The 144179-nt window shown below is 41.8% G+C and overlaps 4 protein-coding genes and 2 long non-coding RNA genes across 13 annotated transcripts; 3 read left to right on the plus strand and 3 right to left on the minus strand.

The window, feature by feature from the left end:
* Positions 1-31657: 31657 nt before the first annotated feature.
* On the minus strand, positions 31658-38413 carry LOC143412693 (uncharacterized). Of its 2 annotated transcripts, XR_013093223.1 has the most exons (4): positions 37567-38413; positions 37172-37391; positions 35158-35331; positions 31658-34497 (listed from the first exon to the last, which is right to left on the minus strand). It is a non-coding gene; the product is annotated as an uncharacterized LOC143412693 (long non-coding RNA). The 2 variants fall into 2 exon arrangements; XR_013093222.1 differs by lacking the exon at positions 37172-37391 and having other exon boundaries at positions 37567-38397.
* A 1030-nt stretch (positions 38414-39443) lies between these two features.
* On the minus strand, positions 39444-41809 carry LOC143412694 (uncharacterized). The gene is made up of 3 exons (XR_013093224.1): positions 41518-41809; positions 39685-39757; positions 39444-39509 (listed from the first exon to the last, which is right to left on the minus strand). It is a non-coding gene; the product is annotated as an uncharacterized LOC143412694 (long non-coding RNA).
* A 410-nt stretch (positions 41810-42219) lies between these two features.
* On the plus strand, positions 42220-47220 carry LOC101485840 (uncharacterized). The gene is made up of 3 exons (XM_004561077.3): positions 42220-42590; positions 43868-44143; positions 44301-47220. The coding sequence occupies exons 1-3, from the start codon at positions 42461-42463 to the stop codon at positions 44972-44974; spliced, it is 1080 nt and encodes a 359-aa protein (XP_004561134.2). The 5' UTR covers positions 42220-42460; the 3' UTR covers positions 44975-47220.
* A 147-nt stretch (positions 47221-47367) lies between these two features.
* Positions 47368-91749, plus strand: pex7 (peroxisomal biogenesis factor 7). 6 transcript variants are annotated; one of them, XM_004561081.4, is made up of 11 exons: positions 47368-47447; positions 48055-48188; positions 48519-48576; positions 49147-49297; positions 49365-49442; positions 49519-49627; positions 61816-61922; positions 62161-62274; positions 65792-65847; positions 77402-77501; positions 90393-91749. In XM_004561081.4, the coding sequence occupies exons 2-11, from the start codon at positions 48074-48076 to the stop codon at positions 90474-90476; spliced, it is 972 nt and encodes a 323-aa protein (XP_004561138.1). In that variant the 5' UTR covers positions 47368-47447; positions 48055-48073; the 3' UTR covers positions 90477-91749. The 6 variants fall into 6 exon arrangements, with proteins under 6 accessions (XP_004561138.1, XP_004561137.1, XP_004561135.1 ...); XM_004561080.4 differs by lacking the exon at positions 47368-47447 and adding an exon at positions 47454-47592; XM_004561078.4 differs by lacking the exon at positions 47368-47447 and adding an exon at positions 47599-47874.
* Positions 91750-95353: 3604 nt separating this feature from the next.
* Positions 95354-109039, plus strand: slc35d3 (solute carrier family 35 member D3). Its single transcript, XM_004561083.3, has 4 exons — positions 95354-95883; positions 98590-98800; positions 102772-102929; positions 103010-109039. The coding sequence occupies exons 1-4, from the start codon at positions 95659-95661 to the stop codon at positions 103739-103741; spliced, it is 1326 nt and encodes a 441-aa protein (XP_004561140.1). The 5' UTR covers positions 95354-95658; the 3' UTR covers positions 103742-109039.
* Positions 109040-122633: 13594 nt separating this feature from the next.
* txlnba (taxilin beta a) lies at positions 122634-135180 on the minus strand. Of its 2 annotated transcripts, none has more exons than XM_004561084.3 (11): positions 135035-135180; positions 129052-129280; positions 128847-128928; positions 128080-128165; positions 127802-127972; positions 127338-127532; positions 126953-127072; positions 126122-126196; positions 125447-125539; positions 125066-125161; positions 122634-124243 (listed from the first exon to the last, which is right to left on the minus strand). In XM_004561084.3, the coding sequence occupies exons 2-11, from the start codon at positions 129262-129264 to the stop codon at positions 122996-122998; spliced, it is 2379 nt and encodes a 792-aa protein (XP_004561141.3). In that variant the 5' UTR covers positions 129265-129280; positions 135035-135180; the 3' UTR covers positions 122634-122995. The 2 variants fall into 2 exon arrangements, with proteins under 2 accessions (XP_004561141.3, XP_004561142.3); XM_004561085.3 differs by lacking the exon at positions 126122-126196 and adding an exon at positions 126246-126320.
* Between the last annotated feature and the right edge of the window lie 8999 nt (positions 135181-144179).

Consider the following 144179-nt stretch of genomic DNA (forward strand, 5'->3'; position numbering starts at 1 on the left):
ACCTGATCACGGGCAGGGCGTGGGTGTTGATAGCCCGGATCTTGTTCTTACAGTTCAGCTGACTCCTCAGGACTTGCCTGACCCTCTGCAGGTACTTGGTGGTTGCAGCTTTTCTAGCGGCCTCTTCATGGTTCCCATTCGCCTGCGGGATCCCCAGGTACTTGTAACTGTCCTCTATGTCTGCAATGTTGCCTTCTGGCAGTTTGATCCCCTCCGCTCTGACTTCCCTCTCTTTGTTATTATCCGACTACACTTCTCCAGCCCGAATGACATCCCGATGTCATTGCTGTATATCCTGGTGATGTGGATCAGTGAATCGATGTCTCGTTCACTCTTGGCATACAGTTTGATGTCATCCATGTACAGGAGGTGGCTGACAAAAGCTCGGTTGCGTAGTCGGTATCCGTAGCCAGTCTTGTCAAATATCTCACTGAGGGGGTTCAGGCCTATGCAGAACAGCAGTGGGGACAGAGCATCTCCTTGGTAGATCCCGCACTTGAAGGTGAAGTTACTTTAAAATAGTAACTTAGTTACATTACTAGTTACTTCTACCAACACGAAAACTGCAGTCGTGGTGCTTTCGATTGTACTCAGAGCTCGGAAATTCTTCCTTCTGAATAGGAAGATGTAGGTAACACCAGACTGCAGATGAGCTGCATACAGGGCTGGACTGGGACAAAAAAATCGCCACCGGTCCGCCATTATAGGAAAAATCATAAAGCCTTTGAATGAAAACAAACACTGTTGTGACAGTGATGTACACTGTTCTGATGGTATATATGTATCAATCGTTTGTTGTAAGATTCAGATAATTACTTTTTAAAAGCTAGACATTTTAAATGAGAATAAGAAAAAAGTATTTCTTTGTGCCCACCTTTCCCTGTTAACGCCCTAACTGGCCTCCTGGCAACACTTTGCTAGACCTGCCCCTGCACAGTTACCAGCTGTCAGCTACATAGAAAATGATCCTGGTGTTATTTGTCTCTCAGAAACAGTTCATAACTTCCCTTCACCTCATTCATGTCACCTAAAAGGTAAACCTGTTTCTCCATCACCTGTTCAGCTCTGATGATTCAGTAAGGACATCTCCTGGTTTCATCTTCATGTTTCCCTCTCACCACATAACCAAACCATATCATGACCAGCAGCTTTTACAGCAGTGGCTCCAGCAAACATCAGCTGATACTAGAAATTAATATTAAATAAATTCTAACAACAGCTTAAACGTGCTGCTGTTGTTTAGCGCGACATTGGTTTCTTCTTTCTGGCGCGAAGTGGGCAATAAACAAACAAGAGAGAAAAGCTGATCAGCTGATCATTGATCAGTTTCATGATTGAAGTAGAAACGGGAGAGAGAGAGAATAAGAGGAGAGGAGGCAGCTGTGCAGCAAAGACACAGAATAAATACAGCTTTGTGTCTTTTTCATTCTAGCTGAAGTCCGGGACAAACTGTGTTCCTTTTCACCTCAATACGAAACGAAAATATTACAAAACGCGTAATATTTTCTCTGAATACAGAACGATTCCATTTTTTACGGGACGGTTGGCAACTCTAATAATTAACCTTATGAATAAAACAAAGTTCAGTATCAGTAACATCATAGCACCCACCCAGCTGTATAGAAACTCTGTCATGCTAGCTAGTACGCAGTACGAGTTAATGTAACTGACTATAAAAAGTCAGCACAACGAAAATAAACTTCACCTAAACTTGGTTTATATCTGACCCAGATAGACTGCAGGTCATAACTTCTTACCTGAAGTTCAGCCGCTTCGGGTCTCTCCTCCTCCTGCCTCCCCTTTCCCTCATCCACCTGCTGGCCTCCACCACTTGCTAATGTTACTGAATCTGTGGAAGCTCCGCCATAGCCACCACACGAAGTAACGAATAAGGAGCCTATCTAAATCCCAGTAATGATTAACGCGTTCCTGATTTTGGCATAATAACTAGTTACCGTGCTCGTTACCACAATAATAACGTAGTTACTGTAACGCGTTACCCCCAACACTGTGTGTGTATATATATATATATATATATATATATAAAATTTAGTTATCTAATTGTGTTTAGAACATTGGAAATAATAACCAATCTAAATAAAAAAGGACTCAAGTCAGTTTTGCTTTGAACAGATTTACAACATAAATCACCTGAAGGAGTGCTGCTGTATGATTTAAACTAAACTGGTTTAAACTGAACATAGTCTATTAATATAACCAGGTGATTTATACTGTACACACCTGGAGGTGAGTATTGCTGTGTGGATAAACGTGTCTGCAGAGCCTTCAGCGGACGTGTTCTTTCTCTAATGACGGTAATTCTGTGTGAAGTTTAATTAAACCATCATCACATGTTGGGAAAAGAAAGAGAGAGCTGGTGTAGATTTCTCCCATTCTTTCCTTATCTCTCTCGCCCACAGTCGTCCCTTCTGCACTGATACAACTCGTCTGGTTTTGAACTTATCAGAGGCAACACCCAGTCTGGAAATTCACACACACTGAAGTGCTTTTATAAACTCTTTATTAGTCCAGCGCAGGCCTGCTGAGACTTTAGCGTGCTTCACACCATCATCATCCTCCATCCTCGTGAGAATATTTGAACTTCTGTGGCTGGTGTTTGGGTCATTTCTTCCTTCGATCTTTAGGGACAGAGCTGCATCCAAATCCATTTTTTTTCTTATTTTAAGTACAAAAGAAATAAAATATAGACATGAAGATGAAACATAAGTATGTTTCCACTTACATGAAGTACAATTTAATCGTTTTACTGATTAATTAATTAATTGGATTTACATTTAAATGTATTTACAAAAGAAAGAAACGTGACAAGCCTGCTGAAAGCTCAAAGTTTCGGCACCTTTTCTTCTTCTGGTAACTATTTTATTTTCCCTCAGTCAACATTTAAAGAGTAAAATGCTGTCCATCAACCTCGCCCCCCATCACTGAAACAAAACCCTCCTGTCTTCATGTCGGGAGGTGTGAGAGCTGATGTTTGTAGCAAGAGCTGCTCTGTTCTCTCCGACGTCCTGTTCAGCATTAGTCTCACCTCGGGAGGCTCGGGCACTTCCATCAGACTGACACGACACACACCACACACATGCATGCGTATAAGAACACATTCACACACAGTGTTCACAACTGGAATGTGTGGGAAATGAAGTTCAGCAGCACCTTTGTCCGATAAATCAGACAGGCCGTGGAGCTCCAGGTGATCGGGATTCTCCTCTTCTGTTTCTCTGCTGTGGTGTGCATGTGTGCGTTGTATGTGTCGTGTGCATTTATTTTTTGTGCTGATGTGCGATGGGCAGTGACAGCGTAGGCTCTGTTACAATAAGAGCCTGTGTAGCAGTAGCAGGGGGCAGGAAGCACCAAAAGGGGCAGAAAGAGGGCATAGAGGGGCACGAAGTCAGGTCAAACACCCTGGGAGAGCAGGCCTGGGAAAACCATGGGAACAGGGAAGGGAAGGGGCAACGGAGGAGAGAGAGGGGGATTTAATAGAACTTGAAGAAGGCTGGGGAGTCACGTCTCAAAGTATGATTCAGTGCTGATATTTCCAAATATCAGCGCCAAGTCGCTCGCCTATTTTTTGAGAAAAACCTTGAAGTCACCACAGGCTGACCATCCCTGCTTGCACTGCCAATGTAATAAAATCCAGCATCATGTTTGATGTTTCAGTAACATTAGATTATGTGCTGCGCATTATTTATATTAACCATCCGTTCCAATCGCATCCTTCAAGGGCTGATTTAGATTCTAAGGTGAACTTGTTGAAAGCCGTCAGTCACAGTCGTATAGAGTCAGACATGTCCATCACTGACTCGTAAGCCAAGCTGTAATAAAATTAACTACAACTAAGGACATTTCCTCTGTTCATTTTATTTCAGTTTTTCAAGTTCACAGAATCGTTTCAATTGGTTGAAATTTTTTGATTTTAGTAAATTAAAAAATATTTTCATGTTTTTTTGTAATGTATCCTGAGATGTCCGACAACAATTCAATTCAATTAAATTTTATATATACAGGACCAAATCACAACAACAGTCACCTCAAGGTGCTTTATATTGTATGGTAAACCCTGCAATAAGTATCATTACTGCTAAAGGAGGCTGAGGAGTAACTAAACATCTCACACAATGAGAAGGAAAGTGCAGGGGGTACAGGTGAAGAGGCCATGCTGCTAGCGAGTCGGCTATGAGCTAAGCTAAGCTAGCAAAACAATAAAGACACGGTGAGTGAATACTTTGGCTGTAAATTAGCGAGTGAGTACATGAAAAGTGTGCTTCTGATGAAGCACGTGAGGATTACACTATGAAATAAGAATTTATCTAAAGGGTTTTAATTTAATTGCTAGAAAAACAGCACTGTGTGTTGGAACAGGAAGAGGAAGTGATACTCTACTACAGAGAGAGCAAAAACCAAGTGACAGTGCCACATTTGTGAGTCCTTATACTGAAGTTATGATTATTTTAATATAGTGACACATGTATTGTTATTTCCTGAATGAAAACGTAGCCAGAAATGAACAGGAGGAATCAATGGTAGGGAACAGGCCAGCTAGAGGCAGCGTTGACCTGGCGTGTAGGTACTTATCTGAAGCATAAATCCCCAGTTAGGCCCCAGCCTCATGGGACCACATACCTAACTCCACAGTAACCAGCTATGCAGAAAAATTTATTTTTGTCAGCTGGCACCACGCATGAAACACTGGGATACGATCACACAGTAAATATCACATAATGCACCAGCTCGAGCATTAACACCAGCATCATATCAGCCACTTATGTATGTTACATACACATGTATGCAACATGTTTTAAATCAAGTCAATAACACCAGCAACCACACAAAATGAGGCGCTGTAAGCGGAGATTAAGCCAACCACTCCTTCCTTTCAGCCACTTCGTAAACACTGTAATGGCCGTGGACCAAACTGGACTTGGAAGCAGGGATCAAAACAACAAACTGAAGTCCAGCATTTTTAGTTCAATAAGCAAACAGTGAGTCGACACGCACGCAGGCAACCGGGGAAGCAAAGGACAGAATCCAAAAATACACAATGCATTAGAAGTCAAGCTGCAGACAACATCACGGGTCAAGAATGGGCAGTAGCCATACACAAATAACCCCTGGAAGCACGAGCGAAGGCTGGAACATTTGGAGCAATCTGGTGACTGAACTGGAGTTACGTCTGGATTGTTTGGTTTAAAATGGTTTAAATTTGGTTATACAAATACGTTTGGAGCTGACTGCAAGTTTCCTTCATGTTCTGTTTAGTCTCAATCAGATTTCTGAGACCAAGTGTACAAATAAAACATCAACAAACCTTGAGGCAGATTTTAGGAAAAAGCTTTTTAATTCTCTAGATTCCTTTTACTGGACCAGGCCAAACAACAAAAAGCACAAACCTGGAATTTTATATAATGGTTCGGATGTTTTGGGCTATTACAGATGATAAATGAACAGATAAAGACACAGCGACCAGATGGGCTTCATCTCTCTGCAGTTTCCTGTCGAATCCGGGAGATAATCTTGGGTAAGCCTCCTCCGGCAGCTCGTGGATGTCAGGTCTGAGGGCGACTATCGGGATGTGTGATCTCTCATGACCGGTCCCACTTGTAAACTCCACTAAACAATGACCGCCTCTCAGCAGCACCAAAGAATAACAGTCTTTCACTGCAGGGACACACAATTATCCTTTTCTCTCTTCATCCACCGCACTAGCTCCCTCAAACTCTCTCAGTCTTTCTTTCATCGGTCAAGATGTTAATTCACTTAAAGAACAACTTTTCGCACAAAGAAACCTCCTCTGTCCTCTATGTGAGTGTTAGTCACCATCAAAGCTGTTCTCATGTTCAGTATTTATAGAAATGGATGGGAAAAAGGAAGAAATGGGACGTTTTCTAATGTAAAAGTTCTTTTTTGTTGTTCTTTCTTTCTCAGAAGACCTTTTTCCCTCGCCGAGTTCCAAACTAGAAGCTAACCACATGTTGCTCAACCCAAAGCTGCCAATTTTACATATTTATACTGTAATTAATAATTCAAACTGACAAAACAGAATTTACTGAAGCATTACAATACTTCCCACAAAGGTTTCTGAAGTTCTACTATTTATTTATTTGTTAACCACCAAAATAGTACTGTAAGCAGAAAGGACCCAGAGCTGTATGGTATCATATATTCAGCCGTATTGCCGGCGCCAGCCTGTTACAACAGTAAGGTTTTCTTTGAGAATGGAACACGAGCAGCATGGAGTGGCTGCCACTAACAACACACACCCACTAGGAGACTCCCAAAGCTATTACAATAGTAGGGCAACCCCCCCCCCCCCCCAGTGGTGCTATAACCCAAAAGGGTTGTTACAATTGCTGATGACATCATCAATAATAACCCATCATCACAGCACAAGCAAGTTGAACCTTGGTTAGCTGTTAGCATTAGCCTGTTAGTAACGTGAATTTTACAGTGTTTATTTATCAGATAAAATAAGCTTAATGTCGCCGTTATTACTGTCCAGCCGGAAACAGCGGGGATGTCCAAATTCAGGCTGCATCCTCCTGAGGACCTGGCCTTTGTGGTCTACGTGGGCCAGGTCCTCCGAAAGCCGGGTAGGCCGGAAGTGAGCGACTGTGAAATTTGACCGTCTACCCTTCAGAATTACGTCACAAGCTCTCTCGGTGGAGTGAAACTCTGCCGTCTGCTCCTTGCTATCTAAAATATGACCGTACGCTGCCGTAAATTCTCGACCATCTCACACTTCTGTTTAATCAGTTTTCTGTTTGATGTTTATTCATCCCTCCATCCATCCATGTTTATTCAGCTGTGTGAAAACCCCAGAGTAATCCTCCCGAGGGATTAAAACAGTTATATTTAATCTAATCTAATCTACTAACTTTAATCTTAGCCAAACCGATTTACTCACGAACAAATAAAACACTGAAAAAAGCCAAACAATAACATTTTTAAGTTATCTTAAGTGACTTATATATCATGTTTAATCTGACTAGTTAAAGACCGCGGGCGGTCTGCAAACGATGTGCCGGGAGTAGGGATGGGTATGGAAACCCGGTTCTTGTTGAGAACCGGTTCCCACTGTTTCAGTTCCTTGGAATTGTTTGCCATTTTTGCAAACGATTCCTTTATCGATTCCAGTCGCCCCGAATGACGTCACCACGTTGCGGAGCGTCATTTACCTGGCAGGAAACACGGCGTGTAAGCGGCTCAAACGCTAAAAAGTTTGGCTATACTTTACGAGAATGGATGACAACAGGGCAACTTGCAATACTTGCAAAGTAGCTATTTCATTTAAGGGAGGAAACACTATGAATATGCAAAAGCATTTGCTCACAAAACACGCGATGACCTTAAATGAATGTCGTGTTTTTAATTCCGCTCCGGACTCGTGAATCTCACCCAGCAGCAACGGTAACGTTTGAAGGTCCTCTCCCGTTAACGCGGCAGGTAAATAATCAACTAACAGTGCATATTATGTTAGTGCGATCTGCCTTATTACAAAACCTGCCATTACTGTGCATTTAGGTGACCATGATGAGACAGACAGAGTCTGGCTCAGATGCTGGCAGTTGTTGCTGCAGTCTACCGGTAGCGTCTATATATAAGTCACTTAAGATAACTCCTAAATTTCTATCTTGTTCAGCGAGAAGATATAAAACAAAGTTCTAAGCTAATCGACCTTAGTGTTCTCCTTTTTTAAAAAGAATCGATAAGAGAATCGATAAAGAATCGAATCGTTAAACAGAATCGAAAAGGGAATCGGAATCGTGAAAATCTTATCAATACCCATCCTTAGCTGGGAGTTCGCTGTTCTTGCTGGCTCAGATATTTGAAGGTTACACAGCTACATTCTTGACTGAAAATCTGTTAAAAGTTTGTTTTACGACCCAGAAAGAGTAATAAGAGTAATATTGAAACTAAGTAGCTGCCACCATTGTTTGAAATTGGCTGGGCTGCGATATGAAATCTGGGATATGGTTTTTAAATTTTGTTGTCCGGGTGGAAAATCGGGAGAAATTTGGGAGAATGGTGGCTCAGGGAGATTTTCGGGAGGGGCACTGAAATTCGGGATTCTCCTGGAAAAATCGGGAGGGTTGGCATGTATGCCTTATGCGCGCTCATCCATGTCGCAAGTAAAGTACACCTCTCTTTCAAATATCCTCCATGACTGATGGAGGTTTCAGTCTGAGTAAAATAGCCTGTCATTTTGCAGGTGTTATTCAGCTCACTGTGAAAAGCACTCGTGGCTACTGATCAGTGATCATCCATCCATCCATCCATTCGCTTCCGCTTATCCTTTTCAGGGTTGCGGGGGGCGCTGGAGCCTATCCCAGCTGTCATAGGGCGAGAGGCGGGGTACACCCTGGACAGGTCGCCAGTCTGTCGCAGGGCCAACACACAGAGACAGACAACCATTTGCACTCACATTCACTTGCACATTCACACCTATGGGCAATTTGGATTAACCAATTAACCTATCCCCACTAAGTGCATGTCTTTGGACAGTGGGAGGAAGCCAGAGTACCCGGAGAGAACCCACGCAAACACAGGGAGAACATGCAATATCCACACAGAAAGACCTGTGTTCAGGTCTTTCTGAACACAGAAAGACCTGAACTCAAAGACCTGAACTTTCTGAACTCAGGTCCTGAGTTCAATTCCACCATCAGGTGGTCCTGTTGCCGCACAGGACCTTCTTGCTGTGCGGCAACAGTGCTAACCACCGTGCCACCGTGCTGCCTCTGATCAGTCATCATGACACGTTGAATTCAGTCTTTTAAGTGTGACGTGCAGCATCACTGAGAGTTACAGACTGTCTAAATGCTTTCATCGTTAATAAAATGATCAGTGTGGCTGCTCTACCAGGTGTAACGATTAAGTTTAACATCCAGGCATCCATGAAAAGAGAATTTATGATATTTAACAGAGTTAGAAGATAGCAGAGAGTTAGCTCGCTAGTTTTCATCTAAAGATGATATACCATGTTTTGATGGAGGGATTTCTGAAAAATTAAAATGTACAGCTCTGCTATCACTTCTGACATAAACAGAGATGGGCAGTAACGCGTTACTTGTAACGCGTTACTGTAATCTGATTACTTTTTTCAAGTAACGAGTAAAGTAAGGGATTACTATTGCAAAATCGGTAATTAGATTACCGTTACTTTCCCGTAGGAACGCTGCGTTACTGCGTTACTAAAACCGTGATTTTTTTTGCGAGAATGTCTCATGACAGTGACGTAAGCAAGTGCGACGTTGGTGACAGCAGCTGTGTGCAGATCAACAATGGATAATATATCGAGTGCGGGAGAGAGTATGAGCGTGCAGCGTTTAAAGCGTGGAAGTACTGACCTTACTTTGAGTTTGATTCCATAAAAAGTGACAAAAACATTAGTGTCCATCGTGCGTGGGAAGAAAACTTCTTTTTACAGCGAAAAAAACCCCTAAACTTCCGAGCAAGCACCGAGTAGCTACGACGTAATGGGAAACTCACAGAGACACTCGCGCGGATTCTTCAACTGACCGCAGCACACCTACACCAGGGTAACCCTCCGCCTACCCTGCTCCTGCTTTACAGGTGAAAATAGAGCAAAAGGACCGCTGAGTCTTTGACTTTATTTATTTTCTGCTGTGTTTTACTTGCATCTGTTTGAAAGAGTGAGTGTAAACACAAAAAATATTTTATTTTATGTGCTGGAATGTGTAGAAAATAGGTTTAAATGTTAAACTAATTTATTCAAGTCAGAGAATGTTGCATATAATTAAATGTTTTGCTTGATGCATAAAGTTAAAAGATTAAAACTGATAAAACAAGTTAAAAAAAGAGACTTTTCCATTTGATTACATTTTGTATGATGGATTATGTAGAAAAAGTAGAATTGGGCTGAAAGATCTATCACTTTATCACCTCTTCAGGTTGTAAATCGTGTTTTTAAAAAGTAACTAAGTAACTAAGTAACTAAGTAATTAATTACTTTTGAAAATAAGTAATCAGTAAAGTAATGGGATTACTTTTTGGGGGGAGTAATCAGTAATTAGTTACTGATTACTTTTTTCAAGTAACTTGACCAACACTGGACATAAATGAAGACAAAACTAAACAGTAATGACATTTGTAGGGTTACTGAAGTTGGGCTGGCTGGTATATAATTATGTGCTACGTGGAGGCTAGCTACACAGCTATAGTTAGCATAATATAAACACATTGAAGCTGGAGGATGAATGCTAACCTTTTTCCACTCAATAAAAGTTAATGTGAGGTTTCCCGATGGTTAGGGACAAATGCAATCGGATGGTAGGATGCTAAATGGACCAAACTTTAGTCAGGAGAACAACTAAGATAATCCATCCACAATATGAGGTTCGTCATTAATATACTGCTGCATGGGCTGGGCTGTAGCTACATCGTAAGGTTTTAAAAACAGAGCTTTAAAATGAATAGTGGTAATAAAAACCGAGAGAGGCCAACAGTGATCACTGACTTTTTTTAGGGGCTTGTTCAGATTAAATGGAACTGGATACGAAGCATTAAAACATGTTTTAAACACAACAACTTCCTACTCAACTAAACGCAGAGTAGGAAGCAGGGTTCATACGTCATCACTTAACAACCGGATACTGATGATTGTGCAAGCTCTGATAAAAGCCTGATTCCAAACCCTGATGATTTTTCACTCAAATGATCCATTTCTAAGTATTGCAGAGTGATTTGATTGGATGAACACTGATGATGTTGAATATTTCTCAACTTTCAAAGCAAAGCAGCAGATTCATAGTCCAGAGTGAGTGATTCTTCCTGGGGTCACAAAACTTTACATGTCGACCCTGCAGTAAAACAACACATGAACATATAAAATAATAATAAACTGCTCCAGACACCACAAATTAGCTCCATACCGAGACAAGCATTAATAACATAATTACTACAGCTCACACACAGTGATCCAAGTTCATATTAATAATTTATACCCGTGAATGGAAGTTATAAAACACAGGAAATAAAATCACCAGAAAGACTTTCAGAATAAAATACTTCTACAGTTAGAATTTTTACCAATCTAGAAAGAATTTCAAACATGAATGCATGTGATGTTTCTGAGAATCTGCTCACATTAAAATATTATTGTAGACGAGGGGACTTTCCCAGCAGCTCTGCTACAAGGCAACACACACACACACACTCTCTCACACACACACTCTCTCACACACACACACACACACACACACACACACTCACACACACACACACACACACACACACACACACACACACACACACACACAGATAAAGTGCTGGGAGAGTTGGGGGAGTCAGGGATCAGCTGACCATGTGTGAGAGTGTGTGCGTCCTGGACAGTCTGAGATGGGCGAGCAGGTCTTTCCCACACCCACTTTCTCTCTTTAGAAAGTGCCACAAATGTCAAAACACGCACACACACACACACACACACACACACACACACACACACACACACACACACAGAGCGCGGCCAATTTCAGTGGAACGTGTGGGGTCGGGAGGTCATGCTGAGCTGGGTCACGTTCCTGAAGAGGAGAATGTTTGCCAGCAGCTGAACCAGAACACCAACAAACTGATCTGAGGTGTGCAGCTGAAAACACAACAAATTGAAATAATCACGAATATTCATATTCACGGAACATGAAAGCATGCTACATGAAACAAACATGCAATAAAATAAAGAGTACTCGAAATGAACCCAGGCAGCAGCTGTGCTTTAGAGTTTTGAGGCACTGAGAAAATTCAGCCTGTTTAATGCAAACTCCACATTTCAACTGTGACAAACACTGGGGGGCAGGGACGTGCAGAGGGGGGGGGGGGCTAGAGGGGCTTGAGCACCCGCCCCTTTCCTGATGAGTGCCCAAAGTGCCCTTTTGTTGAGGCAACTTTTAAATTTTTTTAATTTATTTATTTATTCTTTTTATGTGTGTGTGCGTGCGGAGTCCTGTCTGTGCCCCTCAACAATAATATTTAACTATTAATCATAGTTTTGCTAAATAAAAGGATCTGGCTTGCATCAGTCACATGATCACATTTAACCAATGATCGCCCTTGACGGCAGAACGCGCTGGTTACGAGCCGGGAACGAGCTCACAAAGAGCACGCGCATTTTTTGCGGTCCGGAGCTGTAGGAGAAACACAAGTTAACTCAGAGACACAGACTGATGCGACAAAACCAGTAAGTAGGTGTACAGCGTACACTGTAGTGTGTAGCACCCAGGAGTATTAGCTTATTACGTACACGTTGGTAAGTTGTCTTGTGGCAACTGACGAACTGAAACAAACGAGCGTGCTGTGTGTGCAACAGCGCGACAAACATTACCTGTCCTTTTATTAACTGCACAAGTAGTGCTGGTCATAGCTGCTGGCTACCTGTGTAAGGCTGTCATGGGTCTGTAGCTCTGTCACCGTTTTAGGGAACATATTTAGTTTTAAAGTAAGTTTCTGGGCATTTCCTGCCTTTCTGGAGGGATTATATTTCACTAAAAAACGATCTAATATGCATGTCCACATAATAATAATTATAATTATAATATATTAAAAAACACACGCTGTATTTTAAAGAACATACATTAAGAAGCAGATTATATTAGATTTATATTTTAAATAAGACAAAAGTTGGATTTTACAGCAGTAAAATGATTGTATCTCTACAGTTTAAAAATGTAATAAGCTTTGCCCCTGCACAGAGTGGATAGTGAAACAAATGGAATCATCATAAATACATTATTTCATATTTATTACTTCCCCCTCCTCATTGCTTTATTATTGTAGCTCTAGTAATAAATAATAATGTAAGGATGCCCATGGTATATACGGTATTCTGAAGAAGGTCTAAAATGTCACTGTGTGTGCATGTGTGTGTTTTATTTAGCTGGATTTAAAAAAATATTACTCATGATATAACATTGTGCAGACATGGCTTGTAAGGACATGAGGAGGAAACAGCAGGAGCTGTGTGAGGCTACTAAAGGCAGTGCTATAACATTTTTCTGTCATCATTTTATTAAAGATTAAGTGCAAGAGTTGTTAGGTGTGGATAATTAGATTATAGTTTATTGCAATAGCAAGTTGTGCCTTGTTCTCAGGTAGACAGCAAGTGGAGAGGGATATATGAAATGATGGGATGGAAGAAGAGAAGCAAAGAGTGATTCACAGGCAGAGCCTAAATTATTTCTCAGTTTTTTGTTGCCTTATGGTTCCAAGCGCTGTCACCAATCTTTGCATTTTGTTATTATCTCACGACACTTGTTTAATCAGCTACCATCTCTCCTGTGGACTTTTTAATGTCTACAGTCTCAGATCAACACAGCCCTGCCCTTCCCATATTAGATTCTTGATGAATGTGTGTTGTTGTTATTCAGCATGGTTCAATGTGCCCCTTTTTAACTTTGAGCACCCGCCCCTTTAAACCTCTCTGCACGTCCCTGCTGGGGGGAGACCAAACGTGGTGCTGGGATGGAGAGAGCAAAGCTTCAGTTGACCAGCTCTGAAAGACTCCACAGGTAAAGTGAATGCAGGAGGGCCGTCACACCTCATCCTAAACATCTGCAGACACAAAAGTTTCTAATGTTGTTATAAATTTGATCACAGTCAAGCAAACGGAGCTGAACTGGCATAAAAGTGTTGGTCATTTTTAAAACAGTCTTTCTTACTATACTAGTCTGCGCACGTGGCGTGGACGCTGCATGACCATGTGACCACACCCGTGTACCAGTGTGTGCTCGTAGGTTGCATGCTGCGTTCTTCTTCTGTTCTCCTCAAGTTTGCTGCATTTCAAGTATAAAGGACACACACAGCACTGCAGCTACAATGGCCTTTGCTCTGAACCACTTCCCACTGTTGTTGTAGGCGATGGGCACAACGATAGGCCTGCCACACACACACACACACACACACACACACACACACACACACACACACATACAGCAGCGATACGCTTTAACCCCTCCACCCTTGTTAAACACTATCAAGATAAGAAAGCACTCCCGTGTTTCCCACCATCACACACACACTCACACACATCCTCGACAGTCTGCAGACACTGCTACACCCCGCCGCACACGCACACACACACACACACACACACACACACACACACACACACACACACACACACACACACACACACACACACACACACCCTTCCTCTCAGGCCTCTGTGGTGACTGAAGGGGAAAACCAGCAGAACAGAGTCACACACTGCCGTGAACACACACTCGTCCTCACCTGGATCACCGCACACACGGTGTAATGAGGTGTTGTGTTAAACTTTACTCTGACTTCATGAATGTAAAGATGGGCATGAGAGGAAAGCCCACAAGGCTGTCATGACTAATGGTTTACAGCCTTTGTGCAATACTTTAGATACTCTGATATTAAAATGTTTGTGCCGTTATTCAAGAATGATTTACACTTTTATTGATCATCCTCTGTCACCATGCTTGGCTTATTGAAAGCTAGTTTGAAAAGTCAAAGAAGAAGAAAAAACTGAAGTTGCCCCTGTTTTGTCACTCATGTAAACATTTTGGTTGCAAATAAAATCACCAGCTTCAGATAGAAACCTCCAAAAGTTTCTTGGTTGTTTGCATAAGACTGAACAAATACCAGCAACTTTCCAGCAGCGACATTATCGTATAAAAGACCGACGTTTCCGTCTGCAGCCGTTTTTATTTGGCACGATGGCAGTTTGCTCTGCCACCTCCCTGTTAGTCCATGTGCGCACATAGAAATTAGTGGTGGGTAAAACAGAAGTAAGACCCCCTGAGAGGCCCCAGCGACTGAGTCAGAGCCTGCATGAAAAGGAGGAGCTGGAGTGGAGTGGGTTGCAAAGCAGCTTGCACACATGTAGTAGCTGTATGAAGCTAAAATTTTGCACTTGAAATTAGAGTTGCAGTTTGGAACTGTACAGAAGGGGGTCAGCTGTAACATCACATGTTTCGCTGTGACTGTGACTGAGACTGAGCTTGACTTTGTGACCCACTGAAAGTAACAGCATCCATTTCATAACTGACACCCCAAACTAAAGGAGTAGGAAGAGGACAGTCACTAGAGTTCAGGGTGGAATTCTTTAGCAGAGGTCACACGGACAAACAGATGATAAGGTGTTTTTCTCCAGGAAAACTGCTCATTTAAAAACATTTATGGGCTCACAGGTTTTCATTGTTTCTCGGAATAACTGCCCAATCCCACCCAGGGGGACGGTTCCCATTATTTACCTTTACTGCACCTTTATTTATTTGTGCTGGTATTTTCCTGTGTTGTAGCTCAGGGCTAAACCCTGAGCCGTGTCAGGCAGCATGACTGCAAAGACAAGAAGGCCGTCGGTGCCCTGGATTAATAAAATTTGGAGAAAAACAAGTTGAGCGCCAGTGAGTGAGCAATCCTCCACTTTAGTCCAGAACAATGAGAGCAGGAGGAGGAGGAGGAGGGTCATCTGAAATGGCACAGAAGAAGGAGGGAAGTCGGAGAAAAGGAGGAAGAGAGTGAAGGACTCGTAGAAAGAAAGACTGCCCGTCGTGTCGTGACTGTTGGTGATTTATTGGTAATTAATCAGAGAGCGAGAGGCCGAGAAGCCGGGACCGAGGGCGCTGCGAGGATCCTGGAGAGGCAGAAAGCGAGGAAGTGGTGCACGGCGTCTGGAGTGTGTTTGTGTTCATGTGCTGCCGTTGGCGTGTTTGTTGACTCAGGCAGCGAGCGGCTCGACATTAATTGTTTTTTTTCAGTCCCTGAAGTCAGATTCTCAGGCTCAGAGTTCCAAAGTGCTTTAAATACACGCAGAGAGGCTCGACTTCTGATTGGTTTACCGACCAAGGACTCACACGCTGCATCCATCTTTGATATACAGTCTGTGGGTGTTTCAGGATGTTTCTGTTCAATGTTTGTCACACACACACACACGTGCGCACATAGGCTGACGTATCCACTGTAGACTGTCACCTGCCACATTCCCGGCGTTCCTCACGTTCCCTGCTTTTAATCTCTGTGGGACAGTCATGTGGACACCTGACTGCGTGCGTGAGTGTGTGTCTAGTCAGCACTGCGAGTGTGTGAGTGTGTCTACTTGTCTTTCATCGCCACTTTAATCTCTTTAATTAACTTTAAAGTACATTTTAACACTTTCCTTTCTCACCTCTTCAGTCTCCTCTGGAACTTCTGGGTCAGGAACCATATTTAGTAACTTAAATAGGCCCCAGATTTGGCCTCCCCGTGACTCACTGTGAGCGTGAAGAACCAGCCAATCAGCAAAGATCAGCTTACGTGACATTATTGCATCTGAAGACTCAATAATAGTCCGCATCATTCTAAGAATTCCAGAATTTGTAGGAGGTTTTTAGATTTTTTGCCGTTACCCACTGTCACACCTGTGCTCATAACATCAACACTCAAGTTCAATCAGCAGTCATAAGCTGATGAAACTTGTACATTATATACATCAGTGTTTAAGCTAACAACAGTATAGAGCATATTGGATGTATCACTACGTAGTAACACTTTTACAGGATATTAATAGTGAAATATTTGAATCTTTGAAACGTTATCGATCAAGTTGTTAAAACTCAGAGTTCAGAGTCCATCAGATGTTTCAGGTGTCTCTGTGTCATCCTGTTTTCGTTCAACTGTCTTCACTTTCAATTCTCTTCAGTTTCACCTTCAGCCTGTTATTATAATCATGTGATTTAATTAGTAACATGCAAACAGTTAAGCCACTGGGGACGACTATGGGACACGAACCGGCTCCAGCATCCGCTTCGACTCTCTGTTCCAACCTGATGCAATGGCTGGAATAAACAGGTCACCGGTCTCCTTTACCTTTACCCCTGTAACTCTGTCACTCTTTCCTCATAGCTGCATCCACGTTCTCTGTAAACCACACAGCTGATTCATGCATGATAACAGCATGCATGTGAGTCACAGGGCGTGTTACTGCAGAGTGTGGACTTTTCCTCAAATGTTGTAAATATGCAGTATTTTGTCTTCTAAAGGAAGTAACCCCTTTAAAAGAATACTACACATACTGTGTGTGTGTGTCAGTGTGTGTGTGGGTGTAATCACATCTCTTCTGGCAAAAGGTGACCCATTTCTCAGCCTTGTCTGGGGCTGCGTTACATACAGGTGTGTGCGTCTGCTCCCCCTCATCACCTTACTCCCAGGACACTGCCAACATCCTGGGTTGCTCACATCGCACAGACATGTCGTGCACACACACATACATCACACACACACACACACACACACACACACACACACACACACACACACACACACACACACACACACACGTCCACCAGGAAGCTTAATTGTTAGCAGTTAAAATATTTTTTTCCTTTTCCCTTTAACACTATGGCGATAAAATAAAATTCACTGGGGGGCTATAAAAAGAGTTCAGCGTGAGTTTTTAAAGGTTCTGGTTCTATTTTTATTTACACTTCTTTATTTAATTCTAAATAACTTCTCACTGACGAATCATATTTCTCATAATGGCTTAAAATGAATCTTGGCCTCTCACGCCTGCTCTGCTGCCTGCTCGCTGCACCTCTGCTCACCGATCTCAGCTCAGCTTGTACATAGCTGACTCTACATCCCTGTGTTTGTCCATGTTTTCGGGATTTCCTGCTGCTACCCAGTTTGCCTGTGTGACCTCTGGGTCTATTTTTAGTCCTTGGTGACCTTTGACCCCTGCTGCTTTATTTAATAGTCTGAGAAACTGATAGGGATTTCCCCAGCTCACTGTGTGTGCTACGCTGTCTGTAACCCGAGCATAACTTCAGTAGGTTATTTTATGTTTTTCTGTGGGTGCAGCGTGCAAGCTTCTCATAGGAAACAAAACACACATGCAGAACACTGAAGCTATCGTCCACTGTGAGGGAACACGCTGCTGACCTTTAAATATAAAAATTCGATTTTGGCCTGATCATGTTCATACGGTCGCTCACATAAAAGCAGCTTAAAAGTCGATTACCAGCTGGGAAAATCACTGACTTCTGGGGTCACAGGTGGTCTGCAGCCTGCTTTGTCCTGTTTCTGTGATTTACCATAATTAACACAGAATTTAACCATCTGTGAACTTACTGTTCATGAGATCACAATAGTCTCCAGATCGCAGAAAAATCTGGGTCTAACTGGGCTGCTTTTGGTATTTACAGCTCATTTATGGCCCCTGTAAAATGTTCTGAGGGCCACATGTGTTTGGCCCTATTATGACCCACATCTGACTGAGTTTCGCTGCACATGGCAGGTGTGTTGTTCACTTTATGGAGCGCTGGAGGACATCCTAGCGGATAAGGAGCTAACAGTGTCGATGTAATAGTGTAGCATCTTATCCAATGTTGTATGCAGGTCTTCTCTAAATCAAGGCACACAGACCAAATCTGGCCCATTGCAAAATCATAACACAGCTCACATAGAACTTTATCAGAATTTCATTTGCTTATAAATATTAACTAATGAATCTAATCCTAGTAAATTTTGGCCTCCTGGCTTTGCTCTGTCCAAACTAAACAGAACAACATGAGAGAAAAAAAAAAGTTCATCCTGAAGATGGACAGTATAAAGGGATGTGGGTCTATTTTTCATGAGGACGCTTCAAAAGAAAACACTCTGTATCATCACTGTGATGTTTGAATCCACAAACCAGCAGAGCTATGAGATCAGCCAGTGCTCAGAGACGTTAGCCGGCGGTGTGGAGAGCTGAACGTAACTGCAGCACAGCGCGAGACTCTGAGCTCTCAGGTTTAACGTTCAGCCGGTTTCTCACCAGAAAACCAGCCTGCACACTCATAAAGTACTTTCCTCTTTGTAATAAAACCTTTGAGTTGTTGTGTTCATGTGGACATTCTGCAAAGCATAAGAACAAAACACAATATTCTTTATTTTAAATGAAACTTTCTACAATGATCCATCGGACCAATAGCTGTGAGTCGCCTCTGTTGCAGTGTTAGAATAAGAAAACATTATTCTGCTGGACTGTTTAAGAGGCCAAACATGTTTTATGTTAACTTTGCGTCACATGGAACATGTGATGCTTCATTAAACTCTGATGTTTGGGTCTCGAAGAGTACAGGGCTTCAATTTGGGAGGGATGCTGCCTCCTGGAGGTACATGTCGGTCTAACTGCAGTGATGATGACCCTTTCTGTGGTGGTCAAAGAAACACAATCATCTAACAGGAAACAGACGGCAGATCTCCTGCTTGGGGTTGAGCCGCAGGAGGACTCAGAGCTCACCTTTGCGTCCTGCTGCTTCTTGCAGCTCTGTGGCCGACTGTGCGAGCGGGAGACTCGTTTAAACATACGCCACGACTCACGCAAACAACAAAAGAACAAAAGCTGTCAGGTTGTCAGTCAAAGCCTTACATGTAACTACAGAGATATAGACACACCCTGCCTCTCTGTATCTGCTGCGTCTTCAAAGGACTCTTTCATGTTTTATTTCCTGAGCAGCAGTACTCACATGCAAGTGCAGTCACACAGCTTTATTGTACAAATGACATTTACTTTCCAGTTCACATGATGCTTCAGGGTTATCTTTGAAAGTAGTAAAATTCAAGTTTAACATGACTTATCTTCAACAGCTCACCGAAGAAACCAAAGGAGACCACGTCAAGCTAGAAAGACTCTGGAAGGCGAAACCGTGATGTTGACTCCGTGTACTGTAGCTCGAAGACTGAAGGCTTTGTTTCTCATTATTAACACCGACTTGACGTCACAGTGGAACTGTTCCTGATCAGCAGACAAACATGTGACTCTCTCTTCCTTTAAGTCCAGAAAAATCACGACTGTAAGTTAAAATTATGAAGATACATAGACAGAAGACAGACTGTCATGTCATGTATATGATTATGTATGTGCCGATGAAATATATGTTTTCTTTCTCACACAGAGAACTGCTCTATGGTGTGTAGACCTGACTAAAGATGGCACTTTTGTGGCGACTGCCTGAAAATCACCTGTTAACTAATCATCTCAGGTTATATACCTGATTATCTGTTGCTGTCTACATACACAGATATTCACATTAACCACTTTCATTCAGCCAGAAACTCATAGGCCTGAAACTGAAATTCCTCCACAAACAACACTGATGCTCGGCAGCCTCCTTTGATACAGGACTCTAACTATAACTATAACCAGTTGAGTGGAGTCCCCTACTTTAGAGAGATAAGTTGCAGATGAGCTGCACTTGTCTGATGTGCTGCACTGCGTACTGCTTTCGTCCATTCTGTCTGCGTTTGTAAGTGGTAATGATTATTTGCAAACCTTTGCCAATCAACCTGCAACTGCGTGGAGACAGGTTGCCTCCCATCCAGCAACGTAATGAGCTGGTCGCTGCAACTAATTCCAGTTGGTCCCCAAATGAGAAAAAACTCACCGTGCCGTCACTGGGCAACCACACTTTTTTTAGGTCGTTGTCCCATTTGTGAGCCAAATGGCTCCTAAGGAGGACGCTGTAGGTTTTCTTTTCTTTCAGTGATTTCACATCAGGCGCCATGCTGGCTGTAAACAGGTGTGTGACACATACTCAAGGGCAGGCTGGCCAAAGAAGTATGTCAGTAAACAAACAAACAAATACAAATTATTTATCCTGTTTATTGTGATTTTCTTTGATGGAGTGAACAATAGTGGTGGGCAGATCGATCCAAATATCGATTGTATCGATACCAAGTTGGCATCGGTATCGAATCAATACTAGGCTGCTGAGATGGATTCTTTACTTTAAGTTCCGCTCTTGTTTGTAATGCTGTGCTTTTGGCAAAGACGAAAGTTTGTGTAAACTTCTGAAATGTTCAACAGTTTCCATTTTGATTAACCTGACCAACATATAACATAGAACACCTTTGAAGTGGACCTCGCACCCTGTCGATAACTTCAAACACGTCGAGGTCTTCAGAGGCTGAACTTTGACCCAGCATCACACTTGTTACGGTTATTAGAAGGAAGCCAGCCTTTAGACATCCCCACAATGACATCGTGACCAAGGGTCTGTTGCATGATTTTTAACATGGCTACAATGTGTCGTCTGCTGAGTCATCGTTTAATACAACAACGTACTGAAAGAGAGCATTCAGCATCTGACTGAGCAGGACTAACCTTCCCTTTCAAAAGTGAAAACTGCAACATAAAACTGGAATACAACCAACTTCTAATGAAATGTAACATTTTATAACATGAACACAGATTCCAGGTGAGCTGTGTCTTCCAGGACTGGATTTACCAGAACAGGTATGAGGATGGTGCCTGACGGGCATGTACGAGCTGGAGTCGATCCCAGCTAACACAGGGTGAGGAGACAGATGACCGTTCACACTCACACTTATTCACCAGTTAACCTAACCCCACTACCTGAATGTCTGTGAACTGTGGGAGGAAGCCAGAGTCCCCTGAGAGGACCCACACAAACACGGGGAGAACATCCAACCTCCACAGAGACTCTCTCTGCACTAAAAGCACAAGATAAAAATCACACCGTCATGTAATTTAAGAAACTGGTCTTAAAAAACAGTTAATCTAATATGTCCAAATGGAGCCCGTGTTAAGGTCCGTACTGGGCTTCAGAACATCAAGTGAACAACGTCAAATGGGTCAACGTCAAAAGTGCGTTGTCTCCTGATAGAAAGTGCTGAGGATCAGAAGGACTCAGGGACAACATGGTATCTGTCCAGCAGAGGGCGGCATTATTCCAAACGGCTCCATCCTAGAAACATGATGTGGAACAGCTGACCTGTAGATCTGCTCAAGAACAATCGTCAGTCTGATGACAGTCAGTCCCACATCTGCCATGTTCTCAGCTTCCTTTAGTACAGGTAGCTTTAATGATCCTTTCAAGTGTGGTTGTTTCATGGAAACAGAGAGCAGACTGCAACATCCGTGACAGCCACCTCTAACACTCTGATGGACGTGTGGACAGCAATGCTGCCTTGAACAGTACCGATGTTTCAGGGCTGGATGACGTTTTTGGGTGGGACATCTACATCCTGAGATATCAAGGTTACTTTACTTTTAGGTAAATTTGCTTCACAGAAAAATAATAGCATTTGTCATCCCTTCACAAACACACACATCGATTTAAACCTGACAGACACATATTTGGAAATTAGACGAGATGAATCAAATCAGAAAAACAGTTATTAGTTATTAAGTTTAGTGACGGCAGCAGGGACAAAGCTGCTTTTATAAGACTTTGTCCTGCATCATTCTCATGATAAAACAGACTCAATGGCCGCAAGATATTTATATGACTGCACTTGCTCAGGTTTGTCCGGATTTCAAACTGTTCTAAAAGTCTTTTGATTGAAATATGGGGCTGTGTTATTGAAAGCAGAAGAGAAATTGATGAACTGAAGTCCTTTACTCTCTACATGTTTGACAGTCAGGTGAAGTAGAATCACTCCTCTATTGGGCTTATGTGCAATCTGCATTGAATCAAGCTGAAGTTCGGTGTCTTCCATAATCACATTTCTGATGATTTTTTTCAAAGACTGAGGTGAGGGCAGCAGGCCTGAAGTCGTTTAGAACTTTTGGATGACTAGATTTAGGACCAGGAACCACGACAGCTTCTTTCCAAAGAGAGGGCATGAACGATTTATTCAGAATAACCTAAAATATAGGACTGAGTTCTTTAGCACAAGTGTAGGAGCCATATGAGTTGTTCCTTTTTGCTTTGGATTAAGAGGGTTGGTTTAAATGCACACCTTGTATTGGTGCACGGGTGTGGGGCGTGACTCGTGGGCGTGTTGAGCAGAAAGGTAGAGTGAGCATGAGGGGAAACCTGTTGACCCCAGCTTGAGTCATTTTGATGCATTTTTGACTGTAACTTGATGTATGTTTTATGCACTAATTGATGCCATAGGCCAATGTTGTAGTTTGGTGTAGTAATTGGTGTAATTTTTTGTGAGTTGCAGTCATTTTGTTTGTGCAGTCTGTGCATTTGTTTAATAGTTCGATGTGCTGATTTGTATAGTGGACAGTAACATGTGGAATTAAAGGAGCAAATAGTGCAGAAGTCCATCTCATGTGTTTATTGTTGTCATCATCAGCGTCCTCATGTTTAGCCTGCTGCGGCCATTTGCTGGAGGAGCCACAACAACTTGTCAACAGAAGAGTTTGTAGGTTTTATTGGATTATTTATATATAGTTTTATTGGTGAGAGTTTTATGGTTCGCTGTTGCCTTTTAGAGTAAGCCTGTGGCTTCACACAGCTGGTTTCAATCAGGAGTCTTATTCCCCTGTTAGGTTTCAGCAGTTTCACCTGCATTAGGCTTTGTACTGATTTGCTTTCTAGTTATTGTGCATCAGGCGGCTGAAGCCATTGGCTTGGGAGTACCGCTGCAGTTTGTGTTTAAGACAGTTTGTCTTCCTCACACCTAACGGTATGGAGGTACATTGATAGGTTTGTAGCTTGTACCTATCCGCTGGAACGTTGAAGACAATATAGTTACACTGCAAAGCAAGACACAAGCAGGCTGGTTTTACTCATGCATGAGGGAAAGCTGGCTGGAACCGAGTGTCGTTCCACCACTTGACCTCCGTCAGACTCTCAGCCAGGCTCCCCATAGCACTCCTTTTATTGTGGTTACATGAATATGCATAGGGTCATTAACATATGACATCTTACATAGGTATACATGTGAACAAAGAATACTGTGTGTGTGTGTGTGTGTGTGTGTGTGTGTGTGTGGTGTCCAGATGTGACCCTGTGAAGACTCCCCAAAGCTGGTGCCAGGAGTCTAGCGGTCCATCTGAACAAAAGGCTCTTATACTTAAACAGATATACGTGTGCTTGCTATACCATAAATCAATAAGAAAAGATACGACCTCTCCTAGGAGGTGTGATCTACGCCGGAACACTCTGTAGAGGGAGTGAACGCACTCCCCCTTCATGCTACACAGAGCTGTTACAGACCTCCTAGGATGAGACATTCTTTCAATCTACAAATGGTTATACACTTCTAAGCATATGTGGGTAAATGTTTCTAAGCATAAATGACAATCAACAATACAAATCTAACATACATAAATACCCATCGCCAGTATGTACGGAAGACTAGGCTGAGTTATTTAGGTTTAACAGGCAGATTAGTGGGGGATGTTACTCCTGTTAATTGTGTGTGTCCGAGGTTTATTGAAAGGAACGTCATTAATTTGATGTGTTGGAATGAAGCTCTGTGGCATAGGTGCAGTTCAGCGTTTGGATTTTGTGATGTTTGAGTTATGAGATATGTGAGTTATGCAAACAACAAAGTTTTTTGCAGCTGTTTACCTAAAAATGCAGTCAAGGCGTTTTTAAAATAAACATTTCAAACTATTTACAGAACAATCGGCTGTTCTGCATCAAATCTGATGCCACACAAATTATTTGTGCCACTGCAAAAAATAATTTCTGTCCACTATGAGATAAAGGAGAACAACAGCCTGATACCTGCAGGCCTTACAACAGGAGATGTATCACTCCACATCAGCCACGCCGCTTTGCTAGCTAAAACACCGGTGTCGGCACCTAAGGACGCTGTCATAGCCTGTCAACCACGTTGATTAGCTGCGTATATACGAATGGGAATCGCATCATGGACTATGGGATAAGGTGGCATCGTTCTAATCCCATACGGGAACAGCCAGTCACTTACTATTAACTACTCGATTTCAATCAAGACGCAACCTCTCGCGCTTTCTCTCTCTCTCTCTCACACACACACACACACACACACACACACACACACACACACACACACACACACACACACACACACACACACACACACACACACTCTTTATAACAGTCATCTTCAAGATAAAAAAAATCAAGTTCCAATAACTAGTGAAAAATGTAAAAACTCTTCAAGACAGCTTCATTAACATTAAATCCTAATAACTATAAACTCTTTTCCATAAATGATAAACTAGAAAAAGATTTCTGTAACATTCCTGTTAAATCAGAAATAAGATATTTGGAAATTCATCTCACAAAGGACCAAAAAGTAAATCGGTCATTGAACGTGGAGAAGAAACTAAAAGAATTCAAGACCAAACTGAACTCTGAGCTTTTGTCACGGTTCTGGGTCATTTTGACCCAGCATTTTCAGTTCTTATATTACTTTGCATTATGGTTTGTATCCCGATGCTTTTGTTATGCTTTGTTTATTGGTATTCTATGTTTCTGTTATTCTTAGTGAGGGATTAGTTCTTAGGTTGTGTCTCGTGTTTAGTATAGGTTCAGTGTCAAGTCTGCGTCTGTTTCTTGTTTCCTGTTTTATTGTGAAGGGTTGTCTCATGTCAGTGTGTCTAGCTTTGCTCCCCCGTGTCTCGTTAGCCCAAACCCTCCCAGTAGGGCTGTTCGATATAACGATATATATCAGATGACGATATAAAAACATCTATCGTTTCATTTTACGCTATCATTTGTTTCATGGTGTCGCAAAATAAACTGTTTACGGCAATATTTTTTCAGCGTTTTTTTTATGGTCACTGTAGTGGCTATATTCATTTCTTAAAGTTCTCTCTTTCTCTTATATTTAATATAACCACACTACGGACGGACAAGCGCCTGTTTTTATGGGTTGTCGTTAGCAACAACGACGGTAAAACCATTGCATGTCCGCTTGTTTATTTTCCACATAAACCTTTCACAATAAAGCTCAAGATCCTGTTGAGACTTTTCAACAGTCTTAAACTGAATCACGTGAAAAAGTATGCAGAGTATTGACGGATGAGAAGCAAAAAAAAAGAGTCGTCAGGTGCTAAAAAATAAACCTTAGACTCAAACGTTAGAACAGGCTTTTCCCCGCAGCACGCCGTGTAATAAATACTCACAAAGAAAACAGCGGCTGTTACAACCTATGTCTAAAAATGTGTAGTTTCATGCATCGGTTAAAACACTCGACTCCAAGTACACGACGCCCAGCTGGAAACACTTCACCTACCCGAGATTCACAGAATTTACAGAAAATATAACATTTTTTGTGATTTATATCGTTATCGGACGATAGATGTTTTATATTGGGATATGAGATTTTGGTCATATCACACATCCCTACCTCCCAGCTGTGTCTCCCTCCCGTTTCTCTTTCCCTGATTACTTCCCTGTGTATATAGGCCCTGTGTTTTCCTGTGCTCTCGAATTTATCTAACAAAAATGGAAAGTTTACCAAGATGTATCAATCCAACGCACACTAATGTCATTCCAGATAAATGAACAAAAGCTATTAATCAAATAAACTTTCATTTTATCTGGAGAAATAAACCTCACTACATGAAAAAGAAACATTTGATCCAATATACTAAAAAATGGACTGAAAGCTGTTTACTTTGACCTCCTTAAAAATAAACTGTTATGCATTTAGTAAAATCAGTTTATAATTTTGTGGTACTACTTTCTGTGTAAAGTAGAGAACACCAAGTGTGGTGTATGTGCGCATTGATATGCCTGTGCCTTTCCACAACATTGTTAATAAAGTAAGTTACTAACAACCAAACAGGTGTTGTTACTTTACCAGTTAAGTTATAAGAGAGAACATAACAAACTGGTTGAGATCCTGGATTAAAGAGGGAATGGGAAGAGAAGAGGGGTACAGAGGACTGATTGGTCGGTTCGTGAGGTGGTGTGAGGAGAATCATCTGAAGCTGACTGTGGCCAAAACAAAGGTGCTGGTGGTGGACTTTGGCAGAAACAGATCCCTCCCCTGTCTGCACTGGTGGGAATGATGTTGAAATAGTCACATCCTTTTAAGTATCTGGGAGTTCATCTGGATCACAAGTTGGAGTGGTCTGCCAACATGGACGCTGCCTACAAAAAAGGGTCTGAGCCAGCTTTACTTTCAATGAAGGCTCAGATGGTAAATGGGCTGGTTCTTATATAGTGCTTTTCTACTCTCATTGAGCACTCAAAGCACTTTATACAACTTGTGCATTCACCCAATCATACCCATTCACACAAGCACTTTATCTAAGGTTTTTAGTGCTTCACACTTGCATTCGCTTGCATTCACACTCCGATGGATGCATCGGAGGGCAACATGGGGTTAGTATCTTTCCCAAGGATATTTGGCATGTAGACTGAAGGATCCTGGGATGAAACCACTAACCTTCCGGTGAGTAGGTGACCTGCTCTACAACCTGAGCTACAGCCACCCCCAGGGAGGTCCTTCAACATATGCAGCAGCTGCTCTATATGTTTTATCAGTCTGTTGTTGGCATGAAGCTCTCCACCCTGGAGGAGGTGATCTGTGACACACTGCTGTCAATCATGGACAATGACTCTCACCCCCTCCATGATACACTGGACACTCTGCACAGCAGTTTCAGCAACAGGTTCCTTCAACCCCGCTGTCTGAGGGAACGTTACAGGAGATCGTTCCTTCTGCTGCCTTCAGACTCTTCAATTCATCCACTTGGTCAGATCCACACATGTGGAACAGAAATAATCACACCTCAGTGCAGCCTGTCACTTTGTACACCACAATATATTTGCACACATACTTGTCCTTTTATACTGGTATGTATATTTATACCTATATTTCCCTATTTATCTGAATATTTATCTATCATAACTTTGTTTCTACACTCACTTTATATGAGTGCTTGTTGTTTCTTGTATATTTGGTGCTATGACAACTCAGTTTCCCTCCTGGATTAATAAAGTTTTTCTGATTCTGAAATACAGTGAGCCATTATATTTGTAGTCTAACAAACAATATAAAGGCTCAGCAACCGATAGTGCCACAGCACGTCCCACTGGCAGCTGAAGGAACTTTTAAACAAAGGACTTTGTAATTTAATCTTTATTTATACAGGTAGGCTCATTGAGACTCAATGTCTCATTTACAAGAGAGACCTGTTCCAGACAAACATATTAAAATTACAACAATAAAAGAAAAGTTTGTGTAATGTACTCAGTCATATTAATAACGAGAACAAGTTCCCAGAGATGGTTTCACAAAAACATGTGTACGTCTTTTGAAGTCTGCAAGTGAAATCAACTGAGAGAGCCTTAAATCCTTCGGTTATGTTTTCCATGAAGACGGAGCAGAAAAGGAGAACGCCTTCTTCCCAAGCTCTGCACGAACTGATGGAACAGTGAATGTAATGATGTCCTGAGACTGCAGGCTATGACTAAACTGTTTGCCTAACATGTACTCTGATAAATAGATAAACAGATTTATAGATAAAACGATACTAATGGACCATCGTGTGTAAGACCAATGAGGACCAGTTAACCAGAGAACACAGAGTACAGTGGTGTGTTAAAGGTTTACAGACAGTTATAAATCTTAATGCCCCATGATGGACAAAATCCAACAGATGAAGAGAGCGAGCAGAGTCATTCATATAAATCATGTCACTGTAATCCAGGGCAGGTAAAAAAAAGGTGGCAGCAACAAGCTTTTTCCTGTGAAACATGATCTGTTCCTGGAAGAGAAGCCCAACTTCAGCCTCAGTGTCTTTATTAGATGTTCAATGTGTGGCTTATAGGAAAGACTGTCATCAATCACAGTACTGAGGTATGTGTACGAGGCCACAGTTTCAATAGAAATACTTTGAGCAGATACAGGAGAAGGAAATAAAGCCGGACCCTCTTTCTGTTTGTGAACAACATGACTTTGGTATTTTTAAAGCCAGTCTGAGCCAGCTGAGACTGAATACTACCAACAGCTGCTGTAATGGTTTGAAAACTATGTTGATGGTATAAAATGAACAGATGAATCTAGATTTTGTGCCACACCGTTGACATAAGTAGCCCAGGACAGAACCCTGTGCACTCGTTTAGTGACATTTAAAAAGCTGGAAGAGAGACCATTGAGCTGAACGCACTGCTAATATCCAAAAGAACATTAAAGAACCAGCCAGCTGCTCGGTCTGAAAGGCCTATTTCCAGTAATCTATGACATAAAATGCTGTGGTCAGCAGCTCAGCTCATAAACCAAGGGACTGGGAGCAGCTGCTACTGAGTGTTGCTGGAGTTCCTGTGCTGTTAGATCCTCATCCTCTCCACGCACCTTGGAAGTAGGTGAAGTTGTGCCAGAAGATTTTTTTTGTGGTCAACAGTGTCAAAGGCTTTTGATAGATCAATAAAAAGAGCTGCATAGTCGTTCTTTGCATCCAGCGCTTCATAGATGTCTTTGAAAACTTTTATCGAAGCAGTTCCAGTACTGTGCAGTTTCCTAAAACCAGACTGGAAGTGAGATAAAATCATATTTTCATCCAGATAACTTTGAAGTTGATTATTTACCAGCCTCTGAAGAACCTTAGATAAGACAGAGTTTGGAAATTGGCCTGTAATTAATAACTGTTGAAGAATCACCAGCTGTCAGTGGGGGAGTACAGAGGCACACTTCCACATCTGTGGTAAAGCCTTCTGTTGTAGAGAAAGATTAAAAATATAAGACACTGGCTCAGCTATGATATTTGCAGCCAAGTGCAAGAAGGAAGGAGAACGATTGTGAGGACAGGCCGTTGTTAAGGTTCACATAATTGAGGAAGGAGAGTACAAACAACCAGGTCCAGAAGATCTTGGTCAAACAATTGATTTTAATAAATACACGCGTGGGAAGACCAGTCTGTAAGCAGACAGGAATTAATCTTCGACTTAATCAAAGCATACACAGATTTTTATAGCATCAGGGTTTGAATTAACGACGCCCCTTCATACGTCACAGACAGAATATATACATACGTCAAATCAAAACCACAATGACTTTTAACACAGTTTAAAAGAACGTTGTCTTCTATCTTCATGGCTGGTACATCCTGTCACTGCCGGATGCTCTCTTGTCATCTTGACACATCAGCAGCAGTTCTGCGACAAACTGCTCTTTTGCAACCCCAAGCAAAACATGATTAAACTTCCACCTATAAATGATTCTCTCTAACTGAGTGTGTGTGTGTGTGTGTGTGTGTGTGTGTGTGTGTGTGTGTGTGTGTGTGTGTGTGTCTATGTCGTCCTCAAATGCTCTCTCAATTCACCCGTTGCACTTCTGACCTCTTACCAGACCAGAGGCTCATCCTTATGTGTAATAACCTAACTGAAACTATGTGTACTATGTTGAATAAATGTTTTAATCAAGAACTTCTACTAAAAGCTTAATAAAAGAATATAAAAGTATAACAGACAATTTGAATAACCTAGTAATTCAAATAGCCTCGTCTAACCTGCTCCTCAGAATAACTTAGACTCTGCTTTCACTTCTGCAAACTCTCTGCAACTTCCTGTCAACTCCTGCAACTTAGTCTTTCTGAAAGACACACACTGTTTAAACCTCTGAATACAATATCACTGCTGCAGATTATATTATTAATGCAATAGTAATGATGATGATTATGTACCAATAGCAGTAAAATAATTTCCCTGCTCCACACCGTGTTTCTGGTGTTGGGGCTATTCAAAGCCTTACAAACCTCTTCTACTGTGACAGGTGTGAAGGAAAAGGTATCAGTAACGAGGAACTACGAGCAGAGCTGTGTGCAAGAGGTTTACCATCAGATACTGTGCTGAACAAAGAACAAGAAGCAACAAAGTGTTTGTTAAAGCAACATTTCAGTTTTGTCTGACACAGGAGTGGAGTCGATATTTAAGTGTGGAGGTAGCTCTGAGGAGTCACAGCTGGCAGAGACACTTTATAGTTTGCCAAAACCTCCTACGGTCGTTTGTACTGTCACTCGTTAAAGTAAAAAATAGTCACATTGGATCTTGATGATGGAGGCAGTAATCCGATTACACAGCTAATGAAAACGTAGCCAATCAGCATCAGAGCCAGACTTCCTGCCCAGGCCTGGTTTCTCTCATGTAGGAGGTCAGCCGGTACTGAACCAAACCGGGCCTGTCCCGACCTTTCACCCTGACCTGGCAAAAAGGGGCGTGTCTGTCCACAAAGTAGATACAACTCTCCTGTAAATATTCCCAAACTGACATTGTCAGCCTGTTTAATACGACCCCAGTTAAAACTGATGCGGGCTCGGAGCGTGAGATTTTAGTGTTTCTCACAGCACCAACTATGCAGTGATCATTCAGGTCGTTGGCAAAAACTGCAGATGTGGAAAACTTATGCAGCATATTAGTTAAAAAAAGGTCAATAAGAGAAGATTTATCTGGGTGTTTAGGATCAAGGCGTGTGAGGCTTTAAATAATTTGAGTTAGTTTTAAAAACAAGCAGCGTGCCTTAAAATCATCAGATACAGAAGAAAGCCAGTCCCAATGAAAATCATCCATCTGAAAGATGGATTTTCTGGGACAGTCTGAGCGCTAAATGTTAAATCCATCAGTTGCTACGTTTTTATCCAGTAAAGATTCGGAAAGTCTCAGAAACAACAATGATACCAGCACCGGTTGAACAGGCCCAGATTCCAATCATATCCATGTTAGGAAGCACACGACGTGATGCATGTGTAACCCAGACAGTTTTTAACATCTGCTTGTGTTTCACATTCAGCCAGAGGCCCAGGGTTAGGTTGGATACCAGACAATAATAAAAGCATCGTTATTAGACTCTAGAGCTCGTATTATAGCTGACACCACATGTAGAGTTTAAGTTCACACAGAGACGATGACATTTTTCTAAAACCAGCAAACAATAAACAAGAAATGTAACAAGAGTTTCAGAAGAAGCTGTTTTACAGAGAAATGATTCCCTGAAGACAAAATTATTATTATCATCCTTTATTTCTCCAGGTGCAAATTTAATTGAGATTAAAAAATGTTGTTTTCAAGAGAGACCTGACATCATGGCAGAAAGAGTTAAAAACACATAATAATTCAAACAAATACAAAATAGAAAAAACATCCTACATAAACTTCATAAAGTTTCATTAACAGACTTTGAACAATGGACTTCAAACTTCCCCCCAAAACAACAGAAACACATTTGAAGATAATGAATGACATTTATCCCTCTAAAGATTGACTTAGACTACGATTTAATATGAATGAGAACATGTTCATAAATGGATGAAACCAAAGATTTCATCAATCCCTGATTTAGAAACAACAGAACATTTGGTTTGATTTCAGAAGATAAGAATGACGACTTAGTTGGAAGATTGTTTTATGTTTAGTCAAATCTTTCACACATAAAGTTGGATTACAAAATCATCCCCTAAGTTTGTTGTTTTATTCAAGGAATTAAAATTATAGAGAAAATCTGTGAAATGACTTAAAGAAAACAAACCACAAAAACTCTATGATACTCTAAACCCCCTGGTTTAGGTCGGCAACCTTTCTGGTGACGAGTGCCATCTAAAATTTCCTCAGAGGTCAGTGTGCCATATGATTGCATTAGCAATAAATTTAATAACGCTCTATATTAACAGTTACACACTATATAGAACCACTTTATAGAATTATATTTGTGCGCAGATGTTGGCAGCTATCAGCGAATAGTTATCAACTATTTTGAAACAAAAAAAAGACTTTTTATCCATAACAGCAAATGAACTGTACAACAGAAAATACAAATGCTATTTATGGTCTCCTCACAACATTGATAAGAAAAGTAAACTGGGCCAATATGGCATGTTTGTTAATACAGAGACACACATGTCAATGTGATCTCTGGTCTCCCACTCAGAGACACAGGTCTCCGAGAGAAAATCTGCTCACACAGATATGTAGAGCCAAATACTGTCAATAAGGCCTCTGCAATGTTCTGAAGACAGTTAAACTTGTCAGGTAGTGATGTCCAGCAGGTGAAAATGCAGCTCCATGAACACGCACAGCTGTGGATTCCAGCGTTCGTAGTTCTGCAAACTTTGACCCCCACAGAGTCGAGCTTTTCAGTTCAATCAGCTGCATTTCGATGTCCTCTGTGTCCAGCCAGTTAATGCGACACAAATCCAGCTGCTCATTAAAGCTTTCTGGTTTGATCAGAAAAGAAAACATTGGTCCATACACAAGAAAGTCCCAAAAACCCATTGTGAATTCTGACTCGAGTATCCGGATGTATCCGTGTATTTACGTGGTACTGATGCTCCTGAAGCTTTTGAAGTGTCTGAATATGGAACGTTCAACATTGCTTGAAAAAACTGCCAGCAAGCAACGTCCCTCTCACCGGTAGGCTAAGTTATTTTTAGCCAATTACAAGTTGAATCTGGTAGTTGGGGTTGTTAGCTAAGATACCGTCATTAAGAAGTGGCACCAAAGCAAATCACTGTTTTTCAATTTACAGAAATGTAATGTCCATATTACAATCAATTACTCTTTTTGATTCAATGTTTACTGTTTTTACTGTTGCCATTTTACAGTTATTAACTGTAATTTTTATGTATATCTCTTACAGTGTGGCCAATCCACCACCTTTCATCGTTTATACCGTTACAAAAAAACACAAAAAAACCAAAAAAACCCCATCATTTTCCCCCCATAAAAACAAAAATCACCATCGGTATGCCCGATGGCCAGTGCAGCTATGATCGTGCCATCAGTTAACCCTTCACGTGCCAGCTGTGACACGCATGCCCAGGGTTGTCGATCCCTGCTCTAAAGCATCTGATTTGGATTCCTGAGATCAAATATATTTTCCTTTGGGGTTGTTTTCTTCCCATTTGTGGCTTTAATGTAGTGTTACATCCTGTTTGTTTGCTTCCATCTGTATACATGTCCAGATTCACTGTTATGTTTCTATTCTTACATTTCTGTGTGATCACTGTTCCCTCTGCTGACTGATGTGACCTTTTGTATCTTACACTGATACTTGTCATATTTGTATCTGCGCCTAAAAGATAAAAAGTTTTCCATGCTAAAACACAGCTCCACCTCCTGCAGTTCTCCCTCTGAACCACTAGATAACTCTATTATCTAAATGAAGACGTGCAGCACAGCAACCACAGCAGCCTCAAATCACACGAGTCCGGTTTTATGTATAAAAGCATGAAACAGGTGAGACAGGTGGGATCAATATTAATGTTGTGGAAATATATGAAAAAGCAACAGAGCGAAAACATTTCGTATTTCTAGAAAGATCTTTCAGCTCATAGTTGCTCACAGACTGTATTTACAAGTGACAAACTGCAACTCTAAAGTACGTCTACAGTATATATCAAATATATTCTGTATTCAAATCTATTGAGTGATGTTTGAAAGTCTTTCCAGGTGAGTTTGATCCAGGAGGGTCTGAAGCCAGAGTCAGACAGAGACTGTGCAGAGACTGTAGAAGGACAGAGCAGCAGCAGAGCAGTCCAGATACACTGATGATCCTCTGTCAGATCCAGAGGGACACACAGGGATGATGCTGGACTCTACATTGTGTCTGATAGTGGAGCTGTTCTCAGAGCAGTTCACTCTGCAGCACTGACAGTCATCTGCACTTCTGCTTATTCCTCTGTCAGTCACTGCTGGATGAAGCTCTCCTCTCCACCTCCCAGTAACATGGCCCAGTCAGAGCATCTCTACACACAAGCTGCTGCTGCTTCAACCTCTCTGGATCATCAGGACACAGCTCCTCCTCCCTCAGCACACACACCGTCCTGTTTACCATCATCACCTCCACCTGCAGAGAGAAGAAGGAAGAGCAGAGGAGATAAACAAGTGTTTCCAGATAATCTTCATCAGCAGTCAGTCAGTGATGCAGCACATCCAGTATAAAGAGCAGCAGGGACTTCAGTGCTGGGACTGTACTAGGACTCATTGTTGCTTCACTTTTTCTAATCTTTGGATTTTTATTGAAGTTGATGAAAATGTTTTTCCCTCCTAGTTTGAGTTTGGACTTTCATTCATTAGAAGAACCTTGGTGTGTCCACTGAGCTCTGTAGGAACCCCAACAACAAGCCCGACGGTTCCAGCTGTTAACTGGAGGAATTCCATCCAAACATCTGCTCTCACTAAATTCTTCCTCACCTATAGACTGTGTTCTTCACTGCTTTAAACTTGGAAATGAATGCAGTCATTGGTCTGCGTGCTGCTTTGTTCAGAGAGCTGATTGGCTGTTGACAGTGTTTGATCAGAGCGTGTTAGCCGTTACTATGGTGACCATAAACTTCAGAAACAGGAAGTTTTTGTGTCCAATCCTGAAGCCTGTCACCATTCTCCTCTCACAGCTTCACTGAGAAGCTGCAGCTTTACAGGAAACACTGGATCTTTGTTTCATACTGACTGTGTTTAGTACAATACTGCTGACAGCACCACCCACTCACTCCATCACTCTACTGACCTCAGAGTCTCCAGTCTGTAGTCTGGACTCTGCTAAAGATCCCACAGCTGCTTCACATCTGGATCCTTCAGGTTGTTTCCCCACAGGTCCAGCTGTCTCAGATGGGAGGGGTTGGACTTCAGTGCTGCTGCCAGACAATCACAGCTGATCTCTGACAAACTACAGTCCATCAATCTGTATAAAGAATGAAAGATGTAAGTTTATTAGACAAAGTGTGAGCTTGAAATCATTCAGTGTTTCATCATCTGTTCAGAGCTGAAGAAGGTTCAGAATGTAGAAGTTTAGAAAATGGAAACTCCAAACAGCTGAAGCCAACAGGAAGGAGATTCAAACAAACACAACAAGAGAAAAAACTCTGAATGTTTCACATTAAAGTCTTACATTTATCATTAAAACAGAACATAGATTTTCAAAAGTCGTGTTTTTCCAACCACAAGGCTTCACTTTTAAACGTGAAGTGTGAAAGAAATGGACATATTTGGAGTCACACTTTTTTCCAGTCACATTATTAAAGCAGACAAACTACAAGCTCATTTTCATTCCAACAAGTCATGTTCTGACCTGGACTAACAACACTGGTCTCTGTGTGCAGCTGGCTGTGAGACCAGTGCTCAGGGACCGTCTACAAAGTGCAACACTGAAAGAACATCACACACTAATTTGCTTCCAGCAATTTCACACAACCATCTACTGTCATTATTGTCACCAAACTACGGAGAAAAAAAACATGGGAGAAAAAAAAAAAAATTAAGACGGACTTTTGCGAGATCTCGCAAAAGTTTTAGCCGCATTCTTCGGCCTTCGACCTCCCGTTAGCTCGAAGCTAACGGGAGGTCGAGACCTACTACAGCCAGGAGGAACACCGCTTTCCCATCACATCATGCCTCGACCTCCCGGTCGGCTTCGAGCCGGCGTCCGAAGAATGCGGCTAAAACTTTTGCGAGATCTCGCAAAACTTTTGCGAGATCCCGAGTTAGTTTTGTGAGATCTTGCAAAAGTCCGTCTTAATTTTTTTTTCCTCCCATGTCCCCTGTGGGGCTCCGTACCAAACTCTGTGGATCCTTTATTGCAAATTCAAATGGGATTCAAATTGTCAGACAAAAGAGGGTTATGAGGAAATATGATGAAATGTTGTGTATTAGCAGCAAGTTATTAAATCATTTTCCTCAGAAACCAAACAAAATGATTGACAAACATGTTTTTGCAAACTCAGTGTTGGACTTGGATCAGCAGGATAAGCTGATGTTTAAAGGCATTTGAGTCCTGCTGTATGAGAGTCCAGTTATTACTCAATATTTATGGATGACGTTTTTTCAGTGTTGCACTTTGTAGACGCTCCCTGAGCCTCACAGCCAGCTACCCATGGACCAGCTGACATTACCCAGCATTAGAGGCGGGTGTAAAAAAATGGATTCTCCTATTTAAATCTTTTTAATTTGAATAAAGCGATGTTGATTCATTCAATCCTGAATCGATTTTTAATATTAATGTATTTTGCCAGGATCTCAGGTTAATGCTCCCAAAAGTATTTCAACAACAACCAAACAGATAAAACAGTAAATGAGAGCAGCTAAACACACAAAGATGGAAACACAGAGCGTGGATCGTTCACTCGACAGCATGTACACGGACACGCCGTCGGAGCTGAAAGTGGACAGCTCACAGATCCTGAAGCTGCAGGTTTCATCTGTCTCCAACCAAAACTGACCCAACCAGCAGCAAAAGAAGATCCAAACTACGCTTTACGTTTGATGAACATCATCATGAATTCTCTCTGACTTTGATGTTTACTTCCTGCACAGCTCTCTCTCTCTCAGTGTACTTCAAGAACAGTTTACCTTCAAAAATCTGTTTTCTGCATTATTCACTGCTTATTACGCACCAGTCTGCTGTTGTGTTCACTGCTGTCGGCCTCCGAAAACAAAGCCTCATTTCTGCTGTTCAATACTGAAGAAATTTAAACCTTTTAAAATGATGACAGATTACAAACTCTCAGCTGTGTCTGTAATCAAACCTCTGTAACTTTGCTTCACTTCAGCAGCATCAGGTCATGTTCACATGTTGATTCATGTTTGCTTCAGAAGAGGTCTCTCAGTCTGGACAATCCACATTGATGGCATGGCATGAAACAGCCAGGTCGCTGGACTCGCTGCTCCTGTGTCAGCGCAGAGCAGAGGCACTTTGCTCCCTCTTCCCCCTCCTGTGTTTACATGTTGCGCTGTCACGTGACTTGACTTAGACGCGTTGGGGGTTGTTAAGTTGTTTACCAGGGCCGTGCAGAGAGGTTTAGAGGGGCAGGTGCTCAAAGTTAAAAAGGGGCACATTGAACCAGGCTGAATAACAACAACACACATTCATCAAGAATCTAATATGGGCAACAAGGCAAAGCAAATGTAGCCGATGCTTTACCTGATGGGTACAATGTTGCTGTTGAGGGGTTGCTGTGGATAGTGCTGGAGGGCAGGGCTGTGTTGATCTGAGACTGTAAACATTAAAAAGTCCATAGGAGAGATGGTAGCTGATTAAACAAGTGTCATGAGATAATAACAAAATGCAAAGATTGGTGACAGCGCTTGGAACCATAAGGCAACAAAAAACTGTGAGAAATAATTTAGGCTCTGCCTGTGAATCACTCTTTGCTTCTCTTCTTCCTTCCATCCCATCATTTCATATATCACTCTCCACTTGCTGTCTATCTGAGAACAAGGCACAACTTGCTATTGCAATAAACTATAATCTAATTATCCACACCTAACAACTCTTGCACTTAATCTATAATAAAATGATGACAGAAAAATGTTATAGCCCTGCCTTTAGTAGCCTCACACAGCTCCTGCTGTTTCCTCCTCATGTCCTTACCAGGCATGTCTGGACAATGTTATATCATGAGTAATATTTTTTTTAAAAATCCATTTCATAAAACACACACATGCACGCACACACAGTGATATTTTAGACCTTCTTCAGAATACTGTATATACTATGGGCATCATGGTGCTGATCCAGAATCTTTTTTTTAAATTTTTATTACTAGAGCTACAATAATAAAGCAATGAGGAGGGGGAAGTAATAAATATGAAATAATGTATTTATGATGATTCCATTTGTTTCACTATCCACTCTGTGCAGGGGCAAAGCTTATTACATTTTTAAACTGTAGCGATACAATAATTTTACTGCTGTAAAATCCAAATTTTGTCTTATTTAAAATATAAATCTAATATAATCTGCTTCTTAATGTATGTTCTTTAAAATACAGCGTGTTTTTTAATATATTATAATTATAATAATGCATAATTATGTGGACATGCATATTAGATCGTTTTTTAGTGAAATATAATCCCCCCAGAAAGGCAGGAAAAGCCCTGTAACTTACTTTAAAACTAAATATGTTCTAAATACTTTAAAACTAAATATGCTTCCTAAAACGGTGGACAGAGCTGCAGACCCATGACAGCCTTACACAGGTAGCCAGCAGCTATGACAGCACTACTTGTAAGCCCATACTCCTAGGTGGTATACACTACAGTGTACGCTGTACACCTACTTACTGGTTTTGTCGCATCAGTCTGTGTCTCTGAGTTAACTTGTGTTTCTCCTACAGCTCCGGACCGGAAAAAATGCGCGTGCTCTTTGTGAGCTCGTTCCCGGCTCGTAACCAGCGCGTTCTGCTGTCGAGGGCGATCATTGGTTAAATGTGATCATGTGACTGATGCAAGCCAGATCCTTTTATTTAGCAAAACTGTGATTAATAGTTAAATATTATTGTTGAGGGGCACAGACAGGACTCCGCACGCACACACATTAAAAAAAAAAAAGAATTAAAAAAAAAAAAAAAAGCCCCTCTAGCCCCCCCTCTGCACGTGCCTGTTGTTTACATATTATTTATATTTTTACCAGTTATTGTTATTGAGAATTTTAATTGTAAATTTTGTATTATAGTTTCTCAACAGTACTTGTTTTGATTTGTTTACTGGTTTGCGCAATTTATTGAAAATTTTTTATTAAAAAAAAAAAAAAAAAAAAAAAAGTAAACTGCCACGGCAGACCTGATGGCATTTTCATGCTTCACAGCATGATTTATTCTTACAATAATCACATGGCTGCTGTAACAGTACATTCTGCTGCAGCTTTCCTGCTGCCAGCTGTACACATCACAATCAACAACAACACAGAACACAGCACAGGTTTTACGCCGGCGAGGCATGATTGTAGATGCCGCGCAGGTAAGTCCATCTCACCTGCAGCGCATCGCAGAACGTACTCCGCCACATACCCCCTTCGCAGAGCAGAGGCACTTTGCTCCCTCTTCCCCCTCCTGTGTTTACATGTTGCGCTGTCACGTGACTTGACTTAGACGCGTTGGGGGTTGTTAAGTTGTTTACCAGGGCCGTGCAGAGAGGTTTAGAGGGGCAGGTGCTCAAAGTTAAAAAGGGGCACATTGAACCAGGCTGAATAACAACAACACACATTCATCAAGAATCTAATATGGGCAACAAGGCAAAGCAAATGTAGCCGATGCTTTACCTGATGGGTACAATGTTGCTGTTGAGGGGTTGCTGTGGATAGTGCTGGAGGGCAGGGCTGTGTTGATCTGAGACTGTAAACATTAAAAAGTCCATAGGAGAGATGGTAGCTGATTAAACAAGTGTCATGAGATAATAACAAAATGCAAAGATTGGTGACAGCGCTTGGAACCATAAGGCAACAAAAAACTGTGAGAAATAATTTAGGCTCTGCCTGTGAATCACTCTTTGCTTCTCTTCTTCCTTCCATCCCATCATTTCATATATCACTCTCCACTTGCTGTCTATCTGAGAACAAGGCACAACTTGCTATTGCAATAAACTATAATCTAATTATCCACACCTAACAACTCTTGCACTTAATCTATAATAAAATGATGACAGAAAAATGTTATAGCCCTGCCTTTAGTAGCCTCACACAGCTCCTGCTGTTTCCTCCTCATGTCCTTACCAGGCATGTCTGGACAATGTTATATCATGAGTAATATTTTTTTTAAAAATCCATTTCATAAAACACACACATGCACGCACACACAGTGATATTTTAGACCTTCTTCAGAATACTGTATATACTATGGGCATCATGGTGCTGATCCAGAATCTTTTTTTTAAATTTTTATTACTAGAGCTACAATAATAAAGCAATGAGGAGGGGGAAGTAATAAATATGAAATAATGTATTTATGATGATTCCATTTGTTTCACTATCCACTCTGTGCAGGGGCAAAGCTTATTACATTTTTAAACTGTAGCGATACAATAATTTTACTGCTGTAAAATCCAAATTTTGTCTTATTTAAAATATAAATCTAATATAATCTGCTTCTTAATGTATGTTCTTTAAAATACAGCGTGTTTTTTAATATATTATAATTATAATAATGCATAATTATGTGGACATGCATATTAGATCGTTTTTTAGTGAAATATAATCCCCCCAGAAAGGCAGGAAAAGCCCTGTAACTTACTTTAAAACTAAATATGTTCTAAATACTTTAAAACTAAATATGCTTCCTAAAACGGTGGACAGAGCTGCAGACCCATGACAGCCTTACACAGGTAGCCAGCAGCTATGACAGCACTACTTGTAAGCCCATACTCCTAGGTGGTATACACTACAGTGTACGCTGTACACCTACTTACTGGTTTTGTCGCATCAGTCTGTGTCTCTGAGTTAACTTGTGTTTCTCCTACAGCTCCGGACCGGAAAAAATGCGCGTGCTCTTTGTGAGCTCGTTCCCGGCTCGTAACCAGCGCGTTCTGCTGTCGAGGGCGATCATTGGTTAAATGTGATCATGTGACTGATGCAAGCCAGATCCTTTTATTTAGCAAAACTGTGATTAATAGTTAAATATTATTGTTGAGGGGCACAGACAGGACTCCGCACGCACACACATTAAAAAAAAAAAAGAATTAAAAAAAAAAAAAAAAGCCCCTCTAGCCCCCCCTCTGCACGTGCCTGTTGTTTACATATTATTTATATTTTTACCAGTTATTGTTATTGAGAATTTTAATTGTAAATTTTGTATTATAGTTTCTCAACAGTACTTGTTTTGATTTGTTTACTGGTTTGCGCAATTTATTGAAAATTTTTTATTAAAAAAAAAAAAAGAAAAAAAAAAAGTAAACTGCCACGGCAGACCTGATGGCATTTTCATGCTTCACAGCATGATTTATTCTTACAATAATCACATGGCTGCTGTAACAGTACATTCTGCTGCAGCTTTCCTGCTGCCAGCTGTACACATCACAATCAACAACAACACAGAACACAGCACAGGTTTTACGCCGGCGAGGCATGATTGTAGATGCCGCGCAGGTAAGTCCATCTCACCTGCAGCGCATCGCAGAACGTACTCCGCCACATACCCCCTTCGCCCCTGAGGCCGAATCTAACCTACTCGCCCCCTCCGCGAGCAGGCAAGGGAATCGGCCCGGATCATCGTCGCCCCAGGTAGCCTTCCATGTGGCAAACAGCGGCGGGGCAGCAGGCATGGAAGTGAGCCGGGGCTCACAGGCAGCTGAGCAGGCGGTCGGCGCGCAGTACTGCGCAGCGTGCTGCCTCTGTTGGAAGAGAGGCTGGACCGGACAGCACGCTGCCCTCGGGTGTGGCAGGACCCCTGCGCACATCTGTCTCCAGCTTGGCAGGTCCCGCTGACGCGCCAGCCTCCGGCTCACCCCGAACCGGTCCTTGCCGTGCGCTGTCCACCGTTACAATAATCACACGATTTCTCTAACAGTACATTAGTACAACCGCTGCAGCTCGCCAGCTGTACACATCACTAACAACAACACAAGCAGAGCACAGGTTTTAAGCCAGCCAGGCGTGATTGTAGACGCGGTGCAGGTGAGTCCATCTCACCTGCAGTGGCATCGCAGAGCAGCCACAATAAGAAAGCATTTTCTATTTAATTATAAACTTTATCCTAATTATGTCCTGGGTTTTAACTATTTAATAATAAAAAAGGAAACATCACAAAAAACACTTAAGGTTATAAAAATTAATTGAGATTTAGGAATTCAATGATGTATCCACCTTATTTATTGAAAAGTATTGGTATTGATATCGGCGATACTGGCCCGCATTTACTTGGTATCGGATCGATACCAAAATATGCAGTATCGCACACCACTAGCGAACGAAGGACTGAAATCTGGTCACTTTTTATACAAATGAGCTGTGACGCACCGGAAACGGAAGTAGTGTTTCCCCCCATTCGTTCTTTTATTTTCTTTCCAGTCCGGCTCCGCTCTGCCAGAGTTTTAAATACAGGAGAATGGAATACAAGCTGATCATGGCGGTCTCTGGCTTCCCGAGTCTCTACGACATGAACTCCCCGACCTATCGGGACCTGAACATGCGGAGCGACGCGTGGCGGCAGGTGGCGGAGATCGTCGGAGTCCCCGGTGAGTTTCAGAACAGCGCCGAGATCCCGGCGCGAACTTCAGCTCTCACACGGGAGCACTTTCGATGTGGGCGAGAGGGAAAACTTTCAAAACATGTCAAACATTCAGATTTTCATCAGAGAAAAGTTCAAAACAAATACGGTCCGACCCTTATTATGTTCCTACGCTCGTCGCCTCTCGGCTCCAGCACAATGGTTCCTCTTCAGAATTATCAGCACAGATTTATGAAAGAAACACTGTAAGAAAATCTACGACAACTTTAATCAGCAGCTTTTACTCATATATTGTAATTACTGGGAAATAACTGGTCGTAGTGGATTTTTCTAGTAATCAGAACTGGGGGAAAAAGGTGATGACGACCAAATATGTATGTGTGTTTGTAACACAAGTATTTAAGGTTTTACTCATGTAGACAGTCTTTGTTAACTGAACTTAAAAATTTTCAAATACAGTAAATTATGGTTCGCTGAAGAAAAGAAAGGAAAATAAAATACAGAATAAAGGAGCTGTTAATACGCTTTTGTTATTTATGGGTTTATATGTTTTAACATTAAAAATTAATAATAACATGATAGAAATTACTGACGTTTTAAATTATATTTAAAAGCCTTTAAAATAAAATTCAACAGAAATTTTATTACTTGGATTTTTTTTTAAACAAACAGCCTAATATGTTTAATCATAAATGTATGGAAGGAAACATAATGTAAATTGTAAAAAATATCCCAAAAAATAGTTTGAATGTTTAAAATTTATCTGGATTCTGCATTTGTTTTTGTTTTTTTTTAAAATTGGTTGTTATTTTATTATTGCCTTTTTTTGGTCCTTTTAATTAATACTATTTAGTTAATTGTTTGTATTATTTTTAATCATTTTTTTAAATAACCATTGGAAGCAAAAATTATGATTGAAATTCATATTTGGCTAAAAGTCACACAGGAGTTTGGAGCCGTGAGTATTTTCACATGTGAGTAGTACTGTTTGTTATTTTCAGTCAAATTGCTTCAAATGTTGAATATTGTCCAAACACAAGTTTGCTGTGAAATATGACCAAGCAAACAAAAATAGTTCGGTTGTTTGGGAGTTTGTTTTAGTTTTTGCAGAATAAACTAAATTAGAGCAAAGATTAGTTTTAGTTTTTGTATGCAGGTGAAAATAAAGCGTTTAATGTGACTCTGTGTGTGTGTCTCTGGTTGTGGACACAGCAGGATGGTTTAATTGTTGGATTTGATGGTTTTATGGTTTAATTAAAGCAAACTTGTGGTTTTCCACATTAGAGTCGGAGTGCAGAAGGAAGTGGAAGACACTGAGAGACCAGCACAGGAGGGAGAGGCAGCGTGAGAAGGAGCGGCGCGAGAGCGGCATCGGGCTCTTTAACTACCGGCCATGGAGATACTCGTCCATCCTGTCGTTCCTTAATCCGTTCATCGATGCCCGGGCAGCCGGTACCAATGGCTGGGCCCTGGACCCACAGCCCTCTCAGGTCCAGGTGGCCGAAATGGTCGGCTGCAGCACGACCACGGAGACGCGGAGCGACGACGACGAGAGCTACGGTTCGTACTGACACTTCCTTCTGATTGGCCAGCCTGCAGTACTTCCTCATCAGCTTTTCCATGTGCAGTCCGAGCACCCGGGTCTCTGATGGCTTTTGATTAATATTTTCTCGTGATTCGACATCGATTTAGTTCTGATTGTTTTGTCTGTTTTCAGGGTTCGCCGTAGCTGACGCGACCACGACGACATCCTCGTCCTCATCCTCAGAGTTCCCGCAGAGGAAGCGGCCACCCTCCGTCGGCTTGGACCCGTCCAGGCCCAAAGAAGCAAAGGTTGAGGTGAACTCAGGCGCCACAGACACTGACGACGGCCTGCAGACGCAGCAGCACGCCAACATGAAGGAGCTGTTTGAGATGATGATGCACTCGGTGACATCTCTTGCTACGACCTTAGCTTCGTCACGCTCTTCCTCGCAGACCCCTCTTCTGCAACAGGATCCGCAGAGTCATCATCGCAGCCCGCCGCTGTCCTGGACCGTGGCGCGGCTGAACCAGCTGAAGACAGAGGAGCCGGAAGGCGACGTGGACGAGCTGCTCGTCCAAACGGACGATGAGGAGGAGGTGGAGGAAGAGCGCCGCCCCGCTTCTCCCAGGCCGCTCCGGCCAAAGAGGAAGAGCGTCGACGGCCTGCTGGAGGAATTCCTGACGAAGACAGAAGCCAGGGATGCACAGAGGGAGCGTGACATGGAGCAGAGGGACGACGTGACGCTGTTCCTGCTGAGCCTGGCTCCGGCTATGAGGAGACTGACAGCAGAAAAACAGTCATGGGTCCGAACCAAGATGCAGCAGTTTCTGCACGAGGCCGAGTTTGGCGCCACAAAGTTCCAGTGAGCCCACGAACGTTTTGATGGAAGCTCATTCAAAGGGGAAGGACTGAATCCTCCCTGTAGACTCCACACGTGCCGACTCTTCTTACAGGTGATTCAGGTAGCTCCAGATTTGATGGTCTGTCCCTGACCGATGACTCCAGATACTGGGTTTCTGTTTTCATCGATGACTAAACGGATGTCTGCACAAAGCAGGACTTCGGGCACATCGGGGTCACTGCAGGGTTAGCGCCACGCTTCAGTGTTGATGTCTGATTACTTAATGGGAACTTAAACTTCTGCACAGAGGACTCTGTGCACGTGCACATCCGTGTTCAGCAGCAGGAGACTTTCTAAAGTTTAGATTTCTCACAAGAATCTGTCCAGAAACAGTTTTTCCACGACCGACTTTATTCCTGCAAGAAGGCCGTCTGCAGATGTAAAACCGCTTCATCGGCTTGTAACTGTCAAAGTGGTGATTTGATACTAAAGTGTCTAAAATTTGAACCTGTGTAGATGAAGCCTACATCTGAATACAGAGTATTTATTCTGTCGTCTTACTCAGACGGTCAAACAGCGCAGCCGAGGACAGTAAGCAGACGCCTGTTCTCTGACTGTCTGCGTTTGTCCAGCCGTCAGTTGATCACAGAGCTAAGATGAGTCTGTGATCGAGCACCGTCAGCGTTCATACTCACTAAAGCATTCAGAGCACACACTTTAATACTTCACTACTGTACGTGCTGTACACACACACACACAGACAGACATGAACGGGTGCAGCTTGTATCATGTGTTTAATAAGCTGCAGGCTCCGCCTCCTTCATGTGTCCATGTAGCCTGAATCCTGATGCAAGCAGGTAAAGTGATAAAGATCTGCTGTTAAGATCTTTGTAGCAAATTAATTACTGTTGTTAAGTTTGTGGTCCAAAAGTGTCACACGCTACGTCAGGGCAGGTGGTGCACTCCAGCACTGCAGACACACTTTTCCTCCTCTTCTCTGTCCCCGACCAAAATACTTCTTTATCTGACGTGAACAAGGATCTTTTATGACTTTTGAATGATGCGAAGCTCAAACAGAGACGTGTTGGTTCGTGTTCCTCTGAGATCATCTCAGACTGTTAACACCACTCAATGTATTTTATGTACTTTTATTTTGAAAGGCCGGTCACACTGAGACCAAAGTGTGATCTTTGCTTTCTCCTCTGAATCAGGAATTCAGTGATGATCAATGAAATTGTAAATAATATTTGTACCTGTTACCGGTAACCAGTTGCAGCTTTCTCCTGGTTTCCATGGCGACGCAGTATTTATGGAGCTGTGGTTGCAATCACGGTTTCGTCCTGGCTGTGAGAGTGTGAGGCCACAGCGTCTTTGGTTATGTGTTCTGAGTGCAATGCTCCATGTGTGATGCAGAAAAGCACATTTTGTATTACAGAAAAGTTTCTGTCTGTATTTCTAAACAATCATAAGAGCGTGATTTTTCCCAGATAGCATTGAACGCTTCAGCAAAGGATTCCTTTCACTCTGGTTTGTGTTCGCTACTCTCCCATGTTATTCAGTCCTGAGTTGGAACATTTTTTATGTTTCAGAGTCCTGCAGCTGATTTTATTTTCTTTGTTTGTCCTGTTTTTGTTTTTTGTTTAAAAACAAACAAACAAACTCTTCTTGCAGTCATTTGTGTTTTTATTTTAAAGTGAATGCTCACAGCTGAGTCATGCTTAGAGTGAACTTCATATGCAAACATCTGAGCAGACTGCTGCAAATATTATTGCACCACTCATAAAGTGAGCTTCAGGAGGAGCCGATTAAAACCTGATTACTGACTGAAAAGAGCTCTTAGTGTGCTGCTGTGAATATTTCACCTTAATTTGAAGTTTTCATCCTTGTGCTGTAACACCGATTCAGCAGGAAACTGCCGCTGCAAGGATGTTTTCTTACATATACAAACTATCATTTTCTGTTCTCTGGAATAACATGTGGATTACTGAACGCGCACAGACTCTGAACACAGTTTGAAGTCAGTTTCCAGGAAATTGCTGTTTTAAAAATAAAACTAATCTTTGGTCATTTCTGAGGAAATGAAAACTAATATTTTAACTGCACGAAGCACAAAAGCAGTGACCATTACTCCTTCCGTGAACGTGCAGATGCTCCATCTCGTAAGAAAATATGTCATTTAATAGAAAATTATAATTAATAAAATATGAAGTTTTCCAGTTATTTAAAGCTTTTCTTAAATTTAAAAATGAAAATAAATTTTTACAAATGTAAGTAACATTACCTGTCTAGCTTCATTTACCTGAATGTCGTGTTTTTAAAGAATTATAATTTCTAATAAGCGCACTTGTTGGTTTTAAGGTAAAGAAATGTCTCCACCTGGCGGCAAACTGTACAACTACAAGTATAAGCACGTTCAATCCGGAGTCAGCTGATCAAAACACGGAAGTGGAGAAGCAGTGAGTGGAGTGAGAAGAGCAGCAGGAGCAGCGGGAACTTCTGTGGGTCTCTGAAGTTTTGAAGCTTTTTTTCTCTCGATCCCACGAGACGACCTGGTTTCTATGAGTCACGTGACAGCCATTTTCAATTTAAATGTGATCAGGGTCCGTGAAGTCACTCTGTCACCTGCAGACCACACGAGAGCAGGTGCTGATCAGACACGGTCTGAGTCATAAAACGTTACTTTAGTCCCGCGTACTTCTTACGTGTGAACAGATTAACAGACTCAGAGCTTCACATCTCTGAACCCCACGGATTATTTGATAAAACACAACAGGGCGGGTTCAGAGCGCAAACGTGGACCGCGTTAACCGGAATCCCCGAGTATTAAGTTTTAATTAAGACCCTATCGCACCTGCTGGAGGACGAACGAGAGAAAGATTAATACGTGTGTGAAAAACGTGGTTAGAAAACCGCCCCACTGTGAATGTAAATGCACTGAATGTTTGTTAGGAAATTTGGCGTCTTACAAGTTTTGTGCACATTAATTGTCATATTTTCTAAAATATTTCGCCTGAGGGTCATAAAAAAGCTTCAAAGTAACAGTACATGCTGTAGTAAATAGTCGATGTCGTCTTTCCAGACTTTTTAAACCTTTCTGTCCATCAGGGTTTCTTTGTATGTGACGATGATGACGGTGAAGGTGTTTCGCAGTCCGGCCCGTCACGGTTACGCAGTGGAAGTGTCTCCGTATATCCCCAGCAGAGTGGCCTGTGCTGCCTCACAGTACTACGGGATAGCAGGTCAGTAGAGTTCAGTGGTCACAGTTTGGAGAACACACCTGGATGTGATAAAGAATGAATGCTCACTGCTGGAGCCTCGTGCGGACGTTAGAGGAACTCCAGTTTGTGGCTCTTCATCACTTCTGTTTCCTGACTTTTGATCCGTATAAATATTCTGAAATAAAATAAGACGTGCTGTTTGTTTCTGAACGTCGACCTCAGCGAGCTGAACAGACCCCGATGACGACGATGATCACGCGGTTTTCACACCGAAACACAGATCTGTGCGTTTCAGCTGTTTTTAAACAGTCAGCTTTCTCATTCCTATCCACTCTGTCTGTGTGTGTACAGGCTGCGGCACACTGCTGGTCCTGGATCAGACCGAGACCGGGCTCACCTTAGTGAGAAGGTAACATCTGTTTCCTCATCTCTCTCTCTCTAACATCTGTTTTTGTCCTTTATGCTTACAGATGATGATTATAAGAAGTTGCAGGAGGTTTAGGGCTCGGTTTCATCTAATTTCAGCACAGATCAGATTATTATCAGACTGCGAGGAAACCAGATAGAAACCCCTGGTTTTATGTGACTGCCACTGACTTCCAGGACTTCCACTGAGAGAGTGACATGGTCTAAAAACTCAGAAAATAATAAAAATGCAGATGATATATACAAATCAGTAGGAGTCACATTCCTCCTCATCTGCATTCTGAATGATGACGCATGTGTGATTATTCAGTAGATATAAAATCTTTGTGTGAAGTGTGCCATTTCTGAGGTTGTTGACTCCACATCTGGGGAAGACTGAAACACAGAGACTTGTCGGAAGCTGCATAGCTCCGTGCTGGAGGCGACTGCTTCACAACACCATTAAACCCCCCCCAGAAATAATCCTTTAAAGTCGAATAAAGGAAACAAGAATTCAGTCAAAGGTCAAAGATTAAGTTTTTATGTCATCCTCGTGTGTGTGTGTGTGTCTCAGCTGGGAGTGGAGTGACGGCCTGTTCGACGTGGCATGGAGTGAAGCTAATGAGCACATTTTGGTGGCAGGCGGCGGCGATGGCAGCCTCCAGCTGTGGGATACAGCCAATCACAGTGCTCCACTGAGGGTGGCCAAAGAACACACACAGGAGGTAACGCACACATGCTTACACACACACAGACACACACACAGGTGTTCTGACTGTGACGTGTGTGCAGGTGTACACTGTGGACTGGAGTCAGACTCGAGGAGAAAGCCTGATAGTTTCTGGATCGTGGGATCAAACGGTGAAAGTGGTAAGATGAAAGTTTCTCCTTTCTTCCCCTCTCCGTCTGCGTTCTGTCTTCTTCATGTTAGTTTTATCTCTGTCAGTGGGACCCTGCTCTCAGTCCATCGCTGACCACCCTCAGAGGTCATGAAGGGGTCATCTACAGCACCATTTGGTCGCCTCACATCCCAGGTTGCTTTGCATCTGCCTCAGGTGAGTCGGCTGGCCTGTCAGAGGGGTTTAAAGTGGCTGCTTTCACCATTAGATGGCGTTGTTGTGATGGTTTTTGGAAGCAGGCCTGAACGTTTTTTGAACTTTGCTTCAGACCGCTCAGATTCAGCTTCACTTTGGATTTAAAGCTACAAAGGAGGAAATGTTTGATGTCATGAAGCTTTTTCTCGGTGTCTGTCTGCGAGCACGAGTGCACCTGAGCTCTGGAGGTTTTCGTGGTATTCACTCGTGTTGTTTGTTGGAGGTTTTCCTCATCGTGTGCAGTGTAGGAAGTGAGGTGAGTCTGCATGATGCTAGTAAGTATACTACTGAAGGTTTTAGTCTTAGTAGGAATTCATAGTTACGAACGTAAATCTGTAATTTAAACACGACGTGGAAAGAACTGTGCTTTAATAATGTAATTCTTAAAGCACAGTATATTCAATATTCTTGATATTTATAACTGAGTGATTTGCATATTAGTGCTATTTCTTAAATTTGCAAATTCTGTAACATATTGTATTAGTTAATTAGTTTAGTCTGTTATTGTTGCTGCCTTGGAGCAACTGTAACCCACATAATTTCCTTAGAGTTAGTTAGTTCTGATTCTGATTTAAACCTGCTTTGGTGCTGATGCAGACACAGGGGTGTAGTTTGTAGCAGGAGGCGTGTCTCTGTCACTGTGATGTCATCGCTGGGTGCACGAGTCTGCCGTCCAAGATTGAGGTTGCATGTGTTTTTAGATTTTCTGCATGATGCACTTCCTGTTTCCTGTGGCACTTCTGTGGCTAATCAAGCAGTGAAGCATTTTAGGGGTTTTCTCCCATTATGAAGGAGACTGTGGTAATAGGTTGACTGCTTTGGGGATCTCCTCCAAACCTCTGTCACAGTGATTTTTCTCTGTCGTTGTGCTTGATTGTTGAGTGGTGGGATCTTTAAAGCAGTCCTCCTGGCTCTGTTTGCTGCTTCTGCTGTAGCAGTGCGCTCCACAGTGACGTCAGACTGCTGCATGTCTCATTGGGTCATGCTGGAGACATCGCCATCCGCTGTCAGAGCAGGACTTGACAGATTCTCAGAGACTCTGCAACAGCTTGAAACTTAACTTCCTGCTCTCAGACCTACAGATGTTTGGGGTCAGCGACAGTAGACAGTAGCCTGAAGTCTATAAAACTTGTCCCACACGAGCATAAATCAAAGGCATCATCTTTGAAGGATAAGTCGAAGGTGCTGCGGTGCAGGGCTTAAAGAGTTAGTTCCTGGTTGGGTGGAGACTGTGTGGAGCTTTCATGTGTCCTCCAGCAGATGTGCACTTTAGGTTAACTGGCCTCAAGTCTGGATAAAGAGTGGTCAGTAAGACCAGAGAAGCATGTAAAAGTCTGAGAAGTCGCTTTCTTGTGTGTCTGTCGAGAAAGTTTTCATCCACACAGTGATGTGAGTGAGTTTGTAGCCAGAGGGAGCATTTGGATGATCTCCTGGGAGTGTGTTTAAACTTCATACAGGGGCAGCAATTCATCATCCAATCTGCAGCAGCCGCCTTCAGCTCGAGCTCGGTTTGGGAGGTGCTGTCTGTCACGTGACTCGGCCAATGAGTTTGGGTTAATTGGTTTGTGAGCGAGCGGAGGTCTCTGATGAGATTCTCAAAGCAGGAAGATGTTAACCCCCCGCTGCTCACGGGGTAGTCCAGGTCCAACCATTTGACCTTAAATGAGTCTTTATTTTTGATTGAGTGTATATAGAACACACAGCTGGGACAATCCGTGAGGGTCCTAACTGTTGAATCCTGTGTTTGTGTGCTATAAAAGGTCTGTTCAGGTTGGGTTCAGTTATTAGAAGTGTGCTGCAGTGGACTCATGCATGCACCAGCAGTCCTCAGATGTGATTTTTAAGGAAGTTCTGGATGTTTTTCATTTGATTTTTGAACAAATTTCTGAGAATTTGTTTTTCATGATGGCTGTGCTGAATTAAAACAAGTAAAATATGGTGTTTGTGTTCAGATCTGAGTTCTGAGTATGTGTCAGTGATCCCTGTGACAGATGTGTGATTAATGGCTCCTTGTTGTTGGCACCATATGATGACCGGTGCCACAGATGAACTTGGAGGCTGTAATTCTGGGGTTTGTTGTTGTGGTTGATGCTTCATATTTGTTTTCATTTGATTTGATTTTTGATCTCTCCGCTTTTTTTTTTTATTGACTTATTCTCAACTCTGGGAACTCATAATATTTTCTGGTCTGTAAAATATCAGGTTACGGCTTCAAACTGCCCAGCACAGTGTCTCGCAGTCCTGACTTACACTAACCGGCTTTAATAACAGCTCTGCAGCTAAATGCTTTACTGAGAGCACGTCTCCATAATGAGACCTTCAGAGTGTCCGTGTCCGCCGCTTACAGCGGTTCAACTCCATGTTGGTCTCGTACATCAGCTCAACCGAACGCACTGCATTTGATATTCTGCCAGTCAACTCGCCGCACGCTCACAATTAGTAAAAACGCACAGTGTTTCTCTTAATGTGGTCCTAAAACACATAAAAGCCTCGGCTTTTACCTACAAGACGTCCATTAGACAACAGATGGTTTGCATGTGTGACAGATTTTCCGTTATTGGTGTCGATATGTGAGAGAGTAGCTTTATTCTGCTCTCACTTCTAATAGGTTCCTGTTATTAAGATCTCCGTGAGGTTCAGCAGTGCAGCAGCTCTGCTCTATAAAGACCAACACACAGAGCTGTAACATGACAGCAAACAAAACACTAATGATGCCCCTTGTCAGGATGATCTCCTCCTCACAGTTTTCTTTTATATCGTCTGATTCCTCAAAAGTTCCCTCACAGTTTTGGTAGATTTTTATCCTTAAGTAACTCTTTAAGGAGTGATGCCATGAAGTTGGAGGGTTTCCATTTTTCAGGATTTTTCCGTAGTCCAAACACTTGGCTGTGGTTTTTCCGAACATTCTCTTTATACGTCTTTGACTTTTGGAGTAACTCTTCTGGTTTCTGAAGCATGTTTAGCTGACCCTCACAGCCAAAAACTAATCTTTAAAGAACCGTTTGAATCCTTATAGATACAAACAGTTATTCAAAAACAGCAAAGAACCAGCCATCACTGACTCCTACAGGGTGTCATAACATAGCTCCCTAAAACGTTCCAGCTCCTGCTTTAGGAAACAGTTTGTAATCCCTGCAGCAGCACTGTGGATTCAAGCTGCTGGAGCTGGAAGAGGAAACACTTTCTACGGCACAGGGATGAGGATGTAAAGCACTTGTCTTATCGGTCCTCCTCTGCGGTGCTGAGTGGTGTCCTCTCACCAAGAGTTAAGCTCAGAGATTTGAATGAGGACGCTCAGGCTCTTTGAAAATGTGTCTTGATCCGAGCACTTCGGCGCCAGGACCTCTCAGCCGCGCGTCTGCCGCTAAAAAGACAAAGCCGACGATACCGGCTCAACCACAGAGCCGAACCTGAGGAGACTCGTTCACGTGCAGCTGTACCCCCTATGGTAGAAACAGCTGTGAAGGCGCCACTGTGCTTCCTTGGTGGGCGATGCCTTTTGTCTTTACCTTTGAGCCGGAGGTCACCTGCTGATGTCAGGACTCTGAGCAAGGTGCATGGACTCCATTTGCATTGAGACTTGCCTGTGAAACCCACGCTGAAAATCTGCAGCATTACTGAGCTGTGCTATCAGCACACAGCAGGCTACAGTAAAGGAGCCAGTGCAGTATTTATTTTGGCCTCAGGGTCTCATGAAGCTCTAAATGCTAAACACCTTGTCTGTACTTTTGTGTGCAGCTCTGCCTCCCAGAACTGAAGCAAGTATTTTAATGAAACATGTTGAACTTTATTGCTTTTTTAAGCTTTTTAAAGCTAATTGTGTTGGATGTGTTGCACGCAGGCACAAAAACTGGCAGAGAAGTGTGAAGCCAAACCTAAAAGTGGTCTGAAAGCGAGAGGAGAGTAGCTTGTGTTAAAGCTTTATTTAATGCATCCAGTTGCCAGTTTGTTTACGGCAGCAGCCGGAGGCGAAGCTCTGCTGTGCACCGCTTTCTGACCTGCAGCAGGAGTGATAAAACTCGGCATCAAATTAGCCTCTGCGTTTATCTCTGTGTGCTCCTGCTTCCAGCAGGCGCACTCACGCTCGATCCAGGTTTCTCGGCGTTCTGCTCGTCCTTTTTTCTTTTCTTTAACTTATAGACTTGGTCACAGCTTGCTTCTGCGATCAGGATGTGAGGTGGGCGGTCAGTTGTGGGTTTAATGAGGAAATAATGAGCAGAGCTTTGCTGCAGTTATAAGCTTGGTTATGTAGTTATGTAAAATTTGAGTGATGAGCCGACATTCTGAATATTCATTTAAATTAGAAATGTCAAAGTTTAGGTTGCTGTCAAGGGCTTCTGGAGGATGGTGGTCCACAGGAGACGGGCGATGATTGATGCTGGATGGGTGCGGTCTATACAACCTTTATTTCCCCCAAATAGTGTTGGCATCACCGTGAGCCTGGCGGGTCCCTGTGGGGGCTCTTGAGACATCTGACATGCACAGGCATCAAAGACCAAAAAACAAGGCAAGGCTGTTAAGACTCATGGGCCCTCCTGGGCCATGGCAGCATGTTACCTGAACAGTGTGACTCCTTAAAGGTAAGACTGTGTATGATGTGAACCCTCAGAGGGGAGTTTTCGTCATGCATCCATGTTGCCCACTTCCTAAAAATTAATGTCCAGCTGAGGGATCATCGTGTTTACACACTGGAGGAGATCCAGTATCCTTTGTAGAGGCACACGTAAAACAGCCGAGCTAAAAGCTGTCCAGAGGTGCCCGAAAAGATGATCGTGAAGTGGAAATCATCATTTATTTTTTGGGGACGTCTTCTCAGAAGGTTCTGATCATGCCTGTACTCTCAGCACACTCTTAGCAGAGGTTGGAGTCAGAATGGAAGCTCTAATAAAACCTGCAAGCTCACCGCAGTTTAGGAATCAAATATCAAATCTGACATCGCATTTTGAGTTCTGTCACACGCCTTCAATGTTGGAATAAAGGTTATTCAAAGCGGCTGGTGAGAGGTGAAGGTGTTTAAACTCCAGGCCGTCAAGGGCCGGTGTCCTGTAGGTTTTATTATAAATCACCTCCTCAACATATCTTGAAGTTCTCCAGAGGCCTGGTAATGAACTGATCATTTGATTCATGTGTTTTGACCCAGGGTGAGATTGAAAACCTGCAGGACACTGGTCCTTGAGGCCTGGAGTTCCCCACCCCCGCTTTAAAGCGTTAAAGCTGCTTCTGCTTCTGCTTCAAATAAATCTTGACACACATTATTTTTACCCACATTTTCATTTCTGCCTCACAATAACAGATTTATGAGAGTTTATGGTCAATTTCAGTGAGATTCATTTGTAATCACTGATGTGCTGCTGAGCCTCGGTGTTCTCCATCGCTCCTCACAGCCTCACCGCCGTGCTCTCGTGTTTTGTTCTCCAGCCAAATGATGTTTGCTGCAGGACACTGAAACACACACACACACACGGTTTCATACCGCTCAGTGTATGTGTGTGTTGGACTTTGTGAGCAGGTAGTGTCTGTTTAAATAAGTGATAGCAGGTGTCCACCAGATACAGCAGGCTCTCTGTCTCTGCTACACACACACACACACACACACACACACACACACACACACACACACACACACACACACACACACACACACACACACACACACACACGTACGTGCGCGCTGAGCGGTGTTTGGTAGGTCCTGGCCTCAGGGAAACTTTGGCCACACTCGTTCTCTGTATCTGCAAACCTACATTAGGTCATGAGCTGTGATAACAGACACACACACAGACAGAGAGACACACACACACACCGGCTGGTGTCGATGGAGGCGCCGCGTCTTGCTTCAGAGAGCGCTGCTGCAGGCCTGGTCACAGCTGTAATGAGACGATGGCAGCGATCAATGGTGAGAGAGGAGCGCTTGTTGTGATAACAGCATCGTTTTTTTTTCTGAGTCAGTAAGCTGTGAAGAGTTCCTGTCGCACATGCTCAGTGTGTCCTCTCTCTATTTGGGTTTACTCAGGTGAGAAAAGAGACGAGGCGTTACCGAGGTTGGAAACCCAGAGGTCTGCTCACGGTCATATTTATGATGAGAGCAGAGGACAGATTATTCATTTTTTCATGTTTGTAACTGAACAATGTTTGTCTGAGAGTTTCAGGCATCTCAGAAACATCTGAAGAGAAAAGGTTTGAATCATTTTGAAAAATGTGATGCCACTCTGGATTTTGGAGCTCAACACAATTTAATGACGGTGTGTGATGGTGTAATTGTCAGGCTGGTGGAGAACGGCTGAAGTGGGTCCCAGTGGTGTTTCTCAGTGGGTGATCTGACCTTTTACTAGTGTACCTGTGTTCCTGTGATGTCAGCTGTCTCAGTGGAGCTGGCCTGTACACACACAGAGGCTGAGCGGCAGTTTGGAGTTTTTTGTTTTTTGCTGAAGTCAAAAAAATACTGGAGTTTTTATCATTATTTGAGACTTTACAGTGTTGAAGATAGGTGTTGGCGAAATATTTTAATGGTGCTCATGTTGAAGCCAGAGAAGACTCTGCTCGTGCTCCAGAGTGTTTAAACAGACTGGTGGATGTCAGCACCGTGCCTTCATGGTGAATCACTGGTGGAGCGCTGGATGCTCATAGATCAGTGACCTGTCAGTCAGAAGCTCTGTTTTTTTTTTTGTTTTTTTTTAAATGACTTTAAACTCAGCATTGAGACAATCAAACCTGCTGTTTGCAGGGATAACTGATCAGAAGACGGCTGCCTTAAAGGGGGGAGGAGCTAATATCACTTATTTGAGACAGAGGATGAACTGAGGAAAGGCAATATGAGATCCATATGGATTATTTTGACCTGTGAATCATGCAAAGCTACCCTACAACAGGTCGCCTTGGATCATGCTCTCTGTGCATTATTATTATTATTATTATTATTATTATTATTATTATTATTACTTGTTATTAGGGGTTTAAATCAAAATTCATATTTTTGTATTTTCTGTTATAACTTATGAGTCGGATAATAACTGAGAGGGATGGCTGGATGGATGAGTTTTCAAGCACAGCTACCTATGATTAGTGTATGGTGGAGCTTTGCCACCTTATCTCTATCTTACGGCTTCCCCTCTGGTGGCACTTAGTGTTAGCTTGAGAGGCTACAGCCACTCATGACTTTGAAGAGAAAGGAAGTGACAAACCGGGAGAAGCAGAGATACGGTGAAGGCGTGGTGCAGATGGCGTCTCATTCCGATAAGCTTATCTGGGTTTCCATGCTCCTCACTGCTTCTCTCCCTTGCCTCCTCTTTTGTTCCTTGCCTCCTCCTCAGTCCTCTCATTTCTCTTTCCGCTTAGCTCGATTCAGTGGCAGACAAAGATCCCCACCTCCAGCCTGAGAATCAGATGAGGGTCTGTGTCTGTTTGTTAGGCTTCGATCTGCCCTCCAGGTCTCCTCTGGAGTCTGCAGTGCTGGTTAGTCGCTCTGAGCTCTCAGTGAATCAAAGCTTCAGTAATCATCAGTTAAACTCTGACCTTTCAATGAACTGTGTTTAACTCAGACTCCACCTACACGTGTCATTCCTGTTTCCTGTATTTAAAAAAAGGCCCAGAACGACTGAGGTTAAATAAACGATGGTCACTCACGTTCTGTCCATCATATTGACAGAAAGCCTGTAAAATTACAGGTGCGATCAAAAAGTTCAGCCCATGAAAATATAAACTGGATTTAAACTTTGTCTGATCGCTCCTGCTGGTGCACGCTGGATCTACTCCAGTGTATCGAAACAATGATCCTAGAATATGAACAATAAAGGTTTTTTTTTTTTTTGTTTTTTTTTAAATGAATGAAATTGCAAATCAGTGTGCAAATGGATAATTATCTCAGAGACAAAGTAACCAATGGTTGATAACAACTTACCAATCAAGGCAATTCTTCCTTCAGTTTATTTCCTGGTCATTGCATTAAAGTTTTAAAGGTTCATCTCAGCACTGAGTGCTCATGCTCACATCTCTGCCACTTTTAAACTGGATGTGCATCCAGGGAGCAGCTACATGGACCCATCGTTACCAGAAAGGAGAGAAAATCCTGTTTTCAGTGCACGCTCTGGGTCATGTCCTTCAGATGCTTCAGGATGTTGAAGCAGACTCTGTGCTAACAGTCTGACCCGGGGAAGGAAGTCATGGTGCACAACCCTGCAAGTGTTCCTCACCTTCAGGCAGCTGGCTGGATGTTTGATCTCTGCAAGTGTGAAGTCTGTGCTGAAATCCCAAAATGGATGAGTAATGGGCCAAATTAAAAGCAGGTATGGTAGATTTTATGGACTCATTCCACAAACTTGTTGAACTCTGTGCAGCATCCTTCATTTTAATGAGCTGATTGCATTTCGTGGTTTTTACTGGAGACAAAGCTGCTGAGATGCTTGGATTTTTGAGTCAGCGAAGCCCACATTTATTTGTGTAGGTTGAAGGCTTTACATTCATCTACCAGCCACCTCTCTTTGTTGTCTCCTGCACACGAGCACAGCTGTGACGGAAAGTAATCTCAGAATATAAAGAAGCTGTTCGTCTGCGTGTAATTCCTCTGCTTGATTGCTGCTGTGCCAGCTCGCTCTGATCAAAGATGCGATGAAACTGCACACGTGCTCGTTTGAACCAGTGGTCGTGGTGCTTCAGATAAGCTCTGGAGGTGGTTGATCTCCGTCTGCTACTGAAAACAATCATGTAAATCTTTGTGTTTGCAGCTCCTCCTGCAGCTTCTTATTTGCACCCTCTTTGCTACAGTCTCCCACACACTCGCTGTGATCACATTAAGCCTGGACTCTGGAAATTCAAGTGAAACGAGAAAAAAGGTTTTAAAATGCAAATAGTAAGGCGTGAAGAGAGAGCAGTGCTCCCCCGTCCAGAGGAGGTTTGGAGCCAGCAGAGATGCCATCAGCAGCTGGAACCAGTTTGGAATCAGACGGCTCTTTTTGACCACCAAGTTCTCCAGAGACCTTTTTTAAGCGAGGTTTAGATGTGAGGTTTTTGTTTAAGCATTTTAACCACCTACATACATTATGTGTATAATAATGCTTATATTAGTGTTGACAGGGGTGTATTCAGAAAACAGTACATGATGACTTTGTGTGTGTGGACCAGAATGATGTACCCACACTGTGGTCCACACTGTAAAGTCTTTAAGTGAGATGAGTAGAGGAAATCACCCCCGCTTTGCTGACTCCTCGTTTCTCTCTCTCTCTCTCTCTCTCTCTCTCTCTCTCTCTCTCTCTCTCTCTCTCTCTCTCTCTCTCTCTCTCACTCTCACAGTTGAAGAGCTGTGGTTGGAATCAACAGCTAGTGTCCTTGTTTATTTGTGTGCTACGATCACTTTTGTTACATAATACGAGCTTAAAGCGCAGACTCTCTGCATTCGTCTCCAAACTGGAGGAAGGGTTTGGATTTGTGACTCTTATATAATTATACATGTCCCCCTCTTTACAAAGAGCAAGCGTAATTGGACAGTTGACTCAAAAAAAAAAAAAAAGTGTTAGACGCTAAAACGTGGCTGCAGGTGTGTCTGTGTGTATTAGCTGAACCTGCTGATACAGCAGCGATTATAGGTGTAATAAACCGTGACCCTTTCACAGAAGTCAGCACTGCAGAACGAACACACACACACACACACACACACACACACACACACACACACACACACACACACACACACACACACACACACACACACACCCCTCAGAGTGTGAATGAGAAAAAGAACCAGAGAGGAAGAGGAGGATAAGGGTTAAAATGTTACTCAAAGAATCGATGAAGAGCCGTGTGGAGGGATGCTGGGGGAGGGTGCAGAGCCATTGCTGGGATTAAAGAGGAGGTGCAAGGAGTGAAGTAGAGAAGGAGATTAATGTGCTGGTCAGCAAACAGGAGGTGAAGCCTGGGAGAAGCGACTCCCCTCGGCCTGCTCTTTAATCAGTCCTGGAGCTGATTATTCAGCCTGTTGGCCTCCAACGGGCTTCAGGTGGCGTTGTTTCAGGAGAGCCGCTCACACAATCCCATTAGCCACATTTATTCTGTTCCCAGATACGTGGCCCCAACTTTTATCCCCTATCCTTGTTCTTTGGCTCTTTGACATTATTACAAATTTAAATAAAGCTCTGCCAGAATAAATGTCAACACTGGGTTTATTCCCAAGCTTCTAAAGCTTGAAACCATCACAGCTGAGAGCCAAACCCTAACCCAACTCTGACTTCACGCCTCAGTCCTTCCATCATTACAGTGACTCAGGAACATGCAGACAACACGTTTGACTTCATCACTTGTGCTGTCTGATAAAGCTGCAGTCCTTCATGTCATGCTGGTCTGGTTGCACCTCTCAGTTCATCCTCTGTCTGAAACAAGCGTTAGGATGCAGCGTTCTTCTGTTTGGACGCTCCTCACAAACGGGTGGATAGCCATCATGACCAGGTTAAGGACGCCCACCCTCCTTGACATCACTCAGAGCCAACCCATATTGAAAAGATATATAAATCTTGTAAAGTTTGTATCTGTCTTGTGTGAAACTTGTATGAAAAGCATACAAGTGTGAAAACAGATATAAGATCCCTTGAAAAATTATATAAATGAAACTTGCATGTTTTGGATACTTCTTAAAACAATACATGAAAGTAATGAGAAAGTGGCCACTTCATGAGTAAATCATATAAGCCTTATATGATTCACTATATGATGCAAGTCTTTTAGAAGATTTCTTTTCCATATGGGAACAGTGGAACACACGGTGTGCAAACTGACTGAAACAGATGTACTGTGCATGACAGAAATAAGGACACAAGCTTTGGGACTTGACTCACGGACCGTCAGCACAGGGAACCAGGATGTAGTCATAGAAGTAAAACTGGTATTTCAAGGGTGAAGCTTTCTGAATGGGAGTCGGTTGGAGGTTTTAACTCCGTCAGTTTTATTTGGAGGTTTTTCTGCTGTGGCTTCAGCCTTAGTCTGTGACAGTCAAGTTTTTTTAAGACGGAAGTAAAAAAAACTGCTGCCAGGTCAACGTGAAGAACACCGAGGTCTTCACTGCAGTTTGAATAAACCCCTGAATGAAGAGGAGGAGGAAGAATAGGAGGAGGAGGGGTGTAAAAGTTCTGCTTGATGATTGTCGCAGTGTGTTGGCAAACCCTCAACCTCTGCCCAGAAACTCACTTACACACACTTTTCTGTGTGTGTGTGTTGACCAGTAGGAACATTCTGGTCAGTCTGAGTTTATCACGTTGGGAAAGAGGTTCAGATTTAAAATCAGCTTTTAATTTGGAATTCGCATTTCGTGGAATTTTGTCAGACTAACACACACACACACACACACACACACACACACACACACACACACACACACACACACACACACACACACACCACCTCGACTGGACTGGGTGACAAAATGAGTACACAGATCTGTGTGGATGCCATAATGAGTGGTCCCTGAAATGAGTCCCATAACTCATGAGAGACGATGAAATGAAGGAGCTCATGCGCTAAAATAAAAGCTGACGTCAGCAGGAACTCGAAACACTGGCAGCAGTGTTCCCCTCAATTAACCTCCTTTTACTTTCAGTCTCCACCTCACTTCTTTTAGATTTCTCTTCACATCCTTCTCTTAAATTCTTCACCTCAGAAGTTTATTTCACTTCATGGCTGATGGCGAGTGAGTTGGGATCAGCACATTGATAATGGGACAAATGTAAATCCAGTAGAAGGTCATATTATAAGCCCTCCATTTCCATAGTTTGTCTTCATCATTGAGCGTTTTTCAGTGGTATGTGAAGTTTCTGCCCAAATCTCAGCTGTCTGGACGCCTTTTCTTTCTTTTTCTGCAGGAAATGTGTTTTCAGTCATTTTCAGGCGTCCTGAATTGATTTTTTTCCCCCCATGTCAGCAGATATGATAAGAGAAGCTCTCAGAAACTCCTGCAGGTTGAGCAGCTCTAACCAAACACTTTTATTGCTGACTCTCAAACAAATAAAGATATATTGGATTGACTGTGTGTGAAATAAAATAGAACAAATACTGAGCGAGGTAAGGCGATAAAACTGAGGAAACACAGAAAAACAAGGCATATTTACACAAAAACACCTGGATATATTATATAAACTCGAATACTCTTCTCTTTCTATTTGTACTCTCAGGTGACGGGACGCTCAGAATTTGGGATGTGAAGGGTGCGGCGTGCAGATTGGCCATCCCAGCGCACAAGGCAGAGATCCTCAGCTGTGATTGGTGCAAATATGACCAGGTACAGGCCCTCCAGTTGGTTAAAAGGTTCCATATATTAAATGGCATATTTGGTTTAAAAGATACTTAAAAACAAACAAACAATACATTTAAAAACCTCTATGCCAGCCTTCATTTATACAGAGAAGTGTGTTTGTTTAAATGCATTTTACTGTCTGCATCAAACACTAAAATTACATCTGATTTTGTGACCTTTAACCCGGTTAGCTTTGTAAAGATTAGCTGGTGTCTGTCTGCAGAATGTTGTGGCCACAGGTTCAGTGGATTGTACTGTGTGTGTGTGGGACCTGAGGAACATCCGGCAGCCTGTCAATCAACTGCTGGGACACACGTACGCCATCCGCAGACTCAAGGTACACACACACACACACACACACACACACACACACACACACACACACACACACACACACACACACAGACACGTGTTGGGTTTTTATATCTTGTGGGGACATCTAATTGACATAAAGCTTTCCCTAGCCCCTTACCCCCAACCCTAACCATGAAAAATGTTTTCGCGTCACACACAGACTGCATAAACGGAGACTTTCGGAAACAATGACACATTTTAGTCATATGATGCAGTCATGTGACCAATGAAACTAAGATAGCAGAGGGCATTATAGGGCAGATGTTTTGTTTGCTGTCAATTTTGACGACCCTATTAAAGATTAATATCAGTTTGTACTGATAGCTTTTCTTTAAATTCTTTAATTCTCAAATAACAGAGGTTGAATCGTCTTTAGTTTCATGAATGCGCAATGCAGGAACGTAAGCGTTTCAGCCGTTTCAGTGTGGATGAACAAATGTTCTGAAACGACTGAAAATGATAGTGTGGACGCGGAGCATTTTTAGATGAAAACACCGTTTTCAAATTTATCCGGATTAGTGTAGACGTAGCCTAAGTGTGTGCCGCTGAAGCATATTCACTGTAATCTGCATCAGTGTAATGTCCTCCGTGTGTGTGTGTGTGTGTGTGTGTGTGTGTGTGTGTGTGTGTGTGTGTGTGTGTGTGTGTGCGCGCGCGCTGGTCGAGATGTAGTGTGAAGTCTGACAGCGTCAAAACACCCAACCAAATGGTGGTAATAAGACCTCACTCTCGTGCTACACTGTGTGTGTGTGTGTGCAGTGATGTATGTGCTGTTCACACACACACACACACACACACACACGGAGGACATTACACTGATGCAGATTTCGTGCAGACTTATTGTGGCATCGTCGCTACGTCGTAACCACAGACCTCTCTAAAACACTGCACCGTACCCCGACGTGCACTTCCCTGAAACATAACCACATGTCGTGCCTCTTCACTACTGTCGATTCTGCCACCTTTTCTCTGTGGTTTTTACATTTATAATAATAATAATAATAATAATAATAATAATGGATACTTTATTGATCCCCATGGGGAAATTACTTGTTTTTCTCTGCATTTGACCCATTCACTCTGTGAAGCAGTGGGCAGCCCACTAAGCAGGCGCCCGGGGAGCAGTGTGTAGGGACGGTACCTTGCTCAGGGGTACCTCAGGGTAGCCGTTAAGTGGATTCGAACCGCCGACCTTCCGATCATGGGGCGACCACTTTACCTACTGAGCTATCCCTGCCCCATTTATCAGTGAGAGAACAACAGGAAAAATAATTATAGCCTCAAAATGAGGACTGACCGATGTCATCAGATTGGGTGGAATGGGCATGAGGGAATGTACGAAGAAGTGGAAAAACTAGACGGACATATGGAGAGCCATTCTCCATAATAAAGCATTCATAACACACACTGGGTCACCAGAACGGGGTAAAAAGGAACATGCTGAGATAAAGTCTGAGAATTTCATATCTAACGAAGCACACAGAAGCGCTCCAGGTTACAGGTTAGCATGTTCACAGCATAATAACCATAAACATTCTGCATTCAATAACGCGGAGTCTGCTTAGACTCATTCATTCCCAATAACTGTGATCCTCATTAGGGATAAACTAATATATTGGCCAAACATGGATATCGGCTGATATCATTCCTGTTGACTCTTGGCAGATTCACTGACATTTAAATGTTCAAGAGTCAAGAAAAAAAACTCAATGACCTGTTCAGATCAGCCAGGCTGTTATTTTAAAGGTTCAGCCCATCGAGCTGCTGCTGTGGGCTTTTTCAGCACAGCTGTACCCCATCGATCGAGGAGACTTGCTCTGAAACTGCTTGTCACCATTTGCAAATCTGTCAGCTTGTATCGATTCTCTGCAGGGAGCACAAACAAGGTGATCGGCAGCAGGAGCGTAACGAGATAAAAATAAAGCAATGAACAGAGGCGGACCGCGGCGCTTCTGTTCGGCTGTCACATCAAAAATTCACGGTGAGCGAGCGAGTTTCTTACAGACGAGTGATCAGCACGTAATGAACCTCTGACAAAAGAGGAATCCCTGTCTCGAAGTACACAAGTCAGAGCGTGCTCAGTCCGTTTTGCGTACTGCTCTGGCTTTACAGGTGGAAGGCTCCTCACTCAAACTCCAGCCAAACCAAACCTGGGGTAAACTATCAATGGATATTTCACTGTGACCTCACTCACTGGTTTGTTGAGTCCTCATTCAAAGCCTTGATTTTTTTTTTTTTAAATCGTTTTTCACTACATTGTCCCGGTTGGGCACATAAAGTGTAGTCTGAATGAGATAATGAGGGAATATAAACCCCACAGACACACACATCTGCTAACTGCTGCTAAATAACAGATCAGATGGTAGAATGTCACCAGACTTGTGGACAGTCTGTAAGCTACACCCACCTGTGTCGACTTCTACCTGTCAGGTAAAGCGGCCCCGCCTCGATCTTTAAGCTATACTATGAGGACCGACTCACTGCTGCCGGCAGCCTTAAGTGGACGTCATAGGAAGTGCGGTTTTTGGTGCTTCTGTGATGCCTTTACTTTCCAGCCCTGCCAGCTGCTGCTTGGTTAGCAGTTTCTGAGCAGCTTACCTGCAAACCAAACATTTCTGCTGCATCGTCACAGCTGCCTGGGTTTTACTTTGGTAATAAATGTGTTTGCAAGTAAAGCAGCGTTAAATGAACGTGAAGTGCAGTAAAGAGAAGGATGTTAAACGAGGCCAGGACTCGATATGAAAGGTGAAACTGTCAGATGCAGAGAGGGGAACAAATGAGCGAATAAATTAATTTGGGAGTGCGTCGTCGGTGAAATCGCTCTCTGTGGACTCCTCGCAGGCTCTCCGTGTCTCTGCACAAACTGGTGAGCAGAGAAATGCTGCAAACTCTGCTCAGCCTGCCGGAAGCTGTTTTTCTTTCATGATGGAGACGAAAATGTAGTTTTTTTTTGTTTGTTTTTTTGGATGATGGGGACAAACTGGAGCTCAGCATCAGAAACAGTGGCATGTGCATGAAGCACAAACTGAGCAGCGTCTTCTGTTGTTCTGCATATTGTGAAAGGAAAACTGCAGTTATTACTGGCGTTTTTGTAAAACACACACAGTAATTTTTACTTTAAAAGTCTAAAACATTTCAGCACTTTTTCACGTTGTGGTTATTATCTTGTGTGTGCACAGCGGAGCTCGAAGTTCCAACGACACATTGTAAAATGTGTCATTTTTTTCATTTAAACCTTCAAACTGTCAAACATGCCCTACCTCCTTCACCTCCATGCTGATTTAAGGTTAAAAGGTGTGCAGCATGTCCCTCTGGAGGGTTTTTGACTCCCCTTCACATTATTACATATTATTGTTTCTTTGTAATCAGATTATGAATATTTGAGGAAAGCAGCAGGTGTTTGTGATGGAGATTAAAGCTGATAACTTGCTATTCTTCCTTTCTTCCTTTGGAAACATGATCTCAATAAACCGTTTTCCATTTTGTTCCTTTTCCTGCAGTTTTCTCCCTTTGATAAGACTGTGCTGGCGTCCTGCTCGTATGACTTCACTGTCAGGTAAGATCACCTGTGGCGTTTCTCTCTGTTCGACCTGTTTATTTAAGGACCATTAAACAAGGTTCTCTGCAGCTCAGTGCTGGTAGAACGTTAGGAGCGCTAACAGGCGAGCAAGCATGTGGAACTCATTTTGTTCCACATCATTTTGTGAAAGCTGCTCTACAAGTTTAATGTGTTTGCACAGAGAAATGGAGAGAAAACATTAGAGAGCAAAGCAAAGCATAAACCCCACTGAGCTCATTTACACATTAAACAAAGAAAATAAAGATGCGAACAAATAGTTCAAGATGTTTAAAAATGATGGGCCTGACGTCGCTTTGCTCTTTAGTTATTCAGCTCCGGAGGTTAATGCAGAACATTATTCACAACAGGCGTATTTAGAAATGATTGACGTTGTGAGCTGCAGTGGATGCCAGAAATCAAAAGTTTAATCTGAAATTTGAAACATCTCAAATAAATCAGACTTAAATAAATGAAGAGATCACCTGAGTTCGACGTTTCCTGAAGCTTCGACTTCACTTGAGACAAAATGGACAAAAACACGAGCAAACTCCAACCATCTTCACAGCTCCTTGTGGTTTCCGCTCGTTTTTACCCCCCAGCTGAAAGCCCTGGGTACCAAAGAATGAGTGTGAAAAAGTCCAAATTCCCAGTGAGCCAGTACATCATGTGGAAGAACGAGCATCTATTCTGGACAAATAAACTCCGAGGTCGGCTTTAAGTTACAAAGAGGAATCCAGGTGCCAGCGGTTATTTCAGGGCTGGGGCGTGCAGCATGTGCACGGTGTGGATGACCTACACCTGCAGAGTAATGTTAACATTTCTGCAGAAATGAGTCTCCTCTCTGGGTCTTTAAGATAACCTGTAAAGTTTTTGTCATGCAAATTTGATTCTTTGAAAGGAACTTTCTTTCGAGGTTAAAGGAGCGGCGATGTGATGTGGCCTGCACAGTATTTCTGCTCCTTTCCTTTCAGTTACTGCCAAAGGGAATGGATGGTGTCATCATGGCAGAAGCAACGAGTCAGGACACTGAGGGAGAATTTGCGGTAAAGTTAACCAGTGTGTGAGATGGAGGGACGGACACAGAGGAAGGATGAGCTGCTCCTTTATTGGGCCACAGAGGATGAGTTAATAAAATGTGTAATTTCAAGGGAGACTGCCTCTGTGCTTCTCATGAGAATATATCTGATCCGTCCTCTCTGTCCGCTCGGCTCTTTAAAACCACAGAGGAATCGATGTTGTTCTGTGCGTCTGTCAGGCTGTGCGGGCAGATGATGGATAAACAGATGCAGTAAGATGGATGAAAGGTGAGGTTGCCCTGTTGTCCGGCCTGGAGCAAGACGTTGTTTAACGGTGATTAATCAGTGAAAGGAAAACGAATGAGGAAGCAGTCTGGCAGTCGATGAGTCATTTAAACCACTCAGTAGTTTTTTCTTCTCTAATGTGAGGAATGTGTTTGTTTTGGGGACTGTTGCTCTGACAAAATAACTCATTTGAAGATGTTGCTTCAAGTTCTGAGAAATTCTCAGAGGGGTTCCCAGAGCTGGCCGCAATGTCTTTCGAACCAGGCGGATCACTCTGCCCCGAGATGACCACTTTAGGGTTACGCCCTCTCTGTGACATCATGCAGCTTAACGGGACAGAAACAACTGGTTGACTTGAGTGTTTGGAGCAACCGGAAAGCTGAGGGAGTGTTTAGTTTGCAGGGATGATGTTTTAAGAAGATCCAACGTTGTAACAGTGGATGTACGATGGAAAATGAGTGACAGCGGGTCTCTGCTCATGTTGCTCGATGCATCTCTGTGCTGCACACGCTTAAGAAACGAACAAAAAGCATTCAAACTCTAAGTTTATCTTTAATAAAGACAGGATGTGAAGCTTGTATGCTAATTATGCAGAGCTGCCGGATGGAAGATGATCTAAAATAATTGATTTTTTTTAAGAGACGCAAGCTTCTTTCAGATGCTTTGCTAACAGTGTTAGCATTACATAATGACAGCCAGTGGAGAAGGTGCTGACGTGAGATCCGGTATCTCCAACCGTCCCTGCAGAAGCGATGCTGCTGTGTGGCCTCCACTTATTTTCTCTTCCCTCTGTAGTTTGTGGACAACCTCAGATACGATTATAATAAATACAATGATGATGTTGAGAGGCACAGATGGGAAAGACTCTCATGCTAACATGATATGAAGACAGTTGAATGATTACAAGTATTAAAAGTTGAAATGGGAACTAATTTTAATGCTTTGTTCATTAAATTTATTCTTTATTATACAGAAGATCAGTTTTGGTTGATATGAAGTGTCCTTGATTACAATTATCATGATGAGTGAAGTCTCAAGTTATAAATAAAACTTGGACATAATGACATCCGCCTTTAAAAGTCTAAACGATGTTTCAGATAACACATCTGTAACAAGGTCCATTATGTGGTAATAAGCAGCTGGAGGTAACTAAGAAACCACTATCTGTACCTACAGCATTTTCATATGAAAAATAAATACCAGAATCCGTTCGGACCAAGTTTAGATCGCTTTCAGTCTGGTTTGGCGCTTAATTTTGTCCTTGGCACAAACTTTTCCTTCATGTAGTCTCTCTCTGGTTCCTCTGCCTCTTTAGTTCTTTTCATTTTTTTCTAGTCAGAATCAGCTTTGACCAGAATAAATAAATGATGGATACGCGACCAAGGGAGTTTTTCCTTCCCACTCTTTCTCTGTATTATCATCTTTACAATATAAAGTACTGATGGAGAAACAACGGAGGCAACAGTAGTTGTGATTCGGTGGTATATAAATAAAACTTGTAAACACATTATTTTGGTTTCTTCTGTTTCTTCGTGTGATCCCAGCCCGAGTCCATTATGATTATCCAGTTGTGGAATTGGTTTTGTGCTCTTGGTCTTGTTTTAGATTGACTTTGTTCTTCTTGTGCTTCGCGTCGCCGCGATCAGGGCTCTGTTTGGGTCAGATCGTTGTTCTCGAGAATTTCTTTACGTCTCTGTCTGATTTTGAGTCTGAGTGTCTGCGTAATAGATAAAACATGAAAGTATTTAAAGTGCTTGTATTGCACGGTATAATTTGAGTGTTGAAGTGCTGCTGCCTGTTTGTATTCAGCAAACCTTCCTTGCATATACAAAGTGTTTTTCAGAATTTATTGTCCTAAATCATTTGTAATCGTCACTTTTATGCCAGAAATCTTTCTCTGCAGCCTCGGGGCTTCATTGTAAAGGACGGCAACAGTAAAAACCTTTGTTTGGTGCTTTCTTAGTGTTTCTGTGGATTATTACTGCAGATGCTGACGAGCTCACAGCCGCAAGCAAAAATCTGCTGGAATCTGGCAGGTGTGTGTGTGTGTGTGTGTGTGTGTGTGTGTGTGTGTGTGTGTGTGTGTGTGTGTGTGTGTGTGTGTGTGTGTGTGTGTGTGTGTGTGTGTGTGTGTGTGTGTGTGTGTGTGTGTGTGTGTGTGTGTGTGTCAGGGCAGCCCAGCAGTCTACATAGAGTATCTGAGCCAATTAAAGCTCGGATCAATAAAACACGGGGTCTGACACAGACCCAGCTAACGGCACGTCCCGCTTTGAGCTGTCCGTCTTCCCTTTGGCGTTTTAGCTGTTGTTCCCTCAGTTATGTTTGGCATCTTAAATGTCTGCTGTTTATTTCCGCGGGCTCCCTCTTTCAGCTCGCCACCAATCTTTCCTTTCATCCTTTGTTTGGTGTCTTGTCAGCTGCAGGAGCAATTGAGTCATGCAGAGAAACGTAATTCACCAAATCACGCAGAGCTTAAGATGAAAACACGGCAAAACCAGCAGAGCGGGTCCACTTTGAAACTGTCTTAATACCTGCATGTAATAGGAAAGCAGCTGTTTGTAATCATAAACCCACAAAGAGTGATGAACGGCTCAGCAACATAGAGCTTAAAAGCTCTATGTTGCTCCTAGTTTTGGTATCAAGTCGTTTTTGTAACAGCAGCAGGAAGTAACTGATTGATATCATCCTAGAGGTGATTGATTGACCAAACAGGTGTGTGTGTCTGTGTATGTGTGTGAGCGTGCATTCACATCTTTGTGGGGACCAAAAATTGGAAGTTTACTATGCAAAATCCTGGTCCCCACAAGTTTGAAGACAACTTTGAGACTCAAAATGTGGTTTTATTGACAGAGTTACATTTGGGTTATGGTTAGGTTTAGGCTGAGGGTTAGGCATTCATGTTTCATGGTTAGGGTTAGGAGAAGGGGCTCGGGAAAACATTATGTTAATTAGATGTCCCCACAAGATATGAATACCCGGTGTGTGTGTGTGTGTGTGTGTGTGTGTGTGTGTGTGTGTGTGTGCTTCTTCAATAGCAACGTGATGCATGTTTGTTTTGCGTTGAATACTCCAAACACAGGATATGAAGACAATTATCACCCATTGTCAGCTGTGTGTGTGTGTGTGTGTGTGTGTGTGTGTGTGTGTGTGTGTGTGTGTGTGTGTGTGTAAGCATCCCTCAGGTGTGACAGTTGTGGGCTCTAATAACCCCAAAAGGAGGAAACGCCCCTCTTCACATTCAGGTCCACAAGCTCTCACACACACAGCAGTGTGTGTGAGACATTTTCCTCACTTGTTGGTATTTGGGGTCACACTAGAACATCTGTTAGCATTGTTGCTAATGCTCGCTGCGAGCGCTCCGACTGCCTCCATGTCCAAACATTCTGAATTCTGTGCAGGTGTGAATCTGAGCATGAGTTATTGTCTGTCTTTCTGCTGGCCCTCTGTCTCTGGGCAAGCCCTGCAAACTTAGATCAAATAATCAGTTAAGGATGGATTATGGATGTATACATTATTTATGTTTTGGGCACTCATTGTGAAATTTTAATTATTAACATGTTTCATTAATGTCGTAGTCACGGAGGGGAAACAATGGTTTGAGACCGCAGCATGGTCAAAGTCATTGTCTGAAGCAGTTGCTTTGTAGACGGGGAGCAGGTCTACTGCTGTCTGCAAAGCAAATTTGTCAAGGCAATAAAATGCCAATAAGATGGATTCAGTTTCTCAGTTTGTGACTGAATGGGGTCAACTGAGTGGGTGAACTGGTTATTACATGCAGTCTGTTTGTGGTGATAAACTGGTGAAAATCGTAAATCTTCATGCACAGATATTCATGTTAATGCCTTTCATTCAGAGTCCAGAGAGAACCTCACAGATCTGAAAGAGAAATTCGAAAAGTCACCGAACTGTCTGAGTCGGACTGCAGTCACTCCGAGTCAGACCGGGATTGTTGGGAGACAGATAGCCTCCCGCCAGGCGACCTGTGGTTGACAGTGGGCGCAGAGCAACACGTTCTCAGCGATTAATGATTTCCCAATCATTAATCGCTTTGGAAAACACTATCTAATACGATTAAGATTGTGGTTAAGGTTAGGATAAAGGTTAGAGTTGGACACGGCTGGAATGCGTGTTACCGCCAGGAGTGTCGTTCCATTGTATGCCATCCACAATCCGGCGCGTATCATAGGGACGCGGAAGGTCACCTTTCGCGTTCCTATGGGATGCCTCGAGACATGACAAATCGTCGGTATGTTACGCGTTGGGAATGAGAACGGTCTGCGCAAAGAGAGATTAAAGGTGAGGCATGTTCAAACTCAGTTTGTTACCGCAGCTACTTGTAATCGTTTTTTTTCTAGTCATGGGGCGGTTGCCGTCCTGTCCTGAGCGAGCCATCATACACAAAATATTCACTGATTTGAACCAAAACCATTTTGTTTTCCTAAAGTTAATCAGGTGAATAACTGAAAGCGTTTAAATGCTTGTGAATATTATCCTAAACACACCACCACCACTGCTGCAGCTAAAGTGAACTTTAGGCAGTTTCAGTGGTCAGTACTAAAAAAGGTGCTACGTTAGGTTTGAACTCTGACTCAGTAAACATCCCTGCTTCTGTGGGCTTCCCTTTGTGTTGAGACACGTGTGGAAGCAAACACTCGCCTAATCCACCTGTACACTCACGGATATACATGCAAATATACCAACACACACACACACACACACACACACACACATATAGTTGTTTTAATCACTTTCTGTCCTGCTGTGCTTGAAGTTTGATTTAGGCTTCTGCGGGAAATCTACGTCCTAACTACGATGTCACCAGAAAATCCTTTTAACCCTATGCTCCAACCTTCCACGCCATTCAAGTGTAATTACATTTCATGGGAGGTGCACATCAGGTCACGTGGAATGTTACGGCGTAGATTTCAGGGATTTTTCTCATCATGAATGTATTAATGTAGTTTAAAATGCTCTGCACAAACACTTTTAGACTCTTTTAGGCCACAGTAAAGTGATGCCAGCCAGAAAACAAGTGTTCCAGTATGTGTTTTTTGTGTTTTCGTGGTTTTTTTTCTTCTCTTCTTTGGTTCTTCAGTTGTATTTTAAAGATTCAGGGGCAGGTAAGCTGAGAGTAAATGCTGTGCTACATTCATATCGCCCTACACATTAATGTCAAATAAATTAGATTAAGATTTGCAAGCTTAGCAAAATTAAGGCTATAAAAGATCTATAATGCAGCTCTGCATTTCAATCCTGTCAGAGAACAATCGCGGTACATTTAATACATGTAATTAATCGTCTTTTCCTTTCTTTTTTTAGGCTTGCTTTATATATTATACTTCATATTAAAGATTGACTTCAGCACCACAATCCAAAATATATGACTTTTAATTAAGCCTTTCTTCTCTGCGGGCTCTTTTGAAACACACAGAGTTGGTGTTTAGTTTGAAACGGAGACTCTGAGATCATGTTTTCCTTTTATAACGTCTCGTGTTTGCTTTAGATAACACAATCTGCCGCGTGCGTGTATTTGTGTGTGTGTGTGAGACCCTTAACATTAATTTCCTGTTTAAATTAAACTGATCAGAGCCATGAGCTTAATGGGCACGTTCTCTTTATATTTCTGTCTCGTTGTCATCTTATCTTTAATGTTGTTGTGTACACGTTCTGTTATTTTTACAGCCTTTGCCCTTTATTTTCGCCCTCGTGACCCCCCTCCCCCCATGCTGTGAGTTAATGAGTTTTATAGTAATGCACAAAGCTGGCAGGTGAATGGATAGTTCTATAGAATAAAACACAAAAGCGGCTAAATAATCACCTACCATGGAAAATGCAGACAAAAGACGGCCAAGCTTCATTTCTCCAAATAACATGTTGTGTTTGTCTAAGTGAGACAGTCACTGGGTGTCACGTATGTTCACACAAACGCATGACCTGCTGTCATCTATAACATAATCTGAAGATCCCACTTCCTCTTCCTCACATTTAACCTGATGACTGCCGGTGTCTCGTTTTTGTTGCAGTGATGATCGATTGATTAGTAAGAATGTGCAACTTTATGATTGGATCCCAAAAAACTAGTCATCACTTACAGTACTGTGTAAAAGTCTTGAGCCACCCATTATTCTTTATGTTTTGGCAGGTGGATGATTTATTGAAACATACATGGATATACATATACAGCATATACAGTAAAAACAGAGCTTGTACTATTCTAACGAGCTTCAGAGTGAATATTAAGTATGAGTGCCTTTATTCTTCAGCTCTATGTCAGCTCTGTGAGGATCTTCAGGATCAGTTCTCCAGGGTTCATGAAGGATGTTCAAAGCTCTTCTTTGGATGTTTCTGCCTTTTGTTCTGTTCTCTGTCAGGATGATCTCACAGAGATCTGGCTCTGGGGAGGCCCATCCATGACTGATAGTGTTCCCCTATATGTTCTTCTATCCAGGTATGATTTAATTATTAGCAGATGCGTTCCAGATGGTGGATCAAACTGACTGTATTTTTCTTCCCTCATAATTCATCTGTTTATCAAAGATCTCCAACATCACAGACTGACCTGCAGCTGAGACCATGACAGAGCAATCTGTCTGAGAGACTGCAGTCAGTCCAAATTGGGCTGCAACTGTTTGGAGACGGGTTGCCTCCCACCAGACAATCTGTGCAGTTACTCTGCAGTCAAAAGACGCTGAGGGTGTTACACGATCAACATCTGGGCCTTTAGTTGGTTGCTGGAATTACTTGCAGTTCGTCATCAAACAAAGAAGAAAATTCAGTGTAATCACGGGACAACCACAGATTAATCTTTCCCTCGTCACAAGGAGTTTGTCATCCTATTTTTACTCTAGTCCGGGGGGGGGGGGGGCACTCTAAATTGCGTCCTCAATGTCTTGAAGTTCTCCAGAGGCCTGGTAATGACCTGATCATTTGATTCCGGTGTGTTGACCCAGGGTGAGATCTAAAACCTGCAGGAGACGGGGCCTTGAGACTGGAGCTCCCCACCCCTGCTCTAGTCCAATATGATAAAAGCTATCTTGGCTCGTACTAACTGCTAATGGAAGGAATCCGGTCTTTGGGTGATGACGCAATGAATCCTGCTTCCGGGCCCAAAGTACTCTGTGTTTAATAAGGCTTTTGTGTTTTTTACATGTTTTAATGCTTTGTGTCTTGTTCTATTTAATCTCAACAAGCCCTAAAAACAGTCAGTGATCACTGTCGGCCTCTCTCGGGTTTTATTACCACTAATCATTTTAAAGCTCAGTTTTCAAAACCTTATGATGTAACTGCAGCCCAGCCCATGCAGCAGTATATTAATAACTAACCTCGTATTGTGGTTGGATTATCTCACCTGTTCTCCCGACTGACGTTCGGTCCGTTTACCGCATCCTTCCATGCGATTGCGTTTGTCCTGAACCTTCGGGAACACCCGCGTTAACTTTGAGTGGAAAAAAGTTAGCGTTCATCGTCTAACTTCACTGTTTATATTATGCTAACATAGCTGTGTCGCTAGCGATCAAGTAGCACATCATTATATACCAGCTAACCCAATTTCAGTAACCCTACAAACGTCACTGCTATTTTGTTTTCTGTCTTTATTTATGTTGGAAGTGATAGCAGAGCTGTACGTTTTAATTTGTTTTGTAAATCTCTCAGCCACAACATGGTATATTTTATATTTAGATGGAAACTAGCGAGCTAACTCCCTGCTAACTTCTAACTCCGTTACATTTCATAAATTTGGTTTTCATGGATGCCTGGATGTTAAACTTAATTTTTACACCTGGTAGAGCAACAACGCTGATCATTTTATTACAGATGAAAGGAGTTGGACAGTTTTAACTCTCAGTGACGCCGCAGTGATTGTGTGACTTAGGGACCTGCAGCGGAGTTTAGGCCCAGGCACGACTAATGACGTAAGACTTAAAGATCGGATTGGTTGTGGTTCTTGTAAACACAAACCCCAAACATCTGGCATCAAAGCAACACAAATGTGTGACTCCTCCCTGACAGAGGTAACTCTGGGCAGTGTTCAACTTCCCCAAGACAGAGAAGAGCAAAGTTGTCTCTGATGTTCATTCATGCAACATTGTGTTTTCATGCTGTTTACCATTCAAAAATGAAGGATAAACAGTTATATTAATAGTTCGTGATAAAGTGAATGAAACATCAGTTAACTAATATCTGTATGTTTTCATTCATTTTTCATAACCGCAGTGAAGCTTGTGCTTTCTGTGCTCAAACAGATTTATTCCCCCACAGTGCTTCACAGGACAGTTCTGTCACAGAGGTCCCATTCAGTGCATTAAGAGGCAGAATAATTATCTAGCAGCTATGAGCTGACTGCAGTGGCTCATGCTTTTAGATATCGATACTGTGGAAAATGTAGAAATCGAGCTGATTTTGTTTTTATCCCAATATTTGAGCATTAAATCATTAGATGATAATAAGAAAAATCTCATTAAACTGAGACTTTTTATTTCAGAAAGTCTCAATTTTCCAAGAGGTCACACAATGCTTTTAAAAGACAACTGGCTCAGCACCAGTGTCCAGATGTTTCTGTTTTCAGGGTCCTGATGATGGATGAATGTTGGGATGTTGGTTTTTCTTTGGAAACAGGGTTAATAGGTTGAAGCAGCAGCAGTCCTCCTCTGCTTCATGCAGGAGTCTCTGGAAGAGATCGTGGATCCTTTATTTGAAATATAAAGGCACTGGGCCCGGTTCACTGATATATTTGTAGAAATTGTTTTTACTTTCTGTACGAAATAATCAAGATCTCAAAATCTCGGGTGCCGGTTTAGCTCAGCGTGTTGAGCGGGCGCCCGCATGCCATATGGCAGAACGGCCAGCCCAGGTTCAAGTACGACCTGCGGCCCTTTGCCGCATGTCTTCCCCCTTCTCTCTCTGCCCCTGCTTTTCTGTCGTTTCTTCACTGATCTGTCTAATAAAGCTGAAAAAGGCCAATAAAATAAAATAAAATCTCAAAATCTCTTGACTCATCACAAGTGTTGTAAATTTAAAAGCTTGTTTTGAAAGTGCTGTTGTGTTGTTTATTTCAGGTCCTCAGAATTTTTATCTTCATGAGTGTGAATTATGAAAAAAAACTCTTGTTAAGCTCGTTAAGTAAATTAGTGTGTATAAGAGCAAACACACACACACACAGAAACATGTACAAGTGCAAGAAATTGAGCATGAACAGTGATTTACACCAACACACTCAGCACATAATATCACTAAATGCTCGACTGTCCCCAGATACCTATCACTCTGTGTGTGTGTGTGTGTGTGTGTGTGTGTGTGTGCGTGTGTGTGTGTGTGGGTGGGTGGGGCCTCAGTATTAATATGGGCCTAATGGAGCCCAGTGAGAGCTGCAGTGTTCCCTCTGAAAATGATTTAATTACATTTGCAAAGTGGATGAGTCTGGAGGGAGTGTTTGCTGCGTCAGGGCTTAAACACACACACACACACTTACAACCAGAAAGAGAAGTAGTCTTTCAATTAGAGTGATTGGCCGCCGTGCCGGGGTCTGGATACTGTTTTATTTGCACTTACCTCGCTCGCTCTGTCACGTCTTTATTTTTCATAACCTCATTTTGGAGATTGCTCTCTCACTCACATCTCCTCCTCTTTAAGCCTTTAAAGCATCGACTCTGGTTCTTCCTTTTCTTTTGCTCGTAGTATAATAGGATTTTAGAATCGGTGCACAATAATGATGAAGTGAACTTTGAGTTGGTTTCTGGCATTCTGTCTCCATGCTGTCGGGATGCTTCTTGATCTGAGACCTGGCATTGCAAAAAAAGCTTGAAGGATCCTCTGTGGTCATTAAGCACCTTTTTTATGCAATATGCATCTTACCGTTTTGTTTTGTTATGGATGTTATGGAAGGGAGGGTGGCCTCATAAATAAGAATTATTTTGAACTGTGAATCATGCAAAGTCTCTCTAGTCGCACCTGAATAATAAGTATAGGTGTGTAGTCTATGGCAGAAACATGAATGAATGAATGAATGAATGGTGATGAAATAATGATGCACCATATCTTTAGCTATAAACAGCACAGAGAACACTTGGGGTCGTCGCTTTGGTCCCACTCTGTTACCTAAACTTCTAACATCTTTTTCTCTTCGTCCCTCTCCTCCTCCTCCTCCTCCTCAGTTTGTCATTGCATTGAATGGAAAAACACTGAGCTCTTCGTTTGTCTTTGACATGCTGCAGCTTGAAAATGATCAAATATTTGTGTGTGTGTGTTTGTAGGTTTTGGGATTATAGCCGACAACAGCCTCTCCTGGATACTGTAGAGCATCATTCAGAGTTTGTCTGTGGATTAGACTTCAACCTGCACATCCCCAACCAGGTAACATCACCCACCTGTGCTGTTTGTAATGAGCCAGCTGACTTACTGAGGTAACACTCAAAGGATGAAAGAACCAATGTTTTGTGTGTATGGGTGTATGTGGGTGTTCCTGTGTTAGCATCTGCTGAACAGGTTTTAGTTCTCAGACCAAAACACGCTCCCAGACTCATATTTATCCACATTCATAAATACATGTGTACACTCAGCTGGTTTTTTAAAGGTCTCCATTTTAGAAGTTTTCATGCAAATTTCCCAAACGTTGAGTAATCCAGCTAAAGACAAACCAAATGAGTAATATAACCTTCCTGAGTGTACGTCAGCCTTCTCACCACCATATAAACATAACAGTACTCCAAAATGTCTTTTAGCAGAGGTTCTGGGGACGGTCTGTGTCCCCAGAACTTAGTTTAACATTGTGACACTCACTCAGGTTTAAACATTACCAGCGATGCTTGCTGAGAGTAATTAGATGCACAAGAGCGTAAAACCGAGTCAGGTTGGCCTTTAGACTTCTGCCATGAAACTGTGAAAAATGAATTCACTGGATTTAACTTGATTAAAACGGCAAAGAGTGAAATTTACTAACATTTTATTAATCAAGTTTTTGATTTCCATTATTCTATGAATTTGGTATTTTTAATAGACGGAAATGTACCATTTAAAAAATCTGGATCATTCCTTCTTCAGGTATTCCTGCTGACTTCCATATTCAGGCATATTCCTTCTTCTGTTCTCGCCTCATTGTGCCCACTCCGTGTTTCTAGTAGTTTTGAATTGGGGCCATAAATCAATATGTCCGCACAAGGCTAAGTTTTACCCACACACCGAAACGCTCAGCCCCGGTCGCCCGTCACCGTGTGGGGTGCTCTGATGTGTCAGGGTAAGAAAGCAGTGAATTGAAAAGGCCACCGGTGTCCAGTCCTGTTTTTGGACTAATTTTGACAGGAGCTGCACCGCGTGGCTCTCAAACTGAAGGAAACATGTGACATCCAGCAGACTCCAGCATAATGCTGCCGGATGAGTGTGTGGGGTATCCTGACTAAAGCTATATTGGGATTCTCATCAGCTGGGAAATTAGTGATGAAATCAGCTGCAGCTGCTTTAGGAAAGCGTGAGCTGAGGTTATCACTCCTACATCACTGCGCCATGTTGAAAGTGTTCTAAAAAAAGAAAAAGGTTTAGCTTAGTTAGCCAAAGTTCACCATAACCCTTAAAAACACCTTCAGCCAGTTTCCCGTCTACTATTTGATGCAGCGATGCACCTTAACCAAGCAAGCTCTGCTTTACAGGATTCAGCCCGTTAACTTTAAGTGATGCAGAAATCCCAGCTGAGCTTTTAACGAACCGCACCAGAAGTCCTGAGATTGATTCCTTACCCTCCGGGTGGCCATCGGATTCACTTCATTTAGGCAGCTGTTGGTTCCTTCCTGTGTCTTATGGTGGATATTTCATGGAAATGCAGCATTTGTCTTTGAGTTTTTTAATAAAACACAATTTTTCATGGAGCTATTTTGACTCTAGATTGACTTAACTTCAAGTCACGACTTGGATCAGCTGCTGCAGACTGAAGCAGAGAAGAAGCAGTTGAAAACTAGCCTGATAACTTTAGGTCAAAAATCCCTTGTTTAGCCACTGTTTTTAACAAGGAAGATAAAAAGTTAAATAGTTTTAGCCGATTTGATTGGATTTTATTCTTTGCCTGCACAACCATGACCAATCGAGAAGACTACCAACAAAAACCTGAAAAATTTCAGCTCCAAAAATCAGATCCCTTCTGATTCTCCATCATATGTACATATCTGTAAAAGTGAGCGGAGAAGGGATTTCTGTCGCACTCTTACCTATTTCCCCCAGGGTTACCACAGCAAATGGATCCACGTGTTTGATTTAGCACCGATTTTTCCAGGACAGGAGCAGACTGGCTTGTGAGCCCAGAGGCAGATGTGTTATAACCACTACACTACAAGAAAGTACGAAACTCAGAAACAGACCCACATTTTTTTTTTGGTTGTTTGTTTTGTGGAGGTTTGTGAAGGATGGAAATAATTCACCTCTCCGCCTTGAGAGCATACAAATTCATTTTGTCGGCGTGCACCATCGTCAGAGTTTTCACTTGAAGCCAGAAATAGCTCAAGTGGAAAATCAGATTGAGCAGGATACAAACGGTGACGAGGTGGAAGTGCGTACGTGATAACGGCCTCACGATCCACGGCGTAACCCCACAACGTGATGGTAAACAGTCAGTTACCCACAGCAACCAATCACAGAGGGCAGGCTGTCCCGAACGCCAGAGTTCACTGTGACAGTCAGCGAGCTGTGTGTATGTGTGTGTGAGAGAGAGGTGCAGTAATGAGCTGCAGAGTGTGTGTGTGTGGGTGGAAGCACCAACAGTAATGAGTTGTATTGTTAGCCGCGCTGTTATCAGTCGTGTCATTGTGGAGAAGCAGGCTGTGAAAATGCGAGCCACACTCAGTGACAGTGTGGAGGACACTTGCACTGACGTCATGGATCAGATCGCCGCTCTTATTTTCCGTCTTCCTCTGGGGTCGAGTTTCTCTCCTTGGGACGTCTCTCTGCTCGAATCACATCAGATACTCAGGGGAAAAAAACAAAAACTCTTTTCAGGGATAATTTAGAAGCATTTCTAAATAATTTGAATGAGGAACAAGAATCGACATTCATCTGTCCTGCTTTCAGAGGATGTTTCTGGCAAATAATCGATTAAGTAGAAAGATTAGACTCTAAAAAGTCAGAAAATCGTCTAATAGACGAGGTTAAACACTGCTGAGACAGATATTGCACATGCATTTAAAGGACATTTGAAATCACTAGTCAGTAATAAAGTCATATTTTACCTGCCAGTGAAACATTAGCTTGTTTACTGTGGCTAATTTTAGCAGAGCTAGCTAGCATTAGAAAATAAGACAGAAGAAGAATACGAATTCTTTTATTCACTTTGTATTTTAAAGTGTGAAAGTATTCAAATAAAGTGCTGACATCAGCAGAATTATAGAGCAATAGTAATGATGCTGAGTAACTTAAATGGAGGTAAAAGAATACAATAACAGCTTCACCTTGTAAGTCTGCAAGAGCTGCACAACACCGTCACACAGAAAAACAACCACCTTTAGCTCTTCCGGTCATACAGACTGAGCGCTCCAGTGATTCTCACCAGCTGCTAGCATCCCCTCCTTTGTCGCCTTTGTTCTTTCTACCTCAAACAGTCTTCTGTAATATTTTACAAAGAGCTGAGCTTCGTTAAAGTAGCTTCTGTTTACGTACTAACATCATGTTCGAGGCTAACGTTCGCCTGGCTTGCCTCGTTGTTGTACTCATGATACAGCTCTGTCCTCCAGTTGATTTCCAAACCTGTTATTTGCCAGTTTCATATGTACTACTGCAGCTGCGGTTCTCTTTTTGCACCTTCCCCTTTGACGTAAAGTCTTAGACCACAGTGTCAAACAAATGGTTTGCACCAAAGGGTCCAGTCTGGCATATTTTATGAACTGCTGTTCTCTGCACCAGGAAAATAGTTTTCAGATAGTTCGGAAGTGGTCATACCATTATGGTGGCTCCAACAGGCCTTGGGCATGTTGGACTTTATGACTCATAAACTAAACAGTCATAAAATTCACCGCCCCCATGTTTGACCCAGCAGCTGCTGCAAATTGATAAAACATGAATAATTAATATAACCGGCTAATATTTCAGGTGAAGTTTGTCTGCAGCTCGTGCGAGACACTGACAGTTGTGACCTGCTGCTTCCTCCACATCACGTGATTGGCTCATTCAGATTTTTGTTCTCTGCATCTCTGTGGGTGGCCGTTGAACACGTGCCTTTCATTCTCAATAAGACACAAGTTGAATGTAAAAGCTATAGAAGACCTATTGACGGGGTCAAAAGGGGAATTCTCCAGAGGAAAACTGCCCGTTACTCAAACGTGATTAAAAACCAGCTCTTTGGTGTTCAGGATTTAAAAAAATAGTGTGTGTGCAGAACTTATTTTCTGTTCTGTTGTTCGAGATGAACAAATTGACCAAATATTTACGTCAGTGGTCAGTCTCGCTGGTGTTGAGCAATAATGTCCACCTTTTGAGAGTTTGAAGGTATGGCAGTGGGGTAAATACGACAGAACAGTGTTTTGGTCTGTTTTCACTTGCTGATTAGTTTGACTCCCACCGAGGGCACGGTTGTGTTTAGGCACTACAATCTAAGATAAGATAAGATAGAACTTTATTAATCCCTCGGGTGGGTTCCTCTGGGAAATTCGACTGCTTGGTTAGGTTGAGAAAATGATGATGGTTTGGGTTAGAAATCCATCCGTCTGCTGCTGAAATGTGCTGCGTCACAGGACTGATACACTCTGTTTATCTGAGAGACTCCAGAGCTTTTAATGAAACAGCTAATAAATGTCTTCAAAGTCTCCTCGACCATCTTAGAGAAGCAGGGACTGACTGACCCAATCACTGACACGCAGGCTGGTTTGTCTCCACGTGTGAGGCTGTGGATAGTTTATGTGGTTGTTTTTTTTTTTTTTTTTTTTACTGATTAAGTGTGGACAGTCGAGTGTTCGGTGTGGCTGGTCTTGGCTTTTTGTTCCAGCTCGTCTCTGGGAGGTGAACCATCATCTTCAGGGTTTTTATCAAAGCTGCAGATTCCTCTGATTATCTGTGGCATGGACATTTTATAAACCTGCCTCATAACTGGCAAAAGCACAGTTTTGTTTTTTCCAGAGGCAGAAAGTGTGTCTGGCTCCATCCTTAAAGTATTTTCTTTCGATCATACTGCAGCTTCTGCAGTATACAGTATGGCTAAGCATTAGCATGAAATGGGATTCAACTGTCCTCAGAATGTGTGCGCATACAAAACATGTACAAAGGATCTCTAATCCAGGTAGGAAATGTTTGTGCTGTTAGATTTCTCCTTGCTTTCCCAGGTTTCTGTGTCTTCTATACTAATATCTGCTCTCTGTGACCAAACATGAAGACACGAGTAGAAACAAACTGTCATAAACTGGATGTTCAGAGCAGTCTGAAGGCCGAGCTTGTGGTCTACCGGGACTTTGGCTTTCTCTGTGTTAGCTACCCTTTCCTGCTGGAGGTTTCTTCCTTTTAAAAGGGAGTTTTTCCTTCCCACTGTCACCAAGTGCTTGCTAATAGGGGATTGTGTGATTGTTAGGATCTTTATTACAATTATCAATATCTATAACTAAAACTGAATTGAAGTGAATTACTTGTGCTTCTAGAAAATCTGAAGATAAAACGAAATCCTGAATATGTTTCATGTGAGTATGAACGCCACAGCAGGTTGTGTTCGATGGGGAATCTGTTGAAACAATCTAACATAAAGTCAGGAAACACAGTATTCTGAAGTACAGGTGCTTGTTGTGTGAAGTGGAGCACACATGCCGAGTCGTGTTCCACTGAGCGAACATGCAGACGGAGATTTGAGGGAAATGTTGTGCTGCGTTCGATTTTAGTTGTAAGCACTCAAACTGAACTCGCACATCATTTCCATAAACAAGCTGCCCACTCCGTTAATCCTCGCACGGGCTAATCTACCGGAAACCCGATAAGGCTACACTATCTGTCCTACTGTCCAACGCCATTCATCATCCTGAAGTCTGCTCTTCACCACAGCTTCCATATTTTTCTGGTCTGTTCATGTTTAATATATTTCAGCTCTTGTGTTTTAATTTCTTCCTCTGATAAATGTGCTAACTCATGCTCATCACTTTTGTCTAAATCACTTTCTCTTTTGCTTTGCTTTCTCCGTCCATCACACTGCCTTACCTCCCTCACTGGTGTGGTTTTATTCTGGCATAGCCATGTGTGTCTGATGGATCACCCGCCTTTACCGCGCACACACACAGGGACACACACTGCGCACTGTTTAAGTGGTTATCGTGTGTGTGTTAGAGACAGAGTAAGGCGATAGATCACACAGGACTGCAGGATGACATCTGTTCACTGGTCTGTGGATTGTTGTTTTTTTTTTTTTTATTAAAACTCCTTCTAATAACAGCTCAAAGCTTGTACAACTGACCACTGTTATTTTTGTTTCATTGGAAGAATTATTATTTTATTGTATATGTTGTTATATTATGTCTGTTATGTGCACCGTTAAAGCACACAGTCCAATAAAGAAGCACAGACTGCTAACGCGTAGTTAGGTTTGAACAAACAAAGAAAATTTGCAGTAAACCGAGCGAAATTAAATCTCCCACACATGCAAACAGTATATGCACATGATGGACCAGCTGGTCATAATGTTTTGCCTCATCAGTATTTAATATATCAGTAAATAAGTTTTGGTCTTAGTGTATGTTTGTCTTAATGCTATGCTGTCCTTTTGTGGTGTAATACAGACTGAAACTAACTGTGGGGTTATTTCTAACTCGGGATCATGCTTTATACTGAGGATCTAGATCAGGAGTTGGGGAGCTCCAGGCCTCAAGGGCCGGTGTCCTGCAGGTTTTAGATGCGTCCTTCATCCAACACAGTTCATTAAATGGCTAAATGACCTCAACATGTCTCGAAGTTCTCCAGAGGCCTGGTAATGAACTGATCATTTGATTCCGGTGTGTTGACCCAGGGTGAGATCTAAAACCTGCAGGACACCGACCCTTAAGGCCTGGAGCTCCCCACCCCTGATCTAGATGTTGGATATATTCACCATGCTTGTGGCTCAGGTCTGGGCTTACTTGTCCAAAGGAAAAAAGAAAAGGTAGCTCAGTAGCAAACCGTTCAACTCCTCCATTATGCATTTGCTTTATAGATTATAGGAAAACACAATCTTGTCCAAATCTTTCAGAGAATTGCAGTTCAAAGTCATCGAAACCAAAATCCCAGATCCATATACTTAAATAAGGAAATGTTAAATATATTAGCATAAAAACATTAAAAAGCAAGAATTTTTTTTTATTTCGAGTTGGATAACAAGACAAATGAGGTTAAGGTTGTGTTTTTTTTAAGTTTCTTAGTTACCAAAGCTGAAAGTAAAAAGTCTGTTAGCGTTATTTTTACCCCTCAGATCAGAAATGGACACATTTCTGTGGTTCTCGCTGTATTTACTCTTTGTCATCATAAAGGGGATGTCTTTGGTGGGGTGGACATTTGAGGACTTTGCTGCTTTGATATGTCACAGACAAAACAGTGAATGGATTTACTGAACAACTCTTTGTACATTCATAAAGAGTAAGTACCTTGAAGCAGTGCTATTCAACGATTAAATGTGTATATTCTGCTACATAAATGCATGACTTTTGCCTGAGAGTGCCATTTTGCCACCAGCTTATTAGTCTTTTAATTGCTCATTTCATTCATGTTTTTCTTATGTTAAATAAAAAATATTTGAGGAGACATGAAACGTTCTTCAGACTTTAAACTATTTCTTCCTGTGGCCTTTTTCTTCTCTTACCTCTCCTCATCACACATCTTTTATTATTCTTGCTTTCTTTGTACATTTTTCCCTCTTTGTGCTTTGCTGCAGTCTTGGCAGCCTTTGCCTTCTTTGCCTTACGACTGGCTGTTAAAGTTGATAAAAGAAGGGCATTCCTCATCTCAGTGGCTGAGTCACTGCACGGCCACTTTGCTTACTCATTCCCTGAAAGGCCATCCAAGCTTGTTAAGTCTGATTCAGATATTCGATGGAGCAGAAGGAAAGCCCGATGGACAAAAGGATGCTGATAGTGTGGTTACTGCGATCACAGTCGAACACAAAAACAGAGTCTCAGTCAGGTTTCAGAGCTCATTGCAGTACAGAAAAAACAGCTTTAGTGAAGGTTACAAATGATCTTCTTACAGCCTCTGACAGTGGACTAGAACATGTTGTAGGTATTACAGGTACTGCGCTGCAGTAGTTTGTATCATATCTATCTAATAGACCCCAATTTGTACATGTAAATGGAGAGTTCCACAGGGTTCAGTGCTAGGACCAATTCTGTTTACATTATACATGCTTCCCTTAGGCAGTATCATCAGAAGGCATAGCATACATGACACCCAACTTTATCTATACATGAAGCCAGATAACACAAACCAATTAGTTAAAATACAGGAATGTCTTAAAGACATAAAGACCTGGATGACCTCTAATTTTCCGCTTCCAAATTCAGATAAATTTGACCTTATTGTACTCGGCTCTAGAAATCTGGATGAATGGATGGATGCCATTACCTTGGCCTCCAGTAACACTGTGAGGAATCTTGGAGTCATTTTTGACCAGGATATGTCCTTCAATGCACATATTAAACAAATATGTAGGACTGCGTTCTTCCATTTGTACAATATCTCTAAAATTAGAAATATCCTGTCTCAAAGTGATGCTGAGAAACTAGTTCATGCATTTATTACTTCTAAAAATTCCCTGAAAAGCATTTCAGACTTTTGCTGCTATGAAACTGTTTCACAAAAGCAATTTGCAGGTATTCAAGTTCAAGAGTGCATCTATGTTTTGTTTTTAAACCTGACCTCTTAAATCCAAATGCTGAACACCTCTTCAAGCCACTTTTTAACCAATCAGGTAAAAACCTCAGCTTAGTGTTATTGGCGTTGGGTTGTCAGATGAGTCAGAGATGGCAGGTGAGTGTAAAAATCAGCAGTAGCTGAAACACGCTAAATTGATCAAGTTAAACAATAATATAATCTGAACATGTGTTAACATTTCTTTTGACCATACCCAGCTCATGGCTAATGGTGTGTATGGATTTTTATAACTTTAGGAAGCAAACACGGCAGGTAAAAATAACCAGTTAGGGTGTTTAATTCGCCCTCCATCTCTGTGATGGATTATAACAAATCAAAGGATATGCAAGTTAAACCTGCAGCACATTTACAGAGCAGGATTTCTTCAATCAGTTCTGTTTTTACAACCTCAACAGCACCCAGCAGACTTCATCCCGCATCTTCTTCACTGTTCAATCCAACGCAAAGCTGCTTCTAACACCTGCAACAGCACAAATCTTTAAGATTCACGAAAGTGAAGCAGAACCAGGGTTGTACTTTGAAAGCTGAAATCATGAGCCACTCTGCAGCTGGGACAGATGACAGTGAGGCAGTGTGTCATTCAGCTGATAGCCTCGTCCATGCTGAGGCATGTCATTCAGATGATAGCCATGTCCCGGCTGATTATAGAGTAAAGAGAGGGAGGTGGAGCTGCAGCTGTATTTTCTCCTTCACTGGATCGTCTGAAAGCTCTGTCTGTGGAAAAAGACTTCAGCCGAATATTTTCAGTCAGGATTTTTTACCTCTTGAGTTTGTTTCAAACAAAATGTTGAATTTTATTTCTTATTGATTAACTTACACTGAATATTTGTATGACATCGTGCAAATTAGGGATGGGTATCGTTTAGGTTTTATCCGATACCGGTGCCAAACCGGTACTTTTGAAACGGTGCCGGTGCTTAAACGGTGCTCGAACCGGTGCTTAAAGAATGGAGAACACAAAATTGGTCCAAAAACCTCTCATGTTCAGCTGGTTTTTTTTGTAAAAAGATAACAATGTTAGCCTTTTCTGTAGCTATGGGGCATATATGGCATCACTCTTGGCTGGAAGCAGTGCTTAAATAATGGAAAAAACACAAACTTTGTCCTAATCCTCTCATGTTTAACTGTTTTCCACTTTTTCTTTGGTCATTTTAGCCTTTTTGGCCAGGGTGAAAGGAGTATCTGCCATCAAACAAGAAGACAGCCACGTAACTACGACGGTGTTTGCTAGTTCACCTTACATGCATTAATTTAATAACGTGGTTAGCCTACTCAACGTAAATTACACACGAACAACATGAAGCTACTCACGCAGAGAAGAACGGCTGCTGCTGCCATCATCATCCTCATCATTTCTGCTACACTGGCAGGGCTACGGGCCAGGACTCTATTCTTCGGGTTCTTGGGAAATGTTGCTCCGGGTCAGATAACAGGCAACCCACGCGCAGTAAATGTGCTCGGTGTGAGGTCTCGCAGCAAGCTATCAAATACGGCGCATTTCTCGGCTTTTAACAAAATGCTATATGTCGCCAGGTGTTTCACCAGATTCGAGGTGTTACCTCCTTTGCACAGTATCACCTTAAAGCACTTGTTGCAGGCTGCTGAGTTTGCATCTTTTGCTGTGAAGTGCAGCCAGACTTTGACCGCTTCGCTTTGGGCATTTTTAATCTGTAGCTCTGCTCTAAAAGAACGTACGTACCTGGGCCCGCCTGCTACACTCGCAAAGGTAAAATGATTGGCTGGAATCCAAAGTGTGTGACATCTCAGGAAAAAAAAAAAGCACCGAAATGTGCGCTGCTTTTCGGTCTGGTTACTACAGTTTATGTCAGAACCGGTACCCATCCCTAGTGCAAATGCTCCAAATGAAAAAGCCTGACCCCTGACATGTGGACTTACCAAAGAGTGTCAAAGAGTGCTAAAAGAGTGCTAAATAAATATAAATCTAATGTTCAAAAAGATGAATTTACGGTTTCTGTATACAGTGGCACTGTGGTGAAGGGGAAACATGATGGAAATGGCAGAGATTAGGGTAAACAGTATTCCTGCCTTATTGGGGGTAACTGTTTTTCCTTCTACTCTTGACGTATCAGTTGTCCTCGAATTGCTGTATTGTGTGACTTACAAACACTATCTGATTTTGTAAAAATGCACCAGCTAAACAACCAAAAAGTATAAAATGAAATTTAAATGTGAAGGCTTTAAAATTACAAAATGTTTTATTAGTTAGCTTCATACAAACTGCAGTAAGAAAGAAATCGGATACAGATACCGTTTTTTTCAAAGTCTTCAGCAGGCAGGTCGTTTAAAATCATCCAGGAGGAATGGGGGAGGGGATGATGGCTCGGTCGTCTGCAGTGTTGGCACTTAGATGAATGAAGTGTGAGTTTTTGGTCTCTGATGTCAGAGTTCCTATATCTTTCTTCTTGAATGTGGTTCCATCACTGAGAATAAGAAGTGGGCTAAAGGCTGAAACAAAGTTATCGATACCCATGTACATACGAACAAGACCTCATAGTCTGCGATGCTAAGATCAGGACTCTTGTGGATGGTGGTTGTTCTTTAAGACTTAGATGTCTCGTTGATGACGCTGTCTGAAAGACGAGAAAAAGAAAAAGTTACATGAAAGTACAGGAAACATTTGGGTGTGAAGAGTTTAACATGACTGACACTGACAAACTGTCCTGTTCTGATTCGAGTCAGTCTGAGTAAATATTCTGGTATCTGGATGGTTGAACTAAGAACTACCTCGACTCATCTGAGCCGGCCGGCTCCACCTTCTTAAAGCGCTGTGGTCACTTTTAACCCAATGAATGAATAATGAACTCTAAAACACAAAAATATGACTTTTTTATTTTTATGATTTAGCTCTCAGCTGATGTCGTGACTGCTTTATGTGTTTGTGCTGTGAAAGTAAACCCAAATCAAATGTTATTTCTTAACAGACACTCTTTCCTCTTCATTCATACTGACGAGCTTTTGGGAAACACTCAGTATCTGTGGTTTGATGTAAAACCACCGCAGCTGAGATGAAACCTGGATGACGAAGAGAAAATACTGCAAATATAAAAGCATGTTTTTATTAATACACTCTCAGTCCTGCTCAACCTGCTGGTGAATCAGTGGAGACTGATGAAAGCAAGAGGATGAAGTGCAATAAATGGATTTATGTCGATGGACAGCTCTTAAACTAGCCTTCACAAACCTGAGAGGATGTTCTTTGGAGGCAAAACACAGGAAAGAAAAGAGAGTTTGTTGTGCAGACCTGGAGTCTGCACGCTCTCTAAACTCCTTTGTGCCCGACCTGATAATGGAAGCTAATTCAGGTGGAACACTTTGATGTGTTTGTGAGAGGAGACAGAGACCACACTTAACCCGAACTCCTCTGTTGTCTCAGAGCTGCAGGTAATTTCAGCTGGAAGCTTGAGCGTGATTTAACTTTACCACAGAGAACCAGCTGTTACCTGCCCAGTCACATCTTCTTTTTTTTTGCTGCAGAAAAGAACATTCAGTTTATTCCAGATTTTCTCTGGATACGTGCTTCACTTTACATCAATCTTCACAAGCTCTATCTTCTGATTTCTAAAAGTATATAAATTGTGAGAGTTTTGGTTCAGACATGTTTCTGTCAGTGATGTCGATGCTTGCTTTATAGTCCTGGATTAAATCTGTGTTTAACCTCGTGTGGTGGAAATGAGCCTCATTTTTCCATCTTTCAGGGACTTCAGTTTTCATTAATATGAATATAAAAATCCAGAAATTTCTATATAATAGGGTTTTCCCATCATTACGGAGTGAAAGCATTAGATTCTTCTCTCACTGTCAGTCATTCCTTACTTGAACCATCGAGGATTGTCAGTAAATGCCGACTCAGACTTGCAGAGCCTCAGGAATCATCTTGTTTGTTCAAGCACCAAAAAACATGATTTTACTGTGATTTTAAGCAGTAAATCCTAAATCCATTAGAAGCTGGAAACAGAATATGTGGCTTTGTGTTTAGTGTTTATTGTTTTTTTGTTTTTTTTTATGAGTGTCATTAAATAGAAGTATTCCAGATGTTTCTTGCACCGTATTCTGTAAATCGTCAGCCTGACATGTTTAATACGTCTGCATACTGCAGGATGTTTTTTGTTCTATTGATTCACTCACTCGGTGAGTGCGAATGGTTGTTTGTCCCTGTGTGTTAGCCTTGCGACAGACTGGCGACCTGTCCAGGGTGTACCCCGCCTCTCGCCCTATGACAGCTGGGATAGGCTCCAGCGCCCCCCGCGACCCTGAAAAGGATAAACGGAAGTGAATGGATGGATGGATGGATGGATGATTCGGTTCATTTGATGCTGCAGGTTCAAATCCCGATGTGAGTGTGAGGTGCTCTTGAACAGCATGTGTGTGGTTGTGTGTATGCAGGTGGTGGACTGTTCCTGGGACGAGACGGTGAAGGTGTACACACCTGCGTGCCTGTCGGTGGGAGCGCACAGTGCAGCCCCTTAAAATGCCCACAGACCTCTGAGGACGATTTCACCTCGGCGCTGGTATTCGAGCACTTCTCCCCGATGAAGCCAGTGCCTCGTCCTGAACCATAACGACTGCTTCGCCGACGCACACCCGACTCTTCACTTCTTCCACAACGTTGTTCAAAATCCGAGCCTCAAACTGTGAATGGTTAAGACACACGCCACTGAGACGTCATTGCTCTGACACTTTGGTACCAAATCGGAGCCAAAATTCTGAAAACATAAGTTTCACAGGTGGCTACTGGACCCTTGTTTCCATAGGAACTGGAAAACACCAGCCATCATGTTTGGGCAGATGAGCTGGACATTACTCGGTCCCACGACTGTGATCGACTCTGTCAGAATAAAGCATGTGTTGGCATGTGTTTGAAAAGCAGATATTTTACTGTGATAACTTTTGTTCTTGGTTTTGTTATTCTGGGCATTTCACATTATCAAACAGTGGCACCCCCGTATTCAATGCTGCCTACTACAGTGGCATAGTGGTGCAGGGGTTGGGTTTGTTGCCTCACAGTGGGAAGGTTTCTAGTTCAAACATTTTTGTGTGTGTACTCTGGCTTCCTCCCACTGTCCAGAGACAGGCATGTTGAGTTATTCTAACTGACCATGGAAGTGTGGTAGATACATGCACACACACGCAAACACACACACACACGTCTGGTTTGCATTCCTCATGGGGACATCCCATTGACATAATGCTTTCCCTAGCCGCTTACCCTAACCCTAAACCTAGCCTAGCCATAACCCATTTGTAACCTTGACACTAAAACCACATTTTGAGTGTGAAAAATGCCTTCAACCTGATGAGGACCTGGATTTTGGTCCCCACCAGTATAGTAAATTTCAGATTTTGGTCCCCACCAAGATAGCAAGAACCCGTACACACAAACACACAGCTATACTATTTGCTCTCAGACCTGGGAACTTTGGAAAAACTCCGGAGTTTAGGAGTGAAGCTAACACCTCACACTGGACTGAAACAGGTCTCCCCATCATCCGTGTGTTTAGTGTTTTTATTTTTTAATATTAATTGCTGCAAGTTAATTTATCATTTGTTTCTCAATCAGGGATATTTTTGTGTCTGAGTTGAACTTTAACCTTTGTACTCTCTAATCAGTTTGAGTTTAAAACTGCAAATGTCCTTCATGTTTCACACGTCACTGAAAAGTTTACGGTGAGTTTATTTCACAGTCAGTTGAGACGGCTTCAGTGTTTGGCGATGTGCCTTGAATAAAGCTAATTTTAATAGTGTGGATCATTTTTTGTGAAACACGCACATCTGTATCACTGGAACATTTTCATACGGGGAAAATGAAAAGTTAAAGTCTGTCCCTCACTTTGGAAGAAAATGGGGATGATCACACTGACACTGATGTTTGTTTACATGAAGACGAATTCATGTCCAGGAAGATGAATTATTTCACATCATCATTTTACATGCTGTGAGACTCTTCAGTGTCTTCTAGACAAATCTCAAATAACCTTTGAGTCCTTTCGATTTTTGCAGGTTTCACTGACATAAAATGTTGATTATATATATAAATTGTAATATTTTTAATATTGATATTTTTCCGCCAGTGTTGAAAAAAAAAAACCTGTTCAGTTTAAGTTCAAAATGAAATGAGACATTGTGTACGAGCCCACAGACGGGTGAAACTGTCGCTGGCTTCAGGCGACGTGGTTTCTCATTCCTTCGCCGTGATTGTGTGCTACACATTCATTTGGAAATCCATATTAAAAATGGATTCACGCCTGTTAAGTTCTGTGTTTGAAGTTAAATTACTCGGCCTAATCTATATTACCTATAGTTTCTAGAACAATGCATGCATGTATTTGCAGTTTCCCCTCCTCCCTCTCTCAGCGAGTTCCGGTCTAAATCCTCGGCCCGTTTTCCCAACGTTTGAAAGCGCCTCCGTCTTCTCCTTTCTCCGCGTGTTAATTGAAGCTAATGGTCTGACCTCGATAAGGGCGGATTTCCCTTCCCTGTGGCCTGCAAACTGATTTTCTGATGAAATATTTCAATTAAAATATTGTCCAAGTCATTTCCACGCCTGTTACGACTGATGGTGGAGTCTCTGTTTTTCGATAAGGAGGTGGAGGAGGCTTAAAGGAATGAAAAATAGAGATGTCTGTTTCTCCAGGATCATGGCAGACGTCAAAATATACATAGAGGGTTTTTGTTGTTGTTTGTTTTTAGCTCTATCAAAGGGAAATCTTAATAGGCTACTGCAGTAGATAAATTGTTCCATTAAGAAATGATTTTCTGTGTCTGATGCGGAACAACACGAGTTCAGCCTCATCCAGGATCTTCGGGATGAGCTGGTGGCCAGAACACAGGGATGGAAATCCCCGCAGCAGCATCACTTTCTCAGTTCAAGGCTGGAAGCGGGGACGTCACAGAGTCCCCGCCCTGTTTTATACTGTTACACGTGCGGCGATATCCAGGTTTCATCGTCTGTGCATGCTGGGCAAGGGTTAAATTTGATGATCTGAATCCTCTCACACTCACATCCATTCATGAAGGGCTCAAATGCAAGAGGACACACACAAGGGTTATTAATGCTCTGTGAGTGAGAAATTATCCACCAGTTTAATGCTGATATCAGTTATGTAGATGGAATATTTTACAGTAGGTCGCACACCTGCAAACATCGGGCACGCGCTTCCAACAGCCACTGCATTTATTCAGGTGACGTACCCTCCAAAATCCTCCACTCATTCAGCTTCCTGCAGATGCCACAGATGTGAGGTCAGGGGTGCTTTTCTCCAAAGAAGGGCTGAAGATGCGTTACACGAGTATAAATGCAGGTGTATCTTCACATTCTGGCTTGTCGTTGTCCCACGATTGATCAGGTGCCCAGTCTGCTGAGGTGAACCAAGAATGTGTCATTTCATTTCTCTACACACCTGGAGAACAGAGAACCTGAAACCTGCTCCACAGATCCGGGCCGATTCCATGAAACACGGAGTTAATAAAACTCGTTTAGTGCAAATAAATGAGCAGCTCATCCACGAGGTCTTTAATCGAGTAAACCTCTGATTTCAGCGTCTTTAGTGTGAGGATTTTCCCTGGGGGGGTTTTCAGCTGCACTTTCAGATTTTTCTAGCATCTTTGTTTTTTTATTTCTCATATTTTACAGATTAATTAATATATTTCAAAAGATAATAGGCCTACTTCCAGCCCACACTCAGACTCCGAGGCCCTGCACTGAACATGCTGAGCTGCTTCCTGTTAATATCTGTAAAATCTGTTGATTATTTCATCCTATATCCACGCTGTGCGGTTTTCAGCTTCAGCAGCGTATAAATCTATGATCTGTCACGGCAATAAATCTGATTAAGACTGAACTGCAGAAGAGGTAAACACGGCTACAGTCATCTGTACTCTTGCTGAGTCTTTACAGTCGTACTCGTCGGCACTGGCGGCTGTGATCCGCAGCAGACGGAGTTTAGGAGATTATTACACCTCCAAATAAACGTTTTGCTCTCTGAATCAGAACAGTTCAGGTTTTAAGGTGGAAGAAATGACTGCTCAGATATGCCAGATACAGAGTGTACAGGTCTAGTCTTTATCAATCTACCTGGTAATGTTTCGTTGTTTCCTGCATGTATGTAAAGGCTCCCTGCTTCAGACTGGAGACCCACGCTGAATCCCACACCTGAGACAGGTTGTGGCCCCGTCATGACTCTGAGCAAAGGAACAAAGTGGATGGATGCTCATGTAAGCTTTAGCTCTACAACTGTAGAGTTTATCTGGAATCTGTAGCTCAATAATAAGGTCTTTTTCCACCTTTCCCATCAAATTATAGTAATTGGCCGTCACTAAAATCGTAATTCCTCTGTAATTTAATTAATTTCTATTATTATATTTTGAAATTACAATGTAATTATACTTATGTACAATTAGGTAGCTACACTAGAGTAACAGTGACGGCAGATGGCTACCCCTCCCAGAGCCTGGTTCTGCTGGAGGTTTCGTCCTCTTAAAAGGACACCAAAGCGCTTGCTCATAATTGTCGGGCTTTTCACTTTTTTCTGTGTATTATTTAGGTCTTTAACTTAAAATATAAAGTACTTTGAGGCAACGATTGGTGTGATTTGGCACTGTATAAATAAAACTGAACAGTCTTGAATAAGGAGGTAACAAGTTAGATTTGTATAGAAAACAAGGAAATATCTATCTATTTTTCTATTATTTAACTGTCCTTTTTTAACTTATACTTTACTTCAAATTTACTTACAGTATAACTTTTAAGTAATTGTACATAAACATAATTAGGCTACATTATCATGTCAAATAAATCCTGGTTAATTACTCAGAAATAAAGCCCTTAGTCTCAAGCCAAATTATAAAGTGTTACCAAAGACACAGAGACATGTATGTATGGAGTCAAGTACTAACTCTGGGAAAAACGGGAAATAATCAGAAGCCACGAAAACCCCCCACAAAGAAACAAACTACAGAACGCACCAAAGCATGGATAAATAATCTAGTAAATTGTTGTTGACTCAAAAATCCGATGAATGCGCTCTCACTGGTCCGATCCCTGCACACAGAAATGTTTATCATAGCTGGAATTAATATTACAGAGTATTTAATATCTTCATCTTTTGGTTTTGGCTCGTGAGGGTTATTCTCTCTGATGAAGAGGAGGAGGTGCCGAATCAAAGTCATGAATATTTAAACTGCCTCTCAAAACAAAGATAAAGACATTTCCACGCAGACACTCGCGGTCATGTATCCTCCGTGACTTCATTGATGGAGCGGGTAAACACCGCCCCCTGCCCCCCCACCCCCCACGGTTCTGAGCCAAGAGGCTCTGCGGCAAAATGTCATTACAGAGTGCGCGCTCCGAGGAGAGGCTGCTGCGCTGTTTGCGCCGCTCTCCCACTTCTGCAGGACTTTTTCGTCTGATTTTATTTTCCGAGAAAGAAGCAGAGGAGAATGTCCACGGGTGATGATGATTCAGTGGAAACTAAAGTTTGTGTCACGTGCAGCACCGACTCCGAGCGCGAGCTCCTGCTACGTTTCTCCGTCTGAACGCTCCTGAACGCGGACAGCGGGCTTTGTGCAGCCTCAAGTCCTTCCTCTTCCGCGCCTGGCAGCACCCAACCTGTCCACAGGGCTCCCCGACACCGACTCCTCTCTGGCCCCCGTCATGGATGTGTTCAAGAGCCGACTTTTGGGAATTTCCGTGGCCGTGGCGCACGGCGTGTTCTCGGGCTCCCTGAACATCCTGCTGAAGTTCCTCATCAGTAATTATCACTTCGGCTTCCTCACGCTTATACAGTTTCTGACCAGCAGCACCGCAATGCTCACCCTGGAGACCCTCAGGCGGCTGGGGAAGGTCGAGATCCCCCCGTTCAGCCTGCAGCTCGCCAAGGTAACCAGTGTGACAGGAAGTCTCCACAAAGTGTCTTTATTCACTTTATTCATTTAGAGGCTCGCAAAAATGTAATATTTCTGTTATTTAGATCAAAACTTCACTATTCAAAATGTATTCATTATAAATACACAGATTCAAGTATTTATACTTAGTGAAGTAGTGAAATCAGTTTCACTACTTTTTTAACGCATTTTAACGGATTTTTCTCTAAATCCACGGTCACTCATTTAAACTGCAGTTTGTGAAAGTTACGGTTTGAAATAGAGGAAACTGCTTAATCATCGGCTCAGACCTGCCTCAATAAAACTAATGACTGAATGAAATTTGTTTTAGAGTGGAACATTTTTCTTTAATTACTGGCTGATTGACAAGATACATTAAAGAGACTGCAGTGATGGAACGGAATCATAATCTGGAGGAAGAGCGTAAACCTGAATATGGTACTTTTTCATTCATGTCCCCACTACAATAACTGTAATAACAGACTGTATATTCTGCATGGACTCATTGAGCTGTTACACACACACACACACACACACACACACACACACACACACACACACACACACACACACACACACACTGTATAACAAAGATGGTTTTCCTTTAAACCCTGTAAGGTTTAATTCAGCAGTCTCTGGGGACGGGCTCAGTTTTTACTACTTCATCATTAAAAACAATGTAATTAGAATAAATAAATGACACCTGCTCAAAGCTTGTGTTTGCCAAAGCTTTTAGGAATAGGAGCTTTTCAGAAATCAACGACTTTTTTGTTCACAAGATTCTTTTTATTCATTAAAAACGTCCAGATCTGAGAACTGAACTCATCATACTGGATGCTTATAGTCTATTTATCTTTATTTTATTATTAATGTTCTTCTTCACTTCAGCTGTATCTTTGAGTTTAAACACTGTATTGGAGCTGCCATCCTCATCATTCATAATTAATGTGAGTTTTTACATAGAACAGGCCTCCCATATCTCACTCAGTGAAACAGGGTATAAACGAGGCATCAGAACAACACAGAGACACGACTGCGGTCATTCCACCTCTGCTTGCATTTGTACGATTCGCCTCCTCGACAGTGAAAAATGATGACAGTCGATGTACATTAAACAGAGGCTGTGGGTTAGAGTCCACTGAGACCCAAGGCCTGATCCGTCGAACACAACGAGTGTTTCTGGATGAAAGTACAAATACTACACGTTCAGGCACAGCACATTAACTCCAGCTGCACTCACTGCTGCTTTAGGAGGCAGATTTAGATTAGATTTAGCTGAGATTTTTGGACTTCAGTGTAAATCTGAGGCATTTCTGTTTTGCTACATTTCAGGGGAAATGCTGTACTTAAAGTGGAGTTCTGAAGTGTAGCGATTTACTGACACTACTACCATAAAAGTGGAGTTCTTTAGTGCAGTGCCCTCAGTGTTTTTGAGTGGTAAATACTGTGCCGCTCGAATATTATCCAGGTATCTGAATACTGACCACACTGCAGAAGCAGTGTCCGGTATCGTAGCTGTGTCCAAATTCAGGAACCACATCCTCCTGTGCCCGCATTTGTAGGCCAATTACATTACAGCGACACGACGAAGACTGCTCAAATTCGAAGACTCCGACAAATGCGCCCTTCATTTCCCCAGATTTGAAGGATGGGTTGGGTGTATACTTCGTGGCCCAACATATCCCAGAATTCATAGCACGGCCCTGCTCAGTTTCCAACAATGGCGGCAGCTAGTTAGTTTTAATATTACTCTTATTATTCTTTCTGGGTCACAAAATAAACGTTTAACATATTTTCAAGCGAGAATGTAGCTGTGTAAACCTCAAATATCTGCTCAGTTTATCAAGACACCGCATATTTTCAAAAGCGCTCCGACGTTTTCGGAGACGTCCGTTACCCACTAGCTCGATAGCGAGCCGGGGGCAAGGCTCACTAGAGCCGGTGAGAACACCGGACTCCCCGCAAATCGTTTTCAAACCCACCGCCGTCTTTCGCTACTCAGGTTAAACATGATATATAAGTCACTTAGATAACTTAAAAATGTTATCGTTTGGCTTTTTTTTGGTTTTCATTTGTTCCTGAGTAAATCTGTTTGGCTGAGATTAAAGTTATAGTTTTTACACAGCTGAATAAACGTCAAGCAGACAGCTGATTATCAGAAGTGTGAGATGCTGGAGAATATACTCCAGTGTCTTGTTATATTTTAGAGAGCAAGGAGCAGACGGCTGAGTTTATTAAACTTCACCGAAACAATCTGCAAATGTCATTAACATTTAATAAACTATCATCTTGTCTTTATTTTTAGTTAGCACACACCTTAAACACTTAAAGCTGTAAGCTAATGATAGTTATATAAGAGCAGATGCTGCTGGTGCAATAAGCTGTACGTTTTACCTCCAATGGATGATCTGATTAGTCGACTAATCGCAAAAATAATCGGTGACTAGTCGACTATCAAAATAATCGTTTGTGGCAGCGCTATGTAGATGCAAACAAGTTTCATTTTAGTCGCAGAAACATGGAAACACTTCAAGTCTGTTTCAGGCCTGAGAATGTGTGTTTGCATCAGCTTGAGCAGGAAGGAGATTTCTGTTATTGCTCCAGCACATTCAAGATACTCGAGTAAAGTGGTCAGGTCCTCAGTGAAGTGAATGTGTGTTAATGTGTCACCATGGATGCTTGTCTCTTCCTGTCTGTGCAGGAGTTTGCCTCAGTGTGTATCCTCTCCACGCTGCAGTCCACGCTCACGCTGTGGTCTCTGCGCGGCCTCAGCCTGCCCATGTACGTCGTGTTCAAGCGCTGCCTGCCACTCTTCACGCTCAGCATTGGCGTGTGCGTGCTCAGGAACGGCGTGCCGTCTGTCGGGGTGGTGACCGCTGTGCTCATCACCACCGGGGGAGCTGCGCTAGCTGGTGAGCACAAACAAACACTCACACACTTAGTGACAAACTAGTGCACTGAGGCAGTTTAAGGTGCTCAGGGTTCTGTACTGCCCATAGTCCTGTTTATGTCTTTGTTACTAACGTGCTAACAGGTTTTAGCCCAAGTCCAAGAATATTCCACATCCCATTAACGTGCTGACACACACTACCCCACCAGAGCTGCTTGTCCCATTGTCTATCTTTGCATCAAAATGCTTTCCTTCTTTCTCCCCCTTACACCCTTACCTGGTTGCCTTGGACAGCTGCCCTTATTCAAGTCTGGTTCTGCCAGAGATCTCTTCCTTGTAAAAGGCATTTCTGCATTTCCACTGTCAGAGTGCTATTTGTAGTGGATTGTCTCAATTTTGGGGAGTTAACATTTTAAGGTCTTTACTTTGCAATATAAAGTGCCTTGAAACAGATGTTGATTTGCAAAATTAAAAAAATTAAAGAGTGGAGGAGACTCCAGTCATGTCTATTATTGGCAGACTGGTCCACATAGCCTCCGTCTGATTACTTTAAACACCTTCTTAAAGAACAGAGGTGTTAGGATAGTTGCAAAAACATTTTGAATGCTTCTATATCAGTGCTTGTCAGAGTTTTAACATTTTTGGCTTTTCTTTATGCACCTTGGAAGTTGGTGAAGTTGTGCCAGGAACCTGTTTTCTTCTATTTTTGAGCAGCTCCCACAGTCCTATAAGCTGTTGGCTGGTTGGCTTGTAACACCCACATAGCCAAAGCGATGTGCCGTAAACAGATTCTCAAACAGCTTTTAACTTGTGTTGTGTTTGTGGGAAACAATCCCTCACTCTCTTATTCCTAAAGCACAAGTGTTTCAGGTCAACTCCATCTGTCCGTGGTCAAATGTCAAAGGTGTAGCGTGTACTTTTTAAAGAGCCTTCTCTTGCTGTTCATTCATCCCTCTGTTAACTTGTTTACTCTGCCTTTCCATCTTCTTTTAATGTATTTGTTTTTTTCATAAAGGAGAAGAAAATATTGAAGCTGATCCTTAAAAACAACAACAGTTAAAGCTGTTTAAACATTAAGTTATCTGTCTTATACAGATCTTTTAATCATCATTCTCAGCAGTAAATGTTGCCCTTCCATTAGCGATAACGATCCTGAAGTCATAAACAAAAACCTCCACGCACAATTCATTTCCTGGATTAATCCAGTCTGCTGGATGGGGGGTTGCTGGAACATGGACTGTGAACTCTGCAGAATATGAATCTAATGGACAGATTCATCATCCTGGGTTTTAATCTTCATGATAATTACTGCTTCTCGCAAAAAAATGTAAGATGTGCATCTTCCATGCGTCCCTTGTGGATTAGCCAAATCTCTGCAACATTTGGATTGTTTGTCACGTCAACAGTTTGCGTATGAGGCACATCTTTCAGCCATGATTAATATTATGGGGGAGATAGCTTATGACCCCTTCCCCCACCCCAAGTTTAATAAGCCTTTGTGATGGTTGATGTTGTTGTGCAGCGAGTCTTTTGAGCCGAATGTTTTTCAGGGTCTACTTCCTGTTGTATGTTGGCACATACTGTACCTCAGAGCCTTTATTCAGATTTTAAACTTTATTCTAAAAGTTGTAAAAAACATCACACATGCTTAACAAGGGGCAGATGATCACACCAGGAGCACACCTGTGTTTAGTTTGCATGGGGCTTTTATTTTGAAAATCCACTCAATTCTCTCTGCTGAGCTTCTGTGAAAATTATACCTGACCCCATTTTGAATCATATGAACTCAGAAAAGTGCTGGTGAGAATTTTGTGGATTTGTAAGTGCTTAGTGGGCACGAACGGCTTTGATGGCTGCCTGAGATGGAACAGGATCCCCATCCAACTTTACCAGCCCCCCTCTCATCCTTTATCAGGGATGCTACACTCGATTGTAACACCTAGGGGAACAGCTACACCAATTACATTGAGTTGAAAGATAATAGACCAACTGTGGCGCCTTATACGTGGTGAATTATTTTAGAAGTGGATAGTCATCTCTAAATTTGATTTAAAATAATAGAAAATGCAAATTATATATTCTCTCTGAGTTTAAAGGTGTTTTTATGATAACCCACTGAGCAATGTTTGCACATCCATGAACATATAAAGTAGCTTCTAATGGTTGTTTTATGTGCTTTTAGTGACATCAATTTAAGGAACAGCTAAACATTTTAATAAAAAAACGGATTTTATTAAAACAGCTGGTTTTTACAGCTGCTATAATATAACAATATAAAATGCCACAAAGCAACTCTTGTTGTGATTTGGTCCTGTTTAAATAAAACTGAATTGAATTTAAATGAATTGGAAAATTGGTCACATTCACTCTATCCTGGATTAACATCACTGAGGTGAGGAGGTAGTATAAAAATCCTTCCGCCTACCTGCAGGAATAAATCGTGCATCTATGGAGCTTTAAAGGTGCAAATGCTACAAATGGTTGGTGTTCACTGCTGCTGATCAGAGCGCATTCTGCACCATCACCAGTACTGAAGAATTTCTAAAAGGCTCACATAGAAAAGGGGCCGTGTGGAAGAAGAGCAACATTGTATCGCTGCAGATGATGATGATGGGCCAACAGAAGCATGCGACTGCAACAGTGGAAGTCGTTATGAGTCAGAACCTGATTCACTAAAGTTTGTGGTTTTTAAAAATAATTTTAATACCATCTTTCTCAAGTTCCTAATGAGTTTCATTGTAGTTTTTAGTCTTTTCCTGATTTCTACCAACAAGAAGCGTTTCTAAGTAACAACTTCTGACTTGCCAGCCCAAAGCCAATTACATTAAAAATATCCACAGTCACATGTATTATTGTGTGCTTTAAAAATGCAGCAGTTTTCTAACAGCAATGAGCACCACTTTCTCAAACACGAGGAACTTGTGCATTTGTAAGGGACAGTCAGCAGCAGTGGATGAATCCAAAGATGGAATATGTAAAAAAATGGAAGTGACTGCTGTGTGTTTGCCAAATCTGATGGGCAGGTTGACCAAGTGTATTGGTTGGTTTTCACTGACAACACGAGCACTGACATCACGCTGGCAGACGAGGCTTCAGTTAGTGTAGTTTGTTTTCAGTATGAGAAGCTTCCTTGTCAAGCTTCCAGCATACAGGCTCAGCACAGGATTAATTCCATCTTTCCTTCTTTATCATCTGTCCTCATTCCTCAGCTTTCCCACCTACAAACTCCCACAATCTCCCATCTTTTGATATCACAGATATGCTAAAACACAAGGAAACCTCTCAGACACAGAAGGAGAAGCTGTCTGAGAAATGCTGCTCAACATTTCACAGTAACGTTAAAGCTCTAGAACCCAATGCTGCAATGACACAGACAACGTCCAGATCCCAACACGATCGAAATGCTGTGGAATGAATGAATGCCTGCAAAATTCCTTCACAACCACATGAGAAAATAATGAATTCTTCGAGTATTTGTGCCCGAAGTTCTTTTTATAAGCAATTTAATTACAGGGTGTACTTAAGCTTTCCCCGGACAGTGTGTGGTTTCAGGTTACTATAGCAAATTACCCATCAAATAAACAGACGTCTTGATGAATAAAAAATAAATAAAAAATCATCCATTTAACAAAGCACAAAGCTGCTGGGAATTGCTGTTGTGAAGGGACTGGACCCAGTCTACCATCTCTTCCTGACCGGAAGTTGTTTTGACTTCCTAAACTGATCCAACAAGCCCCGCCCTTCAATGTTGGGACGTAGACTTAGCGGGCATCTGAAGTAAGGTGCAGTTGGCACTCGACAGGGTGCTATTGTTTGTTGCCCTGTTACAAAAAGTTGTATTAATATTGATGTAGGCTGTGGATAAAACATACCATATCCCAGTTATACTGAACTTAAAGTTCAGAAAAATATCATGTAAATAAAATCGAGAGAAACTTTACAGATGTTGAAATAAAAAAATGTAAAAACTTGATTTAAATTCTTTCTCCGCAGGTGCCGGTGATCTCACAGGTGATCCCTTTGGTTACGTCACCGGTGTTTTAGCCGTCATCATCCATGCCTCCTACTTGGTTCTGATCCAGAAAACCAGTCTGGACAGCGAGTATGGACCGCTTACCGCACAGTACGCCATCGCCATCATGGCCTCACCGGTATGGAGTGGTGTATTTTCAAACTTTACTGCCATCGTTATTCTCGCTTCTCATTTTGTATTTTTATCGGCTTCTCTCAGGTGCTGCTGGTGTGCTCCTTCATTTCTATGGATGCCATCAACATTTGGTCATACAAGGGCTGGACGGACCCTCACATCACGGTCATCTTCATCTTCTGCATCTTCATTGGCTGTGCCATGAACTTCACCACGCTGCACTGCACCTACATCAACTCGGCTGTCACCACCAGCTTCGTTGGTGTGGTCAAGAGCATCGCCACCATCACCGTCGGTATGTTGGCCTTCAGTGACGTTGCACCCACCAGTCTTTTCATTGGCGGTGTGGTGGTGAACACCATCGGCTCCATCACCTACTGTGTGGTTAAATACTACGAGACAAAGAAGAAGAGCTCGTACGAGGACCTGGAGGTGGCGGGAAAGGACAACGGGCTGCCGGGCAAGCCTTACAGAGAGAAACCTCCGCTGGACGGGAGCGGTCCCACTACAGGATCTGACCCAGAGCAGCCAGAGACAGAAGGAGTGCCGAGCAGTGACGACAAGGAGGAGGCAGCAGCCACGGCCCATTTGGCTAACGGACAGTTGCGGACGGGAGAAGGTGAGAAAGGTGTCAATTCTCATGTCATGACAGAAAAAGAGGCACTGGAGATGCAGAGGGAGCACCTCCACAAAGAGAACACCACTGCTGCCACGTCACTCAGTGATAGCTATGTCGGAGTGTGGAGGTCCATCAGACATCTGCAGTTCCTAAAGAAAGACCCCTTGATCGAAAACATGGAGCAGCAAAGTCCGTGAGGGTGGGACTAAGAGCCGAACTAAAAAAAAAAAAAGGAAATTAATAAAACGTCAAGGAAACCAGAGAAGAAGAAAATGACTGAACCTCTACTGTATGTACGCCAGGAACCTCTTAGTGCTTACTGAATGCTCGTTGGTCGTGTTCACTGCTGTTGCTTCAATTACCTCGACGAGATCTTTTGTGCCAAAAACTCTGTTTCATCACACAGAAGTCTGAGTGCTTTATTTCTTTGTTGTTTATGAGTGATGGAGAAAAGTGGATGAAGAGCTTTGGGCAGAGCTGCCCGTCAGTGATAAATCCTGCCTCTCGTGTCCCTCGGCTCAGCGGTGGGGTGGTTGGGGCTAGGCAGCGTGATGTGGATTGCGTCTCCAGCTTGCAGAACAAGAGCAAGCCTTGTAGAAAAAGAGTGCATCTTGTGCAAACTTGAAAATCACACCCATCAGGGAGGAGCTGAACACAACTAAAGGTTTCTGTTTTGTGCTTTGATCTTGTTTCTGATTGGCTGTGGGCATGCGAGCGACTCTATGGCTGTAATCACTCCGGGTTTCTTTGAGTTCGTCCAGCTCAAACTCTGCAGGTCTACGGTCACATTTTACTGCTGGTTTCCTGTTTCTGTGTTTACTTTAGCAACATTAAGTGAAATAATAATCCTGTCATTTCACGCTCCGCTTCTGTCTCATTTTCTTTTCTGTGTCTTTTCCTTAATTTTATATATGCGTTGTTCTTCTACTGGTGGATGTTCACAGAAAACGGCCAAAGTTTCAGAACTAATGTTGGTGTATGTAAAGGTGATCTCTGTGAGAGGAGAGCTCAGACTTCAGAACTTTTTTTTCTATCCTTGGATCTTTATGATGTCAGTGAGCGCAGATATTCCTTGTATGGTCATCTCAGCCTTTCAGTTCAGGCGTTGAGCACAGAAGCCCAACTAGCTATGCTTATGCATTTAACGACAGGGACAGAGAGAGAGAACTAAAAACACTCCAATAGCTTCTTTAAACAGGATCAACTGAAAAACTGCACCATGGCCCAAAAGGAAACACAAGAGCATAATGGCCGTTTTAAACACTTGTATTTATTTTTCATTTTATGCTTTTTTTTGTCAGCTAGGTACATTAAAAAAGGTTTCTTTTTGCTTTATATATTATAAAACAAGATGTTTTCAAATACAAGTAATTACAAGTTTACACAGTATGAATACAATTAAATACAGCTGCAAAAAATGAGACATTATAATTTGAAGCCTTATAGTTCTGATTTCCACTTATTTCACTTTTGAGTCCTTCTTCAGTGACACAATGATTTTAAGTTCTGGTTGCACTAAACAAGCTTTGTGAAGTTCTCATTGTTTCCAGAATTTTTATTTGACGTTTCAAAGTCCGCTGGAGAAATAATTAAAATAATTTTAATGTTGATTTCAGTTCATGTCGAGGCTTGATGTAATTATGGACTGTGATTCAGGTAGCACGCACCACACAGCATAACGTGCTTAAGTGAAAGTACCTTTTCTTCACTTGTCATCACACCAGTGTTATTACAATGACTGGACCGAGCAAGGATGTTCTTCAGGCTAGCTTAAGAAGGCTTTTTCCCAGAGATGTATCTAAGACTATCTAAGACTTATTTATGAGGCTTTTTGTGCCATTTGACTATGACTGGGTGCAGGGTCGGGTGGCTTTAATATTGATGTCTCTTCTTCATCCATAAGGAAGTTTATTTACCAGCAGAGTAGAATGAAAATGAGCAGTTCAGTACACCTAACAATCTGAGATTGATCATCTTGACAGAACACCTGTAATTTGATGACAGCACTTAGTTTTACTGTGGCGCTTCCCCTGAAAAGCGTCTTGGCTCCACAGATCGCACTGTGAATACTTTTTTATTATTTCTACCTCCAGTAGAAATTCGTGCCCACGGGGAGGTCTGTGCAGAGGCATCTGGCACAAAGAAGCCTCCAGTGGCTTTTGTGATATGCATATGAATCCCTTAACGCACACCTTGCTGGAGATTATTTCATTCTTCAAGCCTTCCTAATATGTTATTTTGGGACGGGATTACAAATGGCTCGGGAAAAGATTTGTAGGAGGTGTAAGAAAACGTGGCTTCATGATTAACTGTTGTTCGCCAGATTGGCGTGATTGGATTTGAAGAGAATACTGGTTACAAAGAATTTAATATAATCTGCTTTAAAAACACAAACTGTTCCTCTGACAGCCTCAATAACATCATGGGAGCTAGAGAGAAACAGTGACATGTGCCCCACAGTGTCTGCGTGTGGGTTATGGATAATCAACAAAATAAAAACAGTGAAATCATTTGAAGAAAGCTCATTTTTGCAGTCAGTGACTGTTTGGTTGTGGTGTGATTAGCTCTGGCTTTGCAGAGTAGAACAACAAGCCCAACCTTCCACTGCTCAAAGGTTCAGAAAAGAAACTAAGGAAGCAAAACTATCTGGCCTTGGTGCACCAGAAAACTGGAGAGGCTTGCTGCTCTCCTCCAGGCGATTCGCCGACAGTTTCTAATGAAATCGGTGAAAATCAGCCGCTCTGAGGGAGATGTGTGTGCCACTGAGCCGACCACACGTCTCAAGGAATTATTCAAGCATCCTCCACATGTGGGCTGAGCCGTTGTGGGCAGACATTTTAAAGTAGGGCTTGATGCTAATGATCACATCTGTTCCACTAAATATAACAGCAGATACCAAAGTTTAGTTAAATAACCTTACATAATCTTTTTTTTACATTTACTATTTTATGAAAACATGTAGAAATATTAACAGGAACTTAAAGAAATAGTTTTGGAAGCTCTGTGGATCTAGTCCAGTATCAGTCTCTGTCACGAGGTGCTCAGCATAGCTTATTATTAATATTGCAAGCAGATGGAAACAGCTAGCATCTGCTAAAGCACAGCTCACTGACATGTCGTTTGAGAGTGACTGTGCTCAACATTTTAACATGAACGTGAAGAAACTTTGCCAAAGCAATTTAATTCCCTGTAAAAAATATAGCTTCTGTTTTATTTGTTTATGCTTGTGTAGTAATATAAAAGATAAGATGGTTGTAGGCTGTAACTAATATTATTATTAATAGAAATCCAAAATCATAACTTCTGCTGACGTCCTGTTGTGTTGAAGATAAAAGAGGCAAATCTTTAAACAACGAGACACTAAAGGAAGAGAAAATCTGAATCTTTGTGTAAAAGGTTTATGATACAGTGAACTTTTTCAACACTTTTTGATTATTCTTCCACAAGTTGACTGATTAATCCTAATGTTTTTAAACCACTTGGTTCAAAGGCTGGAAGAATCTTATAAATCTACTAACAACATTTAGCTCGGCACCTGGAGGTGACCTCTTAAAACTACTGATGTCTTTAGAAAGGCACTAACATCAGCACGTCTGTGGTATCACAACATGTTTACTGTTGTGAAAGCTTCACAATCCTTTGGTAAATTCAGCTGCATTAAACACTAACCTGATACTTCTGGTTGAAAGTTTTGTGTTTCTCCTTATCTTCTCTTTTGAGCTTTCCTAGCCTGGATCTTTTCCTGCCTCTGTTGTTTCCCAACAGAGGCAGGAAAGGACTTATAGAAAATGTCTCTGTGACACCTCTAGAGCTGAAAAGCTGCAAAGGTTAGCTTTAACGGCGTCCCTGCAATCAAAGCTGAGCTACAACAGAGACACAAAGACTATTAACACAAACGGGGAGCATTTATCTGCTCTTGTCCAATCTTAGGCTCCTTCACAAAGGAGGAGCTTCAGGCAGGGTGAATTGTGTGAAGAGAAGAAGCTGTCAACCTCTGGTATAGATCGATATTGATTTCTTCCTCACACTCTGCAAACTTCATTTAATGCTACATGAGATGTGATGTCCCCCGGAGCTGCAGAGAGCTGGGTGTGGGCTCTCTGAAGGAGCCTCGCTGAGGTGCCTTGTCGAGATTTAATACTTCAGAAAAGATAAATATGGTTGAAAAAGCAGGACATGTAGATTATTTGTTGGTTTAAAGGTGTCTAGGGGTGATAATGACTCGAAAGCATGAACAATTAGAAGCCACAAAGTGCATGAACGTGTTTGCTATGTAGAGTTTTACAGTTCTTACATTTGAAAATAAAATCTGAAAAACAACCTGAGGCCAAATTAGCACAATAGGCTTATTATTGGTCTTAGCAGGTTAGTTGGTTGTACTATAGTATGTAAATTGTTACCTATGAAAGGTGAAACAGAGTTTGTTTGCTTCCCACTGATTTCTGTCTCAGCATGTAAATCAGGACAGAGCAGGTCAGCCGAACATGGGAAATCCTAAATTCTGGCCGAGTTTAATTTAATATGTGGAAAAAGTAAATCTTACAGTCATTAAAAGTCTCTTATGTTTCCTTTAACTAGAGCTGGATCACTGAAAGATTTTTAGTGAATCTGAACGGATGCAGTAAAATCCAGAACAGCTGAAACATCTGTATGGGTGGCTTTTTGTCACTGTTAGTCTTGTATTGTTGTCTGTGAAAGTACTGTGTGCAACCCCTCACCATCACCATCACAGGTGGATGGAATACTGAGTAGGTCTCTTGTCTATCCCGGGTAAGAGCATTTATAAAAAAAGTAAACAACAGAACCATAAAGACACAAGTCAAAAAAACCAGGACGTCTGAGCAGTGATGGAGACATTAAGACTGTAGTTCTGAGTCTTTGCACTTTATTCAGTATTTTCTGACTTATTTACAGTATCTTTCTACTAATGCTTTCACTTCCTGAGTAGGTTTAAGGCATTGCAGGCACATGAGAAGTCTGTAGTGACAGATCCCTAACCTGTCTCTGGCATCAGATATGTGTTTTGCAATGTTTTTTTAACATCTGTCCTGAACCTTTCGCTCAACTGAAATAATTCCAATGCAAAAAGAGTTACAATATTTTGAACGAAAAGTCTGACCTAAAACCAATCGGTTGTTGCCTTAATGCCTTAAGGCACAATGTTCCAGTCTGACTCTCCCAACACTGAAACGCCTCATAATACCATCTGTGTCTGGTTTCTGGAGGTTTGTGGGAGTTTCCTTTCCTGAAGAGCCCGTTTCTTCATAATCCATCCAAGATCATGTCACATCTTTTAGTTTTAAACCACAGTGTGTATCAAAAACAAACCATCAGGTGTGAAGTGGGACACAGCAGCATGTTGGAGTTGTGACAAACAGCCCGGTGTCATGAATATTGTGAAAAGAGCTGATGTCTTTAAAAAAAGAGATGTGATGTGTGTTGTGCATGAAAAGTGAGAAATATTTTCTGTCTTTCTATAAAAGAGCTGTCATGTTTTTCTGAAATAAAGCCAGTCTGATATTTCAAAAGATTGTCTCTGGTTCAGGAGGGGCTTGGCATCAGGGGCAGCTACAACTCTTTCCCTGCAGATGTGGTGTGGCTCTTAGTGCACCTACACAGGCCTTTGTCCACTCCTTGTGAACCTCCAGTTTTCTAGAAACTCCTCTCACATGTTTCCCTCCCACTCAACTTTCCTATAACAAGCTTTAAGATACCTTTGTTGAGGAGCGTCGATGATCATCGCCAATGATTCTGGTTACGTACACCAAACTAGACCCAAATATTCTTTTTTGGGAGATACTGTATTAAATAAAATGTTACAAATACAGAATTTACTAAAGTGTAGGAGAAACAAACTTCCTTATTATGTTGAATCTTTTGAGATGCACTAATATGTGTAATTGTAGTGGAGATATCATCTGAATTTCAGGAGCGGGACCACTCCTCCTTCACGCCCCCTCTGGCCTCAGGCTATAAAACCCCCCTTCTCCAATACCTGCAGTTCTCATTTTTATGCCCCACCCTGCCCCCCCTTTTCTTTCCTCTCTTCTCCTCTCCTCTCTTCCTTTCCTCCATTTATTTCTCATTAGTACATGGGAATCTGCCTGGACCGAGAGCCGTCGCCAGTCCCCTTCAAGGCCTTCCCCAAACCACAGCACTATTCACACTTCCTCATCCCTCATCTCTCATCGTTACCAAGGATGTGGTTCCTGCTAGTGAAAATAGAGATAAAAGTTCCCAGTTCTAAACAAATATTCAATTAAAAACCTAAAATTAAGTCCTTGCAGGCTTTAGGTAACTTATTTGACATTAGTGTGAAACTGGGAACATGTTTGTCTGTTGTATTAATTTCCTTCCACTCTTGGAGAGACTCCATGATTAATTTACTTACAAATCCCTTGTTTAATTAATTTGAGTTATTGGAGTTTGCTGCTTAGGCTGACACTCTGGTTTTTAATTTAAACAGAGCGTAAAGGTGAAAACATAAGCAGCACACACATAGGATGGAGTTGGGAGTATATTAATGTCTCCTACAAGCTGGCAGATTCAGCTGAAATAATCCATTCAGAAGTAAAACGTCCAAATCACGTCAAACCAAGTTTAACCTGGAAGAGTTCCTTAAATGGTCCTCGTAAATATAGTCCAAGAGTACACAAACACGGAGGCAATGCATGCTGGTTTGAAAATTATATTTCAGCCATGGTCAGATAGTAACACATGCAGAGGCACAGCTTTTATTTATATCGTGTTCATGTTTCCTTCTTTATTTGAACACGATTTTCATTTTTGTGTGCGATGAGGTGAAAGAACCATCAACGTTTCAATTTCAACGCTCACTCCAAAGAAAACTGAAAATCTTTTTTCTACACCAACAAATCTCCCCAGTGGGATGAAACCCTGTTCACAGAGGCATGTACACAGCAGTGTTTTCATTAGGAGACCTTAGCGAGGAACGAGGACCACCACGCAGGAAACTGATGCACAGATTCACATGGAAGCTCAGGGACAGGCTCATATGGTTTTATTATTTGGTGTGAACCATTATGTAGCTTGAGCTGCTGTATGTTTTGTATGTGCTATCAGTGGTCAAAGCATGATGTTTGAATCATGTTATGAAAACAAAACTTTCAGGGATCTTTGCTGGAATCTTGTGACTCGTTATCTGTTGACTGATCCTTTCCCCGAACTCCTCATTTAACTTCCAGTTCTCCAACCTCACCTGACTATTGAAGGGATGAATGAGGTAAAGCCATCCCTGGGTTGTGATGACTTATCCTTCACCTGTGTGCTCCGCCTTCCCACCTTTTCTCACAGGGTTTGTGCAGGTGAACAGTGCTGGGTGTCAAACTGTTTTCCTGTTACTTGCCCTACATAAAAATGACCCAGCATTCCTTTTTTATGGGCAAAAATCACTTGATCTTATTTCACGAGGAAGACAGAATAGAAATGGCAGACCGAACTCCAAGTTTGTCGAAATAAGTGTAATCTATTGAATGTCGGTACAAGAACATGGCAGAAAAGATCAAACTGTCCTGTCCAGAACCAATGATCTGTCACTGAAAACGCGACCTCCACCTACCTGGGAGCAACCCATTATCTACGTCAGTAGTGTGACAGTTGACCCCAACCAGTTGACCAAAGTTCAACAAAAGCAGAGATAACTGAGCCTGAGTCACTGTGCTGTCATCTTTATGCTAACGCTTAGACATCCAACACAAAGAAATACTACATTTGATTTAGTGTTACATTGTTAGCTAAAAATTATACAGACCATATTATTCAGTAACACAAAAAATAATGTAATAAGTAGCGGCTACTGTACTGGTCTGACGCTGATGTTGAACGGCTTGATCAGCGCAGTGTATGCAGTGACTAAAAAACCCTGACTGGGGCCAAAAAAAAATGTGCTGGGCAGCTGGACCAGCTGCATACGTGAAACTAAACACCGACTTCCACATGAATAAATGCTGCTGCCGTCGTCAAGCTGAGATGAAATGAATGCATGGATCACCTCCTCAGCATCAAATAAATGAAGGAAAGGCTTCAGCTTTGCAAAGGCCTACAAATCAGAAAGTGTTCTTAAAGTTGGAAGTGAGGGTAAAAAAATATTAAGTGAGCTAAATTAGATGGCACAGCAGTCCAAAAAAATACAACCAAAATGTAATGTGAGTTAGTGCTGCTGCTGCTAACGCAGGAGGAAGAGGAGGAGGGATGAAGGGATGGAAGACAAGTGAAGAATAAGGAGACAGTTGGCTAAGAGCTCCACTCAGCACTTTACTGCTGAAAAATCCATCTGAAAACTGTCCTTCAAACACTTAAGTAGGACACACACACATGCACACACACACACGCCCGTTCAGCTATCTTAGTGAGGACCTTTATTCACATAATGGTTTCCCTAGCCCCTAACCCTAATCATTAAAAATGAATGCCTAACCCTTACCCTAAACTTAACCATAACCTAATTGTAACCCTGACACTAAAACCACATTTTGAGCCTCAAAAATGCCTTCAAATTTGTGAGGACCGGTGTGTGTGTCTTTACAAGTGACTGTCGGTTCTCACAAGTATAGTAGAATGCAGATTTCGGTCCTCACAAAGATAGATAGACAGGAACACACACACACATGCATGTAACTGTATAATTTGCAGGTTGTCTTTTGATAATGGGAGATTTGCAGTGACTGAACATCTTTGTTTGAAGAGGAGGAAGACTTTGAATGAGAGTATGAAACCAGGTGTGAAGGCTATATCACTGAGGAGGAGGAGGATGTTTTTGACAGCTTGTTTTTATCTTTTCGGTAAAACTGAACTAAATCTGGCTCACATTCAGGCAGAAACCAACAGGCAGTGATTTTACTTGTGCAGTGGCTTCCAGACCTATTTTGGGATTAGTTTCTTGGCTCTGTGATCATTGCCCTGTGAACCGTTTTTTTTTTAAGTACTCTTCTTGAAAGGTTATTCATAATAAGCAGAAATAGCTCAAGCATAATACTGCATTACATAGCAGAAGAGTCAGGATACAAGCCTTTTTGGATGTAATGTTCAAAGAAAACCGTCAAATCTGGAAGCTGAGAGTTTTTAATGTGACTTATTTCGAAAATAAAATGCTGGAAACTAAAAATCTTTCAAAACAAAGCAGCCAAATGTCCCAGTTTAAACATAAGTTTAGTCGTCACACCGCAGCGGGACGAGGACCTTCAGCACTGTTTGTTGTTTATACATGAAGAATAATGAGGAAATTGATGTAACATGGCTTTTAAGCTTTCCTGCTCAAATCCATGTGTTTGCGGAAAAAAATACTAAAATATGTAATGACGGAATAAAGAGCAACACACACACACACACACACACACACACACACACACACACACACACACACACACACCACCTCGACTGGACTGGGTGACAAAATGAGTAAAAGTTTGTTACATAAGTGATGTTTATTCAAATACTTGACTTCACGAACTTAAAAGGCTTCTGCATTTTACAATGATCTTTGTATCCAATGACCCTTAAATATATATTCTCATAAAAACAAACCAAAATTTTCTTAAATGTGTTTTAAAGATTAGAAATGCACAAATTTATAAAGAATTTGTCTAATTTATATATATAAACTTTTTCAGGAAGTCAAAAACAAGAGTTGTTGTTAAAAAATTTGTTTCCTTCAACACATTTTTGAGAATGTAGTTTAGGACCCGGTTACGCAGGCCTAGAGGATGGTAGGTGACCATTGGTATCTAAGGAAAAATGTGTATTTCCTGACTGGTGAGGGGTTGGTGGCAGTATTTTAATGACACTGATTTCAAAGTAGTACACAGTGCTGCACTAAAAACCTGCTTGTGATTGCTTTGATCATGGCCACTGGACACTAGGTTGTTAAAAAAAATATCAAAACAAGACATCATGACTTCAACAACGGTAAACCTTGTAGAGATTCTGCGACCATGATTAAACATTATTGCACGGTACTGATGGACTCTTACAGTGTGCAGGTACCCTAACCAAACCAAATCCACCTGAGCTGTTATTTGGTCTTAAACAAATGTAATTTGAAAATTTCAGGTTTAATCTGAAGATGACAGCATATTCTGAATGCCTGCCAGAAATGAAGCCAATCCATCCAATACTTCACGAGACATTAAATTCAACTGCGGACCCTCACCCTCCTTATCCTCTGGGAACGATGAATGCCTGTCCAAAAAGAATGGCATCTGAGCGATAACATTTATGCCGGAATAAATAATAAAATAAAAACAAGGAAGAATTTTCAAGTAAAGGTTCTGGCGTGAAAACCAAGATCAGTGGCAGGTAACTGTGAGCATCTCCTCTCCAGCAGCCTGCAGGTGAACTGAGGTAAAGTATTGATTAAGTGGAGAGCGATCAACATCAGCAGTAATGTTTTGCAGCTGGCGAGCTGCAGCAGCACTATACACGCTGAATGATTTCACACAGTTAGCAGCTCCAACACGAAGACATCGTCATTTAGCTGACTCGACTCCGAGTCGCAGTTTGTTCCAGAGACTGAAGCCCAAAGAAAAAGCTTCACACTGCACAAGTTTAACATTCAGGGAGACACTTCAAAGGGATCTGCACCAAACACCGAGCAATATTAACAGGACTCCTCAGTGCTCGATTTAGAGGACTTCTTCTTCTTCTTCTTCTTCTTCTTCTTTTTTTAAAATTTATGATGATGTTCCAGCTCTCATCCAAAAGGCTTCTTTGTTTCTAGAAGCTGTGGAAGTCTCAGGTATTTAACCTCTGGAGGATAAATATGCAACATTCCCTTTCGCATGTTTGCCATATAGAGAATCAATTAAGTGGAGCTTCAAGAAAGTTGCTGTTAGTGAGTTTGTCCCTATTCGAGGGATTATCCTGACGAGTCAGTTAGTGGAATTATAATCCGATTCTCCCTTTTTTTCTTTTTATGCTTCAACTAAATTAATCAGGATAGTAATGCTGGAGCAGGCCACACAGAGCAAACTGGTGTCCTGCTGCAGCTCGAGACAGTGGGCATGCTCCACGTATGCAAGTATTTTATTTAAGAAAGTTTGGGTGGATCTTCTCCTGTGGCCGTCTGTGCATGGGTGTACACGTGTCCACACATGAAACAGTCTGTAGACTAAAAGGACGGAGACACAGCTGAAGGGTCTGATAGCAGCGTGGAAAAACTCACGACTGAGCAGCATGTCAGACTGCTCTGAGCTGAAGGTCTGAAAGGCAGAATTACAGGCACAGTGAGCAGCTTGATCCGGTCACGACCACTTTAAAATAAAATCTTACATTATAAGAAAAAAACCCCTAAACAATGGCCACAGTGTGCTGCACAGCCCTGTGTGTAAAGCTTAGCTGTATTGTGTGTTCATCACAGGCAGCAGTAGCATCCAGCAGATAATGTCTCCATCAGTCCAGGCACACATCATCGGCAGCGCGCTGAACTGTACAGAGCTCAATACAGCCAACACCATTACACACTGCATCAATAATGACAGGACACCGCAATACAGAGACACACATCCACAGGAGGAACACAAAGATATGAACCCCACCCCCACACGGCCTTCAGAGAAACGAGACAACCGACCTGGACCAGAAAACATTACAACAAAGAAAGAAGTGTCGAAGCTTTGGGTGGTCATTTAGTGACTTCGTTACAGGCGCTCATATTAATTGGTTACATCCATCTGTACTCATTTAGCATTTACCTTGAATCAATGTGTTTCTTTTGATCTTGGTTTTGCCTTTTTTTTTGCATCTTTTAGTTGTTACCATTTTTATTTGTATTGTTTTGTGTCTTTGTTTTTCTTAACAGTCTTTTTTTTAAGATGAGTTTCTCTCTTTGTTTTTTTGTGTTCTCATTTTTTTCATTTAGTCCAGTTATTTGAGTCTCCAGTTTTAATGGAGCTCTAATTCACTAAAAATGGTGCCATTTTAGCTTCTTTGGTAACTTGTTAGCTTCTGCCAACTTCTACTGATAGATGATGTGCTCTGCTTTCTTTACGTGGTTGGTTGACTGCAAATCTGGTTAGCTAATGTTTGACTCATAGTAAACTACCTGCTGTCAACCTTATTTATATTCTTTGATGGTTTTTGGAGGAATTTGTTTAATGGAAATTCCAAGTACTGATAAAGTAAATTAATGTATTCAATTCAATTTTATTTATACAGTGCCAAACACAACAACAGTTGCCTCAAGATGCTTTATATTGTAAGGAAGGCCCTACAATAATACATAGAGAGAAAAACCCAACAATCATATGACCCCCTATGAGCAAGTACTTTGGCGACAGTGGGAAGGAAAAACTCATGACCTGTACTCCAGGAAGTACAGGTCATGAAGGAGGACCTGCAGTCCTACTCACACTATAAACACAAGAAATCGTCCAGGATCAGAAATCTTGTCTTTCTTTTAAAGACTCTGTGTATTCAATTACAGATTTTACTTTGGTTATAGGCCCAATAACCTCTACCAACTTTAAATAGAGACTTGATCCCCAATACCAAGTCTTAACCATCAAACAGCTGTTTGGAAAAGCAGAGATTAAAGTGCAATCCAGTTTTTTAGAAAGATAGAAAAATTAGACGAGGATACACTGATCTGTAGCTCACCTGCTGTGGTGAGGATTTCCTCTGAGAGCGGGAGCTGTCACAGAAGCATGAGTCTGACAGAGGCGAACAGACACGTTAGCTCGAACTAATCTTCCGCTCTGAAGCACGCTTCAAAAGCAGTTATACCATCATCTGTAGATGGAGGTGCTTTACTGTAACAAAGATTGATGTAAATCCCCAACAGATGAAACAGATTAATTTAGGATTTAAAGTAACAAAAAAAATCTGCCTGAAGTTTGGAGGATATTTGGACAGAATTTGACTTCTTTAAAGGGTTTTTTACTGGCCTGGGGTTCCATCAGACGACACAAGGACATGAACAAACAAAGGGAGCAGTCGGATAGAGAAACTGATCCCCTCGAGTCTCAGCTATGGTTACACTGTGAGCTCTGAAGAAAGATCGCAGACTGAGAGTCATGCACAGGCTCGTGGTTCACTGCTGGAATATAGTTCACGAGCTCTCCTTAGATTAAAAAAAAAAAGAGGACACGATGGAAGGACAAACAATGGAGGAGTTACTGCTTTCTTATCAAAATGATGGTTCAGAGTTTGGAGCTTAAACAAGTTGTTTATTTGCACACCTATTTTACTAACTGAAAGTCTGGGCTGACACCACTATCAGACTTTTATACTCGAAGAAGAGTTTGAACTCTTTAGATTTTTATCATCTCTTCATCAGATTGTTAACCTTTAGATTAACGTGACACTAGATAAACATTAAGATAACTGTTCACAAATGTCATCTTAAAATGCCAATGGCGGTCAGCAAGGCTGATTTTGGCAGACATGTGCAGCACTACATTTTACAGAACAAAGAGCCAATTGAATGCCATTTGTATAACTACAAAATATGATTAACAGGCGTAATTTTTTGTTGAAACACTTTTTTAAATACGGAATGATTTACTAATAAATTACTACATTAATAACAATAAATAATTTAATAATAATAAATTACTATCATTACTACATATTCACTTCAGAAAACAAACCATTAATCATTACTAATAAACTAAAAGATAAAATAATTATCAAATATGTCTAATGTTTGTGTACATGTCATGTATGACAAATCCAGCAGGTCTTCCAAAAGATAGATTTACTTAAAACTGTTAAATAACTCTTATACCAACGTGTTGAAACACTGTAAACAATGCTTATTCAGTAAAATGTTGTTCTATAGTCATAATTATTTAAAATAAAGTTCTCTTTGATGATATCGTACCTAAGGTTTTCCAATAAAAATATAAAGGGTCAGTAAATGCTCTTTGACAAACGACAAATTCATGGAATAACGTGACTGGGATTTGTTTCCAAAGCTTCTGAAGCCAAACTGCTGACACAACCTCAGTCCTACAGCAAAATACTCATCTGTGTTCTTATCAATAAATCACTATCTACTTGTTCCCCATGCTGGAAAAAAAAAAGCTGAACTTTGTGAGATAAAAAGCAAGATATTTTTTTAACGTTGCTCTCCTGCTGATCAGGTGATTTATGGTCAAATGTTGCCACTGTTGCCGCCTGCATGTCTGTGCCTTCAGGAGATTTGGCAAAGGAGCAGCTGATCCAATCACAACTTTTTAAAAGATCATATTTTTCGTCATTTTTCTTTTAATTGAGTGAAATTACAAGGAACAACTCAAAGGACAATCTGTGCTGATGAAATATCTGTTTAGGCTTTAAGACCAAGATCATTTTCAACCCTAAAATGATATAAACCTTTTAGTAGTAACTAAATGTCCAATTGCATTTATTGGAAAATTATGTGTTTGAAAAATTGGGTACTGTCTATTTTTTACATAAAATGCTGAATTTAGTATTTAAATCTGCACAAAACGCATATGAACCTTGGTCGTTTGTAGAATTAATTTTGGTTGTCTGTCAAACTTACAGTTAAAGTCCATTTACAGTCAGTCTTTCCAAAATGCTCTTATCCCGGTGCATTAAATATTTCCACTGACCTCCAACCCGGAGGAGATTCCCAGAGCTCCTGTAATGTATTTTGGTGCTACTGAGGAAATACATTTATAAAACCTGAAAACAAGTCAAAAACTTCAGGAGACTAAATCAAAGAATTAAAAGGCAGAGCAGAAAGCAACACATTATTGATACTGTCAGATTTATTCTGTTTCATGAGACAGTGACAGCAGATTTAGTAATAACCAACATTAGTGTGTTTCAGGCTTCAGTGATGAGGACTCCCTTCTCTTCATCTCAGCCAATCAAGTGCCAAAGTGTTTCCCATGCTTAAAAATATTTTTCTAAAGAAGTTTGTTAAGTTCCATAAAAGCTTTGTGTATAAACAGAAGTTGTTGTTGCTAAGCCCACTTCACCACCACTGATAAAAGCTGATTATGCAGACTTAATGGTGCCACTTTACCAATGGGGTCCAAATTGGAGCTTGCACCCCTTAATCATTTTGACGGATGTGCCAGACAATAGTGTGCTTACATCTTTATTTCAGCACTCAGGGGAAGGCCCCTTCCTGTTTAAGCATGGCAGTGACTCAGTTAACAAATCCAGGGCCATCAAGGAAAAGGTGGATTTCCTTTTGTGTGGAAGAAACTGCTGTCCATCCAGCACCTCGGGAGTCAGCTGGCTCAGTGCTGGACCTCACTGTTACTCACATGTATGTAATATGAACGAGGGTTGATCCCAGCAGCAGGTTCAACACCTGCTGGACAGACTCCAGATGAGTGGAGGTTAATGTTACACACTTGTGTTGGGTCCCAACTTTATGGGATGATTTATTAATGAAGGCTCCCGGCAGCAGGAGTCAGGAAGGCTTTCATTCATGGGGATTAAAAGGAGGTCAGCAGGTAAAACATTAATGTCTCCTTGTTCTCTTTCTGCCTGTCAGTGTAATTTCACACATCCATGTGTTTCAGGCTCATCACTCTGAAAAAGCAGCTCAGTTTGATTAGCCACACAGAGAAACCCCCATCCTGCATGTTTCCTGCAGATAGGCACGAGTGTGTGCTGCTTCACTTTTCCACCTGCAGTTTCTCATTGAGCATGGTCACAATTCGAAGCTTAAATCCTATCCAAGCATCCAAATACTCCCTCTTCATATGAAATGGAGGTCTAAGTGCTGCAGAAACTGACCTTTAGTTTACCTCAACGATCACATTAAGGCAGTATATATGTACTGGAATACTTGAAATCAAGTTACAGGAAAACAGCATCAGGATGACAAAAGTCAACTCGTCTGAATCTTTTCTTTCTGGGAATGTCAAGATTTTAACTAGATTGTAAATCAAATTTAAAGGTTAAGGCTGATAATAATATCCAAAGCTCTGTCTGACTCTCAGTTCTAGAAAATGGGAACATGAAACACTTCTATAATTTGCAAAATCTGTTTTTATATCAATATCTGTCTAACGTGACAGCTATTATTTGCAACTTCCTGTTGGCTCGATTAAAATACACACACACACACACACACACACACACACACACACACACACACACACACACACACACACACACACACACACACACACACACAACCTAAGTCACACTCACAATGTCACCAAAGACATCCTACAAACACTTAGGACCCTTAACCCTGAATCTCTCCAAAAAGAGTCTTCAGTCTTCAAGTACAGAGAGGCTCTTCACAGCTACAGGAAGCCTTTCAGTACAAATACAAAGGTACAACTCAGCGGTCTCTGTTTGTGTGCACTGTCAATACCACAATATGCATTTAAATTAATGATCACTGCAGACAAACAAAGGACAGGTAACCCCATCCAGCCTCTCTAACAGTCTAGCTTCTTCTTTGTTAAGCAGGTGAGATGATGAAGCTGGAGCAGGGAGCGGGACACTGATCCAATCAGGCAGCAGATAGGTGGGACTGAGGAATGACAAGTGAAAGCACCCATTCTGGATGCTCGCTGGCACGTAGCATTCTGCACAGAAAGGATAAATCCCACAGAGAGCGAAAGGAAGAAAGTCTTTATGGGTCTAACCTTTTTCTGTGGACGGTTTCATGTGGAACAGGATATTCAGCAGCATTCTTTAGCAGCAAGGTACCTTCCTATATGATTCATGTTGAACGCTGTTACTGGGAGCAAAGTAATTAACAAGATATTCAAAGACAGAATATTTAATAAAATTTGCAGGCAAACAAAAACTTAAATGTCAAAATGGTTCAAATTCTTTCAGCTCCAATAAAATAATCAGTTTGTAACATCCAGGCATGAAAAACATGATTGTTGTCTGCAGTATTCAATTAAATGGTGCTGGGGGATACGGAGAGCCCGTGGGCTCGGTTTTTTATAAGAAATGAGCTTAAAGACATGGAGCGCAAAAGGAGTCCTAATGAAAGCTGAGAATGATTCAATAGTTTTGAGAGCTTGTATCTATTTAAAAACCAAACCTCAAAGAGTGTTAAAGCAGGGAGAACCTCATCAAATATGGAAATAAGTTAATTATATAATAATTTAAATAGACAGAGACTCTGAAGGCCCCCTTCCCAGCGATTGGGTAACGCCCACTGTGATGAACTATATTCAAGGACATGATTATTACTTAGCTAACCGCTAACGTAATGATGAGAATGTCTTTCGCACAGATGCGCATACTCCTTAATCCAGCTCTTATCTTCTGCCACAAGGTCGAAAATCTTCAAAAACACTTCACTTCTGGCAAGAATCAAATCCCTCTCTCCCTTATCTGCCCTCCTTTTAAGCTCTTAAATTAATTTTATAAAACCCTTTGTTCTCTAGTGTTTTTGCTTTTTAATTATCAATAATTCTTTTCATGCACAAAATATGGCAATGAAGTGAGTCTTAGAGGTAGGAATCTCTCCCTCTTATCTTGTAAGCCAACTTCCACGTCATGAGGTTTCTGTGGTCTCTGATGTATTTCATTAGAGACACGACCCTGCATGCATTTATGTTTAAAGCATTTTAGTTACTCCATTATCAAATTTGATTGAAGTCACTTTAGATCAAGTCAAAAGCTTTGCATGAACATTTGAACCACCTATTATTGAACTCATGCTCAGAAGGATAAATAATGATTGTTCAGCCCACAGCACAGAATCTAACTCGTTTTGTAGAGAAAAGGACATATATCTGCAGGAAATGTCTCTTAATAAATATCTGTAGAAATGTATTTGGACCCTCAAGTAAATATCGAATAACTGGACTAATTTAAATGTATTCATAGTTACATAATCACACAGTTACACTAAGTAAAGTAAAAACATCACCTGTAGTACTGATTTTCTTTTTTCAATATTCTTTTCTTGAATTAAGAATTTGAAGACCTCTGTCTCCATCTACTGGCTGTAACTCTGAACTGCATTCTGATTATATTAAGACGTATAACCCTTCACATCTGAATATTTTTGAAGCACTGCAACTGCAGAAGTGTATTACTGAATGTTTCTCAGTGCAGGAAGCTGTACCTGCTAAAATGAGGACATAAAGGCTGATTTTATGGTTAAGTCTGGTGTTTTAGCCTGAACTATGCTTTTCCAGCTGCACAAGTGGACACATTTCTCTCAAAATTGCATTTTTGTTGCTGTGTTTTTCAAAATAAAGGCCCATATTTGGAGCATGTGTGTGTGTTTTATTTAAAAACAAACCTCATGGGGCTCTTTGTATAAATACTTTATTACTTCGAGCATTATTTTAATCAGCAACAGTTGCAGAGACAGTGTCACTGCAGGGTGGATGTTCAGGGTGGATGGCTGGGTCCAAACAAACCACACTTTGACACAGTAGTGAGCAGTTTGTTTCCCGTTTCAAACAGCACTTCAAACAGTCCTTACAAGGCAGTCATGCTTTGTAAGGACCTCTTAATATCACATCATCACACAGTGGTACCTATGTAGTGTAATTTTTTAGTGTGCACCTGACCAGGATTAGGGGTTTTCACCCATAAGATGGATTCTGCATCACACTGGGGTCCCTTAATTTTTGACGTTATTATTCAGGTTTTTATTTTATGTTCATTTCCAGATGCTCTTTGGTGAGATTTGGGAAAAGCTCCAGTTTTTTTTGTAAAGCAAACGTTAGAAGGTATAATTCTGCAACAACTTCTGCAATAACTTGGTTTTTGGTTATAAAGTCGATGCCTCCTGCCCCAGTCTATTGACATACCCTGTGGGGATCATTGTCAATGAGACGAAACGTGCCCTTTATTTGAGTTCAAATCCACTTATGACCCTCCACCACCCATAAATCTCAACAAACAAAGGTGTATATTTTAAGAAAAATGAAGAAAAAATACTCAGTATGAAGCAGAAAAGAAAAAAAAGAAAAGAAAAAGGCAATTCTCCTAGATGGAAATTTAAATACTAACAATGCAGTGGCCAAATAATGGACAAAATGCCTTCTCACATGTACCATAGATTTACAGACCCATAAGATGTGGCTATAGAACAAGATATGGCAGCTGATATTGAAGCTTTAAAAGGATAAAGACTTTCATAAGTAAATGAAAGTAAATGAGACCAGAGAAATGTCAGATTATCATTTTTATTATTCGAGTCATTTTAGCACACAGTACTGTTTGTTTAGGAGAGAAATACTCTTTACTGTCCTCCAGCCAGCGGCTATACTTTCCTTGCCTTACATAAGGCACTTTTAGCTTTTCATTGCAGTTAGTTACCAGAAAATATTCCACTCATGAAGACCCATGGGTCAACATGTCAGGCCTAATTAAATCTTCATTCTAACAAACTGTAAAATACATTTGTTGATGTTTGGTGAGACTGAATAACAGTGAAGAGAACACTTTAGCTGATACTACCATTTAAATGAATTAATTGCAAAAGTTCATATTAACACCAAATAACAGCACACACACACCTACACACTGTAACTTTAGCTGGCATTCTTGCTACTTTTCTTCTTCTTTTTCTTCAGGACCTGCTTCTTGGGGTCTGCGTCAGAGGATGGAGCTGATTTAGTGTTCACAGAAGATGAGGCTGACTCTGAGGGTTTTAAGACTGCTTCTGGTGCCTGAACGTGTTCGGCTATCTGCTGCTGATCCTTCTCGTCTTGTAGAAGCACCATTGGCTTGACCTCACTGATCTCCTCCTTGAGCTCGGCCTTCATTTCTTCTGCATCCATTGCTGGAGAGGCCCTAGTTTTCTCAGTCTCTAGTGTTAGTAGAGACTCAGATGGCTGTTGCTGATCCTTATCATTTTGCGGAGCCACTTGTAGTTTGCCCTCACTGGACTCCTCCTGGATCTTAGCCTTTATTGCGTCTGTTTCTGGATCAAACTTGGCTTTCTCAGGGTCTGATGCTGATGTAGCTTCAATGGACTGCTGCTGGTCTTTCTCATCTTTCACTGGTGCCCCTGGTGTAATCTCACCGGTCTCCTCCAGGACCTCAGCCTTCATTGCCTCCATTCCTATTTCAGCTTTGTCTCGTTCTGGTTTTGGAACAGGTGCGACTGTATGCTGGATCTCTGCGTCTGGCTCCGCTTGGTGCGCCTCTTCAGCCTCAACTTGTGTCTGAACCTTTATCGCCTCTGTATTTGGATCTAATGCTGTTTCTAAAGTTGTCTTCTGAGTGGTTGTGGCTTCTGCAGCAGGCACAGCCTGATCTAGAACCTCCTCCACCTTCACTGGCTGTGGCAGCTCTGAATCTGATGCTTTTGACTTTACATCTTCCACCTGCCCAGGGACTGAATCCAGACCCTCTTTGACTTGAGGTTTTGCTTTGAAATGGAAAAATGCAGATGAAACTAGATCTTCTTCAAGGTCTAACTCATTATTTTCCTCTTCCTCAGTGTCAACAGTTGTCGTCAACAGGGAGGCAGCAAACTCTTGCAGCTTGGTCTGCTCCTCCTTCAGGCGGGACATGCCCTCTGTCAGAACCGGGTCCTCCTCCTCGATTTCCTGCATCTCATCAGGGGTCAGTAGGGCAGATTCGTCAGCACCCTCAGGCTTGTTATTGAGGTTGGAGATGCCAAAGACCTTTGTTTGAAGGTTGGCATTAGAGTAGCGAACATCCTTGATTTTGTCATAGAGCACTTTCCTTTCATCCTGGAGGGCACGACAAAGCTTCTCCAGCTTCTGAATCTTCAGGACGAACAGATCGTACTCTCTACCTTTCTCTGTTCTCTGAAGAACAAGAAGGGATGAAGAAAATTAGACAAGATGACACCATAAAAAGACGATGCTGTTTGAGTAGGGTATTTATGAATCGCTAAGGATCTTTGGTTTGGTGATGCTTTGCTGTCATCATCTAAATTAGGTCACTGGTGCAACATGGCCCAAGACCCCATTTGTACCAGGACCAATTGGAAAATGGATTAGCTTGTGTGTTGGATCAGTCAGTTTGATTGTATCTATCTTTTTTTATCAGCTAATATGTTGGACCCATGAAAACACTTCTCTAAATATTTACATTTATAGATGGGATTATTTCATGATCTCCAACTTTCTGCTTCTAAATTCAGATAAAATTGAGGTCATTGTACTCTGCCCTGAAAATCTTAGAAATGTGGTATCTAACCAGATTCAGGGTTTTCCTCTGTATGCATTATTGTAGGGTCTACCTTAAAATATAAAGCATCTTGAGGCGACTGTTGTTGTGATTTGATGCTGTATAAATAAAATGGAATTTAATTCATGGATTTGCAGGCACCTCTACTGTGGCACTAAATCTGACAGCTTAGGAATTAGCTAATAAATTGGAGGAGTGTCTACTCATTGGCCACTGTGTAAAAAAAAGAGTAACGGAATCTAAGGAAATACTATACATGAATCCAGCAATTATTCGGTCCTGTGCTGGGGCCAAAAAATTTGTACAAATTTGAACAATCGTGTTTTTATCGATAAGGCACTGGCACCACATGGATTCAAAAAGGATTAACCAAGGCCTGTAGGTGTCTCTCTCCAATTGTGATTAAATTCTCCAGGTAGTGCATCGTAAACATTTACCTCTTCAATCATATCAGTCAAAGCCTTGTTGCAGTTCTCAAACCTCGTCTTCCACAGATTGGACTCTTTCTCCACTTTCTTCATCTTGTCTGACATCTAAAAAAACAAAACAACAACAACCACGAAATAAAATAAAATCTACGAATCAGACTTGTGTCAGATCCATCCAAAGTCAAGAAAACGTGCTAGAGCAACAACCATCCATTTACATCTCACACACACGCAAAAATTCTGGTAAGAGGGGTTTTCTTTAATCGTCACAAATTAATTTCTGCACTTATTGTGTCCGACATAAAAGATGAGAGTAACTGTCCCCATTTACCCTACACACACACACACACACACACACACACACACACACACACACAGGTCAAAACTCACATTTTCCATCTCCTTTTTGAAGCGGACGTAGATTTCATTGCTTTTGGCCAGAGTTGCCTGGAACTCATCAAACTTCTCACCATACAGGGTCAGCTGTGGTTAGAGGAGAAGGCTGATAAGTCAGAGTCATAGGACAGATACGTTTATATTAGCAGATCCCTCATAATTTCTATTCAAATAATATGACGACAAACTAAAATCAAGCTTTATTCACTGCTCCTGCAAGAAAACCTCCAAAAAAACCTCAAACAGATCTTGGTTAGACAAATTTAGAACAAATTAAACTTAACTGCAGTCATTTTTTCCTATGTATTGATTTTTGAGGCCCAGACTAAATCTCCACATTCAAGTAAGATGCAGTATTCAAAGTATACTCTAAGTATATTTGCACTAGACGGAAAGATGTTAATGAGACTTACATATATGCATTTCTCTGTAAAAGTGTTTTTTTTTTCAAATGCATTTTAATAAATTCAGCTTTTCCAGATAGCTTATTCAATAATTATTTTTGTTTTATATAATTAATAAAGAGAACAGGAGCTTTTTGATATTATTCCTCACAGTGTGGAGACGTTTTAAGCCGTCATGCACAAAATAAGTGCATTCAGCTCATTGTGGTCTTGTGTGACACCTGCAGTAATCTGCCTGACTCAGCCTCAGTCAGTGAATATTCACCTGCGCCTGCATGACAGTCCCCTGCTCTCTGAGTGTCTGAGCCTGCAGTTTCCATTCAGCAGCCTGAACCAGTAACTGGTTAGAAGAGAACAGACAGAGCCAGACGTTAAAGACGTTTCTTTACCTTCTTCTTCATGGCCAGCTCCTGCTCCTTCATAGCGAAGCATTTCTTTGTTTTGTCAATAGCCTCCCTAAGCAACTAAGGTGACAGAGACAGTATACAGTTAATCTGCATGGCCTTCAAAACAGATTTAGAGAAAATTCATCTTGATTATCAAGCTAACAGCAAGCAGCCCGTTCTCATCCCCTGACCGTCAAAGCCTTTATGCACAAAGTGTCGTGGTTATTGCATTAGTGAGATGGGTCTGTGACACCCAACTCATTACTTTCCAGCTTGTAGGGTTACTGGTAAAAAAAAAACAAAAAAAACATTTATTTCAAATCACCAGTTTTCCCAGAACCTTGAGAAAAATGAGATCATTAAAGTCTTGGTGGATAATTTTGCCAGTGTCAGTGCATCGCTTATGTAAAAGGAAACATCTGACCAAACTGGAGCAGCTGACACACGGAGATGAGAATATGTTGCAATAAGACTGCTGTGCCGAAGTCACATTAAATATGTTTAAATGGAATTTTAAAAACAGACATATAATACCATTAATGATATTCATTGATATGACCTTTTAGAATTGACATGCCAAAGTTTGTTTACATGTAGATAAACTGACATAAGTGATATCTGGAGAGCTCTGGGTGAATTCTCAGAATGCTGGGACAAAGGCGTATCCTTTATTTCTTCACTGGTTACAATGGAAGCAATGGCACACTCACGTATTCCTTCTCTCTTTTGTGTTTCTCCTCAGCTTCGGTCAGCAGAGCGTTGGCCTGCTGCAGTTTGGCTTCAATCAGTTTCTGCTGCAGGTCACGATGCTTGTTGATCTTCTCCAAACTCTGCAGGACGGAGGAGAACAGGAAAGAATTTACCTTCATATCATTTTCTCAAGCATTTCATCCTATGAAAGCTGGGTAAAGGCTCCAGCCCCCCTGCGACCCTCAATTGGATAAGCTAAAGAGAATGGATGGGTGGATCAATGGATCAATTTACCAATGAATCAAAAAGAAAAAACTCATCTGAAGTAACTCTAAAGTTTTGTTTTTTATTCAAAGATATCTGAAAATACATTTTAATGTGTAATGTTGACCTGTGACCTCTCACCTCCTCCCTCCGTTCACACTGGGTCATGAGGTTCTCCAACTTGTCGGTCAGATTGACATTTTCACCGCACAGCTTCTCATTTCGTGCGCTGTGCAGCTCAATCTGGCTCTGGATCTCACCCAGCATGCTCTGGAAGTGGGTGGTGATCTCTGTTCTCTTCTCCTCGTCCTCCTTGCAGCGCTGCAGAGTCTCCTCCTGGAGGAGGTAGCGGTGGCAGTCGGGGAGAAGTGAATGGAAGAAGAGGAAGGTGAAAGAAACAGAGTTCTGTCAGGCTTCAACTTTCCTTCTTCCTGTACAAGTGAATCAGTTCTTCCAGATAATAACCACCATCTAACTAACTACAAAACACTGAGATGTTTAAATTGTGTTTTTATACGGTTTGTGCTTATCGTGAAAGTGGATTAAAAATTATGTCTCAATAGCTTCTCCTGCTGTGCCAAAGTAAATGCAAACATCCTCCACACCCTCAGAACATTGTAGAATGACTGCTGCTCTCTGCACAGACTCTCCAGTTTGCTGCGAGCTGCGATGCTGCTGCGATACTCGGCCTGCAGCTGCTGCCGCTCCTCCAGCACGACGGACAACTTCTGCTGCAGAGCACTCAACCTCTGCACATCGCAGCGCCGCAAGGCCGCCTGCGAACACAAGGAGAGGTACTTGCTATGAATTTTAAAGACCCAGTGCCAGAAACAGTATAAATACTTCCAGCAAGCAACACTAAAAACTTCAGCTGCTTCCTTACCAGTTCAGCATACTTCCTGACCAGAGCTTCCAGTTTCTCCTCTGGAGAAGAGAGTTCGTTCAGGGCCTGCATGATGAGAGAGGCCTCTGCAGAGAGAGATACAGTTTCTAGCATTTTGATAATACACACAGGATATAGTATTCATTATTTAAGCTTTCATTTGCTATGACAAAAACAATTTCGCTTTGGTTGTTTTTATTAATTATACTTTGTATTAATAATGAGATGGTTCACCCTCTCATGTTTCTGGCTTTTTAAATTTTATTTTTCTAAAGAAAAGTTGTTGCTGCTCACATCAAAGGCGCTATATGCTAAATAAAAAAAGAAGTATTAAAAGTGCAAGATAAAAAAGAAGATAAAAGCTCAAGTAACTTGCATATAAACTAGGCTAAGAGCTACTAGAGTAAATAATAAATAAGTAAATGCAGTTCATCCTCAGTATGAGCAGGATAATATTGCAACAATAGACAACATAAGTTTCATTTTAGAGTTCAGTTCTTTTAAGGTGCATTGGTTAAAAATTGTTTCTATTTTGGGGCTAATAAGACTATCTGACACCTGTCAGCGCGATCAGCTCAAAAGCACCAAAAATTTGTTGAATCAGAAACAAAACTTCAGCATTAAAACTTTACTTTACTAAAGTCCACATGCAGATACATTTCAGATTCATTTGGGTTTTTGTGGGGTTGACTGATGGTTGGATGGTTGCAGTATTTATTGGGAACTGGGTAAAGGAATAAAACCATCCTGCTCTCTGGCTGCCTCACCTGTGTCATCTGTGTCCATGGTGCTTGTGATGTCATCTTTTGCCTCCTCCTTCACCTTTTCCACCTCTGCCTCCACCCCACTCTACATCCAAAACAGTATAAAACATTGCTTTTTTGTTTTTGTTTAGTTTAGTTTTTTACATTTGTTCGGCACACATCACCAGCAGCCAGACATCAAGGAGCAGGTGTTGTTAACTTTTAAAACCTGTTTGTCGAGGACGCCGGCTGCGGAGCTATACATGTGAATGATGTCATCCAGCCGTCGACTGAACTGCTCCACAGAGTCCGGATTGTCAGGAGAGGAGGCGGAGCAAGCCACACCTGCCGTCTCGCCCTCACTGCTCTCAGGCTCCAGTGAAGATGCCTTGACAGATGTGGGAGGCACCAACACCTCAGCTGCTTCCACCGACGTCTCCATTGTCAGTTTTCTGGAACTAATGCACATGGATTTTTTATTTTTTTACAGCAGGCAGATACAGAGATTTACAGAGAACCTAACAAGACGAAGTAAAACTTAACTGTTGGACGTCACTCATTCAAACTGCAGCATGTAAAAAAACTTTGATTTCACTCTATTCATATACAGTGGGGCAAAAAAGTATTTAGTCAGCCACCGATTGTGCAAGTTCCCCCACCTAAAATGATGACAGAGGTCAGTAATTTGCACCAGAGGTACACTTCAACTGTGAGAGACAGAATGTGAAAAAAAAATCCATGAATTCACATGGTAGGATTTGTAGAATCAGAATCAGAATCAGAAAGGGGTTTATTGCCAAATGTTGAGCAGGTTTACAACATTAGGAAATTGCTGCGGTGCTTCAGTGCAAACATAGTGTCATAAATAGCACTTAAATAGTGTCATAAATAGCACTTAAATAGACATGAAAAAATAAAAGTAGGGATAAGAATTAAAAGTGCTACGTAGAAAGATATGTGCATGAGCTATACATGAGATATATACATGAGAATAAGAATTAAGAGTGCTACGTTGAAAGATATATACATGAGTGCAGGTGGTGATCAGTGCCAAACATGGAATGATGCAGTGACACAGCGTAGGGTCATGTGTTAGTGGTGGGAACAGTCATATGGTTATTGTTCATGTGTCCAACAGCAGAGGGGAAGAAACTGTTCTTATGGCGAGAGGTTCTGGTGCGAATGGACCGGAGCCTCCTGCCTGAGGGGAGCAGGTCAAACAGACTGTGTCCAGGGTGAGAAGGGTCAGCTGAGATCTGAGCTGCACGCCGCAATGTCCTGGAGGTGTACAGGTCCTGCAGAGATGGGAGTCTGCAGCCAATCACCTTCTCAGCAGAGCGCACAACACGCTGCAGTCTCTGTTTGTCCCTGATAGTGGCTCCAGCGTACCACACGGTGATGGAGGAGGTGAGGATGGACTCGATGATTGCAGTGTAGAACTGCATCATCGTCCGTGTTGGCAGGTTGAATTTCTTCAGCTGCCTCAGGAAGTACATCCTCTGCTGGGCTTTCTTTATGACGGAGGTGATGGTGGGCTCCCACTTCAGGTCCTGGGTGATGGTGGTACCCAGGAAGCAGAATGAGTCCACAGAGGTGATGGGGGTGTCAGTCAGGATGATGGGGGGGAGTGGAGCTGTGTGCTTCCTGAAGTCCACAGTAATCTCCACTGTCTTCTGGGCATTCAGCACCAGGTTGTTGTGGCTGCACCAGGACACCAGACGTTCAACCTCCCTCCTGTAGGCAGACTCATCCCCGTCAGAGATGAGCCCAATAACGGTGGTGTCATCTGCAAACTTGATTAGCTTGACAGACTGGTGGGAGGAGGTGCAGCAGTTGGTGTACAGGGAGAAGAGCAGAGGAGAAAGAACACAGCCCTGAGGGGAGCCGGTGCTGATGGTCCGGGAGTCCGAGACATTCTTTCCCAGCCTCACATGCTGCTTCCTGTCCGTCAGGAAGTCAGTGATCCACCGGCAGATGGGATCAGGCACATTCATCTGGGAAAGCTTGCCTCGGAGATGGTCTGGAAGGATGGTGTTGAAGGCAGAGCTGAAGTCCACAAACAGGATCCTGGCGTAGGTTCCTGGGGAGTCCAGATGCTGCAGGATGAAGTGTAGGGCCATGTTGATGGCGTCGTCTACAGACCTGTTGGCTCTATATCCAAACTGCAGGGGGTCCAGGAGGGGGGCCGTGAGGGTCCTGAGATGGGAGAGAACTAGGCGCTCAAAAGACTTCATGACCACAGATGTCAGAGCCACGGGTCTGTAGTCATTTAGTCCAGTGATCCTAGGTTTCTTGGGGACAGGGATTATGGTGGAGGACTTGAAGCAGGCAGGCACATGACATGCCTGCAGTGAGGAGTTGAAAATGCCAGAAAACACTGGGGCTAGCTCGTTTGCACAGTGTCTGAGGGTGGCAGGAGACACGCCGTCTGGGCCGGGAGCTTTCCGAGCATTCAGGTTCTTAAACTGCTTCCTCACATCTGCTTCATGAATATGAAGAGTTGTGGTGGGAGGAGGTGGTGTGAAATCCTCTTTTGTGTGGGGTGAGGAGGGGGGTGTTGTAGGTGAACAGTTTGAAGGTGGTGATGGCTCTATGGAGGGGGGAGAGGTGGGGGAATTAGTGTCCAAGAATTGTGTAAATAGTGTAAAGAATTTATTCGTAAATTAGGGTGGAAAATAAGTATTTGGTCACCTCAAACAAGGAAAATCTCTGGCTCTCACAGACCTGTAACGTCCTCTGTAAGAAGCTTTTCTGTCCCCCACTCGTTACCTGTATGAATGGCACCTGTTTGAACTCATCAAAGACACCTGTCCACAGCCTCAAACAGTCAGACTCCAAACTCTGCCATGGCCAAGACCAAAGAGCTTTCGAAGGACACCAGGAAAAGTATTGTAGACCTGCACCAGACTGGGAAGAGTGAATCTACAATAGGCAAGCAGCTTGGTGTGAAAAAATCAACTGTGGGAGCAATCATCAGAAAATGGAAGACATACAAGACCACTGATAATCTCCCTCGATCTGGGGCTCCACGCAAGATCTCATCCCGTGGGGTCAAAATGATCATGAGAACGGTGAGCAAAGATCCCAGAACCACACGGGGGACCTGGTGAATGACCTGCAGAGAGCTGGGACCAAAGTAACAAAGGTCACCATCAGTAACACACTACAACGGCAGGGAATCAAATCCCGCAGTGCCAGACGTGTTCCGCTGCTGAAGCCAGTGCATGTCCAGGCCCGTCTGAAGTTTGCCAGAGAGCACATGGATGATACAGCAGAGGATTGGGAGAATGTCATGTGGTCAGATGAAACATCATGCTATGGGGCTGTTTTTCTGCCAAGGGGACAGGACGACTGATCCGTGTTAAGGACAGAATGAATGGGGCCATGTATCGTGAGATTTTGAGCCAAAACCTCTTTCCATCAGTGAGAACTTTGAAGATGAAACGAGGCTGGGTCTTCCAACATGACAATGATCCAAAACACACCGCCCGGGCAACAAAGGAGTGGCTCCGTAAGAAGCATTTGAAAGTCCTGGAGTGGCCTAGCCAGTCTCCAGACCTCAACCCCATAGAAAATCTGTGGCGGGAGTTGAAAGTCCGTGTTGCTCGGCGACAGCCCCAAAACATCACTGCTCTCGAGAAGATCTGCATGGAGGAATGGGCCAAAATACCAGCTACTGTGTGTGCAAACCTGGTAAAGACCTATAGTAAACGTTTGACCTCTGTTATTGCCAACAAAGGTTATGTTACAAAGTATTGAGTTGTATTTTTGTTATTGACCAAATACTTATTTTCCACCCTGATTTACGAATAAATTCTTTACAAATCCTACCATGTGAATTCATGGATTTTTTTTTTTTTCACATTCTGTCTCTCACAGTTGAAGTGTACCTCTGGTGCAAATTACTGACCTCTGTCATCATTTTAGGTGGGGGAACTTGCACAATCGGTGGCTGACTAAATACTTTTTTGCCCCACTGTACCCTTTAATATTTAATTGAACTATATGACAAAATCAGATGGTCTAGCAATTGTTTCTAGCAATTGGGAGGTATGTTCTGATTCAAGTGTAACAGAAGGATTACTCTGTGGTTCTATTCTTTAAAAATGTACAAGTTTAAGTTTGGACAGTGAGTTTGAAAAATCTACTGAAAACCTTTAACTCATAAACAGCTCACACCAACTGCAAACATGCTTTCCATTGTTTAGCACATGCTAATCCAATGTAAAGTATCTGGCAGCTGTCACTTTAAATTTAGCTCACTGATAGCTGTGACAGATCACAGCAGCGTCACAACTACTTTATACTAGACTCAGGAGGAAAATGTTTGCAGAGATCAAATCAAAAAGCCTTTTCTGAACAGTCTACTGTAGACCGAAAGTGTTTTTGCAACCACAGCTATATCCAATCTCACTTTAAGCACATCTGCACTGGCTTCTTTTTTCTGACCAGGAAGATACATCCATGTCTTGTACTGTCTCCGGTCTCCGGTAAGCTTCAGTTTTGGGTACAAGTCAAAAGACAAAGTACATCTATTAAAGGAAACAAGCTCAGACTCCAAAAGTCTTTCTTGGAACCAAGAACCAGGAGTCTATAAGTTATAAGGTTGTGTTGTGTTTCATTACATTTCTTTAATTTTAAATCATCCATTCACTTTTATCTCTAAAATGTGTCCAGAAAATGATTTGGGAAAAAAAAACTGACAATGTGAATATGGTTCCATGAAAAAACCCAACATATTAAAACCCAGAATCTATAAAATGCAAAGATTTACAGTTTGTCTAATCAATAAATTGACCGGTGACTTCACGGTAGGTTTGTTGATGTCTTTGAAACTAATAAAACTGCCATGTATAGTGAGGGGAAGGAACCTTTAATCAGCGACCAACATTACTTTTATTTTCCCATCAGGCGTCATCGAGCTCACCGCCTCTTCCTCTGTGTGTGTGTCCACATAGCTCTGTTGCAACATGACGGCTGCCACCGTTATTATATCTGTCAAGTTAAAATTAGCCATCACAGTGAGATAGCCAACTCTGCCCTCCCCCCCATCCACACACACAGTCACACACACACTGCAGGCTACAGCTGTTGTAGTCTCATCTATTCTGAGAGCATCCAAATATGGTTCCAGGCATACAGTCACAGATTTTAAGGCTAAACATTATTATAAACTTGTTTTTTTGTTTGTTTGTTTTGTGTGTCTGCTTCATGTTTCCACTGTTTTGCCGCCCCACTGCAAAAATACACTAAGCTCCTCCCCTCTATATTACACAACCAATCACAGCCCCTCCCCCTGAATTACAAACTGTTGACCACGACTAAATAAACTGCTCATGGTAATGTTTTTACTTGATGACTGTGCTCAAGCTGGATGATGGAAAAACCACATGAACATAATCTGGACTTTGAATAACTGCATTCTTTGTTCTTGATTATCAGCTAAATCTTAAAATACCAATGTTACGCTTGTTTCTTGTTTATGTTTTTTAAGGACATTCTTAGTTTTGGACAAATGATCCTACACCTGACCTCACTTTATGCCTCCAAAATAAAATGATCCATTTACAAAACTAAAAGAAAGACATTACTGTCAGAATGAGCCAGAACAGCCAAACAGAAAACCTTTGGAAAAACCAGGTAACTGCAGAAAGATGTAGACAACCAAAAACAGCACAAGCAAGGCCAAAACATTAGTAATTGTTTACATGTGACAAAGTGAACAGTCCACCAACTAAACTGAAGTAAAAGGAGGCACAAGGCACCTTTAAAATTATCACATATATCACATTTTTCACTGTACTGAATTATCAAAATGATCCTTAAAGAATAAGACACTGCTTTCTTCAAATGCAGGTATTTTTTACATTCCAGTCATGCTGTGTATGAAAGTGCTGAAGGGCTGAATATAGACACGCTGACAGTGACACAGCCCTTTATTGTGTCATGGCTGCCATTACAAAGCTCTTCATGTCTTTTTCATGTTGTACTTTAAAGTTATTTATTAAAATGAAAACAAAGCAGCAATAAAATTTTTTCATCTTTAAAAATGACCATCAGGCCCCATTTATGCCTGAAACAGGAGGAAAAATACATTTCCAGTTTGTTCCACAAAGTAGTCCACTTGTGGAAGTGTACCCAAATGCAGCAGTAAGAACGGTGAACACAAGTAAGTAAGATTTCTGAGGAAGGGAGGAATGAAAAAGTCTTACCAGGATCAGCAGAGTGAAGGAGGTGAAGAAGAGACAGCAACAGACGGAAGAAGAACGGGAGGAGGAGGAGGGTCCTGTTCACGGGACAGCTGACCCCCAAAATAACATGAGAGGATCAGCTCAGGGACACGCCGGTGACTGCACCAGAGTGTGCTGCGACTGTGGATAAGGGGACACATTCTGATGGGGGTGGGTGGGTTCCCGAGAGTCTTTTGTGATTTTAGAAATAACTTCATCACCAATATTCACAGGTCACCTAAAAACCTGGGTCTTAAAAGTTTTTAGGCTAAATGTGTTAAAAAAAAAAAAGCGGAAGTGAATTTGAAACGGATTAGAAAAGAAACTAACAGTAATGATGACGTTGGGTCAAAGGAATCATCAGACTCAGACTCACAGTCTTTAACACAATCAGCACAGTAACAAGTGGTGTTTAGGACATTTCAACTACAACAGCGGAAGACAATTCAATACAATCACACACACAAAACACTGCTACTGGAGACTATGAATGAGTATGTCTTGGTGTTTCTAATCTCCAACCTTCCTTTAATCTCAAAACTTCTTGAAAGAGTAGTTGTCAAACACCTAACAGATTATCTTATTCTAATAGTTTCAGTCAGGTTTCAGAGCTCATCACAGCACAGAAACAGCTTTAGTGAAGGTTACAAATGATCTTCTTATGGCCTCTGACAGTGGACTCATCTCTGTGTTTGTCCTGCTAGACCTCAGTGCAGCGTTCGATACTGTTTGAACTTCTGCAGTCAGGCAGAAGGTTCCATTGTCACGACTAATAGCAGGGACTCAAGTGCAGAGCAGGTTGACGTCTCCAAACACAGTTTATTTACAACACCAGTCCAAGTCCAGGGCCCTGTTTCAGGAAGCCGGTTTAGTGCAAACTCTGAGTAAGTATACCCTGGGTTAACGAAAACTCTGGGTTTTCGGTTTCACAAAGCGAGTTTAGATTAATTCTGAGTGAGTCATAGACCCACAAGATTTATCAAAGAGGGATGCCACAAAATTGCAGGTATCAGGATGACCAAAACTTAATTCATGATGTGGTGATACTTGAACTACTACTTAAATTTTACATTTATTCTCACGGTTCCCAGGCGTGATTGGCTGTATAGATGGCACTCACATTCCAATCATTGCTCCTTCAGTAAATGAAGGAGACTATGTGAACAGGAAGTCTTTCCACAGCATTAATGTACAGGTACATAGTTCCCTGTAGCATTTCAAACTAACAGATTATTTCATTATAGTAATGGATGCTAATTTGTGTTCTCTGCACTGTGAAGATCATATGTGATGCTGCCAACATTATCACAAATGTGGAAGCCAAGTGGCCAGGCTCTGTGAGTGGTGGTGGTGGAGGACCCCCACCTGTTTTTCGGGCCTCCGCTTTTTTTCTAGTGGCTATAACGGGTCACATTTGATCATACAGAGTAAGCAAATATGTACTTGTAATGTGCTCAGATAATTTCAATAAGTGCTTAAAGAGGGGAAATTAATGTAGCCTCTAACTGCAATTGATTTACATCGGACAAACAGACCAAGCACTATGGCTCATAATACAATTACACCTTACCTGTTTGGACTATATTTTTATATTTCATTTTTACTTGCTGCCAGGAACGTTTGGGGCCTGTTGGGTTGCACCTGCGCTCACATCACATCACAAAATAAAATGTATGAAATAAAAAATAAAATAAAATATAATGAAATATAATAAGATAATGTGTTAAATGGGTGGAAATCCCTAGATCAATGTTTAAATGAACACTCACGCATTGACTCTGTCGGCTATGTTTTGCCATGCATGCTCCCTTTCTTTTGCAGCTGAGGCTGTGTTATTTTTTTTCCGCAAAATTTGCATGTTATCGGCATATGCTGCCATCAGAATTTTGGCCTCAAGCGCTGTAAAATACATTGACCGCGCCTTCTTTCCCTCCGTCTCCATGGTGACTCGCTTAATCTGTGCTCCACTAATCAGGGCTTTATGTATCCTCGTGCTCGCGCTTAACTTGGGGTTAAAGCAACTCCGCGTTGACTGAACTAATTGTTATCAGCCTTTCTGAAACCAAATATTCCAAGTTGGACAGTTCGGGGTTACTCAACCCTGCGTATCGTTTTTCACTCTGAGTTTTCTAAACCGGCTTCCTGAAATAGGGCCCAGGGCCCTGTTTCAGGAAGCCCCGAACTGCCCAACTCGGAATATTTGGTTTCAGAAAGGTAGAACAGCAATGTTGTTTATTTCTTTACTACAGGAAAATAATGAAGAAACATTGACAGCTGTTACAGAGGAGGAAGCAACAGAGACACTTTATGAGGTTTACATCTTTTAATACTTTGTGTACAGGAAACACAGTCGACCAATAAAGCCAGTTGAACAAAAAATCTGTTTATTCTTCTTTCAACATGTTGAGGTGATGGGTCAAAAGAAATGATTGTGACATATGGTGTCTCTGACTGCTCTTCCATCTTGTATGTCCGTGGGAGGGTCAGGATGTTCATGGTTTGGATCACTGCTGTTTGGTTCAGAAGGACAGTGTTCTCCTCTAATTGTGGCAATGTTGTGAAGAATCACACATGCCACAATAATGTCACATGCCCTTTCTGGGGTGACCCTGAGTCTTTGCAGGCACTGGAACCGGGCCTTAAGCATTCCGATAGTCATTTCAACTCTGGCTCTTGTCCTGCAATTAGCCAGATTATATCGCTGCTGTGGGCCCGGTTCAGGGTCAGAGTAAGGGGTAAGCAAATAGGGTAAACATGGATACCCCCTATCACCAAGCAAGTAGCCAGTGAACTCTCCTAAGACAGAAGGATACACTTCAGTTCAAATGTCCCTGAAGCAATTGGTCTTTATATATTTTAAAGTATTTTCAACTCACCATGTCCAAATTTTGTGCTCAGTGTACATTCACGGAATATTTGTGAGTCATGGACAGAGCCTGGCCACTTGGCTTCCACATTTGTGATAATGTTGGCAGCATCACATATGATCTTCACAGTGCAGAGAACACAAATTAGCATCCATTACTATGATGAAATAATTTGTTAGTTTGAAATGCTACAGGGAACTATGTACCTGTACATTAATGCTGTGGAAAGACTTCCTGTTCACATAGTCTCCTTCATTTACTGAAGGAGCAATGATTGGAATGTGAGTGCCATCTGTACAGCCAATCACGCCTGGGAACCCTGAAAATGAATGTAAAATTTAAGTAGTAGTTCAAGTATCACCACATCATACATTAAGTTTTGGTCATCCTGATACCTGCAATTTTGTGGCATCCCTCTTTGATGAATCTTGTGGGTCTATGACCGGGGAACACCACAAACGAGTGCAGGAGACGTTTCAGTGCAACTGTAACATTCCTGACTGCCCGACAGACGGTAGCCTTGGAAACGTGCTCAGCTTCACCAATATTAATCAAATCAAATCAAATCACTTTTATTGTCACATCATATGTGCAGGCACACTGGCACAGCACATGCGAGTGAAATTCTTGTGTGCGAGCCCCACAAGCAACAGAGATGTGCAAACACAACAACACAAACGAGCAAAATACAAGAATGGCCAACCTGAAACTAATAAATATATGTACAATATATAATAGTGTATGCATTTCTGGATGTGTATACTAAATATTTTCCTACGTGTGTGTGTGTGTGTGTGTGTGTGTGTGTGTGTGTGTGTGTGTGTATACACATTTTTACAAATTAAATAGTAAAAAAATAAAATAAAATAATAATAATAATAATAATAATAATAATAATAAAATATACAAAATATACAGAGTTGAATATGTGCAAAACAAGTGGCATTTATATACAGTGTGGAGTGCACACTGTATTATACAGAAAGCTCCCGTTTGCAAAAAACCGAAGTGCAATACAAATAATATGTACAGAACTGAGAGCATGTCCGCGATGTGTCACATGCGTAATATATGGCCTGAGGATGTTATCCAAATAAATTATAGATTGTGCTGAGAAACGGTAACGTTCGCACAGACAATCATCAGGAAATGATAAAATGTCCAAACGCGCTCTGATCACTCTCTCCCGGCGGAGAGCTCTGCGGAGAATTTGGGCTTCACGATCTACTGGCTCTTCAAGGAAGGGGCACGCCATGTCTGACACTTCCTACTGTCAGGTTTCCGACAAAGGGGCGGAGACAGTCAGGGTTAGTTGTAGTAAACCTGCTAGGGGGCAGGTTAGCTTCACGGCGTGTGTCATCATAGTGACTCACTCAGGCTTCAGCTGAACTCGCTTTGTGAAACCGAAAACCCAGAGTTTTCGTTAACTCAGGGTATACTTACTCAGTTTTTCCACTAAACCGGCTTCCTGAAACAGGGCCCAGGGCTCCAAAGGTCCAAGGGGAAACTCTCTCACACTCGCTCTCGTCTTCAAGCCCAAACTCACACACGATCGCACTGCAGGAAGGTCACAGGTCCGGGGAGGAAAACTATTACACAGGGAAAAAAGAAGTTACTCGCAAGTCACAAACCACTTAAGCACAAATTCATGGAAGCTGAGAGGACCACTAATGAGAAGATCTGTGTCCCAACCTCAAATAGTGGACAGGTAATGACAGCTAATCGTGTACAGGTGTGTGGGCCAAGGGCGGGAGCCCGCAGTGAGCTCCGCCCAGGCAGAGAGAAGAGAGAGAGAGAATACAAACACATGTAGCCTTGTGGGGCCGGCTGGGCAGGCACGGAAACCATGACATCCACACTAGCAGGTCAAAAACAGAGACTAAAGAGGAGCTTCAATCCTCATGCTGTCCGAGTCCTAAATCAGAGCATCACCATAAGTGACTGAAACAGGACCTTATATCATGTTCTTCTCACATTCCAGAACTTTCCCAGTCTTATTTCATATCATATCTGATTTATTATTACATCACACATTGCTACACTGATCATGCTGCTTCACTACTGTTTATATTACTGTGGTCACTCTGGTCACTCTGTTTGTCTCTTGGATTGCTCTGTCAATACATTGCTGTGCTATGTGGCACGAAGCCCTTTATCATTCCATTCACACAATGTACATTTTTAGATTTTTAATTTGAATTTACTTATTGTTTATTGTCTATAATGTCTTGCACTTTAATGACTACACATATGACAAATAAAAAACTCTTGAATCTTGTCGAGCATAATATCCTATTAGAATGATTAGAGCATGCTGTAGGTATTACAGGTACTGCGCTGCAGTGGTTTGTATCATATCTATCTATAGACTCCAATTTGTTAAAGTAAATGGAGAGTCCTTGTCACACACTAAGGTTAATTATGGAGTTCCACAGGGTTCAGTGCTAGGACCAATTCTGTTAGATCCAGCAATGACAAAAGTCATTTTTAATGAAAGACAAGATGATTTATAATAAAGAGGATGACACTGGATTAAGTTTACATTACGTAAGTTAAAGCTTACATCTTTCAATTTAGTATTTTGTTTTCTTTACATGCAAAGTAATTTTTTTTATTTTTATGTAATTAATCATAAATCTTTCCCTTTTTTGGCTTATGGTGTTGGAAAACTATAAATTACAACCAAAGAGAAATCAATAACAACATTATTTAATAGAAAAAGGAAACTAATTACCAGACTAGAAAAAGAAGTTTAAATACAGAAGACAAGTGACAGACAGACGCTTCGAGTAATGCCACAAAGCCGAAAATATGACAGGATATATAGAAATATACTGTATATAAGTAAATATTACAGTAATATACAGTAAATATTAGTAAGTATATACAGTATATATTACAGTAAGTGAGTATTCTGTAGTTGACCAGCTGATGGCAGCAATGAGCCACCAGGCTGCTTCAGGGAACTCCATTAAACAGCACTGTGTGTGTGTTCGTTTGTGTGTTTGTATTACATGTTGTGGGGACATAAATCTGTTTTCACGTGGACATTATGGCCCTCTGTGGGTACAGTGTGGACCTGCTTTCCTTGCGAAGACATAAAGTACTCACAAGTCCTTAGAAAATTCTGGTAAGAGAGGTTTTCTTTAATCGTCACACATCCATTTCTGCACTCATTGTGTCTGACATAAAAGATGAGAGTAACTGTCCCCATTTACCTTACACACAGACACACAAACACACTTTTCACAACTATCGCTGTTTTCTCCTTAAAGTCAGCTGACCAGCAGGGCTACAAATGCATTAATAAGAAATATGTCAGGCGGCCTGAATCATTCTTTGAAGCTGCCCTGCTAAATCTGTCCTTTCAGTATCCAACACCTTGACCACAACCTTCCTTTGTTTTTAAATCAATAATTTATTACAGTTGATACCTAAATGCACTGAACTGTTTCCTGTTTCTCTACACCACACAGTGCATCACTGCAGACCATCTCTTGGGCACACAGTGGCTGCTGACTGATAAACCTTTGAAGCATTGTCTGATTTTTACTTTTTGCTGTCAGAATTCAACGTTTTTACTAATTGTGGCCTATTTCAAGGTGCACAGATGGAGAAAGCCCATCTGAACTACAGCGAGAGATTCTCCAAAAAAGGAAGACCCAAGACATGAAATGGTCCCAATTTTTACTTTGAAGAGAAAATGAGTTTTATTTCCTGCGTAAACCATGTCTGGCACCGAGCATGCAGGTATTAACCCATCAGCGACTCTCTGACAGGCTTTTAGCTCTGATCTTGTCTCAAAGTAAAAGGCCCTCTGAACCCTCTGTGATTTTATTTCCAAATAAATAAATGATGCTTCAGCAGCAGTTAAAGGATGTCCGACACTCTAAAATAAAGCTCTCCTGACTGACTGCGTGTTTTTCCTCCATCAATGTTTCACTTAATTCCATTTTTCACTTAATTTGAATGTCTACATCATTTTTTCCCTTCATTTTCTCATTTAACAGACATCCTCACATTGGAGTCTCATTGTAAGTGATTTAATAAGTGAGAAAATAACAAATAATGGATCTATAATTGAAGGCACCATTTAGTTACCCAACCTCAGATACTACAGACCAAACAGAGCAAACTTTCACATTCAGGTTTTTAAAGATTCATTTTATATAACATTTTAAATACTATAACACTTGAAATAGCAAAGTGACCACCTCACTAGCTCAGTACTTCACAGAATCACATTGCTCAGTATCCTGCCAACCCTGGAAACTTAGAATTATGATGAAGGGTTTGCAATTCTGAATAGATGGGTTTTTTTTTCTTTTTTTTTTTTCTTTTTGCCTGTCCCATTTGGCTCTTTTGCCATCAGAATTGTTGTCTAAAGGCAAAGAAAGTTGCCAAATGGATTTACTTTACCAAATTGACCATCCAGCCTTGCCGTAATGGTCCATTTGATTCACCTTTTATTGTTTATTTTATTTTCACTCACTGAATACGGGACAGACTTGACTGGGGGAAAGAAAGAGGGAAAGAGATGGGTTTTAAGACACAATTTAAAAGTGCAGTGATGGCTGTGTGAAGGCAGGCAGGACATGGTGGACCCAAGAGCTGGACTCACGGAGGCAAAGTGAACTCAAAACACACTGCTTTATTGCGGGTTTGCAGACAGAACAGAAAACTAGCTAAACTGGGAAAGCAAAAACTAACAGACAAGTTGGCAAACGGAACAGTACGAGGGATAAAATGACATGGAACTAAGGGAGACTGACATAAAAACGCAGAAGGCTAACGAGAGAACACAGGGAACACAGCTGATACTAATAATAATACTACAGGGAAACGAGCAAACACAACATAACACACACAGACGAGAGACTGTCAAAGTAAAACAGGAAGCACACAACAGACACAGAGATCCAGACTAGACACTGAACTTTACAGACAGACTCATGAGCAGACACTATGACATCATGGATAGACAGAGGTAGGCAGCCTGGGATCAAACCACTGACCTTCTGACAAATGTGTTTGTGTGTGGAATGTGAATGACTCAGTTTGCACATAGAACAGAGGTTGTTTGATTATTAAATACATGCTGTGAAGCAGAATGTAAAATACCACCAGACATCTTGTAGATGATTAAGACGCAGACACAGAAGACAGACAGAACTGAAAATCAAAAAAGTGGATTTTAGGAAAGTAAAATGGCAAACTGATAAACAGCAGAGAGGAGTAGTGGTTAGCACTGTGGCCTCCCAGCAGTGGCGGTCCTAGCCTGTTTGGCGCCCTGGGCGAACACTCCCTCTGCCCCCCCCCTCCACAGACAAAACATATTAAGGATTGTACATTAACATAAAGCTGTTGTACACACACACACACACACACACACACACGAAGAGTGAGAGAGTATGCATAGTATGCAAAAAGCTACCAAACAGCCATCATAATTCATCATACAATGAGAACAGGACAAATTAACAATGACTTATTAATATTCAAATCTGTAACATAATGTATTGTTTGGAGTTTAGTCTGTTACTGTTACTATTTTTACCATTTCTTCTTGGAGCAACTGTAACGCACATAATTTCCTTAGGGATTAATAAAGTATTCTGATTGTTTCAGGATGACCTGCCATTATCCAATGACACATCTGCTTACCTGTATCTTTTGCTTGTTTCTCCTCTTCTTTTCTAAACTGAGGACCTGATGGCTTTGAACTCTTCTTGTCCATCTTCCATTGGTTTTAAGTTTGCACTCCAGTATGAACACCCATCCCTCAACCCAAGGATCACCACAACATGATCTAACACACCTAGGTTCACAGATTCACTTTGTCTAGGGTTTATTTCTGAGATTTCACACAACCCAGGATTCATATCATGAATACATAATGGGCTTGGATTTACAACATTATAAATGAAATGTGCTCTATTTGGAAGCAGCTGCCCCCCCTCCCCTTTCAACAGGTTGTGTGTGAGACTTTAAATCATCAAACTGTAAATTTTAAATTGTTATTGATCCCTTTATTCCTAGTCCTAAAGTGTATATTTATTTTCTTACTCTTTTCTCTCTCTCTCACACACACACACACACACACACACACACACACACACACACACACACGTAACTGGAGCCTCGTCGTCTCGTCTCTGTACTGTACTGTATGTAGCGGAGATGACAATAAAGTTTAGCAGGCGCACCGAGGGCTCTCGCGCTCACTTTTCGTGTATAGAATTTCGAAAAAACATCGGTGC

The sequence above is a fragment of the Maylandia zebra genome, linkage group LG15 (assembly GCF_041146795.1).
Source record: "Maylandia zebra isolate NMK-2024a linkage group LG15, Mzebra_GT3a, whole genome shotgun sequence".
In the NCBI taxonomy this organism is placed as follows: Eukaryota; Metazoa; Chordata; class Actinopteri; order Cichliformes; family Cichlidae; genus Maylandia; species Maylandia zebra.

Excerpts from the sequence above, each read along its gene's own strand:
- LOC101485840 (XM_004561077.3), top strand. The coding sequence starts at position 42,461 with ATGGAATACAAGCTGATCATGGCGGTCTCTGGCTTCCCGAGTCTCTAC. Across the intron at positions 42,591-43,867 it reads GGAGATCGTCGGAGTCCCCG|AGTCGGAGTGCAGAAGGAAG; the intron begins GTGAGTTTCAGA and ends TTTCCACATTAG. Across the intron at positions 44,144-44,300 it reads CGACGACGACGAGAGCTACG|GGTTCGCCGTAGCTGACGCG; the intron begins GTTCGTACTGAC and ends GTCTGTTTTCAG.
- txlnba (XM_004561084.3), bottom strand. The coding sequence starts at position 129,264 with ATGGAGACGTCGGTGGAAGCAGCTGAGGTGTTGGTGCCTCCCACATCT. Across the intron at positions 128,166-128,846 it reads CATGGACACAGATGACACAG|AGGCCTCTCTCATCATGCAG; the intron begins GTGAGGCAGCCA and ends CTCTCTCTGCAG. Across the intron at positions 127,073-127,337 it reads AGTGTGAACGGAGGGAGGAG|AGTTTGGAGAAGATCAACAA; the intron begins GTGAGAGGTCAC and ends TCCGTCCTGCAG.
- pex7 (XM_004561078.4), top strand. Across the intron at positions 48,189-48,518 it reads ACAGTACTACGGGATAGCAG|GCTGCGGCACACTGCTGGTC; the intron begins GTCAGTAGAGTT and ends GTGTGTGTACAG. Across the intron at positions 48,577-49,146 it reads GGGCTCACCTTAGTGAGAAG|CTGGGAGTGGAGTGACGGCC; the intron begins GTAACATCTGTT and ends TGTGTGTCTCAG.
- slc35d3 (XM_004561083.3), top strand. The coding sequence starts at position 95,659 with ATGGATGTGTTCAAGAGCCGACTTTTGGGAATTTCCGTGGCCGTGGCG. Across the intron at positions 98,801-102,771 it reads CGGGGGAGCTGCGCTAGCTG|GTGCCGGTGATCTCACAGGT; the intron begins GTGAGCACAAAC and ends CTTTCTCCGCAG. Across the intron at positions 102,930-103,009 it reads TCGCCATCATGGCCTCACCG|GTGCTGCTGGTGTGCTCCTT; the intron begins GTATGGAGTGGT and ends GGCTTCTCTCAG.